At 53.1% G+C, this 102,503-nt stretch overlaps 6 protein-coding genes and 1 non-coding gene across 28 annotated transcripts; 2 read left to right on the forward strand and 5 right to left on the reverse strand.

Moving 5' to 3' along the window:
- Nucleotides 1-328: 328 nt before the first annotated feature.
- Nucleotides 329-11,502, reverse strand: SLC5A5 (solute carrier family 5 member 5). Of its 7 annotated transcripts, none has more exons than XM_073220126.1 (16): nucleotides 11,146-11,502; nucleotides 10,277-10,342; nucleotides 9,893-9,959; nucleotides 9,665-9,732; nucleotides 8,687-8,841; nucleotides 8,088-8,228; nucleotides 7,875-8,004; nucleotides 6,939-7,027; nucleotides 5,923-6,035; nucleotides 5,777-5,847; nucleotides 5,259-5,345; nucleotides 4,977-5,170; nucleotides 3,302-3,426; nucleotides 2,491-2,606; nucleotides 1,297-1,386; nucleotides 329-868 (listed from the first exon to the last, which is right to left on the reverse strand). In XM_073220126.1, the coding sequence occupies exons 1-16, from the start codon at nucleotides 11,500-11,502 to the stop codon at nucleotides 857-859; spliced, it is 1,881 nt and encodes a 626-aa protein (XP_073076227.1). In that variant the 3' UTR covers nucleotides 329-856. The 7 variants fall into 7 exon arrangements, with proteins under 7 accessions (XP_073076227.1, XP_073076225.1, XP_073076224.1 ...); XM_073220124.1 differs by having other exon boundaries at nucleotides 329-677; nucleotides 1,258-1,386; XM_073220123.1 differs by having other exon boundaries at nucleotides 1,258-1,386.
- Nucleotides 11,503-16,266: 4,764 nt separating this feature from the next.
- On the reverse strand, nucleotides 16,267-19,558 carry RPL18A (ribosomal protein L18a). Its single transcript, XM_017646403.3, has 5 exons — nucleotides 19,401-19,558; nucleotides 17,900-18,079; nucleotides 17,354-17,483; nucleotides 16,586-16,695; nucleotides 16,267-16,411 (listed from the first exon to the last, which is right to left on the reverse strand). The coding sequence occupies exons 1-5, from the start codon at nucleotides 19,416-19,418 to the stop codon at nucleotides 16,319-16,321; spliced, it is 531 nt and encodes a 176-aa protein (XP_017501892.1). The 5' UTR covers nucleotides 19,419-19,558; the 3' UTR covers nucleotides 16,267-16,318.
- On the reverse strand, nucleotides 16,836-16,969 carry LOC118970025 (small nucleolar RNA SNORA68). The gene has a single exon (XR_005057833.1). It is a non-coding gene; the product is annotated as a small nucleolar RNA SNORA68 (small nucleolar RNA).
- Nucleotides 19,559-19,748: 190 nt separating the features above from the next.
- JAK3 (Janus kinase 3) lies at nucleotides 19,749-49,376 on the forward strand. Of its 5 annotated transcripts, XM_037005316.2 has the most exons (26): nucleotides 19,749-20,254; nucleotides 25,767-25,836; nucleotides 33,837-34,083; nucleotides 35,918-36,110; nucleotides 36,545-36,668; nucleotides 36,974-37,085; nucleotides 37,259-37,404; nucleotides 37,714-38,008; nucleotides 38,628-38,750; nucleotides 38,850-39,007; nucleotides 39,471-39,582; nucleotides 39,820-40,006; nucleotides 40,553-40,680; nucleotides 40,896-41,027; nucleotides 41,577-41,661; nucleotides 42,432-42,559; nucleotides 43,267-43,399; nucleotides 43,473-43,624; nucleotides 43,763-43,913; nucleotides 44,580-44,719; nucleotides 44,801-44,990; nucleotides 45,364-45,488; nucleotides 45,730-45,902; nucleotides 46,134-46,251; nucleotides 46,463-46,573; nucleotides 48,065-49,376. In XM_037005316.2, exons 4-26 carry the CDS (start codon nucleotides 35,927-35,929, stop codon nucleotides 48,170-48,172), a joined length of 3,315 nt encoding a protein of 1,104 aa, XP_036861211.1. In that variant the 5' UTR covers nucleotides 19,749-20,254; nucleotides 25,767-25,836; nucleotides 33,837-34,083; nucleotides 35,918-35,926; the 3' UTR covers nucleotides 48,173-49,376. The 5 variants fall into 5 exon arrangements, 3 of the variants coding, with proteins under 3 accessions (XP_036861211.1, XP_036861210.1, XP_036861212.1); XR_012124428.1 differs by lacking the exons at nucleotides 19,749-20,254; nucleotides 25,767-25,836; nucleotides 33,837-34,083 and adding an exon at nucleotides 34,099-34,212 and having other exon boundaries at nucleotides 45,730-46,003; XR_005057828.2 differs by lacking the exons at nucleotides 19,749-20,254; nucleotides 25,767-25,836; nucleotides 33,837-34,083 and adding an exon at nucleotides 34,099-34,212 and having other exon boundaries at nucleotides 45,730-45,870.
- Nucleotides 49,377-50,370: 994 nt separating this feature from the next.
- Nucleotides 50,371-52,281, forward strand: INSL3 (insulin like 3). The gene is made up of 2 exons (XM_017646415.3): nucleotides 50,371-51,057; nucleotides 51,931-52,281. Exons 1-2 carry the CDS (start codon nucleotides 50,856-50,858, stop codon nucleotides 52,134-52,136), a joined length of 408 nt encoding a protein of 135 aa, XP_017501904.1. The 5' UTR covers nucleotides 50,371-50,855; the 3' UTR covers nucleotides 52,137-52,281.
- Nucleotides 52,282-54,994: 2,713 nt separating this feature from the next.
- On the reverse strand, nucleotides 54,995-69,967 carry B3GNT3 (UDP-GlcNAc:betaGal beta-1,3-N-acetylglucosaminyltransferase 3). The gene is made up of 4 exons (XM_017646426.3): nucleotides 69,830-69,967; nucleotides 59,837-59,896; nucleotides 57,942-58,547; nucleotides 54,995-56,541 (listed from the first exon to the last, which is right to left on the reverse strand). Exons 1-4 carry the CDS (start codon nucleotides 69,953-69,955, stop codon nucleotides 55,990-55,992), a joined length of 1,344 nt encoding a protein of 447 aa, XP_017501915.2. The 5' UTR covers nucleotides 69,956-69,967; the 3' UTR covers nucleotides 54,995-55,989.
- A 3,430-nt stretch (nucleotides 69,968-73,397) lies between these two features.
- On the reverse strand, nucleotides 73,398-99,073 carry FCHO1 (FCH and mu domain containing endocytic adaptor 1). Of its 12 annotated transcripts, XM_073220141.1 has the most exons (31): nucleotides 99,004-99,030; nucleotides 97,397-97,469; nucleotides 95,586-95,650; nucleotides 94,239-94,283; nucleotides 93,974-94,025; nucleotides 93,442-93,512; nucleotides 89,560-89,651; nucleotides 88,455-88,529; nucleotides 87,232-87,373; nucleotides 85,838-85,990; nucleotides 85,518-85,622; nucleotides 84,375-84,473; nucleotides 84,185-84,299; nucleotides 83,054-83,098; nucleotides 82,862-82,940; nucleotides 82,101-82,125; nucleotides 81,647-81,707; nucleotides 80,979-81,154; nucleotides 80,870-80,894; nucleotides 80,450-80,501; nucleotides 79,805-79,896; nucleotides 79,177-79,452; nucleotides 77,761-77,873; nucleotides 77,584-77,671; nucleotides 77,303-77,411; nucleotides 76,458-76,613; nucleotides 76,007-76,139; nucleotides 75,234-75,433; nucleotides 74,546-74,601; nucleotides 74,014-74,178; nucleotides 73,398-73,682 (listed from the first exon to the last, which is right to left on the reverse strand). In XM_073220141.1, exons 6-31 carry the CDS (start codon nucleotides 93,466-93,468, stop codon nucleotides 73,660-73,662), a joined length of 2,682 nt encoding a protein of 893 aa, XP_073076242.1. In that variant the 5' UTR covers nucleotides 93,469-93,512; nucleotides 93,974-94,025; nucleotides 94,239-94,283; nucleotides 95,586-95,650; nucleotides 97,397-97,469; nucleotides 99,004-99,030; the 3' UTR covers nucleotides 73,398-73,659. The 12 variants fall into 12 exon arrangements, with proteins under 12 accessions (XP_073076242.1, XP_073076241.1, XP_073076237.1 ...); XM_073220140.1 differs by lacking the exon at nucleotides 97,397-97,469 and having other exon boundaries at nucleotides 99,004-99,053; XM_073220136.1 differs by lacking the exon at nucleotides 93,974-94,025 and having other exon boundaries at nucleotides 99,004-99,022.
- Nucleotides 99,074-102,503: the final 3,430 nt, after the last annotated feature.

The raw sequence follows: 102,503 nt of genomic DNA on the forward strand, positions 1-102,503 counted from the left end.
GACAAGCAGGGGACGCTCCCCCAGGGGCCACGGGAGCCGTGACAGGTGCATGGGCAGAGACCCGAGGCTGGTGAGGGGACACCATGGAGGCTGGCGGGGTCCAGCGCAAAGCGCAGTGAGGAGGTGATGTTTCAGGAGCGAGTCAGAAGGTGAGGGAAGATACACATCCAGTAGTGTGGCACAATGCACCCCAGTGTTGGAGTGATCACCTCACTCTGATGCTTGAACTACTCACGTGCATTCAGTCATAGGCTTGGGGCAAGAGACAGATTCACACGCAGATGTAACTGAAGAAGCAATGCTAACATTTTTCAGAAAGCACAGAACATCACGCCTCAGTGTCTGTTTATTTGATGTGCATGATGAAGCCTCCAACCAAGGGTCTGGCATGACTCCAGGGCACCCACCTGACCCTATACACCAGTGACCCTGAGGGCATTGGAGCCTCAGCATCATGCAGTGCCCAGGCTTGTCCCTGCCCAGACCTGACTGGCTGGGTGACCTCAGGCAACCTCACTGAGCTCTGTAAAATGAGCTCAGTTTCTCCCTCTGTAAAATGGGTTCAGAGTCCTTGATGGGTGAGATAGATAAAATGTCCAAGCACTGGCGGGAGTCTGGAAACGTTACTTCTCCTTCCTCCTTTCCTCCTGCTCCTGAGGTCAGGGGTCATGTCACATCTGACCCACCAAAGGAAGGAAAACAGCGGGTGAAGGAAGGGTGTCCAACTCTCGATGAGTCTCTGGTTTGCTCTGTGACCCTGGCCAAGTTGCTGCCCCTCTCCAGGCCTCAGTTTCCCCACCTGTGAAATGGGGCTCTGGGGGTTGGACCTGAGGACCTCCGAAATTGTTGCTAAGGTTCAGACATGTGCCTGGGAAGAAATGGAGACTATCTCAGACCTTAATGCTGAGCCTGGAGTTTTCCCATGTTATCCAGAGGGGACTCCAACATCGTTCTGTTGCAGGTAGAGAAAAACCCAGCCTTGTTTTGTGGGGGAGTGGGCAGGCATGCAACAGCTAACACTAGGGGCTGCCTGGAAGCAGGGGGCTGGATAAGCGACCCCCTAGAGTGGGGCTTTGCCTCTTCCCATGGTGGGGGGTGGGATGGGGTGGGGGGTGTGGGGAGAGACATGCAGCCCTGCCTTGGGAGCCTGAGGCTGTTGGCCTGTAGCCTGGGACTGGCCCACCCTGAGATGCCACCCCAGGCAGGCAGTCCCGGGCTGGCTTAGAGATCTGTCTCCTGCAGTTCATGACCTCTGACCTGTCCACTGTCAGGGGTCCAGGAGTCGGCTCCATTCACCTCCTTCTGCCCCAGGAAGAGCAGATTGTTCTCCTCAGTGGGAAGGAAGTCACGAGAACTGTTGGCTCCAGGGGGCAGACCCTCGGCACCCTGAGGGGATTGGGCAAGAAAGACCCATCAGAGCGCCCACTTCTGCTGTGTCACGCATCCTCCAGATAGGGACATGGAGGGCTGGAGAGGGCAGAACCTGGCCAGGATTGCACAATACCCCCTTGCCCAGTGCACCAGCCAGTCCTGTCCCCTCTGCCTGGAAAGCTTCCATGTACCCCACAGCCCAGGCCATCAGTGCTAACACAGATGCTTGCCTCCCTCCTCTATCTGATTCTGTTTCCCTCCAGGAAAATAAATATTTCCCCACAGCAGCTGGAGGGAGCTTTAAAAACACTTCAGCCAAATCTCTTCCCTCCCCAGTCCTCCACCTGTCAAGGCTGCTTTGGCCTCAGGGCCTTTGTACCTGCTCTGCCCTCCACCAAGAATGCCCTTGCCCCAGATCTCTCTATGCCTGGCTCCTTCTCCTCATTCTGCACTCTGTCAACAGTTACCTCTTCCAACAGGCCACCCCATCACAACATCCTATTTTATTGTCCTACTCCTCATCACCTGCTGAGATCCTTCTCTTCTTAGCTCTGTCTGTTCCCTTTAGACAGTGGGCTGGGACCCCACAGCAGGGCTGGGTACACAGCAGGTGCTTCAGAAGTGATAGAATGAAGCACAGAATCCAAAGCAGGGGCAGGCCTGGGTTAGGCCCCCCAGGCATTGCATTCACATAGCAACTACATGGCTTCGGCTGAAGATGGGCTACCCCCTGTCATGTTTCTGATGTAAGATGTTCTCTAAGTTGACTCACTTAGTCAACTTAAGTAAAATTAAGTCATTTCATTTTCAGAGAGACTTTATATCAATACCCTAAAGGCAAACCAGTTTCACCTGCCAAGGAGTGGAAGTAATTGTAAAAACAGATATGAGGAAAATGAATACATAGAGTGAAATTCTGCTCAGTCTTTGTTAAAGGGGCCAATGAAAAGTGTTGAAGACACATATGCTCCTAAATGAGACTTTTCATGGAGGGGTAACAAAAGGTTGAGAATGAGGGTGACTTGCCACATCAGCCCCCCAAGTATGGCTGTACCCGGAGCACCCGAAGCCACATCACTGCCCCTCCCCCTGCTTTGGGAGCCCAGCTCTGAGACGAACCTTCACCAAGCTGTCATCCAGGACGGCCACTTCTTCCTTGGGGGCCACCGATGCTGTCTGTCGTGCAAGATCCCACCACAGCAGCCCAGGACCCAGGGCACTGCGCTTGGTGGGGCCTGAAAGGCAGAGATAAGTGAAGGTACTTAGTGCAGGGGCAGTGGGCACTGGAGACCAGGTCCTGGGGAGGGGATGGCAGAGCTCAGATGCGTTTCAACCCCAGATCCAACAGTGACCCACTGGGGATGCTGACAAGCCTCTGCCCTTCAGTTTTCTCATCTACACAATGAGAAGTTGTAATACAACATCAGTGGATGGCCGGGAGGATACAGCACGTGATGCCATGCACTGCTGTGTCCCAGAGTCCAGAATAGTGTTCATCACAGAGAAGGACTCAATAAAGGCCTGGGAAATGGACAGTCTGATACTCAGGAAGCAGGTTTCTCTTGATCTCTTTCCACTTTTCTGTGGGATTCCCAATTCCGAGAGTCACCAAGGCCCTGATATCTCAGCACAAAGGACAGTGCCCCCACCCTCCCACCCCCTCAGACTCTAGCAAGGATTTAGTCTTTGGGGCACAGGGAGGGAATAGAGAGGCGGTAGGGGGCGCCTCAGTTTCTGCCTTTGCAAAATAGAACAAGCCCTGGAGGTGCAGTGTTGTCCTGAAGGCGGTGCAGCACGAAGGTGCAGACGTGTTCAGCATGCAGCGCTGCTTGGCCTACAGGAGTGTCCTCCCTCCTTTCCCTGTCTGGTGGGTCCTGGAGGCACAGGGATGGACAGGATGCTCTTTGAGGGAGGCATATGCCCTGCTTACCCGTCAGGCAGCTGATGAGGGCTCCACATAACACAGTGCTCAGTGTGCCCAGAGCACCGTAATAAAGATAGGAAATGGCGTAGAAGTTATCAGCTAAGGCAGGTCGACCAGGGTCCATTCCAGGGCTGGGGATGGGAGAGGTGGGCATGAGTCCAAAAGCCTCCCAGTCTGTTCACTTGCTCCCATCTCCATGGCCAGGGCCTAGCCCACTTCTCCATTATTGCTCACCCAGACATGTACAGTTGCCAGTTCTTTTTCCCTCCTGCTATCCTGCACCCACCCCAGATGTTCTCTATGCCCAGCCACAGGGAGGATTACTAAAGTGTAACTCAGATCATCTCCTGCCATTTATTACCCTCCATGGCTTCCCACTGCCCTCACAGTCAAACCAAATTAAAGTCTTAGAAGAAAACATAGGTGTGCATCTTTATGACTTTGTATTTGATAATAATTTCTTAAATATGACACCAGAATCACAAGCAACCAAAGAAAACATAGATAAATTGGACTTCATCAAAATTGAAAACTTTTGTGCATCAAAGAACACTATCAAGAGAATGAAAAGACAACAACAAAATGGGAAAAAATATTTGCCAATCATACATTTGATAAGGATCTAGTATCCAGAAAATATAAAGATATAAAGAATATATAAATTACAGCTCAACGATAAAAATACAGGTGATCCAATTTTAAAATGGGCAAAGGATCTGAATAGACATAAATATGATGAATAAGCACATGAAAAGATGTTCAACATCAAAACCACAATGAGGTATCACTTCACACTTGCTGGGTTGGCTAGAATTGAAAAAAAAAAGGGAAATCACAAGTATTTGCAAGAATGTGGAGAAATTGGGACCCTCGTACATCGCTGGTGGGAATGTAAAATGATTCAGCCACTGTGGAAAGCAGGCTGGTGGTTCCTCAAAAAGTTAAACAGAATTACCATACGACCCAGCAATTACACTTCTAGGCATATATGAAGACAAATGAAAACCTATGTCCACACCAAAACTTGTACACAAATGTTCATAGCAGGACTCTTCACAATAGCCAAAAAGTGGAAATACCCACCAACTGGTGTTAGATAAACAAAATGTGGTCATCCACACTATGGAATATAATTCAGCCACGAAAAGGAATGAAGCGCTGATTCATGCTACAGCATGGATGAACCTCAAAAACATCAGGCTGAGTGAAAGCAGGCAGATACCCCAGATCATATAACACATGATTCCGTTTTTACAAAATATCCAGAATGGGCAAATGCATAGAGATGGAAAGCAGATTGGGGGTCAGGGGCTGGGGGAGGGGGCTGAGGTCTTTTGGGACGATGGAAATGTTCTGGAACTAGACAGGTGCTCATTGCACAAAATTGTGAATGTACTAAAGGCCACTTTCATACAGTTAATTTTATGACCTGTGAATTATATCTTAATTAAAAAAAAAATCAGACCAATACCTCTGACTGGACTTCATCTCCTATCCTTTCTCCCCCATTAAAGCCGCCCCAAGCTCACTATAGTTGGAATGCACCAAACTGAACTGGCCGTTATACTTTCCCTTCCCTCCACTGGAAATGTCCTTCCGTTACTGGGGAAGCCCCTCCCTCAGTTCTTCCCAAGCCACTTTCTTTCTGCCTGATGCCCACCCTTCAGAGCAGCCCGCTCACCTGGAGGCCCTGCCGGAGGTGTTGGTGGTGAGGAGGGGCCCCAGGAGGCCAGAGGCGTTGGCTGAGGGCGCCGCACAGTTGGCGGCTGATGACAGGAGGACCCCCATGGACTGTGCGCTGGGCGGGTAGAGGGCGGCGCCCACGGCCACCCACAGCGAAAGCGCCACGCCCACTGCCATCCCAGAGAGGACGCCCTGGGGGCGGAGCCAGCGTCAGGGGAGGCGTGTCCAGCTGGTGGCCTCCCCTCCCGGGCTCTCGCCGGACTGGGAGCACCCTACTCACCGGCGTGTTGCAGGCAGGCAGGAACATTCCCAGGATAAAGGCTCCCAGGAGGGGACCGCTGATGACTCCCATGACGGTGAAGGAGCCCTGGGAGAGTGGGTGGGGGTGGGAGTGGGGCTAGAGCAGAGCAAACCATCTCTCCTGGCCTCAGTTTACCCGCTGGGGAAGCAAGGCCTGAGGGATTCCACTGTGGGCCTTGAGACTTCCCGTGCCTCAGTTTCTCTGAAGGGGAGGGGCCTCCCTCTTCCTGCCTTTCTTCCCCTGGTTGGAGGAAAAGATGCTGATCCTCTGTCCGGTCAGATCTCCAAGCCAGGGTGAGGCCCTTCCTTCCTCCAGGCTGCCACCCTTCAACCTCCCACCTCCCATCACCTCCAGTCCAGGTAAGTGGCCGCAAGAAGTATGCCGCCGGTAGGTCAGACAGAACCCAGAAAGAATGACCCTGTCTGAGCTTCAATTCAACACAGAGGATGCCACCTCTTGGGGAGACGGGGTGGATGCGGGGGGGCGGGGGCGCTCACCTGGAGGACGCCTCCCCCCAGCAGCGAGGACAGAGCTGCCACCGTGAGACAGGCTGAGCCATAGATGAGCGCTGTAGGGGACGGGGTGGCACTGTCAGCTGGGGAGAGGCTGCTGTGGCCCCCCCAGCTGGGTCCCCCCAACTCACAGAGCCCCTTGGAGATGACAACAAGTCTCTGGGGGGCCAGTCTCGGCAGCCGCGGTTTGATGAGGTCCTCCACGGTGACGGCAGCCATGGCGTTGATGCTGGTGGACGCAGTACTGGGGGACACAGACAGAAGGAGCGGGGTCATCAGCACACATCCAGGGACCAGCCACACTCCCTCTGGGCCCACCTGCTGAGGGAGGCCCCCCCAACTGCCTGTACCACCTGACCTGCCAGGACCCCACCCACCCCAAGGGGAGAGTCTCCCAAGAGAGAGAGATACCCACCCAACAGCCCCACAGACCTGACACCCCCCCAAAGGCACAAGGACACCCATGACTAAGGACAAAAATGACGCAAGTTCTCATTATGGAGTAATAATAGGGGAGGGCAGATAACTGCCATGTGGACCCTGGTCACAGCAGGAGCAGGAATGTGGCCAGAAGTTACAGAAGATTCCAAACCACTGGAATGTGAAGCCCCTGAAGACAGCTGTGGGGGACTGCTTGGTCACAGATGTGTCTCAGTATTTAGAACAGCAGTACCTGCCACATAGCAGGTGCTCAATAAACATTTGCTTGGGGCAGGCAGGAAGGAACAGTAAGGGAGAGAGGGGAGTCAGTTGTGTCCCTGCCAGATGATAAGAACGTAAAGACCCCGCAGCTGAGATCCTTGTGTGCAGAGCCTAGTGCCTCCGTGGATTCAGGTCAAAAGTGAGTGAGGGCAGGGAAGTTAGCCACATGCCACACGGAATTCACCCTTCCAAAAGCCCCAAATGACCATTTTGGATATTATGGGCTTCTGGGGGATATTTGGAATGGGTTTTAAAGTGTGAGTAGGAGTTTGCCACCTTGCCAATTCACTGGTGTCAAGCCCACCGGCACTGTCCCCTGGGATTAAGCAGGAAGAGTAAATGACAGACATGCCCAGAACATCCAATCCCATAGGGGTGTGGCCAATAAGGACAGGAGGCCCCAAGGGGTTCAGATGTGACTGGGTGAGCATTCAGGGCCACTCACCTGAGGGTGCCACTGTAGGCACAGGCCAGAAAGAGCCCAGGGACTCCAGGCAGGTCCTCGAAGATGTCCAGCACCAGCAGAGGCATGTACTAGGGGAATCAGGGGTCAACCTCTGGGATAGCAGCACCCCAGGGGCAGGGGCTTCTGTCCTCACACTGCTCATTCCCAGTGCTCAGTGAAGACTGGGCCCATAGGGGGCACTTAGTGTGTGTTTGTTGATTGACTGCATGTACCTGAGGATTGTCACTGAGCACCACCATGTACAGAGCCCTGGGTTCCCAGTGAGGCAGAATCCCGAGTCATCACCATTTTACTGATGAGGACAGTAAAGTGGGAGGTGCAATCCCTGCCTGAAGTTGCACAGTCAGGCAGTCCAGGATTTGACCCCAGGAGAGAACAGTAGACCCAGCCTCTCCTGACTCTAGGGAAAAAGCTCCAGCCAGGGTGTGACAATACCATTGGTCCCCTCCCCTTCAGACTCAGTTTCCTCATGTGTAAAGAGGGGGCATGACAGTCTTGGCCTCATCACATGTTGAAGGATCTGATGGGAGACTAACTGCTTGTGAAGGGAACAGCATGAGGCACAGAATAGGTGCTTGGGACTAGGGAGCTGGTCATTATTGATATCAGCAACATTATTTGATGTTGGACCACGTTCCCATCTTCTCCTTGATATCCCTCAGGGAGTCTCTGACTCTAAGTATGAATGTGCCCCTCCCCTGCTTGCATACCTCTCAGGGCTCCCCATTGCCTCCCAGCCTCATTTTCTGCACTCCTCCCAGAGCCTCCTCTGAGCCAAGCCTTTCCCTGCCTCTGGACCTTTGCACATGCTGTTCTCTCTTCTAGGAATGCTTTTCCACCCTTGCCCCCAGAGGTTCATCCATCCAGAAGTGGGAGTGAAGGTGGGAACGGCCTAGGAGCTTGGGCCAGACTTACCTGGTCCGGGGCAGAGATACGCCCTGTGAGGAGAGGGTCACAGTCTATATAGAACGTGAACATGATGATACCACAGCCAGCAGCACTGGACACGATCAGAAACAGGCCCAGCTGGTTGATAAGCAGGGCTCTGGCAAAAGGGGCAGCCTCAGGCTGGGGAGCAAGGGATAGTATGTCCCAGAGGCCCACACCCTGCCCCTCCTAAACACTCACAGCTTAGCCTGCTTCTCTGTGCGACAGGCCACATAGCGCTGCACCTGTGCTTGGTTCACGCCGTACATGGAGAGCCACACCAAGGTGCCACCCACCACGAAAGTCCAGAATGTGTAGCGCCTCCGTGGGTCCAGGTCAAAGCTAGGTGAGGGCAGGACAAGTCAGCCACCTGGGAATGCCACTCTGACTTCACCCTCTCAAGGGCCCCCAGATAGCTGCTCTGGACCTTATAAGCCTTAAGGGGACATCTGGGGTGGGTTTTGAAGTGTGAGTAGGAGTTTACCATATTGAAAAGTCATTTGTTACTGAGTCATCCATGTATGCATTCAAAAAACCATTCTTTCTGTGCCCAGCTGGGACCTCATAGAGCCTTCAGTCCTCAGTCTGGGTTAGGGGGTGGAGTGGGGCAGAGGTGTGGGCAAGATGGAGGGATAGGGGCTAAGGGACTGTAGAAAACAGGAGACAGGGTTCTGTCTGTGGGGAATCTAGGGAGGGGAGCAGGGAAGGCTTCCTGGAGTAGGAGGCATTGCTGGCTTCTCCTAGGGCAGAGGGATGCCAGCGCACCGTTTTGCAGTGTCCCCCTCTACATGTTCACTCACTCCATCAGGTTGATCCGGGAGTGGTTCTGGGCAACCTCAAGCATTTGCTCGAGTCCTCCCACGAGCACGGTCCCGCGGGCCAGGACTGCCCAGAAGCCAGTCAGCATCACCACGACCTGGAACACGTCGGTCCAGACCACAGCTTTCATGCCGCCCTGCGGGATGTGACAGAGGATGAAACGAGGGTCAGACAGGAACCTGTCTGGGGCCAATCTGGCCTGGCCTCTGGTAGTGGCTGGGAGTGATGATGCTCTTCTCTGCCTCAGTTTCTCATCTGTAAAATGGGGTTAATAACCATAACTCCCTTCCTGATGATGGGGTTGTGATGATTTAATTAATTAATATGAGTGAATATTTGGAACAGCACCTGGCAAATACAAATGTTGAGTGAGTGATGGCTGCCACAATTATTACTGTTATTGCTACTACTATTATTATTAGCTGTTGTTTTACCCTCCAGCCTCCATGCCTTTGCCTTCCTATGGTGGCCCCTGGATTTTCCTTTGTAGAAGCCCCATGGCAGGTATTTCAGGTAAGACCAACCCCACCTGCAGCTCCAGGAATAACCATTCAGAACCTCCCAGTCCCAGAAACTTTTGTGAATGGCTCATCCTGCAGGCAAGACTGGGCCAGACAAACAGAGCTCTCCTGGGACTTCAGCCAGCGCTTCCTGAAACAGGAACTCACTTTCTGCCAGAAGGGATGGAAACCCACAGCAGCTGGGGCCTCAAGAGTTGGGAGAGGGACTCAGAGGCACCACTGTTGCCCTTGGATCCAGCCAGACCTGAAGCTAGCATATCCCTGGACATAAGCCTTTCAAATCACCTTTCTTTACAAAGGCGAGGAAACTGAAGGGGAGCCTGGCCAAGGGCTTCCTCAGGAGGAAGGGGAGATAAAGAAGTGGAAAGCGGGCCTAGGGTCTCCCCCAGCCAGCAGGCATGGAGCCGCCACATGGAGTGGGTGGGTAGGATCGCTCACCACAGTCGTGTAAAAGGTGCAGATGGCTCCAGTGGACAGGAGTGATGCCCAGATGTCCAGCCCAGTCACTGTGCAAGGAAACCCCTCATTAGGCAGCCAGGCAGAGTGCAGGCTTGGCCTCCGGTGTCTGTAGGATTCTTCCCTCCCGTGTCTCCCTTGGGGCCGCCCCTTCCCCTCCTCCTGTCCAGTCTCTAGCCTGTGCTCCCTCCTGGCCACATGCTCCCCCACCTCCCAGAGTCAAACCCTGGTTCAGGATGAGCGCGGGGGCGTAGATCACGATGCCGGTGTACAGCATCTGCAGGCAGAGAGCGAGGCAGGTGAGGCGGTGGGGCGTATTGGGTGGGGAGAGCGTGGTAGTGGTGTCTGGACATATAGGGGATCCAGAAGCAGGGGGAGTACGGTGGTAGGGAGGGTTCAGGTCGAGCGTATGGGAGGGGCCTGGGGGCCAAACCTGTGGTCTAGTCCGCAGGGGCCGGAGCCAGACAGGCGGGTGGGTGGGGCCTGGCAGGATGGGGGCGGAGAGGTGAAGGACGGGGGTCGGGCTGTGGGCGGGGCCGACGAAGGCGGGACCCCAGAGAGAGACTGGGCTGGGGCGGGGCCGAGACGACTCACTGTGGCCACCAGGTACTGCAGAGTCCCGCAGAGCCGCACCGCGCGGCTGAAGCGCAGCTCCAGGTACTGCAAGGTGCCGTGGGCTCGTGGTCACTAGGACAGGTCCTACCCAGGGGCCCGAGGCCTCTGGGGTCCTTTCCCCGCACCCGCAGCTTCTGCCCTCCCTCCAGAGGCCGACTGCGCTCTCCGCACTCAGGCGCACACAGACTTGTCCTCAAATACCTGTCCACACGCGCCGTCCCCGCGCCTGTGCCCCGGAGGCCTGCTCCATCAGGCGCGCACTCGCCCCCCACCCCCACCAGCCCAAAGGTGGGTAATCAGCCCCCGGGGAGGCGCTGCTCTGAATCAACATGCCCCCTGATTCACAGAGTACCTGTGACCAATTGTTCGCCTACTGTATACCGGTTACGATTTTAATCACTGCCCACTGCTCTGGAGGGAGGTCCTATAATTAGCCAGGTCGGACATTTGGGAAAGCCGAGCAGAGCCACACCTCTTGCCCAAGGTAGGAGGGAGGGAGGAAGACGGGCTTGGAGCCCCGCGTCTGCCGTCCACTCGGGTGCTACCCACTGGGGGACAGGTGTGTGTCTGTTCACACGTGAGTGCACACCTGGCCGAGCCTGGTGCCACTTTGCGGGGACTTCCACCGAAGGGAACCAGGAGGCCCGCTCCTCTTCCTCCTTCCTGCCCTTCACCCCATCGCCTGGGGCTTCTTCCCAGAACCCTCTCCACCTGTCTGCCTGGGGGCCCCCATTAAAGTACCAAGTCGGCGGCCTCCCATATAGCAGTTGAAAGCCCCAGGGCCTCCCCCTGCCTGGCGCCTGCATTCCTAGCCTGGCAGGTCCTGCCCCCGGGCCTCCGCCTGGTACCTGGTAGGTGCTGGTGAGGCCCAGACGGTAGAAGACCGGTAGGAAGAGAGCAGCGGTGAGCAGAGAGTTGAGCAGCTGGCCCAGACACATCCAGAGGAACTGGAGGCCGTACCGGTAGGCCTCGGCCGGCACGCCCAGCACCTGCACGGCCGACATGAAACTGGCGGCCAGCGAGAGGCCCACGGGCAGGGCCGCCAGGCGTCGGCCCCCAGTGAAGAAATCCTCTGCGCTGCGCTGCCCACCCCGCGCCAGCCCTACCCACAGCCCGATGCCCGTGGACACCAGCAGCATGAGGGCGAAGACCCCGTAGTCCCAGGCTCCGAACGTGCCCCGCGCCCCCGCCTCGACGTCCTCCATGTGGTACAGGTGCGGGGGCCAAGCGCAGCCTCCCACCGGGCAGTCCAGCCAACACCGAACACCCCGGGTGAGGGAAGCGGACAGCAGCCCAGAAACCGGGACTGCGCTAAGGTGGAGGATGCTTGTCCTCCACAGAGAGGCACGCCTCTTGCCTAAGGTAAGAGGAAGGGAGGAAGACGGGCTCGGAACCCTGAACCTGCTGCCGTCCACTCGGGTGGTATGCACTCCGTCTGTGGGGGACACAAGCCTTCTCCTTCTGTCCCGGGGGGAGGCAGCGAGAGGGGGCTAAGGCCCAAACCCCCTGGGCAAGGAATCTGGGCTCCTACCCGCAGGGGTCGGCCTCCCTGCCCCTCCTCTGCATCTACCGTCTACCTCCTACGTCTGCCTGTCTGTCCACCTCGCCTCCCATTAGGTTCGACTGCCCCAGGCAGCCGCGTGCCCCTCGCCCAGCCTTCGGTCGCTCTCCCAGGAATTTGTGCTCAGCGTTAACAGCTGGAGACCCTAACAGCGGGGCTTGAAGGGACAGTTCTCGGCCGGCTGCAGATTTATGCGCCTCCCGGGTCGGCAAAACTCCGCCCCCGCATTTGGGGGCGGGCGGGACCGGCACCCTTTCCGCCCTGGACTGGGTTGGGTAGGCCTGGACGGGCCACGTGGTGGCTGCGGGATGAGGGCGGGGTGGCTCCTAAATGTCCCTGCTTCGTGGGGCACTGACCGCAGACTATTAATGTCTCCAGTGGGCAGGTGGCGAAACTGAGGTTCAGAAATGGCATGTCACTCACAGGAGGCCACAAGTCCAGAGCAGTGGCTTCAGCACTCAAATCCCCACTGCGCTGTTCTGCCTTGAGCTACCGGGGAGCTCACTCTCCCACAGGACCGGTCAGTTAAAGGGTTGCGCGGTTGCCTGAGGAAAGTTGGCTCTGCTAGAACTCCAAATGGTACCTAGACCCACCCCGTTTCTCAAGAGCCCAGCGGGAGGGCACCACCAAAGCCTTCCTTTAGGCTGAGTGGGACACACTGGGATTCAAAGTCCTGATGAAGTGTTTCCTTCTCTCTGGGCCTCAGTTTCCTCATCTGTAAATAGGGATAAAATGGCCCATGCCTCAGAGGAATGAATTGAAGCAGGCCTAGCAGGAGCGTGACACAGAATCCACTTCATTCATTCATTGGTTCCCTAATCAAGCACGCATTAAGTTCTGCCCTGTACCAGGCATTAATTACGTAATTAAAGTCTTGGGGGAGGGGTTGTCAGCGGCCGTGAACCTAGGTTGATGGAGACCCATGACTACCCAGAGAGGCAGTGTCTGGCATATACCTATTTGCATAAATTGAGACCAGGGTGTGGGGAGGGGAAGTCCCTTGCCTGTGGTCATGCCATAAGGGACCCAGACACTATCATCTTGGGGCCCTTCACTGGTGCACCCGTGAGACTTTGGCCTTTGTAGGCTCTGACCTCTGGGCTCCAGTCCTGGCCTGGCCTCCAAAACGGGGTTACCTCCTCCCCAAATGGGTGAGATCTAACAATCCACAGAATTGGCTGCTGTGGCACTAGAGTCCTCCCCAGCCTCTGCCGCCCCATGGAGGTCTCCTTTGCCCCATGCACACCACTCCAGCTGGGTTCTGTGTCTCTCTTGAATCCCCACGTGTCCCCCAGGACTGTCTTCTCTCTCCCTCTCCACGTGCTGTGCAGGGCGGGCCTGCCGCTCCCCTGGGCTGCAGCCCCGCAGCTGCCACATGGGCATCTGTTGCCCGTTGGCATACGCCCTCCACCCGGGGCCAGGAGGGTGGAGAAGACACCGAGTTCCTCTTACAGCCCAACATTTTCACAGGCCAGGCCAGCCGCCCTGCATCCTACTGGAAAACCGGGGGAAAGGGAAATCTTCGGGGGGTTGGGGGGAGATCCCCTTCCCGAAAAGCCATGCAAATGAATGCAAATGTATACAAATCACCAGCGGGGGTGGGGTGGGGGGCGACACACCTTGTCTCCACAGGGAGATTCTGGAATGAGATAACATCCTTTTTGGCCGTGGGAGGAAGGATCCAGACTGATGCCAGGGCTGGAGCGCCTTGAGCGCCTTCTGTGTGCAGGGCCCTGAGTCAGGAGCTGGAGATGCAGCAGCTGGACCCACCCTGCACACCAGCTCAGGCACTGGCCAAGCCAGCGGATGAATACCCATTTCAGAAGCCATTGGGTGACAAGAATAAATAAAGCAAGGTCATTGAGCGCTGGCCTGGGAAAGCCACTTTATGTGGGGCCTCTGGGAGGGGAACTCCGAGGTGGGCAGACATGGGTCGAGAACGAGTGAGTCCCGGAGAATGCTGGTTAACTTACCTGATTGCACAATTCCGGTCATGGAATGGGGGAGGGGGCAGGCAGGAGGGAAGCCCCTCTCCACCTCCATACCACTGATGGGCGGAGAGGGGCAGGGAGATCCCTAGAGGGCCAGCAGCTGTAATCTGAGAAGGGGCAGGGCTCTCCGGCTGCAGTGCAGGGTCTACTGCCCCGCCCCTGCCCACTGCCTGGGCACCTCCAGTGCTCTCCCGTGGCTCCTTGGAGATGTGGCAGGGACTTGGGGTGGGAGGTTGTGTTACTCCAGCTTCAGCAAGGCCTGCTGGGTCTGTCCTTGAACCCTGCCCTCTGTAGTGAACTGGCATTACCTTTGGTGTGTCCTTACCTGTGAGAATTCATGATCCTAAATTCTGAGGATCCCAATGTGATTCTGATTCGTTCTCAGATGGCCTCTCTTGTTCTGAGGATCTGGGTCTGGTCTCCTGGGAACCCCATGGGTTTTGTCTTGCTCTGGCACCCACTCTTGCCCCTAATGGTCCTGACTCAGGAGTGAGCTGCAGGGCCTGAGTACCTCAGCCTGAGGATGCAGGAGGGGTTCCCCGTGGCTGTGTGGGTTCAATTCCCGCCCTAGTTTATCCTTGGGCTGGCTGGGTGGGCCCCAGCGGACCAGGCAGGGTGGTCAGAGATTCAAGATGCCGACCCCAGCACACCGGCCCCTTTCCTCCTGGCTCCAAGCCTCTGCTCCGGGTGGTTCCAGCAAGATTCCCTTTGCTGAGTCGGGGAGTTCTCTTCTTTTTCAGACTTTTGCCCCACTTGTGTGAAGAGCTTTTACAAAACAAAACAATGATCAGCAGCCCAGCAGAGAAACAAGTCAAGTTCAAATGACTTTTAATTCAGGGAATAGTGCTTACTTCATAGAAAAGCAAATTCAAATCCTAAAATGTTATTTTTTCAGCCATCAAAGTTTACAAATGCACTGTGCTGGCAAGGTTGAAGGAAACAAGGGCAGCATTATTTAATGCTGTTGGGAAAATAAACTGGCACATCTATGGGGGAATTTTGGCAGTGTCAAAGAAAACTTGACCCAAAAATGCGAGACTCAGTTTATCAGTTACCCCATGTGGTGCAAGCAGATCAAGGAACCCACAAAGACTTATTAAACTCCTGGGGACTTGACACATGGGCCCTGCCCTCCCAGACCAGTTTAGTCCCTTGGGGGACAGAAAACCAATTTACCATCACATTAGATGCAGATCACAAACTTTAGTGAGACCACCCTAGTGATTATCGGGATATCCAGAGAGAGGGCTCAGCAAGTGCAGAGGCCTGGAGATGGGAATGAGCCATCAGCAGCACACTAAGCAGCCACCAAGGGCCAGGGAAACCAGGGACCCATCCTCAGGCTTCACTCCAGAGAATGGCTGGCTCTACAGGAGCCCTGCCCCAAGAGTCTGGCACCCCTCCAACCGCAGCTGGGGTTTAGAGCAACCTGGTTTCCTGGAAATCCCTGAGGCTGATCATGCTGACTGGCCCCAACAGGGGAGGGAAAGCTGCACTCCTGGTGCACACACCCCAGGCTGGGCTGGTCCAACCCACACCCCCACTGCCCGTTGTGCCTCAGCTTCCCCAGCCCGTGGCTCTCTGGAACAAGGGTGAGTCCTGACTGACCCTTGCCTGTGTCTGCACAGCGGTGACTCCCATATGGCAGTAAGTCTGGTCAGTGCCCCGACCTCCTGGTGAGGACACCAGAGCACAGAGGGCCAGGCCTGCCCAAGGTTACACACCAAGGACAGGTGCTCTGGGCTGACTTGGGCAGGGTGGGCACCCCCAGGATGGGATTAGCTTCATGCCCAGAATTCCCCAGGTTTTTGGAGAGATCCCATGGTGACACCTTGACTTTCTTGGATTAGGGCAGCACCACTCAGGGGTCCCCCAGCCCAAGGGGGAAGAGAACCCAGCATGGCAGGCTCATGGCTCTTGGGTGCCCCATCATGTCTGCTTGGAGGGTCCCGGAAACAAGCATAGGAGTTCCGGGCCAGGTGGGGAAAGCTCCAGGTAGAATGAATCAATTCCCTTACCCTGTTCCACCCAGGGCCTGGCTTCATGTCTCGGAACCAGCAGAAAAGGGGCACTAAGGCCTGTCTAACAAGGCAGATGGACAGACCTGGGTGCCAAACCTCTGCCGGCAGCGCACCCCATGCTCACAGCAGCCAGCCACTTAAAGGGGCTGAAAACTGGGCCATCTGGTGCCAGGACCCTGCCCTTCACTGAACAAAGTTCCAGGGGTCAGTGGGCAGGAAAGCACTCGAGGGGGTGGGAACCTCACCATTCCTGGGGCACTCCTTCTGGAGAATCAGGAGTCTGAGCCCCACTTCAGGAGAGGACGACCCCACCCTGTGCAGAGAACACACAGCTTAGTTGTGCCCTTTTGAATTCTGCAGGGCATGCAAAGAAAACAAGCATGTCTGAGCACCCCACTTTTTCCATGGAATTTATTTGGGCAGAACTGGGGACAGGGAGGCCCCACATCTAAAAGAAAGTGTTGGGCCTCTTGGTGGTGAAGCGTGGCTTATGCTGGCGACGCAGGACCCGGTGGGGCAGTGGGAACTTGATCTTGGAGTCCTGTGGTAAGGAGAGATGGGTGAGGGGGTGGGACAGCCTCTTAACTGTGGCAACCCCCCACCGGGCTCCTGCGTCAGACTAGGTGCCCCACCCCAGGCTGGGGAGGCAGCTGGGCCAACTCTGTTCCAGAACCCCTCATCGCAGCCTGCCCAGCAGGGTCCCCAGGGCGCTCACATGGAACTGCTTGACTGCTGGTCGGCGGCACTTGCTGGCTGCAATCTCCTCCACCTTCATGATCTGGATCGAGTGGGCACGGGCCCGGTGCCGGGCACCCATGTCTCGGTCTGCAGGGAGAAGGTAGGCTGAGCATATATCCTGGAGTCTGGGTGTCCCCAAAATGTCCCGTCAAGTGCAGGCCTGTGGAGCCCCCAACTTGGGAACTAGGTGGCCACAGCCTCTGGTGCAGGAAGGCAATAGCCACCAGGAGTGTAGAACCTCCAAATTCACTTTGAAGGGCACAGTCACAGCCCCACAAAGGCGACAAGATCCAGTTGCTGTTAGCACCTCTATTTAAACCACTGCTATAAAAAAACAGCAGTTTATGATTTCAGGTGCATGGGTTTGGCTACGATGGGTGACCCACCTAGGAGCACCCAGGGGTGCCACGTCCTAATGCTGGATGCTGGACAGGGGCCAGACTAGGTTCCGGGTGGGGACTCGGCTACACAGGGGACGACCCAACAGGGAGGTTCTGCATGGGAATGTGGTGATGTGCAAGCCTGCTTGGGAATGACTTGAGGCCCCACCCTCTGACCCCAAAGGTCCACCTGCTGCCAGATTCCAGAAAAAGGTATGCCTGGGAATCCTCTCCACTCGTCCTGCCCCCTTAGCTAACATCCCCTACATCCCACATCACCACCCTGGAACCCCCCCCTGCCCCCCACAGACGCCTGCAGTGTGAGGGTAAAGGAGCGACCCGGGTGTGGGATGCCCAGAGCTCACAGCACTGGGTGACAGCGCCTGCAGTGGTCAGGTCCCGGTACTCCCGGTACATGTTGTGGGTGCCGCTGCGGGAGTCATAGCGCAACCAGATGCCAAAGTTCTTTACCCGCAGAGGGGATTTCTCAAACACCTGCAAAGAGAAAAGACTGGCTGAGGCCAGAGGAACAAGGGGGCCTCAGAGTGGCCCCTACCATCACCTAACAACGGCTCCTTCTGCTTCAATCACAGCTCGGCACCCAGGCCTCCCAGGGGTGCAGAGCAGTCCAGGCCTGATGCTTCCCCCATGGGGACCAACAGAGCTCCGGACTCCTCCCAAACCAACTTTCTTGGGACCACCTGGGTTGCAAACCAGCTCCTGCCCAGTGCAGCCTCATGTTGCAGAGTCCAGCGTCCATCAGAGCCAACGTCCCAGGGGACACCCTCTGGGGGCCTGAATACATGCGGGCTGGACCAGGGGCTGAGTCTGGTAACTGTGGAGCAAGGGATGCCCCAAGGGATAGTATAAATCCACGTGGGAACCCCCACCCTGTCCCATAAACCCCGTACCTGCCCACAGTAGACAATTTCCCCTGAAGACTTCTTCATCTTCTTCAGCTGAGACACAAAGTACCAGAAGCGGGACTTGGCAACAACGTGATTAGGCGCAAAGATTCGCATACGATAGAGGGGTGGTGTGTGGCATTTGGGGGTGGGCAGGCAGCGCCCCACCACCTTATACTCTCTCAGCTGAAAACAGAAACAGGGGTGACATGGAGCCAGTACCCAGATTCCCAAAGCAACTGTGGAGATTCACTCTGCTCCACTTCCCAAGCCTGATGACAACTGATCAGGGAATCCAGAAGGGACAGTCCCATCTGAAGGCCTCCATGTGGAATCTGGGTCACACCACTATACAATGCTTCCCCACAAAATGGAGGGCAGGATTAGCTGAGATGCGTGTGCCCTTTTGCCCTGGGCATCAGGCAGGGATGTCAACGCCATTGTCCCTCCCTTTCCCTTTATTATTAGTGGGAAATGCTGAGGCCTAGAGCAACAGCCCTGAGAAGGGAACAACAGTCAGGCAGCCTCCTTCCTCCATAGCATCACTGCAGCTAACATCTTGCCATAGTCCCCTATCTCCCTACGGCTCAGAGACAGTGACCAGTCTGGGATCTCACGGCCTACTCCAGGCAGACCCAAGACAAGAAATCCAGTTTGTTCCCCAGTCCTGGGCTCCCTGCACTGCAGCCCAAGGGGGTCTGAACTGCCAACTGGAAGCTCCCTGTTCACACAGATGCAAATATGAGGATGTCTGCGAAGTCCAGGTTCTGCAATACAGCAGACAAACCACCTCTGTAAGCGACTGTCATTTTACTTAATACCAGCAGACAACAGCCCCCAAAGAATTCTAACTCGGCTCCTACTTCCACCTCTCAACCTGACTTGTCAGCCGAGCGGACCACCCGTTCAGGAAGAGACCGATGCGGCCGACCGCTTTCCCAGGGTGGAAACTAAAGCTGGAGAGCTGTACGTGACCCACAAGCCCTGTTTCTCCGCAGGTCCTGCTTTTCCATCTCTGAGCCATCGTCCCCTGACTCTGCCAAGCACTTGCCACAGAACCAAGGCTCGCATTCCTTCTATCAGCTCAGATTTACAACCACCTTCTACTTTTCATAGCTCTGCCGCGATAATAGATATACTATTGCTCCCCTTCCCACCCCCAGCCCCCACCCGCAGCAACCATGTCCACTCTGCAAATGGGGAAACTAAGGCTCGGAGCCTCGACGAGGTCCCGTGGAGCGACCCTCCGAGCCGCACAAGTTGTCTCTTTCCTTGGAAAGGAGATCCCGCTCCGCGGTCCCGGCGAGCACGAGCAGGCCCGGGCCAAACACCGGCCTCCCCATGCGGCGCCCGCGGTGGCCGCCATGTTGGCTGCGCCTGGGGTCAACGGCGCGCGGTCCCCAGCAAGGGGCACGGTCCCCCCAAAGAGGCCCCAGCCACCACCCGAGGGTCCCAGCTCGTTCCGCGCCGCGTTCCCCGGGCCCCTGGTCCGCTGCGTCCCCCTTACTGTGCCCGAAGCCTTCATGGCGACCCGCGCACGCTCGCCGCCACCCACAAAAAGAAGTATCCAGCCTCAAGCCGCCGCGCACAAAGACTCCTATGTCGGAAGTCCCGCCCTCTCGAAGCCGCGTGCCCATTGGCTTTTGGTCCTGCGCTCAACAAAATACACTTCTTGGTTGGCTCCGGATTCACCAACCTCTTACAGTCCCGCCTCTCATGATGAGACTACAACTCCCAAGAGGCAGCGGGCTAGCCGCTACTGTACCGCCGCGGCCTGTAAGGGAGCGTCGGCGCGCGGGGCATCCCGGAAGTTGCAGGCAGCCCCAGGAGTTTGTGTCGCGGGTTGAAAAGTACCTCTCCCGTGCTGCTGTGTAGAACCGGACTTTGCGTGGGCGGCGGTGTTTTTGATCAGATCGTGGAGCTTCTCCCCACTCCGTGTCTCGTCTCCCCCGAGACGTCTTACGGAGGTCTTTAGTCACGGACCTGAGAGTCTCATCTGTAAAATGGAAATGATACAACTGTTTTTCTCCTAGAAATTTACAATAATTAAGTAAGCGATATAAAACGTCAGGCACAGAGCAATCAGCAATTAAAAAGCGCTAATATTCATTAAGCGTTGGAATGCTAGTTATTAGTTTGGGGGCGTGATTTGTATTTTGTAGTAGGAGAGATGCAGACCCATCTTGCATCCAGTGCAGATGGCGAGGAAGCATTGGGATGGGGGTGGGTAAGAACTGATCAAGGTTCAGTCCCCTCCTTTGAGGGGCTCTGAGCTTAGCGGTTTGCTCCAACAAAAGTCTCTCCTGGAGGGGAAAGCTGAAGATAGAAATGCAAAGAACCACAAACAACTCACGATGTCAGGTGAGAAGAGAGAATACATTGGAGGATTTATTTTAGGGGGTGGGGGGAGCTCTGGGAGGAGGTGACATCTGAGTCCAATCAGCATTTTTCTTTTTTAATTAAGAAGTAAATAACAGCGTTGTTGAGATACAGTTAACATACCATGCAGTTTACCCATTTAGATTGTACAATTCACTGGTTTTTACTACACTTAAAGACACATTTATGAAATACTTGGTATATGCAGAGTTGTACAACCTTAACCATAAAAGTTAGAATATTGTGAAAATTAATGAAGGGAAACCTCTCTGACATGGTCCTCAGGAAACAAGCAGGGGGACCTCTCATGCCTACCACCCCTGGTCATTGCAGACCACACCAAAGAAAGGAACACTTTAAAAGCAACCGTATTAGCCACTTTCCTACCCAGTGGGAGGGAGATTTCTTTGTCCCAGCAACAGCCCAGCTAATGAGAGAGTGTGACAGTTCAGCCAATGAGCTGCCACCATTGGTGGAACTCCCAGTTTCTTCCAAAGTATTTTTGCTTAGACTAGCTCTTGCCAACTCACCCTTTCCTCTATAAAACAGAGGTTTTCTCCTTTGTTCTCTGAACTTGCCTCTGGCTTTGCTGTAGTTTGCATGTCCTGAATTGGAATTCACTTCTGTTTCTAAATAAACCTATTTCTGCTGATAAAAGAACTGAGTTTTAGCTTTAGGATTAGCAATATCCAAAAGTTCTCCAAGAAGCCCTTTACCATTCACTGTCACTTCCCATACCCTCCCCATGCCCCCAACCCTAGTCAACTAGGAATCTGCTTTCTGCCTCTGTGGATTCACCTATTCTAAACATTTGACCTAAATGGAATCATATGAAATGAGGTCTTTCACGATTGGCTTCTTTCACTAGCAAAATGTTTTCAAGGTTCATTCACATATCATGGATCAGTCCTTAATTTCTTTTTACTGCTGAATACTATTGTATTGTATGGATATGTTTTGTTTATCCATCACTTGATGGACATTTGGGTGGTTTCTACTGTTTGGCTATTGGAAGTAAAGAGATCATGACATTTGCAAGCAAATATTTGAGTCAATGTATGTTTTCATTTCTCTTGGGTATATAATTAGGAGTGGAATTGCTGGGTCGTATTGTAATTCTGTGTTTAAACTGTCACATTATTTTCTAAACTTGCATCATTTTACATTCCACCAGCAATATGAGGATTCCTTCTCCATGTCCTCACCAATGCTTTTTATTATTCATCTTTTTTATTCTAACTGTGCTAGTGAGTGTGAAGTGAATCTCATGTGGTTTTGGTTTGCTTTTCTCTGATGGCTAATAATGTTAGGCATCTTGTTATGTACTTATTAGCCAAAAGTATATTTTCTTTGAAAAAATGTCTGTTAAAAAATCTTTACCTATTTTAAAACTGAGTTAAAAAAATATTGAGTTGTTAGAGTTCTTTATATATTTGACAGATACAAATTCCTTATCAGACATAAGATTTGCAATATTTTTCCATTCTGTGGGTTATGTATTCATTTTCTTGGTGGGATCCTTTGAAGCATGAAAGTTTTTAATTTTAATGAAGTCCAATTTATCTACCTTTTCTTTTGATGCTTTTGGTGCCATAGTTAAGAAACTGTTGCCTAAATCTAAGGTTATGAAGTTAATGTCTATATTTTCTTCTAAGAATTTTATAGTTTTAGCTCCTCCACATAGGTCTTTGATCCATTTTGACTTAGTTTTGTATAAGGTGTGAGACAAGGGTCCAAACTTACTCCCTTGTATGTGGATATCCAGTTATTCCAGCACCAGTTGTTGAAAAGACTATTATTTTCCCCTTTGAACTGTCTTGTTGAAAATAAATGCATTTATTTTTGGATTCTTAGTTCTATTCCATCGATCTCTGTGTCTGTCTTTATGCCAGTACCACACTGTTTTAATTGCTGTAGTAAGTTTTGAATTGGGAAGTGTGAATTCTCCAATTTTGATCTTCTTTTTCAAGATAAAAAAGGCTATTTTGGGTCTCTTGAATTTTCATATGAATTTTAGGGTCAGCTTGTCAATTGCTACAAAGGAGCCAGTTGGGATTTTGATAGTGTTGAATCTGTAGTTCAATCTGGGGAGTATTGTCATTTTAACATTTCCTCTGTCATTTACTTTTTATTTTCTGTGTCTCATGTCTTTTTTGTTCTCTATGCTTCCTGTACAGCTTTCCTTCTTTCCCCACCAGTTTTATGGAGATATAACTGACATATAACAGTGTGTTTTTTGTCAGTGTACATCATAAAGACTTGACTTATGTGTATTACAAAATGATCATCATAGTAAGTTTAACACATTCATTACCTCACATAATTACAGTGTTTCAGATAAAAAAAATAAAACACATCTGTTACCTCTGTAAGTCTGGGGAAAGGAAATCCTGGGGCAAAATACCTCTAAAATCTAAATCAGTCAACGGGAGAAATAAAGTTTAAAACCTGTTTATTGCTTACAAACTGCAATCTGGGGCTGTCTCTTTCCTGCTCAGGCAGAAGCAAGCAAGACCTCCCCCTAACCTCTCAGGTTCAGACAAGCCGTTGCCCAGGTAATTACCCACTGATATAGAGACGAACTTTTCTCCACCCCTGAGGAATGCCTGTTGATATGCAGATCCACTACAACCAGGCGAGATATTCTGGAAATATTACAATTTTACCCTCACACAATTACAGTTTTTCCCTTGTGTAAGAAATAAGAATTTGTAAGATCTACTTTTAGCAACTTGTGAATATACAATACACTAGTGTTAACTATGGTCACCATACTGTACATTACATCCCAGAACTTAATTATCTCTTAGCTGGAAGTTTGTACCTTTTGACCCCCTTCACCCATTGCCCCATATCCCCATTGCTGGTAACCATCAAGCTTTTCTCTGCTTCTGAGTTCAGTTTTTTTTTTAGATTCTACATACAAGTGGAATCTATATGTATCTACATGTAAATGGAGGCATACTATGTTTTTTTCTGTTTGATTCATTTCACATAGCATAGCGCCTCAAGGTCCATCCATGCTGTCACAAATGGCAAGATTTCATTTTCTATGGCTGAATAATATTCCATTATATATAAATCACTTTCTTTTTCCATACATCCGCTGATGGATGCCTCCATGTCAAGGCAGTTGTAAATAATGCTTCAGTGAACTTGGGGTGCACGTATCTTTTTGAGTTAGTGTTTTCATTTTATTCAGATATATAACCAGAAGGGAGATTGCTGGATCATCTGGTAGTTTTATTTTTAATTTTTTGAGGAGTCTCCATACTGTTTTCCATAGCAACTGCACCAATGGGCATTCCCACAAGCAGTGCACGAGGGTTCTCTTTCCTTCACATCCTCACCAACACCTGTTATGTCTTGTGTTACTGATGATAATAGCCATTCTAATGGGTGTTGATGAGTGCTAGCGCATTATGGTTTTGATTTGCATTTGTCTGATGATTAGTGAGGCTGAGCACCTATACATGTACCTATTGACCATCTGGATGTCTTCTTTGGCAAATGTCTCTTTAGTTCCTCTGCCCATTTTAAAATCATTGTGTTTTTGCTCTGAGTTGAATAAGTTCTTTACATATTTTGCATATTAACCCTTTATTACATACATAGATTGTAAGTATTATCACCGATTTAGTAGGTTCCCTTTCATGTTCTTGATGGTTTTCTTCGCTGTGTAGCTCTTTAGTTTGATGTAGTCCCACTCGTGTATTTCTTTACTGCTTTCTAATGCATGAAGTGATTATTTCCCAGTGTAGTGCTTTAATTCCCTTAATGATTTTTTTCACTATATTTTTGGGCTAATTCTTTAGGGGTTGCTCTAGGACTTAACATATAAATCTTACCTTAGAATCGGCTTCAGATTTATGTCTTAATTTGAATGAGCTATAGAAATGTTACTCCTATATAGCTCATTTCCTCTTCCCATTTTTATCATATTATTGTGCTATTATTGCTATTCATTCATATTGCATCTACATATGTTACAAGTCCAATAGTATATTGTTATAATTAACACTCCGGGCATTTGTATGCCTGCTAAAGAATGTGCAAAAATAAAGAAAAGCAGATACGTATTTATAGATTTTGTTATATTAACATTTTTCTTTTGCATTTCTGGTTCTCTTCATTTGTTTTTATGGATTTGAGTTACTACCTAGTGTCATCTCCTTATTCCAATACAGCTTTGCGTCCCTCCTGTTTGTGCTATTAGCAAGTCCATTCGCATGTTTGTCCAATATATTTGAAAATATATTTGACATTTCTACATGTTACAGGCCCAACAATAAAATTAATATGTACTTTTATACACTACTTTTTAAACTCAGTTAAGAATTACCTTTAACCGTGGTCATCAATTTTTCAAGTAGGTTCGAATTAATGATTTTTGGGCACTAAAGAAGTCGTGAGCTCAACACAGGCCCGAGGAGATTAGTTAGCCTTCGCGGTGGACACTCAGGTTGTGAAAATCCGGAAAACTGGCTGGAGAGAAGCATGAGGGAGGAAAGGAGCCCAAGGGGGGTCAGGGGAGCAAGCCTGCCGCCTCCCCGCCCTCGTCCTCTCCTTGGGCGGGACTCCCGCCGGCGAGAGGCGACGCCACCTGAACTGCGCCGCCTCTAGTGTCCACGAGGTGGCAGCAGAGCCCTTGCCTGGCTCTGCAGGGGACCGAGGACAGGAGCCAGCGCTCTAGTCCGGGGTGACCTAGGTTCCCAGCGCACCAACAGTTCCTCAGCGCAACGCCCCTCTGGGCCTGTTTCCCCAGCCATAACATGACGCAGTTAATAGTCCCCAGCTCCCAGGACTGTGGTGGGATTTAATTTTTGCGTGGAGCCCCTGCCGGCTGCGCATGAACTCAGTGCGCTGGGCCTCGGGTTCTCCAAGTTTTGGGGAAGGAACTGGCCTGGGGAATGCAGCGTGGGGGCCTGGGGCACAAATCGAGTATGGGGTGAGCAGGAGAGGGGCCAGAGGAAGGGAAGGGAGAGGGGATGAAGAGGAAGGGGGAGGGAAAGAAGGGGAGCCCCAGCCCAGCCCTGACCTTGAGGCCCAGCGCTTCCATCCCCAAGGCCTGAGTCAGAGTGTCCCCCGCCCAGGGAAAGGAAGGAACATGGGGAGGGGGTGGGAGGGGGTGTTCTGGTTATCTGTTTAAAAAAACTTTATTTATTTTAAATGGAAGTATCTTTGATATACAATCTTATATTGGTTTCCAGTATACAACACAGTGGTTCAATAGTTACCCATATTATTGAATCCTCACCCTGACTAGTGCAGTTACTATTGTCAACATAGATGTTACAGAATCATTGGCTATATTCATGCTGCCCTACCATCCCCGTGACCAACTTACATTATGACTGAGAATTTCTGGGCCCCTTTATCCCCCACCCCCTCCCCCATGGTACCCACCAGTCACTTCTCAGTGTCTATGAGTCTACTGCCATTTCGTTCATTTTGTTTTGTTTTGTAAAAGCTCTATTTTTATTTTTATTTTTAGATATTTCGTCCCACCTGGCGAGTGTCCCTTGGTCCCTGCCACAGGGTAAACTGGTCCTAGACCACCAATGGTAAGCTAGGCATTGCTGGCCTCTCTGTGCAATCACCTCCGTGCAATCAGGCCCAGCCTGAGTTCCTGGTGGGCACCCCTGTCCTCATCCTCCTTCTTCAAGACCTTGAGGTCACCTGTTTGTTAATCCGGGCTCAACCACACCCCGCTTGGACCACTGCACCCCGAGCAGCCACTCCCCAGCTGGCATGGCCATCACCCTTCAACACGCTGTCCTGCTTAGTCCTTTCCCCATCTCGGCTGCTTGGCGCCTCCTGGTTTCCAGGGCTTGACCGGAGACCCAGGAGCGGCCCGAGATTCTGCCCTTGTCCCTTTGTCTGCAAACTCCCCCAAGCCACCCACCCCACTGTACCCCAGATGCCATGAAGCCCAGGCCCTGGTCTCCTAGCCCCTCCTCTCCTGTTCCATATCGTCCCTGCTCCCAACCCTCCTGAGACTCCTCCTTCAGATCCATCCGCCCATTCATTCCCTACTGTGTGCCGGGCACTGGGGACACAGCCATGACCAGGACACCCTGAAACTCCAGCCCTGTGGGAGCTGACATGTTAATGGGAGAAATGGACAAAAAACAAGATAAATAAGAAAAATCTGCACCACAGCAGAGCGTGATGTATGTTCTGGAGGAAAATAAAGAAGAAAAAGGTCTCTGAGGGCTCCAGGCAGCTATCACCACATAGCTAGAGGCCTGACCCCCATTTCTCTTGTTTCAGTGTGGGTAAAATTGTAATGTTTCCAGAATATCTCTCCTGGCTTTAGTGCATCTGCATATCAACAGGGGTTCTTCAGGGGTAGAGACAGTAGTTCATCTCCATATGAATGGGTAGTTACCTGGGCAGTGGAGGGCTTACTGTACCTGAGAGGTGAGGGTGGGGGCCGTTTGCTTCTGCCAGAGCAGGAAAGAGAGACGGCCCCAGACTGCAGTTTGTAAGCAATAAACAGGTTTTAAACTTTATTTCTCCCTTTGACTGATTATGGCTTTAGAGGTATTTTGCCCCAGGATTTCCTCTTCCCGGACTTACTCTCAGCCTAATGGAGGTGTGGGGAGGGTGTCCTAGGGCATTGTGAGAAGGGGAAGCAAAACAAGGTGGGGGCTCTTTGCCCTGTCACATGACCCCTCCACCCATGCCTCGATTTCCCACTCTGTAAAAGGGGAGTACTGTCCACACCTCTGAGATTGTTGCAAGGATTTAATTAATTGCTCTGTGTAAAATACACCCGCAGGGGGTGCTTGGTGCCCTCGTGACCACTTGATATGGGTTGCTGTTCTTTTGGTTCACGGTCAACCTCTGAACAGAGCTCTGGTAATTCCTATTTCCTCTCCCATCCCATGTACTTAAATGTTTCCTCTTTTTGATCAAACACTTAGCTTTTAACTCTATTTAAAAATACAAAATTAAACAGGTACGCAAAGGTAAATAACATAAACTGTCTCTCTCTCTCGCCCACCATGGCTCCTTAGTTCTCTTGCCAGTGGCCACCACCGGGAGGAGTCCTTTTTTATGTTTCCCTGCAAAAAGAGTCTGTGTATCCTCATCATCTATTCTCTTTGGACACAAACCAAAACTTCCTTCCCAGGAAGATTTGCACATCACCTTTTTTTTTTTTTTATGTGATCTATTCTGGAGAACGAACGTTCCATGTGCACTTGAGAAAAATGTGTATCCTGCTGCTTTTGGGTGGAGTGTTCTGTAGCTATCTGTTAAGTCCATTTGGTCTAATGTATTGTACAATGCCTCTCTTTCCTTATTTATTTTCTTTCTGGATGATGTCTATTGATGTGAGTGGCGGGTTAAAATCTCCTAAAATGAATGTGTTGCAGTCTGTTTCACCCTTTAATTCTGCTAGTATTTGTTTTACATATTTAGGTGCTCCTGTGTTGGGTTCATAGATATTTATAATGGTTATATCCTCTTGTTGGACTGACCCCTTTATCATTATGGAATGTCATTCTTTGTGTCTCACTCATTTCTTTGTTTTGAAATCAATTTTTTCTGATATAAATACTCCTAATCCTGCTTTTCTCTCTATTATTTGCATGAACTATCTTTTTCCATCCCTTCACTTCTAGTCTGTATATGTCTTTGGGTCTGAAATGAGTTTCTTGTAGGCAGCATATAGACAGGTCTCATTTCCTTATCCATTCTGCCACTCTATGTCTGGTTTTTTTTGTATCATTAATATAAAATCACACGAGCAACATTGTGCTTACTAGGTTCCCCCTATTATCAAGTCCCCACCACATACTCCATTACAGTCAATGTCCATCAGCGTAGTAAGATGCTATAGTCACCACTTGTCTTCTCTGTGCTGTGTTGCCTTCCCCGTGTCCCCCGCCACATTATGTGTGCTCATCATAATGCCCCTTATTCCCCTTCTCCTTCCCTTCACATCCACCCTCCCCAGTCCCTTTCCCTTTGGTAACTGTTAGTCCATTCTTGGGTTCTGTGATTCTGCTGCTGTTTTGTTCCTTCAGTTTTTTCTTTGTTCTTATGCTACACATATGAGTGAAATCATTTGGTACTTGTCTTTCTCTGCCTGGCATATTTCACTGAGCATAATACCCTCTAGCTCCATCCATGTTGTTGCAAATGATAGGATTTGTTTTCTTCTTATGGCTGAATAATATTCCATTGTGTATATGTGCCACATCTTCTTTATCCATTCACCTACTGATGGACACTTAGGTTGCTTCCATTTCTTGGCTATTGTAAATAGTGCTGTGATAAACATAGGGGTGCATATGTCTTGTTGAAACTGGGATCCTACATTCTTAGGGTAAATTCCTAGGAGTGGAATTCCTGGGTCAAAAGGTATTTCTATTTTGAGTTTTTTGAGGAACCTCCATAGTGCTTTCCACAGTGATTGAACTAGTTTACATTCCCACACTCTATGTCTTTTGATTGGTGCATTCAGTCCATTTACATTTAAGGTGATTATCAATAGATATGTACTTATTGCCATTTTATTAATTGTCTTCTGGCTGTTTTTTTATAGCTCCCCTCTGTCCCTTTTTTCCTCTCTTATTCTCTTTTGTTATTGATGGTTTTCTTTAGTGCTGTAATTGGATTTCTCTTTTTTAAAATTAATTTGTGTGGTGTGTATGTGTATTTATAGTAGGCTTTAGTTTTGTGGTTCCAAAGGTTCGAGGATCCCGTCCTTACTATATAACCCTCTATATTAAGTTGCTGATCGCTCTACTTCACACACAATCTAAGGTACTTTTTTCCTTCTTCCTCCTCCACATTTTTGTATTAGATGTCATAATCTGCACTTTTTGTGTTTCCCTTGTCTGATTTTGTATATAGTTGATTTTGCTTCTTTTGTTTTATTTTAATTTCATACTTGCTTGGTACTTAGTTGGTTTACAACCTTTACTATGGGTTTATTTTCACTGATGAAAGCTGTTTAGTCTTATGGTCATTTCCATCTAGAGCTGTCACTTTAACATATCCTGTAGGGCTGGTTTAGTGGTGGTGAATTCCTTCAACTTTTGTTTATCTGGGATTGTTTAATACGTGCTTGAAATTTAAATGATAATCTTGCTGTGCCAAGTAGAGGGTTCTTGGTTGGCGGTCCTTCTGTTTCAGTACAGTAAATATATCCTGCCATTCCTTTTTGGCCTGTAGAGTTTTCTGTTGAGAAGTCTGCTGATAGCCTGTTGGGATTTCCTCTACAAGTAATATTTTTTCTCTCTCTGGCTGCTTTCAACACTCTCTCCTTATCCTTGATCTTTGCCATTTTAATTATCATATGTCTTGGCATTGTCTTCCTGGGGTTCCTTTTGTTAGAGGATCTCTGTGCTTCCATGACCTGAGTGCCTGTTTACTTTCCCAGCCAGACACACAGCACTGGGCTTGGACACCTGCAGGGAGGAAGGAGCTCTCAGGGCCTGGCTCCCAAGGCACCTCCCCGTTGGGCTGAAATAGAGCCAAGGAAGCTGGGAGAGTGTCTCTCTGCCTGCCAGGCAGCAAAGTCTGACACTGCCACTGGTCCAAGTGGGTTGGCTCCCAGCAGTGTGTGCAGGAAGGGAACTTAGGGTTGTGTTGCCAGCAAGGGGGATGGATGGTCTGGGGCTTCTGAGAGTTCCCGATCTGTTGGGCCAAAGAAGGGCTGGGGAGGTATCATCCACCTGCCCTTTCTCCTGAGTAGAGAGTTCCATCCAACCCTCACACCTCTGGTACCCCTCCCACTGCTGACAAGTCTTTCAAATTGCCACCTGTGCTCTGGGTCTCAGGAATGGCGGAGCGTGCCTGCCCTGCACACTGGCTGGAGTCTCAGCCTCCCAGAGTGTTCCACCTGCCCCTGGTGTCCAGGCCCTCTACTCACCAGAACCCAGTGTAATGTGGGCCTGTGATCCCAGGGCAGATGTCCAGTGCCAGGTGTGCAGTGCTCCTGGGATCCTAGTCTCTTCCCTGTCCATTCCTCTTTCTCCTGCCTGTTGGAGGAGACATTACTGGTGGGGGGAGGGCTTGGGTCCCACTCAGTCATGGCTCTGCCACTTTACCCTTTGCTGTGTTGTCTTCTCTTCTTCCTCTGGTGCAGGTGGTCTGTTCTGCAGTCTTCAGGTCATTTTCAGGTTTAGTTTTATTTGCTATATTTTCTTCTTTTATGTGTTTTTTGGAGGAGGTTTCGGCCTTGACTTCCTATTTTGCCATCTTTAATCCAATCTGCTGCACCTTGCTTTTTGCTTCACAAAGTATCTCAAAAGTCTAAATTATAACTGGTATATTATTCTTTTGCACAGCTGTGTAATATTCCTTGCTGAGAATGGCCACAGTTTATTCAGCAACCCCCCTGTGGTTATCTGTACCCAAGAGGTGAAGGGGAAGGCCAGTTTTGCTTCTGCTGGAGCAGGAAAGAGAGATGAGATGGCCCAGGACTGCAGTTTGTGAGCAATAAAAGGATTTTAAACTTTATTTCTCCCTTTGACTGATACCAGTTTTAGAGGTATTTTGCCCCAGGATTTCCTCCCCCCCTACTTACTCTTACATTCAGGTCTTTTATCCATTTCAAAGTTACTTTTGTAGAACACTCTATATTTAGTTGCTGATTGCTCTATTTCAAACACAATCTAAAGGTACTTTTTTTCCTCTTCCCCCTCCTCATTTTCATATTAGATGTCACAATCTGCACCTTTTGTGTATCTCTTGACTTATTTTATGTATAGTTGATTTTGCTTCTTCTTTTTTTTTTTTTTTTTAATTTCGTACTTGCTTGGTAATTAGTTGGTCTACTACCTTTAGTGTGGGTTTATTTTCACTGATGAAAACTATTTAGCCTTAGGGTCATTTCCATCTACAGCAGTCCCTTTAACATATCCTGTCATGCTGGTTTAGTTGTTATTAATTCTTTGAACCTTAGTTATCTAGAAATTGTTTTAAGTCCTCCTTCAAAGTTAAAGGATAATCTTACTGGGTAGAGGATTCTTGGCTGGAGGTTCTTCCCTTCCAATACATTAAATATTTCATGTTACTCCCTTCTGGCCTATAAAGTTTCTGCTGAAAGTCTGCTGATAGCCTAATGGGGTTTCCTTTAAAAGTGATGTTTTTTCTCTCTCTGGCTGCTTTCAATACTCTTTGTCCTTAATTTTTGCCATTTTCATTATTATATGTCTTGGTGTTGTCTTCCTGGGGTTCCTATTGTTAGGGGCACTCGGCATGTCCATGACCTGAGTGTCTATTTCCTTCCGCAGATTGATGAGATTTTTAAAAAATTCATTTCCAGTTGTTAGTGTGTAAGAATTCAACTGAATTTTATGTATTAAATTTTTAATGTGTGAACTTGTTAAATTCATTTATTAGTTCTTTTAGGTTCCCTTGGATTTTCTATATAAACAATCACATCATCTGCAGATTGGGACAGTTTACTTCCTCCTTCTAATCTTTATGGTTTTGTTCATTTTTCTGCTTTATTGCAATGCTATATGACCTCCAGAACACTGTTGACTAGAAGTGATGAGAATGGACATCCTTGCTTGTTTCCATTCTCGGGAGGAATAATTCAGTCTTTCACATTGAGTATTTTATTATCTGTAGGTTTTCTGTAGACGCTCCGTATCAGTTTGAGGAAGTCACCATTTGCACCCAGCTTGATAAGAGTTTTTACGATGAATAGGTATTGACTTTTGTCAAATCTTTCCTGTATGCATTGAAATTATCATCAGGTTTTACCATACTTTGATGAATTTGCATTCTTCTTCTTATAAGTGAGACTGAGCATGTTCTTGGGGTTTAAGAGTCATTTGCAGTTCATTTTCTGTGATTCCTGGCTCACCTCCTGTTCAGTTATTAGAACTTTCTTATTGTTTTCTAGGAGTTGCTTCTGCAATGAAGACATTTTATTCATGATATGTTCATTATTTCTGGTTTCATTGCTTAATTTTTCGACTGTATTTATGGGCTTTTTGCCAGCAGAAAATTCGTGATGTTTGCGTCACTGGAGTTTCCAATTTGTTCTTAGGCAAGTTCTGCTCTCTGCCTCCCTAGAAGCTCCCCATGAAGTCTTCATGTGCCACTCTCTGGCTGAGGGTGCCACCTTTGTCCTGACCCTGTTTCCCTTCCTGTTCATTTTCAAAATACCACATTGACATTTACACTGGTATTGCCAGAAGCCTAGAAACTCATTGTCTTTCCTGGAGGGCAAGACCGTCTGTCTAAGAGCCAGAATGGGAGTACATGTTTGCATTTCTCTCTGCTAGAGTCACCCCGAAAACGAAAGAAAAATACCATGGCTAAGCCTCCAGCAGCACTTCCTGCCACAAGCCTGCTGCAGCTTCCACTGTGCTGAGCACACAACCCATCCTCTTCCCTCCACCCGTAAGACCCTGGTGATGCCTCCAACCAGGTCTTGGCACACTGTGTCCCTGCCATCCTGCCCTTCTCAGGAGCACTGTGACCATGGCTAACCTCCCAGCCTTTGCCTGGGCTGCTCCGCCTGCCAGAACACCCCTCACCTCCAGATCACTCTGGTTAATACCGCTTGTCTTTGGATTTTGTATCAAAGTCACTCCAGGAAGCCCTCCCAGCATCTTCTAGAAGCCTTGCCCTGAGAGCCACTGAAACAACTGGTAATAATTCGATTATAGTTTGTCAGCTCCACCAGGCAAAGACTGGGTCCATCCTGTCCCCTGCTGTGTCCCCACTGACATGCACATAGGAGGTGCCCAATAAGTGTGGGTGACTGAATCAAAGCCATTTTTGTGCCAGGACTGGTGATGGGATTAGAGATGAGAGTCTTCTAAAATCTATCCACAAAGCTTTGCTGTCTGGGATTTGTATCCTACTAAGGACACTCTCCTGGTGTCCCGCCTCCTCCACTCATGACAGCCTCGGGGGCATTAAACACTGATCAGTCAGACTGCGCTCCTGCTGACTGTCCTGCATCCTCTCTCTTCTTACCTCTTCCTGCCACATTAGCCTCCTCTCTGCTCCTCCAACTGCTCAGCTTATTCTCACCTCAGGATCTTTTCTCTTGCTGTGCTCTCCACCAGGAGCACTGTCTCCTGTTCTGCTTCAGATCTCAGCTCAATTAACTGGAGCCTCTGTGTAGAGGCCCCTCTGAGCCCTGACCTATGCCAGTCCTGGCACCCTGGTTTTCTTTGCTATCTGTAAAGATTCATTGCCTCCCCGCCAGACCAGAGGGTACGGTGAACCCTCAGGCAGGTAGGGTTGGGCTGGTTTGTTTCATTTTTAGGGCTAGGCACAGGGCATGATGCACAGAAGGGGGCTATTATTCCTCTTAGGGCCTCATGGGAGAACTACTCCCAGGAACTTGACCTTTGAGTGGGGCAACTTCCCAGCCTCCTTCCTGGGCAGGTCCACCAGATTCTTTTCCCTGGGTGCAAAATTAGTTCCACTGGGTGTGCAACCCATACATGCCACAGATGGGTAAACTGAGGCCCAAGGAGCCATGGAGTTGCCAGGACCGCAGTGAGAGTGACTCTGGAGCCTGCTGAGGCCCTCGGTGACGCAGCCCCTCTGTGTGCTGTCACCCTTTCCTTAGGTCTGGGGTCTGCAACACTTCTGCCTGAACAGGGCCCACTGCTGCAGAGGCTTCCGGAACTTTGTGCCCCTCCCGCCAGGCGCTCTTACCTCCCCGCCCCTGTCCCCACATGGCCATGATTTTCGGTAAATGACTGCAGCTCAGGAAGCCGAGGGGCCCACACAGGAAGGAGCCAAGTGGGACTTTCCTCCTGCTGACGCCTGTTTTCTGCCTACCCGTCGTTGGCCCAGGGTCCCCCACCCTCCAGGTAAGAGCTGGCGGGGCCACCTGGCTTAGTTGGTGGTTGGGGCTGTGTGCCTGGACCCTGTGGATGGGGGTGGATGTAGACAAAGGCAAGCTTGCCTTCAAGGCCTCTGAGGAAAGCTGCCAGACAGAGGTGAGCTGGGAAGGTGGGCTGTGTGGCCTCCGGCAGAGCACCCTCCTCTCCAGGTCTCTGTCCTGCCTAAAATGAGGCTTCAAATTCCCAGCTCTGGGCACCGGAGCGACTCATTGCGCATGTGCCCTGCCCGGAGCTCTCGGCCCCTAGAGGTTCCCAGCCTCCTCCCTCCCAGGCGCCAGGCCAGCGAATAGCCAAACTGTCTCCGGATGTGGGATTTTTGGTGTTAAGACAGGGGCATTTTCCTGGGCCCTGAATACCACCTCTAACTTTTTCTTTTTTCACTTTTCTGTATTTAAAAAATCCTGTTTCTTTAATTTAAATGAAAGATGCACTGTGTGATTCCATTTATGTAAAAGACAAAGTCAGATGAGATGAGGTTGATTGTTAGAAACAGGACAGTGGTCACCCCTGTGAGGAGTGACAGGGGCCCCAAGGGTCCTGGGGCTGAGAATATGCCAATTCTCATGTTCCCACTATGCCCTCCCTCCCAGAAGGTAACCGCCAAAGCACCATTCCAAGCACCCTTCCAGTCTGGTTTAGTTGGCATTGGTCAAGTGCTCACTGGGCAAGTCTCCAAGGATCCTGCCAATCGGTGTGGATTAGATGTGTGGCCACCTTGGGCTAGGCTGTGCAAACCACCTCACCCACAGCAAGGAGTCCACCCATTTTGCAGCTGAGAAAGTTGAGTCCCAGCAGCGGGAACCTGCCAGGATATGGTGGGGCTGGGATTGGAACCCAGAGCTGGGTCTTCACTTACCCTGCCCCAGGCTTATATTCTGGGTGTGTTAAACCCTCATCAGTGCTGCCCCCAGCCCCATTATTACTTTGGAACATAGTTTTTTTACCCAACATTCTCTGTATCTTCTTCATTTGGGCCAGTTTAAGTGGATAACCCTCCTTCTTCCCCTTATCTTCACTGGATTCAAAGCTCCATCCCTCTCTGCCCAGCCAGAGCTCCTGAGCTCTGGGGTCCCCCACCAGTGAGAAAGCTGGAGGTAGGCAAGTGTCAAACACCTGGGAACAAGGGGGTGGTACCTCCTGGGCCTATCCCAGGAAAGGCCTTCTTGCTGGGCAGGCCTAAATAAAGGGTGTGATGAAGGGGACAGAGATGGTGGTGGGATGGGAGGGAGGCAGACACACAAGTACCTCTGAACTGAGTCATCAGTCTGGATCCGTCCCCAAGGTATGCATCACACTAGGTACAAAGGCTTCCAGCCCCAGCAACAACAGTACTTGAGACCCCCAGACCCACAGGAATTGACAGCCACTGGTTCCCCTTAACCCTCTATATGCACAAGCCAATACCCATCTGCTTCCTGGTTGGCAAATCTGTACGGCTGTAATTGATTGCTCACGCCTGCCTGGAGCAGGCGCTGGAAGTAGGGTATGTGTGGAGGCTGCAGATTGACTGGAAATGTCTGCTCTGGGCACTAATAAGAGTGTACATGCCCACAAATTAAAGTGCAAGAATATCTTCCAGCCCCCAACAGAGCCCTCATCTGGGGGTTTATGTCTCCTCACCCACCTTGCACATTCATGCCCCTCTGTCTCTTTCACTTTTTCTGTGTGTCTCTCCTCCCTCTTTCACTGTTTCTATCCCTTTCTCACCCAGCAGCATCCCTGCACCCTCAACCCCCAAAAGCTTTGTAGTCTTGTCCTCTTTGGCCTGAACTAAGGGCTCCCTCTCTTTCTGTTCTGACAGGCTACTCCCATGGCACCTCCAAGTGAGGAGACACCCCTGATCTCTCAGCGCTCCTGTAGCCTCTCATCTTCAGAGGCTGGTGCCCTCCATGTGCTGCTGCCCCCTCGGGGCCCTGGACCCCCACAGCGCCTATCCTTCTCTTTTGGGGACCACTCGGCTGAAGAGCTGTGTGTCTGGGCTGCTAAGGCCAGTGGTGAGTGGTTTCCTAGAAGACTGGATCTGAGGGAGTGGTAGGTAGTGGAATAGCTGCCAGGTGGAGTCTGCATCAGAGCTGGGGCCTTGAGGGATGAGTAGGAGTTTGGTAAGTGGGAAGGTGCACAAAGAATGGCATGTGCAAAGACTTAGAGGCACATGAGGGGAAACAGCTGGTCATCCCTTGAGATAAAATGTACACTGGAAGGAGGTGTTCTGGGAAAGGGGCAGGGAGCCCTGAGCAGCAGGTTTAGTGCATGGTCTCTCTCCTAAGGGCAGTGGGGAGCCCCTAAGTGTGTATGAGCAGGGGTGGGACACAGTGTCAGAGCCAAAGGTGAGAAATAGCCCAGTGGGGGTGCATGGGGGTAACCATGGCATCCCTGCAGGAGACAGATGGGGACACCAGGGGAGGAGCTGATGGGTGTGTCCCCTCAGGCATCCTGCCCGTGTACCACTCCCTCTTTGCTCTGGCCACGGAGGACCTGTCCTGCTGGTTCCCCCCAAGCCACATCTTCTCCGTGGAGGACATGGGTACCCAGGTTCTTGTCTACAGGCTTCGGTAGGAATTCCCCTCAACCCCTACATGTGTGGGTTACATGATACCAGGAGGGGATACCTTATGCTGAGGGCTTAGGAAATGGGAGTTTAAAACAACAATGATCCGAAAATCTTACGATCTCCCTAGGGAGGGTGTGATCGTTGCTCACTTCACAGATGAGGAAACTGAGGCCAGAGAGGGTGTGTCACTTGCTCAAGGTGACACAGCAAGTTAATGATATAACCTGGGTTCTGTGAGGTCTTGGCACAGTCTTCCACCCCCACCCCCAAACCTCTGTTGCGGGGTTCTCCCTGTCCCCTCCACAGCTTTTGCTTCCCCAACTGGTTTGGGCTAGAGAAGTGCCACCGCTTTGGACTACGAAAGGACTTGGCCAGTGCCATCCTTGACTTGCCAGTCCTGGAGCACCTCTTTGCCCAGGTAATGTCTGTGAGAGGGTCATCCCAGGGCCAGGGTCTTCAGGGCCACATCAGGGCTCATGGTTGGGTGGCCTTGCCCAACCCTCCCTGTGGCAGCGCAGGGTTGGGGGTCAGCCCAGAGGGGGTCTGCAGGGCAACATCAGGGCTCACGGTTGGGCTGTGACCGGCCCCCAGCACCGCAACGACCTGGTGAGCGGCCGCTTCCCCGTGGGCCTCGGCCTCAAGGAGCAGGGTGAATGTCTCAGCCTGGCCGTGCTGGACTTGGCCCGGATGGCCCGTGAGCAGCCCCAGCGGCCCGAGAAGCTGCTGAAGACCGTCAGGTGAGGGCTTCCAGGCTGTGGTTTCCAGCCTCTACCTGAGAGTGAGCAAACAGGCTCCACCAGTGTCCCGCCTCCTGCAGCTGAAAGGCCTGTGTGTGTCCCTGTCTGTCCTGTAGGCACCAATGGCCCTCCCCACACTGAAGCCCTCCCACCATGTATGTCCCTGATAGTGTCTCCTGTGTGTGTTGCCCCACCGCATGCACCGAGGCCACACTCCAGACCCTCAACTAAAGCCAGCGTTTGTGTATGTCCCCATCCGCCCCTGCGGGGATCCTCCCCACACTGAGGACCTGCTCGCCCCACTCGCAGCTACAAGGTCTGCTTGCCCCCCGGCCTTCGAGACCTGATCCAGGGCCTGAGTTTCGTGACGCGGAAGCGTATCCGGAGGACCGTGGGCCGGGCCCTGCGCCGCGTGGCCGCCTGCCAGGCTGACAGGCACTCGCTCATGGCCAAGTACATCATGGACCTGGAGAGGCTGGAACCGGCCAGGGCCGCCGAGACCTTCGTCGTGGGCCTCCCCGGGGCTGGTGGAGGTCAGGGTGCACCCGGGCTGCTCCGCGTGGATGGTGGCAGCGGCGTGGCTTGGAGTCCAGGAGGACAGGAGGTGCGGGGTGCTGCTGGGCAGGGTGGGGCCTTAACGGCGGGGGCAGGAGAATAGGCGTGACTGAGGGGTGAGGCCAAGGGAGGGATCAGCGTGGGGCCGGCTGAGAGGGGGCTGGAAATGAAAGTGGGCGTGGCTGGTAGGACGGGGCCAATGGGGCGGGACCAACAGCTGGGTGGGCCGTGGGGGAGGGGAGGGGCCGGCTGAATGACAGGTGGGGATGAACGAGGGGGCGGGAAGGAAGTGGGCGGGGCGTATAGAGGACGGATGGACGGGCAGGGGCAGAGCTAACAAGGTCGAGGCGGGACTAAGGGGGCAGAACTTCGACTGCAACGAAAGAGGCAGGGCGGTGAAGTGATGCTCAAGGAAGGAACAGCCTAGAGAACAAGGTAAGGTTTGGCAAGGGTGGAGTGCGACGTGTTTGGGAATGGGCAGGGCGTGCGGACAGAGCGGGGATTGATGGAAGAGGTGGGGCTTGGCGGGGGCGGCGTGGGAAAGCGCTGGGCTGGGCGGGGCTGGGGTCGGGGCCCGTGGGAGGGTGTCGGTGGGCTCCCGGCTACCACGAAGGATTGGGGACTGTCAGAGGGCCTTAACCCTCCTCCCCCCGACTCCCACTTCCCAGGTCCTTCAACCCTTCTGCGACTTTCCAGAAATCGTGGATATCAGCATCAAGCAGGCCCTGCGCGCTGGCCCTGCCGGGGAGCACCGACTAGTCACCATCACCAGGACAGACAACCAGATTCTGGTGGATGCTGGACACCCTGCCTCCCTGTCTGACCCCGGGGGCGGGGACGCGGGACCGTCGCCCTGGGGCCGCAGAACGCGCTAACGCGGATCTTCACAGGAGGCCGAGTTCCCGGGGCTGCCCGCGGCCTTGTCTTTCGTGGCGCTCGTGGACGGCTACTTCCGACTGACCACCGACTCCCGGCACTACTTCTGCAAGGAGGTCGCCCCACCACGGCTGCTGGAGGAGGTGGTGGAACAGTGCCACGGCCCCATCACGTAAGGGCCCGCCCCCCCATGCCCTCCCTCTGCGGCCAGACCCACCAGGGTCCCAACTCCAGTCTCTCCCCTTCTGGGAATCTCAGAGTCCTGGCCTCCCAGGAACCCTGGGCAGAAACAGCCCATGGTGCATGGTGGCCACTAAATGAGGCTGGGGCCATCTGTCTGCTGCCTACGGCAGCGGCTTCCCTGGCTTCCCTCTCTGAGTCCTCGGGGACCCCAGGGTCACTTCCTGGGGATGGAGTGGTGCCTGGCTTCACTTGCAGCCTCTTCTTTAAACCAAAAAAACCCCCAAACAAACCCGTACTTTGGGTTTAATTTATTGAAGGGAAGGAGCAAGACAATGCTACCTGGTCCCAAGGTTTACAGAGACCAAAATTATAATCCAGGTCTAGCTTGGTTTCTCTGCTTCCATCTCTCTGTCTTTGTCTTTGACACTCGGTTTCTTTACACTTCACCACAGCCTGGATTTTGCCATCAACAAGCTCAAGACTGGGGGCTCACTTCCCGGCTCCTATGTTCTCCGCCGTAGCCCCCAGGATTTTGACAGTTTCCTGCTCACTGTCTGTGTCCAGGTTGGTCCACCACTGGGAACCAGGAGGGCAGGCAGGGCTGCTTGGAGGAGGTGACATTTGAGCTGAGCCCTGGAAAATGAGTTGGCATTTGCTTCCTGAGGAACGGGAGGGAAAGGCATCCCCAGTGGTAGGAACAGTGTATGCAAAGGCTTGGAGATTGGAGTGAGGCTATAATGCTCGAGGAAGGAGTAAGCAGGAGGGTGCTGACTACTCCCACTCAAGGACCACTCCTTGCAGACCCCTCTAGGCCCTGATTACAAGGGCTGCCTCATCCAGCGCGACCCCTCAGGAACCTTCTCCCTGGCTGGCCTTGGCCGTCCCCACAGCAGTCTTCGAGAGCTCCTGACAGCCTGCTGGGATGGTGGGCTGCATGTGGATGGGGTTGCACTGAACCTCACCTTCTGCTGCACTCCCAGACCCAAAGGTGAGCCTGCCCTCTTCCCTGAGCTGAGTGACTGCTCTGGGGCCCCACCCTCCTGTGTCTGTCACAGCTCTTGTATGGCAAGTGGCAGAGATTGCAGGTCAGGGGGGTTTAGAGAAGAAAAGGTGATGTTTTGGCTCATGGGATAGGGCCACTTTCAGGTACAGCTAGATCCAGGCACGTCTAGATCTGTACAATGTCACTACCACTTAATCTCTATCTCTTGCCTCTCCCTCTGGGTCAACTCAAAACAAACGCCTCAGCTAGGATGGCTCTGAAGTGTGAGTTCTTCAGAGTCTCCCAGAGTCATTAATAGGACTGAGACCAGGTTGCCCACAGTGTTGCCTATTCATTGGCACCCTCTGCAGGTTCCTTCCCTTCCTGTCTCACTCCCCCACCCCAAAACGGGGCTTCCTGGAGTCTCCTTTTGAATAAACTAGGTGCCCTGGAATCCTCTTCTGGGGTACACCCACACTAAGGGAATGAGCAAACCATTAAGGACCTTTTACCTCTGACCTCAGGTTTTCTCCCTCCACCTCTTCCCTGTAGAAAAGTCCAACCTGATTGTGGTCCGGAGGGGTTGCAGCTTGCCCACATCATCCCCTGTTCAGCCCCAATCCCAATGCCAGCTGAGTCAGATGACATTTCACAAGATCCCCACCGACAGCCTGGAGTGGGTAAGGGGTCCCAGGAGATGGGGGGATGACTCATTGGGATGTGGAGATCGGATCTACATCCACCTTTGCTGTGTGGCCTTAGGAATGTGACATAGCCTCTCTGTGCCTCTGTCTCACTATATGTAAAATGGGGCCAGTGCCTGTACCTTGCTCAGGCCAGAGATGGGGGCCAGGATCCCATGAGAGCCCACTTACTGTTGCCCCTCACCCTTCAGTATGAGAACCTGGGACATGGATCCTTCACCAAGATTTACCGGGGCTGTCGCCATGAGGCCGTGGATGGAGAAGCCTGGGAGACAGAGGTGCTGCTCAAAGTGATGGATGCCAAGCATAAAAACTGCATGGAGGTGAGCAGAGTAGGGACCAGGCCTGGGTCAAGGCTGGCTGGAGAGAAGGTCATAGATTCAGAAGAATGTTAAAGCAGCAGAAATGTAACCACAGCATCTCCAAATCATGGAATATGGAAGGGTTGGAGAATTTAGATGCAAACAGAAAAAGTACATCAGACAGAAAGAACAGTCAGTGCCTAGGTCCTGAGGCAGGGCTGAGCCTGGCATGTTTAAGGAACAGTGAGGAAGACAGTGGCTGGAGAGGAGCAAGCAAAGGGGAAGAGGGGAACAGTGTGGATGGAGGCATCAGCAGGGCCTGGGCCACACAGAGGAAGGCTTGAGCCCTTTTCAAATCTAAATCTCCCACTTCTGCATGAGAGACTCAAGGTAGACTACAGTGAGGACTTCCAGCCCACACCCGATTGTCATGATAAAGAGTGCTGTGTGCATTAATGGCAGATTCCAGGGCCAAAGGAGGCAGGCTTGTGAGAAACAAGTTTGGGGTCCTTTGACTGAACCCTGGAGTGGGGGAACCCCTGCATCTTATCTCCCTTCTCCCCTCCCCAGTCATTCCTGGAAGCAGCAAGCTTGATGAGCCAAGTGTCATACCAACATCTTGTGCTGCTCCACGGCGTGTGCATGGCTGGAGACAGTGAGAGACACCCCTGGCCCAGCCTCTGTCCTGCCACCTTGAGCCTGTCTACAGCAGCATTAGCAGTGCACATGCAGAGCCTGCCCTGGCTGGGGTCCTGTGTCCACTAGCATCCATCACCCTGTACCCATGTCCCTCAGTTGTCAGTCCTTGGGCAGCAGCTCCAGGCTTCCAGCAATACTCAGCTCCCCAGAACTATTTCAGATCAAACAGATCTGGGTTCTGATCTCACTTAGCTGTGTACCACCTCTGCAGCTTTGCAAGGGCCACGTTACCTTTCCAGGCCATGGTTCCATCAGTCTGGTTCAGCAGCTATTTATCAGGAGACCAGTATGTGCCAGGAGCTGGGGGCCTAGCATAGAACATAGATAGGCTGGGCAGGGTGATAAATGATCATGTGTGATGGGGATAGCACAGGTCAGAGTCCACTAACCCAGCTTGGAGGTCAGGCCATGATTCTGGGTGGGCAAGGAGGAGTTCTCAGCCGGGAGGGCAAGGATGAAAAGGAAGTAGGGAAGATAAGGCAGAGGGGTATTTTAGGCAGAACATGCAAAGGGCTGGAAGTGAGATACAGAGAAAGCTCAGCACCTTCCAGGCATTTCAGGCAAACGGTTCTGAGATGGGTAGTGGAGAGAAGAGGTGAGTAGGATGGAGGGAACAGTCAGAGCTGAGAGTTCCTGGGAGGGTCCCCTGAGGGTGGGGTGGGGTAGAGGCTGTTGAATACAGGTACAGTCCTGCTTCCCAACCCTACCCTTCCCTGCTGCCACCAGGCATCATGGTGCAGGAATTTGTGTGTCTGGGAGCGCTAGACACATATCTGCGCAAGTGTGGCCACCTGGTATCAGCCACCTGGAAGCTGCAGGTGATCAAACAGCTGGCCTATGCCCTCAACTATTTGGTGAGTGCCCCTCTGCCTGCTGCACATGCATTCACAGAGGGGGAACTAAGAGTGGGCTCTATAGTGTGGATAGGAATTTGGCAAGGGTGCAAGGGGGTGGCATTTTAGACTGAGGGAAAAGTGTAGGTATAGATAGGCTCAGAGATGTAAGAGCAGAAGGGTCATCTGTGGATCTTGGGGCAAGTAGTGAGCAGTGAGGCGGGGCAGGGTAGGAAAGCTTCCCAGAAGAGGGAACATTGAAGGTTGAATAGGAGTTCATCAAGAGGAGAAAGGAAGGATGGAATGTCAGGCTGACGGACCAGCCTGGATAAAGTCCTGTGGCTTAGGCGTGTTGCATGTCCCAGGAGGCATCAGGCAATTCAGTTGGTAGAAGGCTGTGGTGGGGCCTGGATGAGAGAAGCTCCTGGGAAGAGTGAACACCAGCTGGATCTCAAAGGGCTTTGAAGGCCCAGATAAGATCTTTGACTTTAACCTGAAGGCAATGAGGAATCATGGGATGGGGAGCAGTGTTTGAGAAGGGGAGGAACACAGGTCAGCATCAGGGATGGATTAGAGGAGGTAAGACAGGCTGCCAGTAGTCTGGGGAAGAGGCTGGAATATGGTCTGAGCAGTACCAGGTGGACTTTGAAGTACATGTAGGAGTTCACCAGTCAGAAGAATTATTCATCAAACCCTCCCTGGCATTTCCCTATGCCTGCTTCATTTAGGAAGACAAAGGTCTCCCCCATGGCAATGTATCAGCCCGGAAGGTGCTCCTGGCTCGGGAGGGGGCTGATGGGAACCCACCTTTCATCAAACTTAGTGACCCTGGGGTCAGCCCCACTGTGCTAAGCCTGGAAAGTAAGTACCGAGACAGGAGGGAGGGTTCTAGAGGGGCAAGGAAGTGGATCCCTGACCCCATCCCCACCTCCAGTGCTCACTGACAGGATCCCTTGGGTGGCCCCCGAGTGTCTTCATGAGGCCCGGACACTTGGCTTGGAAGCTGACAAGTGGGGCTTTGGTGCCACCGTCTGGGAGGTGTTCAGCGGTGTCACGATGCCCATCAGCACCCTGGACCCCGCTAAGGTCAGAGCACTGGCATTGGCCTCTAGAGACCCCATTTGACAGAAAGGTGGACTAAAAGTACTGCTTGGGGAGGATGGTTGCTCTGGGGAACCTTCTAAGGGTGAACTGGGGGTGACCAGCCCCTCCTCCCATCCTCAGAAGCTCCAGTTTTACGAGGAACGTCAACAGCTGCCTGCCCCCAAGTGGGTGGAGCTGGCCCTGCTCATCGAACAATGCATGGCTTACGAGCCAGGCCAGAGGCCCTCCTTCCGCGCGGTCATCCGGGACCTGAACAGCCTTATCACATCAGGTGCCCACTGGGCCAGGCAGGGTGGGCGGGGCCAGCATGTCTTATTGGGCCCAGGGAGAGAAAAGCAAGGTTTGTATGCAGAGCCCACCTAGTGCACCTAATCAAGTTAGAGCGGTTGGTGACTGTAGCAGTCAGCAAGCGCCTCAACAGCTGCTATAACAAACATGCCCCTCAGCTCATGGATGAACATGATGGGTGGTTAATTCTCATTTGATGTAAGTGTCCTGGTCAAGAGACACCTCTCCCTTTGTGGCTCCACTCATCCGATGGCCTCAATCCCCTGCTGGATCCTCTGCAGATGAGAGAGAGCGTGGAGGGTCCCACACTAGGTTTCCACAGGCCAGATCTAAAGGAGCACCCAGCAGATCTCCCCCATCAGCCTGAGCTCAGTCATGTGACCACACCTCACAGCAGTAGAATCTGGAAAATAATACCTTTCTGTCTCCTTAGCCATGTACAGTTGCACAGGGTGTGCACTGCATAAGGGGACTGCCTTTGCTCAGGGGGCACCTTTTTTCAGCCCCCACAAAGTACCCTTTGGCTTGTAGTGGCCCTGCCAGAGTGCACAGAGAGGGTAGGCATGCAGATTGAGGTCAAATAGCAAATCAGCTTAGGAGTGGGGGCCCAGGGCCCAGAGTGCTGGTCACTCATTGCCTGTGCCCCCAGATTATGAGCTCCTCTCTGACCCCACACCTGGTGCCCTGGCGCCCCGTGATGGGCTGTGGAATGGTGCCCAGCTCTATGCCTGCCAGGACCCTACCATCTTTGAGGAGAGACACCTCAAGTACATCTCACAGCTGGGCAAGGTGAGGTGGGTGGGCCTGGATGGGCCTTGGTGGGTGGGGTTGCCCTTATGCATGTGAACAACAGCCTCACTCTCCCCCCAGGGCAACTTTGGTAGCGTGGAACTGTGCCGCTATGACCCACTGGGCGACAACACAGGCGCCCTGGTGGCCGTGAAGCAGCTGCAGCACAGTGGGCCAGACCAGCAGAGGGATTTCCAGCGCGAGATCCACATCCTCAAGGCTCTCCACAGTGACTTCATTGTCAAGTACCGCGGAGTCAGCTACGGCCCAGGTGAGGTCTGGGAACACCAGCAGGGCACCAGCGACGCCATCGCTTACCCAGAATCAGACTGGTCACAGGTTCGAATTCCAGCTCTAAACTTTAGCAGCTGGGCAACCTTGAGGAGGCGATTTAACCTCTCTGAGCGTCAAGAGCCACCTGAAAAATGGGTGTTTATGAGGTTTAAATGCATCAATGTGTATTGCAGGAAGTACTCAAGAGAGTAGCGACAAGCGTCATAGTTGCAGTTCCCATTTTATAGAGAGTAATGCTGAGGCCGGGAGGGACCCAAGATCGCACTCTGAACGGGAAGGAGGAATGGGAAAGGGGAGTAGACAAAATGGGCCCGTCGATGACCCCTTCCCGCCTTCCCCGCCTGCCCTAGGCCGCCAGAGCTTGCGGCTGGTCATGGAGTACCTGCCCTGCGGCTGTTTGCGAGACTTCCTGCAGCGGCACCGCGCGCGCCTGAACGCCGGCCGCCTGCTTCTCTACGCCTCCCAGATCTGCAAGGTGCGGGCGCCCTGGGCACCTGCGGGGACTGAGCCGGCCCTGCCCGGGCGGGGTCTGCGTGTAGGCGCTGGTTGAAGTTTGGGGGCCAGGTCAGGTTGGGGGCCGGGGGTTGAGTCCAGGTGGGGTGACGGGTAGGGTTAGGCTTAGGGTCTGGGCTGGGCTTAGGGGTTGGATTTTAGGTTAGGCTGGTTGCCCCTGCGGGCCCATCCTAGGGTCCCGCCCCATATCCATCCGCCCGCAGGGCATGGAGTACCTGGGCTCCCGTCGCTGCGTGCACCGCGACCTGGCAGCGCGTAACCTCCTGGTGGAGAGTGAGACGCACGTCAAAATCGCCGACTTCGGCCTCGCCAAGCTGCTGCCGCTGGACAAAGACTACTATGTGGTTCGAGAGCCGGGCCAGAGCCCCATCTTCTGGTGGGGAGCCCACCCTGCTCGGGCCCTCCGCACAGGCCTCGCCCCCTCCCCCACAGCCCCGGCCCCCCGCAGGGTTGTAGAATCCCTCACCCCACAATCAGGTAAACTGAGCCCCCGGAGACGGGAATGACCCCCCAGCCCCCACCTTCCGCCGTCCTTCGCCCAGGGCTGCCCCCGTTCCGTCCTGTGCCCCACCTCGCACCTCAAGACGGCCCTGTCCGCACCCCCCAGGTACGCCCCGGAGTCCCTCTCGGACAATATTTTCTCGCGCCAGTCGGATGTCTGGAGCTTCGGGGTCGTCCTGTACGAGCTCTTCACTTACGGCGACAAGAGCTGCAGCCCCTCCGCCGTGAGTCGGCGCCCCGGATCCCCAGCACCCTTCTCCCAACCCCTTCTTGGCCAATCCCGCTGCTTGTGCCTGCGTCCCGCGTTTGTTCAGCGTCACCTTATCACAGTGGGAGGACCTCTCTTCACTCTGGCGGACCATCCCCGCAGGCAGCCCCCTCCCCGCTCCAACACAGGGGCCCCTCCCCCACCACTGGCGCTCCCCGTGTCCCCAGGAGTTCCTGCGCATGATGGGCTGTGACCGAGACGTCCCTGCTCTCTGCCGCCTCCTGGAGCTGCTGGCTGAGGGCTTGAGACTGCCGGCGCCTCCTGCCTGCCCTGCTGAGGTGAGCGCTGGAGGGCCTGCCTCAGTTGCCCACTCTGCAAATAGGCCTGGGGTCTGGGGCCAGCCAGCTGGCCCCTCTGGGTCTCCACTGCACGGGGCAGGGGCACGAGGTTAAAGGGGATCCTGGCCTCCCCTTTGCTGCTCTCGCTGGCAAGTCACAAACATTCAGAGCCTCCAGTTTATCTGCAAAATAGGAATAACAGCGCCTTACAGAATAGGGAAGGGGATTAGACGAGTTAACAGTGGCCGTGTTCAGCTCAGAGCCCAGCACGCAGTCGGTTCCCAAGAAATGGTGGCAACGCTTTGCATTTATCATAACAACTTCTCTGGAAGTGTGTGACATGTGGTCGATCATTCACAAATTAATCCACTCAGGCCGCAGATGTTTTTTTTTTTATTAAGGTATGATTGATACATGCTCTTATGAAGGTTTCACATGAAAAAACAATGTGATTACTACATTTACCCATATTATCAAGTCCCCACCCATACCCCGATGCAGTCACTGTCCATCAGTGCAGCAAGTTGCCACAGATCCACTATGTGCCTTCTCTGTGCGACACTGTTCTCCCCGTGACCCCCCACACCATGTGTACTAAACATAATATCCCTCAGTCACCATCTCCCTCCCTCCTCACCTGCCCTCCCACACCCCTACCCTTCGGGAACCACTAGTTCCTTCTTGGAGGCTGTGAGTCAGCTGCCATTTTGTTCTTTCAGTTTTGCTTCCTTGTTATCCTCCACAAATGAGGGAAATCATTTGGTTCTTGTCTTTCCCTGCCTTGCTTATTTCACTGAGCATAATATCCTCCAGCTCCATCCATGTTGTTGCAAATGGTAGGATTTGTTTTCTTCTTATGGCTGAATAATATTCCATTGTGTATATGTACCACCTCTTCTTTATCCATTCATCTACTGATGGACACTTAGGTTGCTTCCATACCTTGGCTGTTGTAAAAAGTGACTGCAAATGTTTATTGAGAGCCAACTGTATGCCAGGCTCTTTGCTGGGGACCCAGCAGAAGACAATAGATACTATTTTGTCCTCCAGGTAACCAGCAGAAACTAACTAGAACATTTTGGTGGTGATCAGTGTCTGGAAAGAGATGTACAGAGGGAAATGATGGGAGTGGTCAGGGAGGGCTTCTTAGAGGGGGTAATGACTGAGTGAGAAGGAGGAGCCCATCCATGGGGCATGCTGAGAGAGGGCATGCTCAGCGGAGGGCAGGTGCAAAGGCCCTGAGATGGGAATGAGCTTGGTGCCTTTAAATAATGAGACGGGATGGATGTGGCTGCAGGGAACTAGAGAGGAGGTGATGGAGGGAGGGAGGCAGTGCAGGGGACGGGATTTTGCTCTAAGAGCAATAGGGAGCCATAGGAGGCTTTGGAGCAGGGGAGGCATGGAATCTAATTTATACTTTAAAACTGTGAATAAGAGTCATATCCACCCTACTGCTCACATGTGCCAACATGTCTCTTCCCATCCCCTCAGGTTCATGAGCTCATGAAGCTGTGCTGGGCCCCTAGCCCACAAGACCGGCCTCCATTTAGCACCCTGGGACCCCAGCTGGATGCACTGTGGAGTGGAAGCCAGGGGTAGCATCTGGAGGCTCAAGAATCATGCCTTCCCTTCTTGTCTGGAAGGAAAAACTTACTGTCCTTTTTATATCTCCTACACACAGACCTGTGGGTTCTGGTCTGCATGAATTGGCTGTGTGACCTTGGGCAGAGAACTGTACCTCTCTGGGCCTCCTGCTTCACAGAGACCCCTATGGGGCAAATGGCACTGCATTTTGGGAGGCACCCCTGGCTTGTGGAGCAGCAGCAGCTTGGTGGCCGTTGGAATCGTAAAGATTCAAGACTGACACTTCAGTGAGGCCCACTGAGCCCTGCCCCGCAGAACTGAGGGACCAGATTTCAGCCCCTCCCATCGTGCCCATCCTCTTAGGGCGTGGTCCTGAGTTTCCTGTCTCACCTCCAGTGGGGATGCTAAGTAGGTTTAAATATATGTATAATCTTGGGCTTCTATTCCTTATCCCTCTTTTGCTGGGGGAAGCCAAGGACTTAGAGCAGCTGCCCCGGTTGGAAATTCCCTTTTTGGGGAAGCCTGTGCAGCTGTTTGGGAATGAGCAAGGGACCAGGAGAGGCGGGGGTCTCAGGTCTCCCTAACTACCTGAGTGTCCCAGGACTTCAGTTTCACCCCCTGCACATGGGGGACCTTTCTGACCTGAGGGGAGGTCGTGCAATTACAGACACTGGAACATCGCAGGAGCTTTTCAGCAGCTGAGGGAAGGAAAGGCAGTTTTGGCAGAGGGAAAGATATGGCAAGAGCGAGGCTCAGAGTCCAGAGCTTAAGCGCCAGAGATGTTCTCCCACTTACGTGCCGTGTGACTGTGGGCAAGTCGGCTTCCCTCTCTGAGTGTCAGTTCCATCTCCTATGCAAGGAGCAGATTAATAGTGATGGGCCCTCAGTTGTGCAGAGTCGACTCCTACAGGCTTGTGAGAAGGTGTCTGATGCAGGTTAAGCCCTTCCCACTCACCTGCCTGCAAGTCTTTTCTGTCACTATTGTCTCCCAGGAAAACTCTCATTCATCTCTCAAAACCCTAGCTATCATCTCCCTGCAGGCTTCCCTGGTGTGCTTCCATCACTCACTGTACTTCTCTCTGACCCTAGGACTGGGGTGGTGTCTGTGTCCAGCTCTGTCTCCTCTGACCTGGAGGATCCTTGGTGGCTGGGCTGGGGTGGGCACAGAGGGGACTCTGGGACTATTCATTGAATGAATAAATGAGTTCAGTGGAAAAGATGGTTTGTTGCTAGACTTGTGCAATGGGGACTCTTGGGGGCTATGTGGGACTGGGGGATAGAGACCCTTAGGGGCCACAATGGAGGGAGGAGGGACAGAAGGGTGGGGCATTGGCAGGGGCCCTGGAGGACAGAAGCCCTCCCCCTAGCCCCAGCTGCTGGCCTTGGCTCCAGCCTGGGGAGCTGATTACAGACTTTTGCTGGGTGGAGGGAACAGGCTGCTCTGAGGGGGTCAAAGGGCAAGGTCAGGTTGGGAGGGCTAGGCTTTGGGGAGGGGTCCAACATCAGCAGGGGCCAAGCCAGTCCCCTGTGTGCAAATCAGGATGGCTGGAAAGATATGGAGAGTGACAGAAAGAGATGGAGAGAGAGGCAGGGAGAGACAAAGATCTCTGTGACTACTCTCTTAACCCAGGAAAAACCACCTGCTTTGGTGAAAAGGTGAGGGACCTGCTCTGGGCTCAAGAGAGATGGGGGTTTCAGCTTGCGCTCTCCCCTGCCTGGGTACAAATCTGCCCCTTTATTCTCGGCCCTCCAGCACCTGTGCAGCCCAAGGAGACCATGCTGAGGCTGGCGCAGAGCTGGCCACCACCACCAGTCACAGGGCCCAGCCTCCTGTGCCCTTGGGCAGGTGTAAGGTCCCCTCCCTGAGGTGGTCTCCTTGTATAGTAAGAGGGACAACAAGATTCTGAATGTCCCTGGCCTCCGGTGGCTGGATTACCCCCATCCATGGAATTATTAGTTCTCAGTTTACTGATTTCAACTCTTTAAAATCATTTTAAAAAACACTCTGCCAGCGCACCCCTTAGAGGGGTACATCCAAGCCCTGGCCCAAGGAGAAAGAGACCCCCCATTGTTTTGTACTGGTTCCAGCGTTGTGGCTGGATTGGTCTTTGTGGTTTTCATTGCCATTGCAAGATCCCCTTCAACAGCCATCAGGAAACTTTGGAAGAATTAAGGTTTATTTCTTATAGGACCTGGAAATTTACACGGAACAGCTGGGGCCACACAGCAAAGTTGCTGGGTAGAGAGCACCCCCACCCACCTGGCCTGCTTTTATCTGCGTCCAGAGTAGGGGCATGGGGTTTCCCTGGCTCACTCGTTTTTGGTGACTTTAAAACACAAAGAGTGGGAATTTAAAGCCATGGCCAAATGGTCAGTTACGGACATCGACCAAGATCTCTAAAACAAGGGAGCCTCAGGAAGCGGAGTGTGCCTAGCTCTTTAGCCCTACCCTGGGGTACGGATTGCCGCCTTTGAAGCGCATGCCTCTCATTTCAAAGCTAAAGGCAAGTCCTTGCACGACAAAAAAAGAGAAAACCCAACTGTCAGGGCTTACGTTACACTTGCCCTGACCCCGCCCTTGACCTTCTCTTGGAGCCGCCCTGAGGAATGCTCTGTCCCGCTTCCAAGGTCCCCAGCTGGGGCGGGTTGGACACCTATAAGTGGGGGTCTCCGCTGGGGCCAGGCGCCTTCCGCCGCCATGGACCCCCGCCCTCTCACCTGGGCACTGGTGCTGCTGGGTCCGGCCCTGGCGCCCGCGATTCGCCCCGTTATCGGCACCGCGGCCGCCCCGGAAGCTCCGGAGAAGCTGTGCGGCCACCACTTCGTGCGCGCGCTAGTGAGGGTGTGCGGAGGCCCGCGCTGGTCCCCTCAGAAGGGCCGGCCGGCTGCTGGCGGCGACCGTGAGTAGTCTTTGGGGTCTCCAGGCGGGGCAGGTGCACGCGGGCGCAGCTGGGCAGGTTTCCGGGGCAGGCCAGCGGCTTTGCACTCAGGTACCACCTGCGAGCCGCGCTGGTGTATGCAAATCCGCGGAGGTCGCGTCCCCTGCCATGCAGGTAGCAGTGCAAGACAAGGGAGATTTTGCAAGTTCATGGTCAGATCCTATCTTTCTTTGCAATTTCACTGTTTTGATCTTCATGATTTCTTGCGTTGATTTTGAGTTTTTCTAAGTTGCAATAAAATAGGATTGTTCTTGATTGTTGACTTTTCTGGTGCCCCTTAAATTGTGTGCCAGAGCCAGTGTTCACTCTCCTCACCCTATTCCTGACGCTAGTACAGAGTATATGAAACAGGTTTGCATGCACGTGTGTCACACGTGTCCTGCATGTGTGCATCTCTGTGACATGGGTGCAGATGGGTGTGCACATGCACAGATGGAGGGAGTAGAGGGGACTATGTGCCTGTGTGTGCTTACCCAGGGGTGTGCACGTCCATGGTGCCCACTGCCTGCACGGACATGCCCTTGTATGTGTCACATGTCAACCCTGCTGTCTTCTGTTCATCCATGGGATGTGTGGCACAGCTGGGGCCTTGAGTGTGGCGAGGGCAGAGAGTGCAAACATCTGGATGGGGAATTAAATCTGCTCTTGGGATACAGTAGGCAGTTCATAAGCATAATGCACCCTTAACATGCATGATCACAATGTGCACGCTTAGTGTGCACGATGAGTGTTTGGTGGCATCACTCAGCAGGAAGCAAGCTTGTGTGTGCACACAGTGTGTGTGCGGGGTCCTCAGGGGGCTTCTGTCCATGGGGGATTCTGCTCTGTCCCCAGGTGAGCTGTTGCTGTGGCTGGAAGACCGACATCTCCTTCACAGGCTGGCAGCTGATGGGGATCCTGAGCTGGTACTTGCCCCACAACCCCTACCCAAGGCCTCTGGCCATCGCCCCCACCGGCGGGCTGCTGTCACCACCCCTGCCCACCACTGTTGCCTCAGTGGGTGCACCCGGCAGGACCTGCTGGTGCTCTGTCCCCACTGAACCCTCCTGGGGCATGGCTTCATGGGAGCCTGAGGCCAGAAAGGTCTGGTCTGGTGAGCAGCCGAAGCCACACAGCACTGTAAAGCCCCACATCTGTGGGGACATTGTCGGTTACTTTCTGGGATGGGGTTCTCACCATCTTCTCCAGGCCACCTGTCTTCTGTGGGGCAACTTGGGGGAGAAACCAGTCCCCAGCTCTGGCTCGAAGGATCCTTGGTTTTATGGAGGTGCCAGACACTGAGGGTCAAATGTCCTCACCTCCAGGAGCCCCAGGTCCCACCGTCCCCACATTTGTGACGCCCCTCTTGTTGTCTCCCTGATAGTAAATAAATAAAACTCCTGCAGAATCCAAAGCAAGTTTTTGCATTTTCTCAAGGCACAAGCTTGGGCCAGCCCTCACATGGGCTTGTCCCCAGGCAACTTGCCAACACTTCCAGGACTTGATGACAATTCAAGAGTCATTACAATACAAAGCAAGGAAACAAAGGCCTAGGGAGATGGTCACTTTGCCAAGGTCAGACAGGGAGGGAATGGCCAGTTGCTGGACTTAGATCCAGGCATCTGTTGAGACCCATGGGATGCCTCAATGCCACTTCATGTCCACTTAACAGTGACACACACATGAATGTCTGAATGAGTCCCAGTGGACATTTACTGAGCCAGCCCTCACCATTCTTCTCCCTTGCATCCATTTTTCATCTTGAGATGGGGATTGTATGATATGACCTCCCTCATCAAAATGACCAAGCATTTGACTATGTGATCCAGTCACATGTGTTTGAATTTCCTAAGTCTGCTATAACAAATGACTACAAACAGAGAGGATTAAAGTAGTAGAACTTTGTTCACTCACAGTTCTAGAGGCCAGGGTCAGAAGTCAAGGTGTGGCAGGGCTGTTTCTTTTTGAAAGGCTCCGAAGAAGCATCTGTTCCATCCCTCTCTCTCGGCTTCTGATGGCTGCTGGCAATCCTTGGCATTCTTCGGCTTGTAGCTGATCACTGCGAGCTCTGCCACCACCTTCTCATCGCCTGGTTTTCCGTGTCTGTGCTCATTTTTCTCTCTCATGAAGAGACTTATTGGATTTGGAGCCTACCAAGATGAGCTCATTTTGATCCCGATTTTATGTCTGCAAAGACCATATTCTAAGGTTCCAGGTGGACGTACACTGTTCAGCCCATTACCACAGGAGAACAGGACTCCCTCCCAAGGGCGATGGGGAACCACAGAAGGTATGTGAACAGGGGCAGAATGAGGTCAGATCTACCTGTTAGAAACCTCTGCAGCCCCTGCCTGATCTAGACCTGCACCTCTTGCCTGGATGTTGCCTCAGCCTCCTCCTCCCTTCCCAAAAACTCCCATGGCAGCCACAGGGCTTTTAAAACTTAAAAATCAATCATGTAATTGCTTTGCTCCAAAGGAGCCATCACCCTCAAAATAACACTCTCTCCTCATCCAGCCCACAAGTTTCCATGTGGCCAGTGCTTGTGATCTCACGTTCCCTCTCTTTCCATGTTCTTTTTACTCACCCAGTCATGGCCTCTTTGCTGCAACTTAAATGCACCAGATCATCCCACCTCAGGGCCTTTGCACATGCTGTGCCTGCTGCCTGAAATGCCCTTCTCCCAGTTCTCCCCAAGGCCAGGTCCTCCTCCCTCAGCTCTGAGACCCTGACTTCCCATCTAATGTTCATCCCCGTCAATGTATCCAATTTCCTCATTTTAATCCCCCTGAAAGCCCTTACTGCTTCTGATAACTTCCTTTTTTATTACTCACAGGTTTGTATTCTCATTATAAGGTAGGTGTCTGCCAACTCTTCCCGTGGGAGTTGTACAGGACAAAACGTGCAGCACATAACAGGTGAGATGATAAATAAAAGGAGAGAAAGGAGGCAGGACAGAGGACCGAAGAGCCATGGTCCTAGTGGGAGGAGAGGAGAGGCTGGGTGGTGGCCAGGACAGGATTCAGAAGCCTTGCCGGAAGCAGGAGGCAAAGGCAGCCCCAGTGTCCCACACGGGAGCAGCCCTACCCTCTGCCAGTCCCTCTTGAGCCTGCCATCAAGCTGGCAGTGAGACTCGGTCTTGGGGGATGTTTGAGCTGAGGGTAATAGGGAGCCATGGAGGGTTTATGAGCAGGGGGCTGGGATGATGTCAAATCTGACTGATAGAAACCCCTGCAAGCCCCCCATCCCACATCATCCATGCCATTTATAATTGGTGTGAATTTTCTACTGGAAATGAGACTTTTATTGATGAAGAAATACTCATAAAGTTCTCAAATCCCTCCCCCTCTTGGCAGGTATGGTGGGAAGCCAAGGAAGCCAAGGAAACAGGCTTTATGTTGAGGCTTCAGGAATGTAGAGGAACCACAAGGTGCTTGGATACTTGGGATTGAAACAGTGATGTAGCAATGTATTCTCGCCCACCCCACCGGGACTCAGGGACTCAGTGGTATGGAACAGCTTGTTAATCATAGTCACGGAAGCCCATTAGTTTATAATACGGTATCCAGGCAACCTTTACAGAAATAGATTAAAATATAACTAGCATCCTGAATACACCTGTAGTGACCTAATAGCTCCCACTGCAACAGTTTCTGGGTGCTGACTCCCCCCTTAGCTTTGAAGTAAATGTATGAAAGGCATGGCAAGGTTGTACTCTGGGGCTCAGACCTTTGGAGAGCACTATCCTCTGAGCCCACCAATGTGAAATACACCCGCCTTCCAAGACCTCCGAGTGCCGCTTGGTTCCATCAGTGATCCCGTCCAGGTTTTCCGTAACATTATGAATTAATGTAGACTGATCTGAGTTGAAAACTGTAAATCACTGAAAAAAAAAAACAATCTCCAGGTTTTCACCAAACATTTTATTCTCTGAGGACCCACCTGCCAGTCCTCCCTCTGTGGAAGTCCTCCCCACCACCACTACAATGCCCGCGAAAGTGCCAAGTCCCAGACACCTGTCTGAGGCTGCCAGGGTTGGTGGGCACAGTTCGCTTGGATCTCCCCAACCCAAAAGACACACTGGGGTGGGGGCCAGCCCTAAGTCCCGGGGGCTCAGGGCCACCCAAGGACCTGAATCTTCCTCTCCTCTGGGGTCTGGGTCGGTGTGTGTTCTGGCCTTGAGCCCTGTGAGGACCCCTCTGACCCCAGGGCTGTTCTGTGGATTCTTGGGAAACAGCGGTGTGGGGGCAGGGTCCTGCCACGGACCCCAGGAACTCTGAGCTCCCATAGCCTGAGACAGACCGCTTCCAGTTGGAGTGCTTGACAACCAAAAGCAGCAGTGGGGGTGCTCCCATTCATAGTCTCCTGGCTCCTCCCACCATCTGAGGGGGTCTGAGATCTGGGGATGGGGGTCGAGAACGGAACCCCTCTTTGCCCTGGAAGAATGCTTCTTGCTTCAACTGTGTGTGGACCCAGGAGCTCCCAGTTGGCCTTGAACTCCACAGGCCAGAGCTCACCCACCATGAAAGCACTGCCTGTTCACTGCCAGGGAGAGGCTGGCCACTGTCTGGGGGTCCAGCCCATAATCAAGACCGGAGATAGGGATAGGGAGGAACCTTGACTCAAATGGCAGCGGGAAGCCTAGAGGTGCTTCTGCCATTTAGCTGCCATGGAAAGAGATGGTCCCTTAGCAGAGAGTCCAGGAAGATGATGGGACATGAGTTCAAGTACCAGGTGGGTTCTGAGGGGTGTGTATGAGTTCACCTGCCAAACTAGTCACTCATCAAACCCTCCGTGGCACTCCCCTCTGCCCAGCCCACTTAGGACAAGGTCTCGGCTTTCCAGGAGGAAGATACAGGCCCTTCCTAGGGAGATGGAGACAGGAGCCTAGAGGCTGGGGACCCTGACACAACCTCAGTACATCTGTGTCTGCTTGCCACAGATGAGCCTGGGCTTGTTCAGTGCGTCCCACATGAGCAGCATCTCATATGGCAAGAAGCGGTGCACTAGCAGCAGCTCCCGGTAGAAGCAGGGGTCAAAGGTGGATAGGTGTGGTGAGGGGGCCCAAATACCCGCCGTACGGATCCCACTGTGTGAGGCAGGCCTCAGGCCTTCCTGCTTCAGGCACATGCCCAGGAAGACATCATCGATGGGGAAGAGGTCCAGGGTGTGGGCGGCCCGGCGGAGGGCAGCCGCCGTGAAGCGGGACAGCAGGAAGCCACCACCCCCGCAATAGGGTGGGTAGTGCTTCTGCTGTGTCACCACCTCCGGCACATAGTACTTGCTCCAGGGAACCCTGATGGGGCCCACATTGAGGATCAGCTGCCCCACAAAGAGGTGGTGGTCAGGGTTGTGGCCCTGCAGGTAGGACACCATGTTGTCTGTGTGTGCAAAGACGTCATCATCCCCATTGAGCACAAAGCTGGCATTGGTGCACCGAGTCTCCTGCCACTGTAGAAAGAGCACCTGCAGGAGGGGAGGACAGGGTGCATGGGCTGGAGGGCTGGGGCAAGCAGCCTTGGGTCCCTGTTGGTTGTCCCAGCCTAGCAAGCCAGGGCAAGGGTGTGTCCCCAGGCCACCTTGCATTTCAGCCCCCACCCTACCCACTGTAGGGTGACGTCAACAACCAACTACTCCTCTCTGTGCCTCAGTTTCCAACTTTCCAGACAGGCCTCGTCATAGGACCTGTCTCTAGGAGTGCTGGGGATCCACAGGCAATGCTCTGTACAGCACAAGGACATGCTTGAAAATTGTCACAACAGTTACATTTATTGCTATTCCTTCTGAGTCTGCCTGGCCGAGCACTGCTGTTAAATAAATACTCGTATTGATTGTTATTTATCTACCATCCCTACCAGACTCTGGGCTCTCCCTGGGGAGGCCGTGTCTCTCCTACCTATGCCATCTCTCCCCAGCACCCAGTGTGGGGTCAGTACTTCACAGGTGCTAGATTCCTGTCTGTCAAGTTGTTGTCTATCACATGCTTTTTTTGCATTTTGCATTAAGAACACGGCATGTTGAGAGGTTCTGGTCCTCTACCCACCTTGGCTTCAGGTTCCTCCCTAATAACTTTTGCTGCATGCCGGATGCCTTGAATCTCTCATGCAACCTTAGGAGGGCTGGGTGGTCTTCACCTCCATTACAGATGAGGCTTTCCAGAGCAAGTGCCTTGAGCAAGGTCACACAACAGAGAACTAGAGACGTGAGGTCTTGAACCCAGACCTGTGCCTACCTACTACAAGCAGGACCTGCCCCGGGCCCCGTCAACTTGTGTCTCTACTGTTTGCTCTACCCCTGCCAACCTGGGTGGGACCCTGGGGCCACGCCACCAATTCCTCATCTGCACCTGAGCAGGATTCTATTTCCCATGGGTTCTTGACCATCAAAAAGATCTTTATTAAGCACCTACTGCATAGAGCTGGGCCTCATGGGGAGATAAGACCAGAATAAACAAGATGTGTTCTGTGTGGTGTCCCAGGCCCACCTCCTGCCAGGGTTATTTGAGCACCTGGCACCGCTCCAGGTGCCTTATAAACATCACCTCATGTAATCCTCCGAAAAGGCCTCAGAGGTGGATGGGTTCAATTAATATCCCATTTTCCTGAAGGGGAAACTGAGGCACAGAGAGGTAAATGATCTTCAAGGGCAAACAGAAAGTAAGAAACAGAGCCTGGAATTGAATTCAGGTCATCAGGCTCTGGAAGCCCCTTTTTTTTGTCTCCTCCAGAGGAACACTTCAGACCATGAGGACAGTGGAGGGGGTGTTGATAGGAACCCCCATTCCCTGGGTCCCTCAGACACCGGTGGTGGCAATCTGGGCAGGAAGGATAGGTGGCCCTAGATCAGGTGAGCCCCAGCCATCCCACCTGCTTGAGGGTGAGGTTGAAGAAGGAATCGTGGAAATCCCACTGCAGGATGTCCCCGTGCCTCTGCGCCTCTATCTCCAGCAGCCGGTTGACTTTGCGGGCCTCCAGCGGGTCAGGGGCCGTGCCCACCAGGAAAAGACGGCGCAGCGGGAAGCCCTGAACCTGGCGCTCGTGGCCCCACGTGCGTCGCACCACCTCCCGGCGCTCGTAATTGCTGGGTGAGGACTTAATCACCAGCAGCAGGAAGACCGGCTGCGTGCACTTGTCCAGGGGCGCATCCTGCAGCAGCTGGAAGTCACGACAGTGTCTGTAGAGCAGGAAGTTGCGCACATGCCCCGGCTGACCCATGAAGTTCGGCAGGGTGGCCACAGAGGTGTTGGCCTGGCAGGGGGCGGCTTGGGGGCTGGAGGGCGGAGAGTCCCAGGTCAGAGCCATAGGGGTGCCCAGTGACTCCTTCAGTCCTGGGCTGGTGGGGGGTGACACGTGCAGATGGAAGAGAAGCAAGATTAAGGTGCCCAGGGCTGCAGCCAGGCCCACCTCTGTCCGCAGGGACCAGAAGCACCTCATCTCGGTCAGCTGGGATTTGAGATTGGTCTTAAGAGACCCCTGCAGAGAAAACACTTATCACCTGGGTGGGCTAAGCACTCTCCATGAGCTGCTGTGGACCCCAACACCTGGCGCAGGGGTAGAGCTGCTCCGAGCTCACTCTCACCTCTTCCTCTCCCTTCCGCTGCACCTTCTCCAGCATCCCAACCTCTGCTGCCTCTTTTTTTTTTTAACAGAGAAAATGGGGGCATGAAGATTCCAAGGTGAGGCCCCCAGAGTCACTGTGCCCAGAATCCACCCCACCCGCCCCATCCAACCTGGCCCTCCTCATGTCCTTGCCTCGGAGATAGCCCAGAAGCCTCCCTGACAGAGGCAGAGAAGCCCCTTTAATCAGCTGGGAGCTGCTGGAGTCCTTCCTGCTTCCCTTTTTATTTGTCCTCTCAGGAAGCTCTGAGCTCCTGGGATTCTGATACAACCACCCAGTCTTCTTGGGCCATGTCCTGAGCATGGCCCCTGGCTTTTCACAGACCCCTCAGAACTAGCATGTCTCAAGCAAAGCTATCTTCCTTGGCAAACTCCTAGTCCTCCTTCAGAACTCATCCAAAATGATCCATTCTCTGGGAAGCCCTCTTTGACCCTTCAGAAAGAGTCCTGCGTCCCTGTTTGGCACCTCTAGCCCTGTCTTTCCCTCCGGGCAAGTCCTGATCCCAGGGTAGAATTTGTGTCTGGCTTTGTCTTCCCAAAACTGGGGGCTTCTTAAAAGTCCTAACATTGCCCAGCATGAGGCAGACACATGGGGGAAGCAAGGAGTGTTTGAATGAATGAATTTATGAATAAAAGTAAATTCATTATGGGTCTCTCTGGCAAACTCTTATTCATCCTTCAAAACCCCAGCTCTAATGTCCCCTCCTGCTAGAAGTTCTCCCTCCCCATATCCAGGCAGAGCCCTTGGTCTCTCTTTCTGATTCCTTTCCCAGGATACCCTGGACTCTGTTAATGTCCGTTTGACTGGAAAGGTGATGTCTGCACTGTTTTCCAGCCCTAAATTTGAGGATTTATTTTTCAGTGAAGCATGAAATTGCTGAATTAGACTCAGGGCAGGACTCACCCATTCTGCACTTATTGGCTCAACCCAGAGAGGTGCAGGCTTTGGAGCCCAACTCCTGGATTTAAATCCTGACTCCATCACTGCCTGGCTGCGTGCCCTCCATACCCTGGGCCATGGTTTCCTCCGTTATAAAGAGGGCATCTGAGCAACCCCCCAACTCCCAGGCATGAAGGGAACTGCCAGCACTTTGTGAGCATTCAACAATCATTTGTTGAATGAATATATGAACCCCAGCACTTACCTCAGGCTGCCTCAGGATGTCCGTGCTGGTCTGGGGTCTCCTCGTTCTCCCTTCTGGCACCTGGAACAGTGTAGGGGAGTCAGTGGGTTCTGGCAGGTCCCTCCAGTATCAAGGGGCCCCACCCAGCTATTGCCTGGGAACAAGGAAAGAGTGACTTCCGTTTCCATCTAGAACTGCAAATCAGTGCTGGAGCTTGGGACAGGGCCACCCTGTGGGGTCTGTGAGGCCATTTCCCCGACATGTCATCTCTGTCTCTGCACACCACCTGGCCCAGGCGCCTCCAGCCAGAGTCTCCCAGAAACTGGGCTCAGATCTCACCCCACAAGTTCTATTGCGTGACCTTGAGAAAGAAGCTGATGTTGGGGATGAGGGGTGGGGGAATTCACCCTATGTAAGGGTGTTGTAGGGGATTTTAGCCTCAAACACCGGACACAGTTCTGCCTCAGGACCTCTGCATAGGCTGTTCCCTCAGCCTGTCATGCTCTTCCATAGATTTGCCGCAGTTCCCTCCCGTCCTTCTTTCTTGTCTTTGCTCAATTATTCCCTTTTTAGGGGGTGTGCTCAGGGCACATAGTCTCACTGGCAGCCCTGATCCCCCAAACACTGCTCTACTTTCTCCCACAGCACTTTTCACCATCTAAAATACACACAACAAAACATTTTAAATGTATAGTTTCTTGTCTCTCTCCCCCCACCAGAACAGAAGCTCCATGTACCCTGTCTTCCTCCCCATTTTCCCCCAGACTGCTGAACTGTGCTTGGGGCAAAGTAGGAGAAGGTGCTCAAAAAACGTGTTAAATGATGAATGAATGCATGAACACCGGGTTACCACAACATCTGAAAAAAATATTGACTCTCAGAATGGATTTATATGTTTATTCATTCAAGCCAATATTTACTGTGTTTCTCCTCTGTACCAAGCACCTCCTTTGGCTGTAGACACAATGTCGAGTAGGCATGAGGTACTGAAAAGTCTCTGCTACTATGGAACCCGCACTCTCAAGGGGGACAAACGCCAAATAAAAACCTCAGTGAAATGTACGAGGTGACAAAAGCCACAGGAGGAAATGGGGTCTGGTGGCGGGACTGGATTTTGAGGTCTAGAGGACATTGAAGCTGGAAGGTGAATGACACAGAGGAGCCAGCATAGCTGAGGTCTGGTGGGCAGGCCCAGGGGAAGAAACAGCAGGGGCAAAGGCCCTGTGGTGGGAATGAGCTGGTGGACCCCGAGCAGCTACAGGACCCTGAGGGTGGCACACAACCTGCCTTGTTGCTGTGCCATCCCCAGCTTGGCGGCTGCCAGCCATGAGGGTTTGGCTTTCTGGAGGGCAGGTCTGGGAGGCCCAAAATGGCTAATACTCTTCAGATAAGACTATGATCTGAGAAAAGCGAGGCAAGGATGAACTGAATCTTAGAAAGACATATTCCCTGAGCTAAAGAGAGGGCCAAATCCAGGGTGGAAGACAAGAAATAAATGCTCTTGGGCAAACTGGCACTCCCTGAGCTCCAAGGCTGGAAAAAATCCTCATGAGCTTCAATAGAAAGATCACATCACCAAACAGGAAATCAGACTGGAGACGCCACAGTATGCAGGAGACCCACAGAGGCTGGAAGACAACCAGTGTCTGGGAACCAAATCCTGGGCAAGAGATGTTCTCATTAAGGCCGGGTGAAAATGTATAGGGTGATTCACCTGTGCCCCATCCATGTTTAGAGTCTAACTCAGGGGTTCTCAATCTGGGGTGATTCTGCCCCCAGGGCACAGTTGGCAATGTCTGGAGACATTTTTGCTGTCATGATCTGGGCAGTGTGGAGGTGTGGGACTGCTAATGGCATCGAGTGGGTGGAAGACAGGCATGTCGCTTAAATTCACACCCTACAGGGCACGGGAAGGCACTAAGAGGGGGCCACAAATGGCACAGAGGATGACCCAGCCCCAAATGTCAACATGATCGAGGTTGAGGGATCCTGACCTAAACCAACACGGAAACTGGAACAGAGACCTCAAAGAGGGCAAAGTCAGGAGAGAATGACAAGGGGAACAAAGAAGGTTTAATATAGAGGTTTAATAGATTGATCATGGGGCGTACTGACAAGATTGTTGTATTTATTACACATTTGTTAATATTTACTACACATGGGCCAAGGACCAGTTCCCCAAGAACGTGTTTTCAAAGTTCCAAACAAGGGCTCCTGTACAAAGGACGGTAACCTCAGCAAATACGAATATTTACAATTCAGCCAAACCTGGGCAATGGAAAGAGGAAAGGCATGGGAAGAGATAAAAGCAATTAAATAGCTCTCATGACTGGGATCAGGGTGTCAGGGCAAAATAGGACCTCTTGGGCTGGCCATTTGATTTTAATTAAGTGAATGCCTATTCTTTTCTTAGCATTTTTCTTTGTTTATTTGTAAGAACGCTTTGCAGATGAAACACTTGCCCTTTGTTGGCTATCTGCATTCCCAACTCTTTCTCCCCAGATCCATGGGGGGGATCCACCCTCCAAGGCTCCATGAAGTTCCTGATTGGGGTCTGACAGCTCAAATCAGGGGTGGGGGAGGGAAGCTCACCTCCTCTGTTCCCTATACTGGACCCCCATTAATGCATCCAAGCCCCCTTTCCCTTTTCTGTCTACTAAGGACCCTGCTGACTCATGGCCCCTTAAAACCGCAAACAGGAAATACTGCCATCCTTACAACATCCCACACTAGAAGGAGGAAGAGGAACCTTCAGGCCTCCCTTTCAGCAAGGCAGAGAGGGCTGAGGATTCACTGGTCCAGTAAACCCTGTCTGGGTGCTTCTGTGGGCTCCACCCCAAGCAGTTGCCAACCTGTCCTGGTGGGTCTTTCTCTCTAAAGGGACTGGGACCCCACACCTGCTGTGGGAGATGCTGGGCCTTCAGGGCTTGGCTGTGCCAGGGAGGGGATACCTCTTGACATTACTTCCTCTAAGCAACAGAGCAGCAACTCTGGGTGAGGCTGGGTGCTTGACGAGAAGCTCCTCTCAGGCCTGGGTTCAACTCCCTGACCCCAACCCAAGATCCTGCTGTCCCTTCTCTCCAGTTCTCACCGTTCAATGCAATGATTAGATTTGCTGAAGCCCAAACAGCTGCTCACTTTGAAGTCCGTGGGTCTGAGTAACTCTAGGGGAGTCACCACCCCCATTTCATAGATGGGGAAGTGGAGTCCAAGGTGGTCCAGTGGGTGCCCCTGCATTACCCCAGAAACCCCTGCTGTCTTCAGGTCCTTCCACCCTGAAAGGGTCTCAGCAATTTTCATCCCAAGTATACATAAGAAAACCATTCATTCATTCAACAAATAGGTTCTGGGGAACAGGAGAGCCTCAACCCTGGGCCTGGCCTTGCCTCCAAGAAGCCCCTAGTCTGGGGGAGACAAATTTCGACACCTGTGGAAATGGGGCTGGGAGAGAAGGGACCAGGACATTGCAGCTGAGGCTCTGGAGAATGCATAGGAGTTCACCAAGGGGCATTCAGGTGGAGGAAAGAACAAACACGAGAGCATGGTGCGGGAAAGAAAACAAGCATCATCAAGGAATTACGGGTAATGTGTTTCGTTGAAAAGCAGAATCTGGAGAACAGGAGGATTTCTGAGGATAGGGGATGAGGGCAGACTGTGAATGCCAGGCTGAGAAGTGGGGCTGCACCTGGGAACGAGGAGCCCCACAGGGTGTGGCGGCCAGGAGCTGAGAGGTCAGACTCAGTGCGGAACGGCCCCTTCTGCCCCGAGGTGACCTTGGCCAGTCCCTTCATCCTTGGGATCTGTTCCATCACCAGACACTGGAGCGCTGAGACACCACCCCCAGCCCCAGCCCCCAGCACACAATGGGGTCACTTACAATTGTGTATCAAAGGGCCTGCCTGGCTGGGTTGGGACGACCTCAGTGACCTTGGCTTACCATCCTGGTTCTTTGGTTCCTCTCAAACCCCCATTTACAGGTGACACTGAGGCTCAGTGTAAATCAAGATTGGAACCCAGGATCCCAAGGGGTAGAGTTTGTCCACCCCATCCCTGTATTGATTTGGAGTTGCTGGGAGATTCCCTGCTTGGACCCCAGAGCCTTCCAGAACCTGTCACAGGGAGCCATGTGCTAAACAGCTGTCGATAGAGAACCTGGGACCCAAGTAGGCCAACAGTCTGCTGCTGGGCCACGCCAGGGGCAGACTGGTGTGTGCTTCTGTGAATGTGCATGAGAGCAATCCTTTCACCTATTGCATCGACCCATGGGCCGCAGAGTATTTACTGAACACCTACTGTATGCAGGGTGCTAGGGAGGCAGCCGTGACCAAGCCAGCCCCTCCCTTATGATAGTAATACATGAAGAAGTGATTAGTTTGGTTGCAACTGGGATAAAGGCTGTTGAAGAAGGGGGGCACACAGTGTAGGTGGATGGACCTGACCAGACTGAGGAGCTCCTGAAGGATGATGGGGATCACCTGGGGCAGAGTCCTGGAGAGCCCTAGGCAGAGGGCACAGCAAGTGCAAAGGCCCTGAGGTGAACACAGGTTTAGGGTGTTGATGGGAGAGGGAGGAGGCCAGCTGTGGCTGGGGCAGGGGGAGGGGAGGTTGCTGACATGGTCAGGGTGGTGTGTGTGAGGGGGGTTTCCAGACCATGAAGAATTTCTTATGTTACATGTGAAGAGTAATGGGGAACCATGAAGGGTGGGTGGGCAGGGCAGGGACAAGATCGATTCATGTTTTTAAGAAGTCCCCTGCAGCTGCTCAAGGGAAAAAGAATCAGGGCAGGAGTGGAGGCAGGGCAGCAAGCAGGCAGAAGAATTTGGGGGTATGGCAGGGGCTGGCAGACGGAGTACAAAGAAGTGGGTGGGCTCAGGAAATATGATGAAGAGAGTTAAAGCCTGGCTGTGGAGATAGAAAAGAGAGGACCAGGGACAACAGAATGTGAGAAGCCTGTGAGCCTTTCACAAGGGGACATTATGGGGCAGTGGGTGACCCGGGTATGATGTCCGGTGACAGTCTTTGGGACATGTTGGCATGTAAACCAGGAAGGCCCAATAGCTCTATGATGGATGGCCACATCCGTGTACTGCTTGCACATGGCAGGGCTTCCTGGGTGCCCCTCCCTGCAAAATGGGACATAGTGCCACTGTGGAAAGAGTCACCATCAGTGACATCTGGACTGATTCTCAGGGACCTTTGCCCAGCCCCCCCCCACCAGACCAACCAGTCCTTCTTGGGACTGTTTGCCCTCCACGCACTGGTGGGATTTCACCATGACCCAGAGCCTGCTTCCTCCAGCGCACGCAGAAAAGACAGTTTTCTTTGGCCAAGACCCAAGTGCCTTCCCCTGGGGTGTGGCTGCCTGGTGCGGGACTTTGACTCAGCTCCCATTTTCCCTGCCCCTGACAACCTCTGCCCATCTGCTCCAGCCTCAACAACTTCCTCACTGCTCCTTGCAGCTCTACCACAGGACCTTTGCACCTGCCCTTCCCGCCACCTGGGATCCCTGCTCCTTGGCCTGGTTCTTTTTAGTCTTCAGACTCAGCCCAATGTCACCTCCTTAGAGGGACCCCAACTGGCCCGCTCTTCTCCTCAAAACTCACCACCATTGCACACGGGAAATCCACTCACTTCTTTCCTGTCCATCTCTCCAGCTAGGCTGGAGCCCCAGAGATGGGGTGGGGCTGTATCCTAAGTGACTGGTGTTTGCTGCACAAGGGGAAAACGCTAACGAAGACCCACACACTGGCCATTTCCTCCTGCCTCACTTCAGCCCAAGCCCTCTGCAGGCAACAGCGGCCACCATCCCCTGCCTGGGGTCCTGTGGCCTTGGAGGATGTGGGCCATTCAGTCACAACAAATCAACAAGCGCCTGCTTGGAGCCCAGGAGACAGAACCAAGAGACACTGAATATTTCCAACTCCAAATATTCCTAATGTTCTAAAGAGCCAAATATCCACAGCCCTGAAATATTCACGATGCTTTAAAGAGCAAGCATCAAATGTCTGCGGAGGAACTGAATATTAATGACCTAATTATACAGTAGGTATTCAGTATTTATAAGATACAAAATAATTGGAAGGCAGCAATTAATAATTGCAAGGGACATTCATGATGCAAGAGTGAATATTATCACAACGAATATGAATGAGCCATTAGTGAGCCCTGAGCTGCCAATACACAAGTCCCGGAATATTCATAATTCACTGCATATACACGGCACTAAATATTAATGGTTTATTGAACATTCATGAAACACTAGATGTACAGGAGGGGCTGATCACTCAGCAGAATTAATTTGGGGCCCCTATTAGAGATAGAAATCCGGCTCCACATCTTCTGCCTATATCCTCAGGTGGCAGCCAATGCCTGGCAAAGCCCAGCACATGTGGCTCCGGGCACCTCTGTCCTTGCTGTCCCCTGGAAGGCTGGGAAGGCAGAGGGGCTGAGACACGAAGGGGCATGAGAACGTCATGCAGCCCAGGTGGCAAGGCCCCACCTGCTGACCCCTCAGGTGTCCTCTCAGGTGACCCCTCAGGGCCGAGACCTGCCCCCCAGGTTGCCCTGCACCACGGGGGACCTACCTGTCACTGAGGTGATGGCCTTCAGCACATCAAGGTGGTTCTCCACAGGATGCTCCCACTTGCCAGATAAGGAAACTGAGGCCGGGAATGGGTGAGTCCTGGATCCTTCTCAGGCCAGTCAGACACACCCATCGACGCCCCTCCCTACTCCAGATCCAGCGACCCACGGACCTGGGTGCCCACCACTGGCCTAGTCGCCAGGGCTCAGTTTCAGAATCAGGAAAGTGAGGGCTCAGTTGCCTTTTGCCCAGCCGCTGAGGGACCAAGAGCTGATGCCCTTGAAGCACCCACGGTGGCCCTCAGAAAGGACATCGTGACCTGGCTACCAAGCATCCTTGGACCCCGGGCAGGGAGCCAGGCCCCACTGGGCCTCTGCATTTTCATCTGCAAAGCTAGATGGTGTCAGCTGCCAACTCATGATTCCCCTCTGGCACGTGCTGACCGTCAGTACTGTGGACTCGATTCCTTCCACACAACCCTCAGCTGGGATTTGCCTGGGGTCATGGAACATTCTGGAGCCGCCAAAAGGCACGGTGAGAGGTTTGGGGGACAGGAGAACCCCCCATTTGTGTGCATAACAGTGTGAGTCCTGGGAAGGCTCGAGGACCAAGCAGTGGCCTTTCCTCCAAAGCACACACACACACAGAGCAACAGCGACAACACGAAAGCAGCAGCAGCGGCCACTCCAGCTCGCACACTTGTGGCTGCTCTGAGCAAGCACCAAGCACCTAGTGTGGGTCACACCCCAGTCTAGGGATGGGCACACAGCCAAGATGACCAGGAGAAAGCCCTGTGTTCATGGAGCTGAATTACTAGCAGAGGACACGGAAGTGCTGAACAAGACTATTTTACAGAGAAGAGAAAGTTCCAGGCTTAAAGAGACACAGGGTGCAAGTTGGGGTCCTGGCTCCTGAGAGTATGATTCCCTGAGTTGGGAATATTCTCGCTGAGCCTTCTGGGGAAGGGGGTAGTTTCCAGTTCTCTGGACGGCGAGGTGGGCACAGAGAGGGTGCCCACCTACCAGAGGTCACACAGCCAATGGAGACTGAGGAGGGTTGCTGGAATTTGAACCCTGACCTGCTGGCCTTCAAGGTGATCCCTCCCAGGTTCATACCAGCTTGGCCTTCCAGTAATGATGGGCTGGTCTCTTTTAACAAAAAGCATGAGTTGCTTGGTAAACAGAAAAAAAGCAGCAGCAGCCCAGGGGAGATAATTCCTTAGAAAGGCTCGTATGGCCAGCCTCTGCTTTAGTAACAGCATGCGTGCGGGTGGATTTTGTGCAAACATACACCCAACATCACTGAACCCCTGGCTGTGGCAGAAGGGGTAAGGGTACCGTGACATACACCTTTAAACCCTAGAATTTTCTGTTTCAAGACTCCAGGGCGTGTCACGGTTGATTCACTCACTGACCTGTCCCTCCCCTACCTCTGCCCAGGGTACCTGGAACAGGTCCAGGAAAGAATCCGAGGCTGGACAGAGGTCCTGGATTAAACACCAGCCCTGCCCCAGCTGAGCCCCAGGAGCATCCCAGGCCCTTTCCCATGATCCAGGGCTGATGGGGACTTAGGTGTCACGGGCCCCTCCTTTGGGGGCCTCCTGGAAGACCCCCACACCTTCAGGCTGGTCGGGGTCTTACTCCTGGCCTTGTACTTAGGGTCTGGCAGTCTTCACAACATTATTTCTGTCATGATAAATGATAAATGTCACTAATGAGAGCACAATGAACCTCATAATCAGGATTAGAGTTAACATGCCTTATCTGCACATGGTCTTTTCCACCATCTACTCGTTGACACTCCATACCTACATTGGGAGGTGGGGCACTGTGAGCCTCATTTTTATGGATAGGGAAACTGAGGAACAGTTTGAGGTCAAGGAACTCATTCAAGGAAGGCCAAGTGTGAGCCCAGTCCCTTCCTTTAACCACGGCCTGGTGCAACTTCCTTTAGTTTGTTAGTAGTGAGCTCCCCATCATGGAGGGCAATCAAATCCAGGTCAGGCTCCCATCAAGAGAAGGGACCACAGTGGGCATCCTCCCTGCCTCACAGGGGAGGGGGAGCAAGTCACTAGCCCACACTTAGGCCTCAGACACTAGTGCAGGAAGAGAAGTTGCCCAGTGACACATGACCTCGACCAGGGTCCCTGGGCCTAGCCAGCTTGTCTCAATCCCCTGGGCTCTGGCCCAGAGCATAGAAATTCAAAGGTCCCTTCTTGGTCCCTCACACTCAGAGTACGTGGCAGAAATCACCACCAGCTGGGGATGAGGGAGAGTAGATGGACGGGTGTCCAGGCTGGGCTGGGCTGGGCAAACAATCTGCTCACCTAGGCCAGGTGGGGGCCCAGCTGACTGACACACCTGTTTTCCGGCCTCCTCAGCTCTGCCTGGCATGGTGGCTGCCTCAGGAACCGACAGGGGCAGCTGGGGGGATGCTGTGGTCCCAAATCCAGGCAGTTCCCCTTGAGCCCTGAATCCCAGATGTGGACAACAGGAGACCCTGGCCAGAGGTAGGGGAAGGCCTCAGTTTCCCCATCTGAAAGTGGCCATGAAAAAAAGAAATCTGACCCAGAGAGAAAGTTGATTGGAACCTGAAAAGGTGGTTAAGGATCTAAAAATAATAGCGATATAGTTACGGTGATGGCTGACATTCCATGGACACCCACTGGGTGGCTAGAGCACTTATGGACCCATTTCAGCATACCACGAGTCCTATTTGACACACAGGGAAACTGAGGTTCAGAGACCTAAAGTCACTTCCAAGAGATTCCCTAGTGGCCAGAAGTGCTCCTGGTCCTGAAAGCTTACGCAGGCTGAGCACCTCAGGCATCCTCTTCGAAGGTGGATCATTGTCTTACCTCGCAGAGGGGATACTGAGGCATGTCCAGAGACCAGGGGCATCCTGCCCAAGCCACACAACCGGGCTGAGCAGGGAGCGGCCTGCACCCCAGGGAGGTCGGCTGAGTTCCCCAGACTGGAACTTGGCCCTGCTTCTGGCGGGCATGCGGGTCAGCAGTAGCTGCCTCAAGACGCAGTAGTAACTCAACTCAGGAAACTCGGAGCTGTTCCAGCCCAGGCCCTGCCAATCAGTGCGCTAACAACCTCAGCAAGAGTGATATTACCGGCCGAGCGCACAGAAAGCCCTCCATTGCCGGGTTCTGAGCCAGCCCTCTCCTGGGAGGAGGGGGGAAGGAGGGACTGGGGTCCAGGGTGGTCTTACTGTGTCCATTTGCTGCAGTGAAGGCATGCCCGAGCCCCAGCCAGCCTTGGAAACACTGACTACTATTATTGAGGATGGGCGGGAGCGATGGGTTTATATAGATTTGGACCTCCAGACATCTTCAGGGTAAATGCCCCTCTACTGAAGCCCCGATTCCTCCCTGCTCACCTACACGGGGCTCCGACAGATCCTCAGGGGCCCCCAACACTCACCGCAGGGTACACTCCGGCCTCCGACCCCCTCTCCGGGCTCCTCCCGACTGGCGGCAGAGGAAGTTTCACCTGGGCGCCCGCCCCCGCCCCTGCCGGCCACCTCCCGCGCTGTCCTAGCAGCTGCATCTGGTTTCCAGGTGGGGCAGGCGGTCGAAGTCCCACCCCCCCCAACACACCCCGGCCGCGCTGGCCCCTCCCTTCTTCCCTTCTCCGCCCCCATCACTTCCCCTTTCTGGGCGGCTCCTGGTAACACTGTCCTGCTCTAGCCTCTCCTGCCCCTCTGGGGCCCCAACCCCACCTGAGTCGGTCCAGAGCTAGGCAGTGAGCTCCCCGCGGTTGGAGGTATGCAAGTATAGCCTTCCCAGCCCTTGGCACAGAGCAACCCCGCACAGGGCTGGTCAAACATGTGTTGCATGGACAAGTGATTTAAAGGGGTAGAGGGCAGGGAGTCAGGTGGCACCTGCAGGGGCTGGAAGATTCCCGAACCCTTAAACCGGTCCTGAGCCCACAGAAGTCCGTATGCTGACGGCTGGCATGCAGGAAGTGGCAGGATGAATCAGAAGATTCTTGGGGTGGGGTATTGGTGAAAATTTGAACCCCCTTGTGCTGACCTTTAGTAGTTTCTAGCCTTGACACATTGGAGTAGGGAAGCTCTGGGATGGGAGAGATGCAGGTCCACAGGGGTGAGCCAGGCAGCCATTTGAGTCACCCCTACCCAGCTTCCTCTGGCATTCCTGTCTCTTCCAGGGGAGGAAACTGGTTATACCTCAGTTTCCCTGCCTGTAAAATGGAGGAGCTAAGTCTTGACTCCTTGAGTGGGGAGAGGTTTAGGTCACAAGGGCATGATCTACACTGCCAGTAGGAAGGGTGATTACATCAAATGTCACTGCATCAAATGAGGATGCTTTGGGACTGCAGTGGCTCTGGCATGCACACTTTGGCTTCAAAAAACGCTTGGATTTTGGAGTCCATCGGGGACATTTCTCCCTCTTGTGGGGCATCAACAACCTAACTTCTTTTTCCCTGCCCATTCTATGGGTTTCCAGAGTTCATAGGCCCCTTTAAGGAGGGGGATTCAACCTTCTGAATGACTTCCTGCCAGTGGCCCTGCCCTTTCCTTCCACACTGAGAAACTGGCCCCTTCCTGCTTGTGGTCCTGGAAACTTGCTCTGGGCCCTAATCTGAAGTTAGATTAGGACTGGGAGCAAATTGAGCATTGGAGGCAACGGGGCTTGGCACATGGAGCTCTCCTTACCACGGGAACCCGAGGCCTGCCAGGTCAGAAGTTCGAGGCATGGAGATCCACACACGCACCCTCCGGAGTGGCTCCAAAATCTTCCAGGTGGATTCTGGTTCTGGAACGCTCATGTTCAAACGGGGACAAGACTTATTGTATGACCCAGCAATTCCACTGCTACCTATCTACCCAACAGAATCGAAAATAGATGTTCAGACAAATCCTGTATGCGTATGTTCACAGCGGCGCTATTCACCGTAGCCAAAGAGTGGAACAAAATATGGTGTACATGTACAATGGAATATTACCCAGTCACGAAAATGAATGAAGCCCTGACGCATGCCACAGAATTGATGAACCTTGAAAGTATGTTGAGTGAAAGAAGCCAGACACATAAAAAAGGCCACCTGTTGTATGATTCCATGTATATGAAACGCCCAGAACAGGCACATCCATAGAGACAGAAGCAGATCAGTGGGTGCCGGGGGCTGGGGGAGGAGAGGGGTGGTGTGTGACTGCTCATGGGCATGGGATTTCCTTTTCAGGGTGATGGGAATGTTCTGGAACTAGACAGAGTGGTGGTTGTCCAACATTGTAAGTGTGCTACATGCCACTGAGCTGTTCACTTTAAATGTTCCTCTGTGATGTGAATTTCACCCATGAGGCCACTCATCAAATGCGGGTACCTCTGGCAAGTGGTTCCTAATTGCTTTGTGCCCCAGACGAGGCTTTGGGGCCTCCCAGGCACAGGAGACGAGAGCATCATAAACCCCCAAGTGACACCCTGCCTGTCCAGGGATGGCCAGTTACATGGGTGTCCCACCCTTCCTCCTGGGCTCACCCTCGCAAAGTAGGTATGGGTCACACCAGCTCCGGGAGGTTGGGCAGTTAGAGCACCACACCCAGGAAATGCCTTCTGTGTTTTAAAGGGCACCCAATTCACTTACATCCAAAAGAAAAAGTGCCTCCATGTCAGGAAGTGGTGGCAAACATCCTGTCCCCTCATGCAGTGGCCCATCCCGTGGAGATAGCACCCCAGCCACTCAGCTGGGGACCAGCAAAGGGACCACCTTGCAAGGACCAAGGCCACTGAAAGTGCACACACACGCACATGCACAGACTTGGAATGCAGGGGACACTCCCACAGGATTGGACACTTGATTCTGGTTCCTTTATGGGGCCCATGAGCTCAGGGAACCAACCACAGGGTCCCATAGGGTGGATGTGAACCAGACCTTGCAGCTGGGGAGCTAGACCTCAAGGAGGATGGTCCATCTCAACAGGTTACAGTCTTAGTGCTGTTCCTGTTCCGGGCAGGACAGTGTGTATGCTGGAGCCCTCATGGTCTGAAATGCCATTCATTTTGCTGACTTCTTCATGTGTGCAATCACTCTTCACATGGGCAGGCAGTGGTGTGTGGTGTGGCTCGTGCACTGAACTGAGGATGCTCCCCAGACCTTTTCCAACTAGAGGATTTCCCCCCACTTCACAGACAGGGAAACAGAGGCATAGCCAGACCACCCGCTACCACCACCACTTCTCTCTTCAGAGGACTGGATGGGACGGTCAGAGAGGGCAGGTCAAATCTTGCTTCTTGCTTCCTGAGCTTAGTCCCTAGGATCCGCACAGCCTCTGGTTAGGCCCCCCAGGGCCGCTAGATGCCCACAGGGACCCAGGACGGTCCACCAAGCTCAGACCTGCTCCCCACACAGTATGCACATTACCACACCTGGCCTGGGCCCCACTCAGGCCACCCTTGCCTACCTGGCTCCCCTGCCAGCACTGCTGGTGTTTACTCCTTGGTGTGTGGTCTCCCCACAGCCACCCAGTGAGGTTGGCTATGAGATGGAAACTAAGGCCTGAGGAGGTCAAGTCACTTGCTTAAAACTCAGGCATTTTGGCTTCATAACCTCATCTCTACGAAGAGCTTTGTCCTGCTCACAGCTGTGTCTCTGCTGCCTGGCATACAGTAGGTCCTCAATCAATGTGGATTGGCTGCTTTCACACTGAACTCACAACTCACCATGGCCCTGCCTGGGATGCCCAGCCCCACCTTGCAAACTCCTCTTTATACCTCAAAGCCCCATTTATGATGCCCCCTTCTTAGGAAATTTCCTGACATCCCCCTCTGGATTCCTCTAGTACTTGTCTTTTCCACCAGCCCAACTCTGAGCCCATGGGACTGGTGGTGATTGTGGCGCTGGGGAGTGTCCATGTCTGGCTTTTTCTCTCTCAGGCTAGGAAGGGGTAGGAGTTGGAGGTGGGATGGAATATTAAATCTCTGCCATCCATCTTCTCTAGCAGTGTGAAAGAAATTTCCTGGAGCAGGAAAAGGATCATTATTTATTTTATTAGAAAATAAAGTGTTTATTTAAAGAACATTAAAAGTCCAAGGACTGGCATGGGAGCTGGCATGAGCAGAAATGAATCTCAGGCTCAACCAGGCTGGGTGTGGGTCTTGTCTCCACATAGTTGGGGCCTTGGCGGAGGCCAGGGTGGGACCCAGGGTCTGGCAGGAAGGCAGGGAGCAGTCAGTGAGCACCAGGATGCAGGGCAGAGCCGGGACCAGCGGGGCTGGGCAGCCTCTGCACACTCAGCAGCTCACCAGGTACATTCCTGTGGAGGGGGGCCATGAGGAGGGAAAAGGGGGTCCCTTACCCCTTCTTTACCCCTCACCCAATCCTCCTCAAAACACCCCTGCTGTTCCCACTTCCCCCTGGTCCCCCACAGCCCCTTATGGGGGCAGGAGAATGGGGTGGGGGTAGGAGATGGCAGCCCTTCTTGACCCCTCCCATTGCAGTCCTGACCAGCCCTCACCACCTGTGTCCCCCAACCTGGGTCTCCAAGCCCCAGCACCCACCCATCCTTCCCCAACACTCCAAGTGTCTCCCCCAGCTCCCGCTTGGGTCCAGCTCCAGGGGTGTACAGCAGTGGGGCAGGGGAGTACCTGTGGCGAACCTCCGCTTTACCAATGACATGCGGTAGCCACTGCCCACCAGCTCCAGGTCCACGCCCGACAGAGTGGTTCCCTCACTGGTGAACTGAGCAGCCACTGGGCTGGGTGTGCTGGGCCCTGAGCACGGCTCCCAGCTGGCAGATAGATGGCCAGAGCCTGGGGAGGTCTGAGGTCAGCAGGGCTCCAGCCCCAGTCCCACTGAGACCCAGGTTCCTCCTCGGCCCTACACCCGCACCCTCCGGCCTGTGGCCTCTGTCCTCTCCCTCAGACATCCTCTGTGCCTTGAATCCTTCCCCTTTGTCCCCACGGGGCCATGTGAGGTTTGCTAAGGAGCCCTCCCTCGGGGCTTCTGCATCTGCTGTGCCTGCCCCAGGGATGCCCTTTCCCCCGCTTTGTCAAAGCCCTTTCAAGCTTTCCTCAGTGCCCACGCTTCCCTGCCCCCAGCATGTCCCCAGTTCTCCCCAGTTTAAATAAGTCCCTCCCAGCTGTGACCCCCAAGCCCTCATGCACAACCATAACTCACCCCCTGCCTCAGACACATCTGGAAGCTTCCATAGGAGCCGCTTTTCTCCCAGGTTCCTGGCATTGAGAGAAACTTGGTCAAGTGTCCCCCAGAGAGGACACTGGGAGCAGGGGCCCAGCTCAGTTGCCTCTTGCCTACATGACCCAACAAACCAAGTAGGTCCCTTCCCTTGCCTCAGTTTTCCCATTTGTGAAACGGGAATAGGGTACAGAGCAGCTGGGCCCCAGGGCCCTCTATCCTTACAGCATTTTTAGATGATGCATTCAGTCTTTAAGTCTGGCTTTTCATGGCAGCTTCTACCTTTTGCGTAAAACAAAGGTAATGCTGTGCAGTGACTAAAAGCCCAGTGCCAAGAGCAGGCTGGTTTCAAATCCTTGGTGTGACCTAAGATAGGTGCCTTAGCCTCCCTATGCCTCAGTTCCCACTCTACAAATGATGGCACCTCGATGGACTGCTATAAGCCCTGAGCCAGTCACTGCATGCAGAGCACGTGGGACACACCTGACATATGTAGGAAGCTCCTGATGTTGTTATTATTGTTGTTAACACCATCCTTAGCTCTAAGCAAGGTGAGCTCATGGTGATCGGTTGGGCCTAGGACAGACCCCTTAGTTGCTATATCAAGGGGAGGTCTGGGGGTGTCACAGGAGCACCGCAGAACCTCCCTTGGTCTCCAGTATGCCCTTACCAGGTGGCCGCTGGCTGTAGGCGGACGTTGGTCACAGGCTCCCCCATAGGCAGCAGGATCTGGACATTGGTAAGTGGTGTGCGCACGGCTGTGGCACCGGTACGGTAGCTGTACTCCACCGAGACCTGAGTAAGGGTCTCCCCGCACTGCCAGCGGGCACTTAGCTGCAGAGGCACAGACTGGGGCCCCGGGCGGGAGAACTAGGAGGAGCAAAAGCAAGAACACGAGAGAGGCCATGGCCTGGGCCACCCTGTCCGGCCACACCACACACTGCTCAACTCCCCTGACCCTGCCTTGCGGCCCGCATTCAACCAACCTGATCCAGCACTGCATATGCAGCCCCAAGGGGACCATTTGTCTTTCCGGGACGACTGCGGATCAGAGCCTGCACTACACCATGTTTTCAGCAGAGGGCAGGAGAGTGCCTCGTTCTAACAAAGTAGGCTGCCAGGTGCCGGGCTCAAGATTCCGGAATGGGGCCGCTTCTCACTTACATAACGGTGCCATCTGCACTAGGGCAGGCCTGGCCCGACTATGAAGCCACCGTTCATTTCCTGCTCACCCTGCCAACCTCCCCCAGCTCCCCCAACTCTCTCTCGCAGCTACTCACCTCCGTTTCTGCCTCCCTTTCCCGCCCCTCACCCCTCCGCCCCACCCCCTCCATCCCCGCCCCTCCGCCTCGCCTCGCCCCGCCCCCTCCATCTCCGCCCCTCCGCCTCGCCCCGCCCCCGCCCCGGCCCCCCCCCTCGCCTCGCCCCGCCCCCGTGGCCCACCTGGTATCGTAACAGCACTACATTGTAGTAGGAGGCCGCTGGATTCTGCTCTGCCTGGCGCTGCAGGGCCTCAGTCAGCGCTGCCATGTTGAGCCAGAAGTCTTTGGTCTCAGGGTCGCTCTGGGAGGGGTCACTGTAGGGACCAGAAATAAGCACCCCGAACCCTCTTCGGGAGATGCCTTCCAAGCTCCCAGAGCATCCGACCTACCCCAGGGCTTTCTAAAGATGTAGATTCCCTGGCTCACCATGGGCCCAGCAAAGCAGGACCCCCAGGGGACGAGGAATGGGAAGCAGAGGAAGGAAGGAGAGTGCGGTTCAGAGCGGGGACAGCAACTTCTCAGGGCCACACAGACAATCCCAAGAGGCAGGGCAGGAATTCAGAGCTGGGGGCCCCTAACCCCCTCATCCACCTCTGGGACCTCCTGCCCCCGCCCCTATCCTCCATAAATACCTGAAGAGCAGGTCAGCATTGGGCTGGAAGTGCTCAATGGGGGCCGTGTGCAAGAGGCGGAAGCTGAGGACCGGCGGGGGTGGGGTTCCACTGAACACACGCACAATGCCAGCGGGGAAGGTCATGGTCAGCTCCCCAGTTACTCGAGCCAGGCAGCTGGGATGGGGGTCAGAGGACTGGGCATTGGTTCAGGCTCTGTCCAGCACCTCATCCTCCCATCTCTCCCGGCTCCGCGGCAGCTGGCGGCTCCGCAGAAGCAGCCAGGCCCTGACCACTCCCAGCACCCGGACCCCAGCCTCCTCCCTTTGAGTTCCTGTCTGGACAGCAATCCAGGTGCCAGAAAGAATCCACCCTGGGTTAGGAGGTAGAAACACCTTAGTTCTCTTTTCCCCTAGGCAGGAGGTTCAAAGCAACACATCCGTTTTATAACTCCTCAGCTTGGGTTTAAGGTATAATAGCCCCCTTTCTTTGTAGTTTGTTCTTATGGTGTTTTCTGCTGGGCACCGCTCCCAGATTACCCTTGGGCCTCTCTCAACTAGCTCTTAACCTGCCCCTCCATGGGCCTAGCCTCTGGTCTTGCTCCTTTTATTTTGATGCCCACACAGTAGCCTCGCAGGAAGTTCTCACAAGAGTTCCTCTAACCTGAGGCTACAGCAGTGCCTAGCCCTGCTCAAACACCCTCAGGACTGGTGCCTGATCGCTCAGCTCAGTGTTCAAGGCCCTTCTGTGGTAAAGTAGGTCATGAAACATACCTAAAGGTTGTCACTGCTGGAACCCAGAGGCACAGACCCCAGGGAGCCGTGTTTGCCCCTTCATAGCCTGAACTATCCCCTTTCTCTGTGTACCTGGGGCTGTGGCTGCGGAAGTAGGCGTGGACATATTCGGTGAAGGCAGTGGCCACAGGCAGGGCATCCTGGGAGCCCAGGACCACAGGGCTTGGGCCCCGGGAGACTCCTGGGGGTAGTGGGGAGGGATTGGGGGACAGACAGACAGAGTGAGCCCAGGTCCCAGGCTTCACACTGTCCCCTCTGCCAACGGGACCTCCACTGGACCACTTATCCATCCACCCAGACTAGATAAGGTGGAACCGAGACCGAGGGAGGGCCCCAGGGCTGCCCCCACGTACCATGTCCTGTCTGTGATGAGAAGCTGGGCCGTTCTAGGATAGTGCTGGGGGCCGAGGACCCCAGTGGTGAAGGACTCAGGGAACGAGACTGAAAGATAGACCAGGCTGTGAGGACCCCAGGAGCAGGGCCTTGATGCTGCCCCAGAGGTGACACCCCAGCCCCTGCCTTTACCCTACCAGATCTCCATTGCTGCGTGTGAGGGGGCAGGACACCTTCCTGGAGCGGGGTCTCCGGGGTGGAGCTGCCAGGCCCTCCCTGGCTGTGAGGTCAGTAGTTACAGGCATCAGGTCTGGGGAGAGCATGAGAATAGGCGTGACTGAGATGCTGCCCTGGGCCTCTCAGGCCTCCCCAGAGAAACAACTTAGTCAAAAATGGGAAGTCAGGCTTATTTTGGGGAGACACCTTGGGTCTGAAGTCTTGGAACTGCAGAGAAGGTGCCAGACAGGACTATAGACACTATTCACAACTCTGAGCCTCCCACACACCAGACTGGTGACCCAATAAGGAGTGAGCTCCCTATCACTGGGGGTATACAAGCAAGGGCTGGATGCTCAGGAGGCAGGCACCCTACAGGGGAATTTGACAGAGGGTTTTAATCTGGTTTTAGAAATTCCATGACCATCATCCTTTCTGAGAGTCTGAGGGTAACCTCCTACCCTGGTCTGTGTCTGAGTCTCACTCTTTAAAGTTAACCCATAACCTAACACCCAGGTTCCCCTAGCTCTCCGGCTTCCCTTGCTCTGCTCCATCTACAAATTCTTGCTTGCTCACCTCCCCACCACTTACTTACACCCTCTACCCCCTCCCCCAGGGTTTCTCAAAGGTACCAGTGATGTATGTCTAGGGCTGGATCATTCTCTGAGGGGGTGGAGAGAATGCCCTGTACTCTGCAGGGTGTCAACCAGCATCCCGGTCTCCACCCACTAGATGCCAGTAGTACCCACCCACCCCCAGTGGTGACACTGCCAAATGCCAAACTGGCCTGGTTGAGAGCCCAAGTTCTACAGTGAAGCTCAGATAGACAACTCGAGTCATCTGCATTTGGCAGCTCCACTCATTCCCCTGGTGCTCCCACGGGCCAGCTCCAACCAGGCTCCTTCTCCAACCAAGGGTGCTGCCAAGCACCGTCACCATTGCTGGGGACTGCCTGTGGCCCGGCCCACACTCCCTGACTCAGGGTCCCCGGGAGGCCCTCCACCCCAAGCCTAGGACTCCTCTGCCCCGTCGTACCTCCAGCCATGTCCCAGCTCCGCCCTGGGCCCGCCCCTCTCGCTGGGGGACCTCCCTCTGCCCCACTGCGCCCTCTGCTGGGAACACCCTTCCGCCTTGTCCCTACGGCTCTGTTCTCACCGTCAAACCTCAGCTCAGATGTGGCCTCCAGGGAAGCCCCACCCTTCTGAGCCTTCGTCAGGCACCTGTCACCACCTGCCTTATTAAATACCCGTATTATTACTGTCCCTGCACGCTCGGGGGTTTCTGACCACCTCGGCCTCAGCTGTGTCCCCAGCACCCCGTTCAGGGTCTGGCCACAACAGGCGCTCAGTCCTACCCCCGGGGCTCCGATAACTCAGAACCGGGGCCGCTGGACTCACCTCCTCCAGCCACGGCCTCCAGACCCCAGGGGCCCGGGGATGGGGCCAGAGGCTGTGCTGAGTCCGACAGTGGTAGGAGCCGTGTTCCTATCGACTCGGGGGGCGGCGCCCTACAGCTAAGTGGGCTCTGCGGGGTGCCCGAACGGGGGACCCAGGAATCCGGGGAGGGCCCGGGTGCCGCGTGGGACGGCGAGTCCAGGCCGGAGTCCTCCACGTTCTCAGGCGAGGAGGAGGAGAACGGCGAGGGGCTGGAGGTGAAGCCGAAGCTGCTGGAGCCTGGGGAAGGGAGGGGGCGGCCAGCTCCAGACCCCACCCACTCGGAGTCCTGTCCATTCCCCTGCAGGCCGCGCCCATGTCAGGAAAGGGTCCACCCCCATTCAAAGTCTTGCCCACCCCAGCAGGCCACAGCTCTGGTCACTGCCCCTCCCTTCCACGCTGCCCCGCCCATCCACCTGTTACTACCCTCACTCCCGCAAAGGCCCCACCTTCTCCCGGCCCCGCGCGCCCTCACACTGACCCCCAAAGGACCTCACAAGCTCCCTCCAGCCTCTCCGGCCTACCCTTGCAATGGCCCCACCCATTCTTCTGCTGGCCCCGCCCATGCATCTGAAGTTCCTACGCCCATCACCTGTAAAATCTTCGTGGTCAAAGGCAGACTCTAGGGGCGGCCCAAATAAGTTCTTGGACACCTGCTCATCGGATTGCAGCTTCTCTGTACAGCTGGGGACCGAGTGGACAAAACTGGTGGTTTCTATTGCTTCCATGCCTCCTCTCACTTCAGGGCCTTTGCACATGCTGTTCTTGGTCTTGAGCTCCCAGCAAACCCTGTAGTCACCTCCTTCTCCTATTCATTACTCAGCCCAAAGTCCCCCCCCGCCCCGCCACCAGCAGAGGCCCTCCACTGCTACCCCAACTACAGTTACCCACTCCTATCTTTCATCATTTAGTTTCTTCTTAGAACTTGGAAGTATAGAATATGCTCTCACTTAACTTGTTATTCTTAAAATCTGGCCAATTGGATGTGACTCTAAGAAGGGGGACCTATCTTGATCATACATCCCCAGACTAACCCCAGAGAACCCAGACTAACACGAGTACACCGCAGGCACTCAACAAATGTTCATCAAATGCATAAGTGGTCACTGAAAAATAGCAAGCCCTCAACCTCCTGCCAGGTTGAGAAGGGGAGGCAGCAGGGGAGGAGAGAGGAGGCAGGGATAGCCCCCACCTGCCCACTTATGTTGGCCCAATGTCCCACGCTGGTGAAACCCACCTGCTGGCCCTCGGGGCAGATCGAGGTCTCTGTGGCTTCCCAGCAGCATCCCCTATGAGAGATGCACCTCCCTTAGTCTTCCTATTGTCCTGCCTGCAGGGCTCCCCACTCCACAAACCAGGAGACTGTCCAGCCCACTGCCCACGGTGATCAGCAAAACAGGCAAAGGGATTTAAACTTGAGCCAACTTATCTCTAGGCCTTGGCTTCTTTCCTGGCCCCAGCTACCCCTTTCAGCTCTCAATTAATTCTCATGACCGTATAATGTTACAGAAGAGGGGACTGAGGGTCAGAGTGGTCTCTGAGAGACAGAGGGTCAAAGCAGTCTGCCCCGAATCACACAGCAGAGCTGGGATTTGAACCCACACCCACATTCCAGGCCCAGCCTCTCTTCCACATGCCCACCCCTCAGGCTACTCACGTGAAGAATGGCGTTTCATGGTGCCCTGTGGACAAAGGGGGAGCCATTAGGTCGTGGACAGCCAGCCAGCCCCACCAGCCGCATCGGGAGCAGCTGTCCCACACCTCACCCCTGGGCCAGGAGGGAGGATGAGGCTGCCAGCCGTGGCTCTGAGCTGCGCAGCAGCAGCCTCGGGGCTGTAGGTTGGGGCGCGGGCTGCGGCGGGCTTGATGTGCACATGGAACTTGCGGGGCTCCTCATCGTCAAAGTCAGAGTCACTGGATGAGAAGCGGGAGGGCTCTGCTGTATGTGCACCTGGGTTAAGGGGCCAAGCAGATCCCAACACAGGGTCTCCCTCCAGTCAGCCCTCAAATCTGTCCCTTCCTGCTCAAACTGTTTGTGGGCCTGTAAAATTCCATCTCTCACCACTTGCCACCCTGGCCTTGACACGTTTTTGTCACCTGCCCCCCAACTCTTTGCACAAACATGCTCTAGCCTAACTAGCAACTTCTATTCAGCTGCTAAACCCCATCACTGATGCCCCTTCTCCAGGGAGCCCCCTTGCCTCCCCTCTGGGGTCACCCAGCCCCGCTCTCTCCCTCTTACTTAGCCCTGACCCCACATAGCAGAAGACTGAATTTGAATCTAATTCATCCATACTGGTAGGTTTCGTGACACGCCTCCCTCCCCCCGCCCTGCAGTGTGCACAGAGAGGGCTTGCTAATAGTGAATGAATCACTGTGGACAGAGCTTTGTCCTTGCTGTGCCAACAAGTGCCCCCAGAGGGTGCCAGGAGGATATTGTTCTGGGTCGCATCAGGTTGGACAGTGAAACCTTCTTCATCCACCTCTGGACATGTCTGGGGGGATAAGAGGTAAGTCAGGCCCCCCCGAACCAAACCTCCCATCAACCATGCCATGCCCCTCTCCCATCTCTGGGCCCTGACTCAGACCTAAAAGCCCCAAAGGCAATAATGATTTTCCCACAGTGGGTAGACAAATTCTTGAGGGAAAAGAACGTGCCACTGCCCCTCCTGAGGGGGCAAGGGGTGAGGTCAAACTGAGGCTAAGGACATCAGGCCTCCCCCCATGGTCCGCAGGGGTTTGCAGCCAAGGTGGGATTTGAACTTGGTCCCGAAGCTGTGCCACCTCTAGGCCCTTGAGCTCCAGGCTTGGCTTCCAGGCTTGGGGGTCAAGGTGGGATTGAACCCCTCCCACCTGCAGCCTGGCCTGACCCCTCCCACGGCACTTACCACTGAATCAGGCTCCAGGGAACCTCTGGGAATGGAGAAAGAGATGTTAGTGTCAGCTTCCCTAGCTCATCTTGCCCCCTCCTCAGCTCCTAACATTGGACATGGCTCCTGGGGGTGGCCCTTGGGCCGCAATATTGTCTTGAGCTAGCCCTGCAGGCAGTGGGCGCTTGGGCCTTGCATGGGGCCAGGAAGTGAATTTGGAGTTTGCTGAGCTGGGGGTGTCAAACAGCTTGGGAGGGGAGGAACCCGGGAGCTAATCTGAAAAGCTGACCTGAGACGGTAGGAAATGTAGGGGCTAGCCTCATCAGGGAAATAAAGTGGCAAAGAGAAGAATCCCGGGCTAGCCTGAGCAGAGTTAATCCTGGATTAGCCTGGGGAAACATGGGCAGGAGGAAGAATTCGGTACTAGTTTGGATGGGGAGACTCTTGGGCTTGTCCTCGCAAAGTAGGAATTACTGGGCTTGATCAGGTGTCACAATAGCAGGGCTAGCCTTGACAAAGGGAGAAATCCTGGGCCAGCCTGGGTAGGGGTGACCCTGGGTGAGTCGGGACAGGCAGACCATGTCCAACCTTGGCAAAAGAAAGAATCTAGACTAGCTTAGGCAGTGGTAATACTGAGCTAGCCTGGGACAGAGGCACTTGTGGTCTAGCCTGGGTAGAGGGAATGGGCTACTCTAAGCAGACGACTTCTGGGATATCCTGGGCAGGGGAATGGATCTTGGGGTAGCTTGGGCCAGGGGTGGGCAGGGGTGCTTCCTCACACAGTGGCAGGCGGCTCCCGCTCCCGCCGGCTCAGTCCCGGGAGGCGAAAGGCCTTGGCTCCCCGCAAACGTTTCATTGCTGAAAACAGATAAGGGTGGCAGAACTGAGCCCTGAGGGTGCCCCCTTTCCATTCAGATCTGCCTCCCTTGCCCCATGGTCCAGGCTGGGCATCCAGGCCCAGACGTACTTGCCTTCCTGCAGGGCAGCTGCACTGTATGCCTCAAAGTCCAAAGGCCCTGAGATGGAAGAGATTGAGAAACTCAGTCCACTGGGGAGACTGGGTCTGACAGGGGTACCAGTACACCCTTGGCCACACAATAGCATCTGCGTCACACAATAGCTCAAGGCCAGTCAGGGTCCAGGGCATGAGCCAAGATGCTAACTCAGCCCCAGAGATGGTCATGACGGGATAGGCTGAGATTTCTGGAATGGTTGGGGTGGTTGCCACCCTAGGATAGGCTGGAAAGGGTGATGTCTGAGTTACTCCTCCTACTTCCAGCATTTCTGGGTGGGACTTGGGTGGGTTAGAGAAAGGGCCATGAGTCTGCAGTAAGCTAGGTCTCAAGTGTCAGGATGAGCAGCGGGGACTCTCTCCCAAGTGTGACAGGGAGCCATGCAAGGTATGTGAGCAGGAGCAGGGTGTGACAGATCTGCGGCCAGTGAGGGGCAAAAGTGGGGGCCCACACAAAGAGAGGTGGCCTGAGCTATAGAGACAGAAGGGAAAAAGGACAGACCTTAGCGACTGACTAGACTTGGGGATGTAAACTATGCATTCATTGAGTACCTACTGTATGCCAGGCACACACTTTGCCCTCTACCTGCATCAAATGACTGAATATTCAAAACACCATTAGGTGGGGATTATTCATCACTGCTTTCCAGATGAGGAAACTGAGGCTCAGTGAAGTCAAGACATTGTCCAAGGTCACACAGCAAGCAATGATGAAAAGACACAGACCCAGAACTGACCCCCAAACTTTTGCTCTCAACTCTTCCCTGATTCTGCATTTGGACATTTTCAAATTGGTCTTTTGCTCAACAACCCTCAGTGGCTCCCTTGGGCCTTCAGGGTAACATCTGAAGAGCTGAGCCTGGCACTGAAGGCCCCAGTCAATGGTATCTGGTTGTAAGAGATTTACATATAAGACCAGGCCTCAAATCCTCTTCCTGTATAGGCTGTGGAGTGAGGTTTGTCATCAGTGCACGTTTCCAGTGAGGAAACCAGGGCACAGGGAGGCTCAGCCTCCTCCTGCCTCTTGAGTCCTCTTCTTTCCCTGCAGCTGGGGCCCCACAGCCTAACCCCAGCAGATGTGCCGACTCACCAGGCTTCTCCCGGCCTGTGCCTTTGCTCTCTACAAATTTCCTCAGCAGCATCTCCACGCTGACGTTCTCTATATTCTGTTTAAACTCCTCATGCACCTGGGCCAGACGGATGGACTGTGTAACTGGGTAGGGCCAGGGCCCTCTTGCCCAGCACCCCCTGCCTTGTTCCCTAGCCCCAGCCCCACTCACCTGCCCAATCTGCACATGGGTGTCCTCCACCGAGTGGGCGTAGGAGGCCAGCAGGGCCTTCATGTGCTGCAGATGGCTCTCCTCCATGGCTTGGAAGCGCTGAGGCAGAAGGCGAGGGGCAAAAGGGCAGGTGGAGACCACAAGGAGTGGCCATTTGACCCAGCCTGACCAATAAGAATGTTCCAACCCCCTGGCCTCAGTGATTGGTTGGGGGAAAAGCCAATGAGAATCTGCTCTGAGACTTCTGCTGTAACTACAGGGAAAGAGACATATTCATACCCTGAGTCAATGAGTTGGTGGGATACATATGGGGGCTGCTGATGGCCATTTTGCTGCATACACACACACACACACACACACACACGAGCATGTCTACTTGGGAATGAAGCACACACACACACACACACACACACACACACACACACACACACACACACACACACAAGAGCATGTCTACTTGGGAATGAAGCCCACAGCAAGAAAATAGACTTGAGAAGCAGAGAGGAACAACTTCCTGCCAACACCAGTTGAGCACTTGGATCCAGCCGTGCCTGAAGCATTCCCCTCTAACTTTTCAGTTCCATGAGCCTATAAATCTTCTTAGTTGGAATGAAGGTTTCTATGACATGCAAAATCAGAGAACAAAAATTCTGATTCCTGATGCTGAGCTTCCAGTCAGCCTTTTGGAGGACACAGACCCAGAGATGTGCAGTGCCTTGTAAAAGTTCACATAGCTGGTGAAGAATGGAGGCTAGACCTGTCTTGTTCAAAAACCTCATCAATAATAACAGAAATAATGATATTAATATTAGTAACGATTTATAGAGTGGTTACTATGGGGCTGGTACTAATCTGCACACTGCACATACAGTGACTTATTTCATCTTCACAACAACTCTGTGAGGGAGGCACTATTACTGTCCCCATTTTACAGAAGGGGAAGCTAAGCCACAAAAATGATTTGACTTTTGAAATAATATCAACAATAACAATAGCAAACTGGCTCTAGAATTCTACAGATTGAAGCCTGTGACCCTAAGGCTTCTGGGGGCCAAAGGTTTGGGAAGTTCTGGACTTCTGAGCCCCCTAGCATCCTGGGCCAAGGAATGCGTAGTACTCCGAGTTAGAAACCCTGGTTCCTACCAGGGCTGAGTCCAGCATCTTCTGCTCAAAGTCTGCGCGAGCAGAGTTGTACTTTTCCACCAAGCGCCGCAGGCTCTCTGCTGCCTTCTTGGTCTTGGTCTCTGCCTAGGAGGCACAGGTAGGAGACAGGGTTGGGAGGGGGAGACTCAGGGCACTTCCCCCTCCTCCCAGTCCCATTACAGGGCAGGAAGACTTGTTGGGGTGCCACATGGAGGTTCAATGACATTTTACTTTCCCGTCAGGCAGCCCCTCCGCCCCGTGGCAAATGTCTCAGACCTGCATGGGCTGGGGTGGCTGGGGACCGGCAGCCACGGGCCCACCTTGTCCAGCTCCTTCTGGCTGGTGCTTTCCTTCCTCAGCCGCTCCTGGTCCATGCAGCGGCTCAGGTAGTTTTCGCGGGACTTGGGCAGGAGCTGGCTGACACCCGCAAGGACTTGCACAGCATCCGTGGTGCCCACTGCTTCCTCTTTGCACTGCATGGGGGTGGGGGAAGGGGGACTGTGAGTGCCATCTGAAGCCCCAACTGGGGAGCCGCGCTTGAGCAGCCCCTTGGGGTACGCTGTAAACCTCTCAGGTTCCCCAACTTTCTGTGGGATTCCAGGCCTTTTTGGGTTTTTTTTCTGAGTCTCCTTCTTCTAATACTCTATTAATCTCAACAATTCTAACTTTTTATATAGGTAATACTCACACATAATTCACATTTCACAAGTTTTAAGGGGTGAGCTCAGGAAAAAAACCTCCCTCAGACTCCAAGGGCTTGGCTTAGGAGTTCCTCATTATTACCCATACATTTCCAGAAATACTAACACATGGATAAACAAATGTGCTTGTTCTAGCCCATTTTTAATGACAAGTGGCAGCCGCCCATGTTGTTTAACTGTTGTTTTTTCCACTTAATGATTCATTCCCAAGACTGTCCCATAACAGCCCACAAAGAATTTCCTTGCCCCCCTCCATTTTTTAAGAATTGTGACAAAATACACATAACATAAAATTGTCCATCTTAGTTATTTTTAAGTGCACAGTATTTTGGGAGCTTTAAAACTGCCAATTTAAAAGAGCTCTGTAAATGCAAAGCATCTATGACTCTAGAATCATGAGCTTTGAATATTTGGGGATCTTGAGAATCTAAGGTTTGAATTTTCCAAGGTTCTAGGTTTGTTAGGAGTCTAGAAATGTCAAATAACAAGACCTGTAACTTCTAATGCTCTAGACCAGGGGCCGACAAACTTATCCTGTAAAAGGACAGATAGTAAATGTGTTTGGCTTGTTACGAACACTCAACATGTCTTGCAGCTTGAAAACAGCCACAGACAATATGTACATGAATGGGTGTGGCTATGCACCGATAAAACTTTATTTACTGACACTGAAATCTGAGTCTCATATAATTTTCATATATCACAAAATATTCTTTTGATTTTTATCCCCTACCATTAAAAAATGTAAAAAGCCATTTTTAGCTTGCAAGCTGTACCAAAACAGGTGGTGGGCTAGATCTGGCGTGCAGGCCATAGTTTGCAGCTCCTGGTCTAGAATTTTGGGAGTCTACAATTTGACCTGCAAAATGCTTGGGTTTGTGGGAGTCTGGGTTTGATGTTGTGGAAGTAACAGAATTCTCAGAGACACACATGAGGGGCTGGAAGCTTGAAGCATCCTTCTGGCCACTGGTGACCCCCACCCACCGGCCCGGGCAGTGCCTGCTGGCACACACCTTTTTGTGCATCTTGAGCTGCTCCTCACTGTAGCGCAGCACATCCTTGATGAGGTCCTGTAGCTTCCGAGTCAGCTCTAGGTGGCAGAGTGCCAACTTGTCGGAAGAGACACGGAAGACCTCCCAGAGTGGGGCGAAGGTCCTGGGAAGAGGTGGGCTCATACCCAAGGTCCAGCAGGCCCAACCCCCCAGAGGTACCCTCAGAGAACACAGCTGGCATTGGCTCAGGCACCTCCTGCGCAATGGGCCCTGCTAAGCATGAATATGTATTAGCTTATTTTATCCCCACTACCACTGTGCGAGGAGGGTCTGTGACAGATAGAAACTGAGGCACAGGGGGCTCTATAACTCAGCCAAGGCCCCTCAGCAAATGAACCTCAGAACTGGAATTTAGAGCCAGGCCCTGCCTCACACTGAAGGGCAGCCAAGAGTCAACCTGCCCCAACAAAATGCACAGGGCCTGCATCTAATTCCTCCATCACCATACGCAAGACCTTTGCCCCACGGCAGCCACAGGGAAGTTTGCAAATGGCAGTTGGGACCACATCACATCCCAGTTTAAAAGAAGTCACCTGTGTGTTGGGCCCCTGTGGTCCTGTCCCCTCTTCCTTCCCTTGCATCCCATCTCCACCTTGCCCAGCCTCTGCAGCCTTGCCAGCCTTGTTGCTCTTCCTTGAACATGCAGAATGCATTGCTCCCTCAGGGCCTTTGCACTGGCTGTGCCTCCTGTCCAGGTCTCTGTTCCCTGACACTCCCAGGGCTGGCTCCTCCACATTAAGATCTCAGCTCACAGAACTGGAGCTAAGGAAACCAGAGCCCACCCCAGAGGAAGCACCTGACCTCTCACACTCCTGTTTCATTTCTTTTCTAGCACTTTTCACCCCAGTGAAGGATTTTGTTTATGTTTGTGTGTGACATCCATTAATGGTTGTCACACATCCCGGATGTACATGGCATGGAGGTAACTGGGGATTTTATCTGTCTTGATTGCCACTCAGTCGCTGGTGCCCAGGATGGCATAGTATGTGCTCAGTAAATGTTTGTTGAATGAATGAATGAACTAGTGGGTGAATGAATGATATATATATTCCTCTGTTCAATTAGCCACATAAATAGGGGGACAACTCTGTTCTACATGTCACGTGTCCACCCAAGGGTAGGCTCCCGATGCCCCCAAGGCCCTGCGACCTTGGTGATTCCTACCCCACCCATGGCTCACTCACCCCACAGGGGTCCCATTGCTGGCCAGCTTGGAAAGTTTCGCCATCGCCTTTGAGTAGGTCTCCTCGATGGTGGCCCTGGGTAGGAGGTCAGGGAAAATATGGGGAATGTCCTGAGCACCCTTGAGAGAGACTCCACTCCCCTAGGCCTCAGTTGCCCAACCTTAAACATCTGGACAGTAGCTTCAAGGATAGTCCCTTGCTATGGGGGAGGCATTTTGGAAATTCCTAAGAGAGGTTTTTATCCTTAAGTAATATATTTTACTAGCAGCAATAGCAGTAGAACAGTAGGTAAAACATTTCTGAGCACACACTCTACATGCTTTCTGTAGTTTGCTTCATTGAATCGCAGGAGCAAACTCTTATGCCCTTTTCCCCTCTGGACAGACTCTGCTAAATGCCTACCTAATATCCACTCACAGTTTTTGACTTAATAGAACATTAATTTTGTTTGGGGCAGCAATGTGCCCAGTTAAAACCAATTATTTGGGGAGGACATGGAAGGTATTTTTTGATAGAGGCACCCATTTGGTGCCACATTAATGGATGGGTCTAGGTGCTGAAGGCCCACAAAATAAATAGTGGTCCCTGTCTTGTGCAGCTCAGATGGTCCCTCTGGACAGCCACAAAGAGAAACACCTGGTTATAATCATTTGGACTCTCTGCCTAGATTAAACAAGTGTTCACCTGCTGAGTAGCTGGGGAGCAGAAGGCTACCTTACAATTCGAGTTTATTATGTTTCCTGGGATATGGATGGTGGAGCATTTATATGGTGAAATGTAGATTATTTCATCGAATATGTGTTTTATTGTACACAGGACACGAGTTTGCGTTTTCAAAAATGTCTCCTCTAAGTAGGTCATATTATCATCTCTTTAGAAGGAGGCATTAGAAACCTGGGGATTGTTGTTGAAGGGCGCGTGGGGTTAACCGTGCCTCACACTGCAGGTTTCCAGGGCCTTCAAGCCCTTCCTGGCGCCCACAGGGATCTGGATCCTTACTGGGCAGTGGAGGGAAGCGCAGGGGGAGAGGAGAGAGATGGTGGGGCCTTAAGTGGGGGTGGCTGCGCGGACTGCAGGGCATGGTCATAGGGTGTGGGGGCCTCACCTCTCCCGGATGAAGTCTGCCAGCTCCTTGGTTGAGATGGGTCCCTGCTTCACGCTGTGATACAGAACCTCAAAACCATGGTTTTTCTCACCCTGCAGGGGATGGGGGTGGAGATTGAGAAAGGGGATGGAGATGATGTCAAGGTTGCCTAGCAACAGGGGCGTGGACAAAGGAAGCCAATCAACAGAAATCTATCCCCAGGGTTTGGGTGAGGCCTTAGCCAATCAGTCTGCTGCGTTTCCCCCCTGGTCACAAGGATTGGTTCATGGGCCTTAAGTTGGCCCAATCAGAGAGAAGCCTGGGACTTTCGTTCCATAGTTGAGGGAAAGATTTTCTCATTCTGCTTGTTGTGTCTTCCTGTCTCCATCTTTCTGTCTTTGTATCTCTTTCTCTCTGTTTCTTTGCATCTCTCTGCCTCTGTTTCTGTCTCAATCAGTCTCTTCCCATCTGTTTTATTGTGTGTATTTCCATAAATGAGGAATTTATACAGGTACAGGAGATACTGGAAGCCAAATGGAAACCATGAACTTTGTAAAGACATTGCATCTGAAAGGGTCCAAAAAAATGTGTTAAGTAAAGTTACTGGATCAAGCCAAACCTGAAGCTGCATTACTCCCACAATATTTTGCCTTTGCTAGCCATTATAACCCCTGTTGGTTAAATCACTGTAACGTGGTTTCTGTTGTCTTCAACATGGAAACTCCCTGAGATGCCCAGAGGAGGGTCTGGGTCTGACCCCTCTCTCAGGATGCAGCGATGTCCAGTTCAGGGTGGGGCCCAGAAAGGGTATTTGAGTTTGTTTAACAAATGAACAAATGAGTTATTCTGCTGTTACCTAGTGCTGGTGGGAACAGAGCCTCTACCCTGGTGCCTCACACAAAACCTCTATTATAAATGGACAAACAAAATCCCACGCCATAATGAAGGGAATGGGAAAATAATAAGGCAACGATGTTTTAAAGCTGGTTGGATCCTGTTGTACGTGAAGGGAATCGTGTCTGAACACTAAGCTGTCCATTAAAAAGGGAGACTAGCTGGGGGTCCAAGGGAACTGGAGACACGGAGCACCAAATAGGGCCTTGTAATCAGGACTAAAAGAAGTGGCTTGTGGCAAGATCTGATGTTATTTAATTCCCAACATGGATCACTGAACCAATGCCTTTGGCAGCACTCAGCAGGCCTTCTGGAAATGGTGGCTTCCTCCAGCCACCCCCAAACCTGTGGGGTTCCCCTCCTCAGTTACTTGCAAGCCTAAAAGCTAAAGCCAGAAGTCACTACCAGATGATCCTTCTTGCCACACAAATGGGAAAACTGAGGCTGAGACTGGGGCAGACCCAGGACAGCTCAAGCTCAAATCTCAAATCTTCCAACAGTCACTCTCATTGTATAATCATCAGTCACTCCTTATTGCCTACCAGCTAACGTCCAAAACCCTTAGCCTGGAATTGCCTTTCCAACTTCATCTCTCAGCTCCCTCTTGGCCTCATCAGCAAAATGGCAGGTGGTGCAAAGACGTGCTGTGCCTTACCTCCACTGCACCTTGGCCTGGGCCACTCCTACCACCTGGCTCACCAGCCTATATATCTCCTTCCACCCATCCTTCCAAGGCTCACTGCCAGGCCCACCTCCTTCAGGAACCTTCTCAGGCTCTCCTCAGACACCCACTGCCCTGAAAAGTCACTCTTGTTTCCTCTTGCTCTTCTGGAATATAATGTTTTATGTTCTCATGGCTGGACTCATACTTTGAAGTTTCAAGTGTCAAATCCTCCTTTTATGCACTGGGTCACTTTGGGCCAGTGACCTCCCCTCTTTGGCCCTCAGTTTCCTTGACCTACAAATGGAGACAACAGTAGCACACACCTCTTAATGGTCTTGGTGAGATGAGGCTGGTATGCTGGTGAACTCAGGGCCCCCTGCACAGTGCCTAGAGCCCAGCAGCCCCCTGCCTGCTCCGCCTGCCCTGCCAGGGGATCCCTGGGTGAGGCTGCACCAGGCACTGCCGCCCAGGCCAACATCTGGGGCTGACTCAGAGCCAACTGCTGGCCTGTTTCCCAGACTTGGCAAAGCCCCCAGCAGTATCTGCCTCCCTCAGACTGGGCTGGCATCCGGAGGTCCTAGGAGGGTCTGTTTCAGGCCTGTGTCTCCTGTCAGAACCTCTGGAGTCCAATCTTGACCCCATGCCAGCCCCAGAAGGATCTTCCAAACACAGCCTAACTATATCCCTCTCCTGCTCACACTTCCTCCATGGCTCCCTAGTGCCCTCCGTGCCTCTGGCCCTGCCGTGGCCCAGTGGGACTGGGGCATCCCTGTCTGGCTTGATCTCCCCTGATTGGAGCCTCCTTCAGGACAGCTAGGGTCTCAGTGTCACCCAGTAAAGAGCCACTAATACAAACAATTGATTAAAAGAAACATTGCAAGGGACAGCTATCCCAAGGGCACCCCCTAAGTCCTGGGGATACAGGAATTTCATCCCCCTTTCCTGGATGGGAAAACTGAGGCTTGGAGACAAAAACTAAGCTGCCCAAGGGTTTCTAGCAGAAACCAAATCAAATCCCAGGCTCAAGCTCTTATCTACTCTCTATCAGGGTATCTTTAGGTAAGGGGTGTGCAACGGGGGTGGCTTCTATTTCCTCTGCTGATCTGAATTTTCTGCAGCGAGCTTGCATACCTCATGCAATTAAAAAGGATTTAAAGTTTAAAGTGTAGGTGCTGCTGTCAGGGTTCCAAAATGTGGGTGACAACTGATCCTCAAACGTCAACCCCTTATACAGGGATGTCAACAGTGGCTCAGAGAGAGGCAGCCCCTTGCTGGGGTCATACAGTCATTCAAAGACAAATCCAAGGAACCTGACCCTTCGGGAGAAGACAGAGGTCGGCCTTTCCAACTGCCCTCCTTCTGCCCTCCCCGCGCAGGTGGCAAGGAGGTGTGGCCCCTTTAAGAAAACAAGTGCCAATAAGAAGAGCCCCAGCTGGGGAGGGAGCGGCCTGTTGCCAGGGGCAACCACTTGCCTAGCAACGGGCTCCCTCTCCAAGCTCCATGCTCACAACTGCGGAAGGGACTTTTTCTGCCTGGTCCTTCCTCAGCTCCCTTGTTCACATACCCTCTGTGGCTCCCCATTAGCCTGGCCTTGCAGGAGGAGTCCTCGCCGGGAGTGCCTTTCTTATATCCTGGAAAATCTCAGCCTTTAAAGACCACAGCAAGCATGGCTCTATGTCCTGGCTTCCCCTCTGGTTGCAAGGCTGGGTTCAGCCCTGACCCTGCAGGTCTGGAGGTGTCCGGCTGACTCTGTGTCCCCCAGACTGGGAGCTCCATGGGGTCAGAGCTGGGATGGAGCCTCTTGGGGACCCCAGTGTCTCCGAGAGTTGCTTGGGTATGGGGTGGGGGTGGCAGGGAGGAAGGGAATGAATGAGTGTAAACAAGTCTGCTTACTCAGCCCTCTTGGGTCATCGTATGTGGTCCTCACTGCATACAGCCAAGGGGTTAGGGGGCCTCTAGAGGTCAGATCAAGAAAACCCCCCAACTCTCCAGGATGGGAAAGACATGGAAATTCCCTGCCTGGAATGACTCTGGATCCTGAAGTTCAGTCTGGCCCTGGGATTGGGTCCTAACTCTGCACTTTCTTATTGGGCCACTTAAGGTAAAAGATTCCTGCCCTGGGTCTCAATCTGCCTGTTGTTCAAACTGTGAACTTGCCCAAGCTCAAAAGGCCCACGAAGTCTGGGGGTGTACATTCAAACCCAGCCTGACTCTTCCCACTTTAACTTCTACCCCTGTAGACCCTCCACTTGCCCAAGACTCTGCTGAATCTACTAGATCCCCCATCTCCATAAAACCCCCACAGCCCTTCCAGGAACCCCCTCCAAAATAAGAGTCAGTTTTACCCAAAAATGTTCTCCAAAATATGACATCCTGATGACCTCTGTGGAGACCCCTGCAGGCTCCTATCCAGTGCCTGTTTGAAGAGAGAGGCAAGTTTGAGCTGCAAAGTCATGGCCACCTTGGGCCTGAGGAGGGGAAATTCCAACTCTCCTCCCCTTGGAGGAGGAACTAAAAGCCCCAGAGTCCCTGCAATGATCCAGCCCAAGGCCTGGTGGGATCATCCTCCCATTCCTCCCTGCCACCCCCACCCCATACCCAAGTGACTCTCTAAGCAGTCCTCAGTCCAGGGGGTCAGAGCTACACTAGATGGAGGGATAGGGGCTGGGGGAACCCAGACTAGAGGAAGGGCATGAGAGTTGGGGTTTTTAAGCATGAATAGGAGTTCACTGGCAGGGGCTGCGTATTAGATGAGTCACTGCTTGGGTGGAAAAGCTCCAGGACATTCCACAGGTGGGAAAACTGAGCAGCCTCCTCCTTCCCCAAGAGGAAACCACTTGCCAGGGTCACACAGCTAGGAAGTGACTAGATTTGTACCCTGGGCCAGCTGAATCCAGATCTGAGCACTTAACTCCACACTGGACAGCTCCTGTGGGAGAAGGGTTTGATGAGAGATGGACCGTGATTGGCCACATGGGTCAGGGTCTTTGAAGTGTCCCCTCAGGAGCTCTTGAATCCCTCCATAACAGGCCCAGTCTCATGTACACTCCTGGGATGGAGAGCTCACCCCTCACCATGGTGGCACAGCTGACATTGGTGTCCCTATGAGTCCCAACCTTGCCACCCAGAGGCCAATGTTCACCTGGTGTCTGAGTCACTGTCCAGCTCTGTGCTTCAGTTTCCTCATCTGCAAAACAAGAGGAAATGCCTAGAAGGGGTTTTGCTGGGGGACCCCAGGCTTCCTTGCAGAGGGGTCTGGGCCAAGTCACTCAGTGAAGGAGGAACACTCGGTGTCCTTGGCACGTTCTGAAGACTGGGCTTGTCACAGGAACCGGCAGGCCTCATCCATAATTCATGACCCCGCGGGCAGCTCAGCAGCAGCCAGGTGCCCAGGAATTACAGTGGCAGCAGTGGCAGGGCTGGTGCCTGCAGGATTGGGAAACTCCCTGGGCTTCACTGGGAAAGGACCAAGCGAGGACCTTGGAAAAGGGTACCCCTCACTGAGCCTCAGTTTATCTAATCTTGAAAGTGACTTTAATTTGACCCATTGCCATCTATCCCCCAATTCCTTGACTTCTGTAAGTCACCTAGCATCCACCATTTGCCCATGAGGCCAGGACAATGCCAGGGTCCATGAAATGATCCTTCACAATCACAGCGTGGGGCTCAATCCCAACTTACAGATGAAGAAATGGAGACTTGGCCATGGGCCCTGAGGAGCCTCTAGTCTAGGGGAATAGAGCTGGATAGATATCCCATTTCTGCAGGGTCAGAGTTGGATGAAATAGGGAAACAAGAACTAGGGGAGCCTGTACTGAAGGACAGGTATGGGGCTTGGGGTTTTAAAGCATGAATAGGAGTTCACCAGGCAAAAAAAAAAAAATTTTGATTCAAGAAACATTCCCAACCACCCCTCTTGATGGGTAATGCTGGGGCCCCTGAGAAACTTCAGTTGCCAGTGCAGGCCCTGAGGAAACCCAGTCTCGGGGAGGGCATGCTTGGCTGAGATCCCAAGGATGAAGAGCCCTAAATTCCCATCTCATTTCTCAGTTTCTGGCCATGACCTAGACCCTGAGCATCTCCAAATCCCTTAAGGCTGCACTAACTGATATGGGAACCACTAGTCCCAGGTGGCAACCTCATTTTAAGCTAAGTAAAATCAAACAGTTAAAACCCCAGTTCTTCAGTTATGCCAGCCTTGCTTCCAGGACTCAGTAGCCCCTTGGGGCTGGTGGTCACCATATTAGACAGCAGAGATAGAGAAAGTTCTGTGCTGCTCTAGAGGACAGGGGATCCTGGGAGCCAGCAGGCCCAAGTTCCCCAGAAACTAAGAATCTCACTACTCTTTTTACAACTCCGATGAGATTGCCCCTCCCCCTGCCACATACATGGAGCGCCAGTATGTGTGTGTGGCACCGTGTCCCACCCGTCACAGGTACTAGTTCATTCATCCTTCACAACCATAGCATGGGACTCAATCCAAACTTACAGATGAAGAAACTGAGGCACAGAGAGGTCACTCACTATCTTCTGGTCACTGATTCTGTTCTTGGCCTGTGTGCCAAAGAACTCCCATTCAGAACCACCATATGAGGCTCTGGGTCTCCACGTCCCCTCTGCCCCCAACAGCTTGCCCCACCACTCATAACTGTAATGACAGTTAGGGTAGCAGAGTGAAAGGTGGCACCCCCCACAGGCCCCTGCCCAGCCCAGGAAGTGACACCTGCTATTTCTCCTGAACCCAGCCGGGCAGAGGGGCCTTCCTTCTGTTCCTGGGTTGGGGGGCCGAGGAGAAGGCCTCCTGGCAGGGCTGGAACTCACCGAACAGGGCAGCAAGTGGGGATGGGAGGCCCTGTCAGACAGGGAAGGCACCAGGAGGTAGCCACGCGGCCCCTGCCACTTCCGTGAGCACCGAGTGGAGGCCTGTGTACATGGGGGACAGGAAGCTCACCCTGCCCCGCCCACTGCCCAACCGCCACCTCCCCTCCCTTGCCAGACTAGCACCCCTGAGACCTTTCTGGAACCATGCAGGCCATGCATGGGTAAACTGAGGCCCCTGAACCTGGGGCCCCTAGTCTGGGGCTATTATTATCCAACCAGTAATAATCATGACAACAATTGTAATACAATAGCACCCACAGATTAAGTGCCAACCTTGGGCTAAGCATTCAACATCTCACCATTGTGAGGTGGGCTAATCATGCTTGTTTCTACAGAGGTGGAAACTGAGGCTCAGAAGGGGACTCTACACAGCCAGGGTTGCACAGTCAGTGAATGGCAGCAGTTAGACATGAACCCAGGCCCGCATTAGGACTTCTACAGGCCGCGGTACTTTTGCTTCCCTGGGTTCCTTCCTCCACGAAAGAAAAGAATTTAAACTATGTTTTCAACTGCATTGCCATAGAGGTGAGTATATTAATACCATATATTAAAATGTTTTCTGTGACTCCCAAACTCTTTTTTTCCTTCTGATCTTAAAAGAAATTAAAACATCTTCATGGACCTCTAAAAGTATTATGCTCAAGACACAGTGGTCTTTGCCTCTGATGGGGAAGTCAGCCCTGTTTGAACCCCAGTCTTGGGGCCTCCACAGGGCAAAGCCCAGAGATGGACAGGGACTTGCCCAGTGGCACACAGCTGATTGCCAGCTGATACAGACTCCCCCACCCTCTGGCTGCAGGAAGCAGGAACAGAGTCCTCTGGGGGTGTTGGACACAAGACCCAGGCCCCATCTAGAGATTCTGCCTCCCCAGCACCAATTCCCAAAAACCAGGCTCTGCGTCTGGTCTATGGAACCTGTGGGCAGGCAAAGCATAGCAGGAACCGCATCAGCAAAGAAATCAGGGCCTCTGCTGGCTGTCCCAAGCCCCTGCTCTCCTGCTGTGTGACCTGGGGCCTCCCCTGACCTCTCTAGGTTTCCAGGGGCCTAGGAAACAAGATCTGACCTTTTGCTTCCCTTGGACCCCTGATTTTGCACAGTAGGGCCAGGTTGGAGTTTTTGCTTCCTCGGGGACTGGCCTCTTGGCCGTGCTGTTTCAATGGTCAGCTCTGTCATGTGCTTCCTTCCCCTAGGCCTGGCCGCCAGGGCTGTGACCATTTACACAATCTGGCTTGATTCTCTTAACAGCACTTTGGGACAGTGTTTCAACTTGGCCATCACCCCATTGGGGAAACTGAGGCACATGCTCCATGTCACAGAGCAACTGAGCTGTAGAGCTTAGGAATTTTTCAGTCCACTGCACTGGTCCCCTCCCTTTGTTGCTTTGTTTGGCAAACACCTATTGAGCACCAACTGCGTACCTGACTGCCGGGTTCTGGAGACACAGCAGGCGGCACCCCTGCAGGCTCACCTCTCTCCTTTTATTCCGGTCAGCTGTGACCCCATTTACGATCATAAATATTGTGATTAGTATTATAATGATCATGTCTGTATTTACAGTTCCCATCCTCCCACAGTGTTCCAATCTTCCAGGAGGAATTCAGCCCGTTTCACAGAAGGACACAACAAGGTGCAGGGGGCTAAAGCCATGATACAAGAGACAGGGAATAGGCTTGCCTGAGACTTCCACTTCCTCCTGCCCAGGACACCACCCAGGAACTGGCTCGCCCCTGGCGTGGGTGATGGTATGTGGGTCATGGTATGCCCTGGGCAGTCAGATCAGGTTGTTCCAATGATTGCAGCTTGATAATCTGTTTTACTGTTTGGCAGAGTGGCCTTTCCGGAAATGCAATAGCGTGACCATCAACCCATTTTGAAGTGCAGTAAACTGAGGCTTAGGCCAGCAAGGCATGTGGTGCAAGGTCCCAAAACTATTGCTTTCTCACCCCTCAAACCACTGACATCTTAAGCAGAAGGGTGGAATCACAATCTGTCAAAAGATGGGGTGGGTGGGTTTCAGAATCTGTAGATACAACCTCTTAAACCCACAACCCCATTTGCAAAGGGGAGAACTGAGGCTCAGGGAGGTGCTGTCACCTGCCCAAGGTCACCAGTGAGGCGGTCCAACCAAAGCGGCCTCGTGGTCCCACAGCGGCTGGGGCAGGCAACTCCTGGTATCTGAGGCAGATGGAGCCCCCCCCCCGCGCCGCCGCTTCCCCCACCCTCTTCCACACCCCACTTGCAGTCAGCCTCCAGCAAGATCCTAATTTACCTCGATTTATTTTAATCTGCAGGAACAGATGCTCACTGCCCACCCCACACTGAGGCAGGGACCACCCCCAAGTTCACTGCTTCAGGCCCTCCCAGGCCTGGCCTGGCCAATCCCTGCCAGGCAAGGGACCCCACATTGACCCCCTCCCCAGAATTTCAATTTGGGGTCCCTGCAGAGTATGCCAGTGAAACGTCCCCACCCCATCCTTATGTAAAGGACTGGGATAGTACAGACTAGAGGGAGTACCAGGGGACCCCCAGTTCCTCCACCAAGCATGGATTGGGGTACACAGTGGAGAAAAAGGGAAGGGGGTTCTTCCTCTCTGTCCCAAGGGTCTGCAGGCCTGAGCTGGGAAGAGGGAAACCGGGGGTGGTCTCCACTTGGGCTGTCCTGGGTTCCAGGTTGGAAGAGGAGCTGCGCCCCCATCTTTGCAACCCGGGAACCTAGACCCACATCCAGGCTTAGAATAAAGGGATTTGGGGAGGGGTCTGGCGTCACAGCCGTTCCCCTGCACGGTCTGGTTCTAGGCCAGGAGACTAGGGACCTAGAGAGGGGTGCCTATCTCCCTTCGCTGACTCTCGATTATCACTGTAGGGAGGCCGGGTGCCCACCGCGCAGCCTCCCACCCCCGGTCGCTGTCCCGCACGCCCCGCCTCGCCTTTGCACCCCATGGCCGCGGGGGCTGACCGGTGTGGTGTGCATGGGGGCGCTGCGCGGGCCTGGGGCCTCGGGGGGGTTCCCCGGGACAGCACTCACCTCCCAAGCTCAGACCGAGCCCCGCGCTCGCCTCCACCTGCGGCTTGGTCTCTGACACCCGAGCCCGCCCCGCCCCTGCTCTCCCTCCCTCCCTCTCTCCGCGGCTGCGGCGCCGCCGCCGGGGTGGCCCCGCCCAGGGGCGTGTCCTAGAGAGTCCCCGCCCCCAGCGACGGGTCCCGGAGGCAGAGGCGGGATCTAAGTCCGCGCGGCCCGCCATTGAGCCAATTAGGCGCCCTCTGCCAGCCCCGCTCTCTGATTGGCTGAACTGGAGACGCGGCTGGCTCCTCTCCTCCCCAGCCCCACCACCCCCGCCTCCATGGCCCGCAGTTCATTTGCATAAATTGAAGCCACAGCTGCCTCTCCTGAGATGCCGTGCGAGCGGGAAAGGGTGACCAGTTTATTAAGCGCCCAGGCACTTGTGAGCAGGACAGTATTGATACTCATTTTACAGATGAGGAAACTGAGGCCCAGAGAAGGCAAGGACTTGCCTGGAGGCCGCACAGCATATCAGCTGCCTAGGGTCTGGCCCCAGAGCTGGGAAGAGCCATCTGCAAGATGATGTCATGTCAGAAATAGAAAAGGTTCCCGTCTGCCTCACTTGGGCCCTCATAAGATGAGTCTGACACAATACTTTCCAGTCCCCCATTCAGCCTCCCACTGGGACACTCGGCAGGTCTCCTTGCCCCAGCCTCCCTGACTCAGTAAGGGCAGCTCAGGGGTGTGGACCAGAAGTATGGGAGTCCCTGAGAATCTTCTTCCCTTCATCATCCATATTGGTCCTGCTGGTCCTGAATCACCCCTATTTGCCCATCTTCCTGTGCCCCCTCAGTGGCCTGGTCCAGGCTTTGTCATCCCCAGCCCATATGCTCCTCAGCCGCCTACTTGGGTCTCGTTCCTTCCACTGACTGTCCAGTCCCCATTCCCCATGGCAATTACAGCTTATATATATATATATATATATGTATATATGTATATATATATATATATACACACACACACACACACACACTTATTTTAGAGCAGTTTTCAATTTACAAAATTACTGTAGAGTTCCTGTGTATCCTACACCCAGTTTCCCTGTCATTAACATCTTACATTAACATGGTACATTTGTCATAATTAGTGAACCAGTGTTGAGATAATTACCATTAACCAAGGCCCATAGTTGATGCAGATTTCCTCAGTTTCCCCTAATACCCTTTTTCCATCCCTGCATTTCATGTGACATTTGTTGACAGTCTCCTTTGGCGTCTCTGGGCTGAGACGGTTTCTTGGATTTTCTTGATTTGGATGACCTTGCGGTTTTGAAGCGGACTGGTCAGGGGTTTGTAGGACGACCTGCAGGTGGGATTTGGTGTTTTTCTCATGGTTGGACTGGGCTGGGGGGATTGGGGAGAGGCCACAGAGGTAAAGCGTCCTCATCACACTGCGTCCAGGGCACATGCCATCAGTGTGACTTTTCGCTGTGATGTAGAATATGGCTGAGGTAACGGCTGTCCGTTGTCGCACTGTAAAGTCTCCCTCTTCCCCCATTTCTTGCTGTGCCCTTTGGCAGGAAGTCAGCATGCACAGCCCACACCTGAGGGGTGGGGAGTCTGCTCCCTCTCCCCCAGAGCAGAGCATCTGTACAAATTATTGGGGATTCTTCTGACAAAGAGATTTGTCTTTTCTCCCTCATTTATTTATCTATTCAATCATTCATGTCAGTGTGGACCCATGCGTATTTATTTTACACGTTGGCTTATAACCTAATACTACTTTGTTGATTTTCTTACTCAAATTGTTTCCAGCTTTGGCTGCTGGAAGCTCAGTCAGTTGACTCTCACGTCCCTTTGACACGCCTCTATCACCTCTTGTTTTTTTCTTTTAACACTTGCTTACTCTGCCACTACAAAATGCTGCAAGCTCATCTCGTATATTTCCCGCCCCAGTCCTAGAATCCGCCTTTTTTCCAAGTGCCTTTCTTTGGAGAATGCAGTAGCTACCGCCTTACTCATGGTTTCGCTTTCTAGGATTTCAGTTACCTGCAGTCAGCTGGTCTAGAAGCAGATGATCCTCCTTCTGACAAGGTCAGAAGGTCAATAGCAGCCTCATGCTAGGTCTCAATGCCTATGTCATCCACCTCACTACATCTCCTCACATTTTATCATTTCACAAGATCACAAGAAGGGTGGGTGCAGTACAGTATTTAGAGAGAATCCACATTTACATAACTTCCATTACAGTGCATTGTTAGAACTGTTCTTTTATTATTAGTTATTGTTAATTTCTTACTGTGCCTACTTATAAACTAAACCTTACCATAGTGATGTACATATAGGTGAAGACAGTATATACAGGGTTTGGTACTACCCCGGTTTCAGGCATGCACTGGGGGTCTGGGGCTGTATCCTCTGCAGATAAGGTGGGACAATTATACTATCAGGAACCAGGATCTGGGCAGGAGGGGTGCTGGTTGCAAATGGGGTGTCATTGTTGCTACTAGGCTCTCAGCTGCCAGAGAAAGGACATAAATGTGGGTATACCAATAGTGTATATACACAGATCTGTAAATATTTCCCTTTTTAACTGTCTGTATCTGTATTAAGTCATATATGAGTTCCTGCAGGTGTCTCCACATCCAATCCATTACCTAGTGGATCATTCTAGCCTCCTTCCCTTGCCCGTCTGGAACCTCCCAGCTCCAACAGTGAGAAACAGTTTCTATCTTCCACTTGCTAAAGAACTGTTCCATTCCAGGGCAAGGTATGGCAGCTTCAGGATGCAAACATATCCACTGGGAGTGGAGGGGTGGTGGGGAGGGGAGGCTTGGGTCGCCTTCCTCTCCAGAGCTGAGACCACCACACTCCACCTGGTAGTTCAATCCCCTCCCGCCACAGGCTGGGAGCTCTGTGGGGGCCCTGGTACCACCCATACCAGCCAGGTGAGGTCTGAGCTGCAGATGTATTGCCTATTCACGCCTCCCCGAAGCCTGGGCCAGAGTCCGGGTGGGTAAGGGGGATAATCTTGTTTTACAGGTGAGGGCACGAAGCCTCGAGGCTGAGAGGCTACTTTCTGAAGTTATACAGCAAAGACATGTTAGAGGCAGGACTTGACCCAGGTGTGCTGGTGTCAAAGCTCCCTCTGGCCCTGACGTTGGATCCCAAAGATGCTGTGGGGCTGGGAGGACAGGATGCAGAGCAGACCGTCTTGGATTGGGGAAGGAGATTTGGGGGTCCAGTGGCTGCAAGTACAGCCCCAGGCCTCCTGGAGGTTAAGGCCAATTTTCTCATTTCCAAGATTGGGTGGTGGAGGCAGATAGATTAAGTAACATTCTCAAGGTTACCCAGCTGTGCTGCCTCGCTGAGACACAAACCAACATTTCCTGAGTACCTGCCGTGTGCCCGGTGGGCAGACACATACTGGGTGCAGGCAGGTGGGGACCGTGTCCTGTCCTGGTAACAGCCCAGGCTACAGACCAAGAAATACAAGAGGATGACTTGCTGGTGGACCAGGCGGCA

This window comes from Manis javanica, chromosome 13, assembly GCF_040802235.1.
Source record: "Manis javanica isolate MJ-LG chromosome 13, MJ_LKY, whole genome shotgun sequence".
Classification (NCBI taxonomy): Eukaryota; Metazoa; Chordata; class Mammalia; order Pholidota; family Manidae; genus Manis; species Manis javanica.

Coding starts and splice junctions, on each gene's coding strand:
- JAK3 (XM_037005315.2), top strand. CDS start 34,147: ATGGGGGTGGATGTAGACAAAGGCAAGCTTGCCTTCAAGGCCTCTGAG. Junction 43,400..43,472: donor CACTGTGCTAAGCCTGGAAA/GTAAGTACCGAG, acceptor CCCCACCTCCAG/TGCTCACTGACAGGATCCCT. Junction 44,720..44,800: donor ACATCTCACAGCTGGGCAAG/GTGAGGTGGGTG, acceptor CTCTCCCCCCAG/GGCAACTTTGGTAGCGTGGA.
- RPL18A (XM_017646403.3), bottom strand. Junction 16,696..17,353: donor AGGCGCTGTCACCCAGTGCT/GTGAGCTCTGGG, acceptor TTCTCCCTGCAG/ACCGAGACATGGGTGCCCGG. Junction 16,412..16,585: donor CAGCAGTCAAGCAGTTCCAT/GTGAGCGCCCTG, acceptor TCCTTACCACAG/GACTCCAAGATCAAGTTCCC.
- B3GNT3 (XM_017646426.3), bottom strand. CDS start 69,955: ATGCAGCTGCTAGGACAGCGCGGGAGGTGGCCGGCAGGGGCGGGGGCG. Junction 59,897..69,829: donor AGGCCGGAGTGTACCCTGCG/GTGAGTGTTGGG, acceptor ACACTGTTCCAG/GTGCCAGAAGGGAGAACGAG. Junction 56,542..57,941: donor TCAACCTCACCCTCAAGCAG/GTGGGATGGCTG, acceptor CCCCTCCTGCAG/GTGCTCTTTCTACAGTGGCA.
- INSL3 (XM_017646415.3), top strand. CDS start 50,856: ATGGACCCCCGCCCTCTCACCTGGGCACTGGTGCTGCTGGGTCCGGCC. Junction 51,058..51,930: donor GCCGGCTGCTGGCGGCGACC/GTGAGTAGTCTT, acceptor CTCTGTCCCCAG/GTGAGCTGTTGCTGTGGCTG.
- FCHO1 (XM_073220133.1), bottom strand. CDS start 93,468: ATGTCATATTTTGGAGAACATTTTTGG. Junction 89,652..93,441: donor ATTTTGGAGAACATTTTTGG/GTAAAACTGACT, acceptor CATCCCCTGCAG/GGTGAGAAAAACCATGGTTT. Junction 84,474..85,517: donor AGATGCTGGACTCAGCCCTG/GTAGGAACCAGG, acceptor CTTCTGCCTCAG/CGCTTCCAAGCCATGGAGGA.
- SLC5A5 (XM_073220121.1), bottom strand. CDS start 11,502: ATGGAGGACGTCGAGGCGGGGGCGCGGGGCACGTTCGGAGCCTGGGAC. Junction 9,960..10,276: donor TGCAGTACCTGGTGGCCACA/GTGAGTCGTCTC, acceptor CTCTGCCTGCAG/ATGCTGTACACCGGCATCGT. Junction 5,171..5,258: donor TGCCTGCCTGCAACACGCCG/GTGAGTAGGGTG, acceptor CTCCGCCCCCAG/GGCGTCCTCTCTGGGATGGC.